This window comes from Scyliorhinus torazame, chromosome 12 (assembly GCF_047496885.1).
Source record: "Scyliorhinus torazame isolate Kashiwa2021f chromosome 12, sScyTor2.1, whole genome shotgun sequence".
Lineage (NCBI taxonomy): Eukaryota > Metazoa > Chordata > Chondrichthyes > Carcharhiniformes > Scyliorhinidae > Scyliorhinus > Scyliorhinus torazame.
The window spans coordinates 96,473,224-96,590,342 of NC_092718.1; the positions used below are offsets into that span (position 1 = coordinate 96,473,224).

The window sequence follows — 117,119 nt, forward strand, 5'->3', positions numbered from 1 at the left end:
GAGTGCCTCAGTACTGACGCTCTGACAGTGCAGCACTCACTCAGTACTGACCCTCTGACAGTGCAGCAGTCCCTCAGTACTGATCCTCTGACAGTGCAGGAGTGCCTCAGTACTGACGCTCTGACAGTGCAGCATTCCCTCAGTACTGACCTCTGACAGTGCAGCACTCCCTCAGTACTGACCTCTGACAGTGCAGCCCTCCTTCAGTACTGACCCTCTGACAGTGCAGCACTCCCTCAATCCTGACCCTCTGACAGTTCTGCGCTCCCTTAGTACTGACCCTCTGACAGTGCAGCACTCCCTCAGTACTGACCTCTGACAGTGCAGCACTCCTTCAGTACTGACCCTCTGACAGTGCAGCATTCCCTCAGTACTGACCTCTGACAGTGCAGCACTCCCTCAGTACTGACCCTCTGATAGTGCAGCACTCCCTCAGTACTGACCCTCTCTTACGTTGGCACACCTGCAGCACAGGTGTTAATGCTTTGCCTGAAGTCTGTCTTTCGAAGAAATACACTAAACTCAGTGTTTGCGGGTAGATATGGTGATTGTTTAATTCTGAGCGATATGTATAATCCTTGCCACCAATTATATCCTGAATAACACTTTCAGGATCAGTGTGAATGATTTTTCTGGTGATGATATTTAATCACCATGCGTAAAGTGACTGTCAACACGAGTTCAAAAGGAGAGTGACTGATGATGGTGACGGCTGGTTCGTAGTAAATCGCGTCGAGCATGATCAGGCCGTTCGATTATTCGTTCTCAATGAGCCGGTAAGTGAATATCGCCAGTATCTTATCCCCGTCGGACGGCACATACTCTTCCAGATCTGTCATCAGATACAGTCATAGTGTCATAGAGTTTCACAGCACTGAAAGTGGCCCTCCGGCCCATTGCATCCGCGCAGGCATCAAACATCTATCTATTCCAATCTCACTTCCAGCACCTGGTCCAAAGCTTTCAAGAGTTCATTTAAATGCTTCTTAAATGTTGTGAGGGTTCCCTCCACCCTTTCAGGCAGTGAATTCCAGATTCCCACCACCCTCCGGGTGAAAGATATTTCTTCAAATCCCCTCGAAATCTCCTACCCCTTACCTTAAATCTACATCCTTGGTTATTAAGCCCACTGCAGAGGGGAAAAGCCCCTTCCAAGGCACCATTTCTATATCCCTCATTATTTTGTACACCTCAGCCAGGTCACCTTTCACTCTGCCTTCTCTGCTCCAAGGAAAACAACCCAGCCTCTTTTCATAACTGAACCGCTCCAGCCCAGGCAACACCCTATTGAATCTCCTCCGCACCTTCTCCAGTGCAATCACTTCCTTCCTGCAGGGTGGTGACCCGAACTGCAGACAGCACTCCAGCTGGGGCCTAACCAGACTTTTATACAGCCCCATCATAAACTCCCTGGGTGGGATTTTGTGATCCTGAGGCTATGTTTCCCAACGGCATCAACATGCCCTCAGGAGCAGAAATTCTGACCCCTGCAGGGGGCCAGCACGGCACTGGAGTGACCCACACCGCTCCAGCTGCCAATCCCCGGCGTCAGATGGGTGCCGCGGGTCAGCGTATGTGCAGTGGGACCGCCACCAATGCACACATGCGCAGTGGCTCCCTTCTTCGCGCCGGCCCCGACGAAACATGGCGTAGGGCTACAGGGGCCGGCGTGGAACAAAAGAGGCCCCCGGCCCGAGAGGCCGGCCTGCCGATTGGTAGGCCCCGATCGCGGGCCAGGCCACAGCAGAGCCCCCCCGGAGTTGGACCCCCCCCCCCCCCCCCCCCCCCCCCACCAAGCCGCCCCCGGATGCATCCACGCCAAGGTCCCGCCGGGTAAGAGCAGGTGTCAACGGCGGTGGTGGGACTCGACTTTTTTGGTGTGGCCACTTGGCCCATCTCGGGCTGAGAATCGCCGGGGGGAGGGGGCCCCCGAGAGCGCGGTCGGCGCGGCGCCGATTCTCCGCTCTCCTGAGAATCGGTGGACCAGCGTCAGGGCGGTGTGGCGCGGTTCGTGCCGGTTCCGGCGATTCTCCAGCCCGGCCCCGGGGTGAGAGAATCCCACCCCCTGTTCTTATATTCTGTGTTGGCACAAACAACATGAGCTCAGTTTCATTCTCTGAATCGGCACTCTGAATTCGCCTGCAGTTTACACAGGATTTGAATAAATTGGCATAATTTAATAGGCCATCCAGCCAGTGGGATTTTACAGTCTCGTGTGTGAGAGACAGTGGGCGGAATTCTTCGTTGGCTGACGCCGAATTCAGGAAACGCGAATGAGTGGAGAATAGGTACAGGGCAGCACGCTGGCGCAGTGGGTTAGCACTGCGGCCTCACGGCGCCGAGGTCCCAGGTTCGATCCTGGCTCTGGATTACTGTCCATGTGGAGTTTGCACATTCTCCCCGTGTTTGCGTGGGTTTCGCCCCACAACCCAAAAATGGGCAAGCTAGGTGGATTGGCCATGCTAAATTGCCCCTTAATTGGAAAAAATGAATTGTGTACTCTAAATTTTTAAAAAAAGAATAGGTATTGACGCCAAAATCATAACACCATAAGACATAGGAGCGGAATTAGGCCACTCGGCCCATCGAATCTGGTGCGCCACTCAATCGTGGCTGATATTTTTCTCATCCCCATTCTCCTGCCTTCTCCCCATAACCCCTGATCCCCTTATTAATCAACAACCTATCTATCTCTGTCTTAAAGACACTCAGTGATTTGGCCTCCACAGAGTTCCACAGATTCACCACCCTCTAGCTGAAGAAATTCCTCCTCATCTCTGTTTTGAAGGATTGTGCCTTTAGTCTGAGGTGGTGCCTTCTGGTTCTAGTTTTTCCTACAAGTGGAAACATCCTCTCCACGTCCACTCTATCCAGGCCTCACAGTATTCTGTAAGTTTCAATAAGATCCCCCTCATCCTTCTAAACTCCAACGAGTACAGACCCAGAGTCCTCAACCATTCCTCATATGACAGCGCAATTCTCCGTCACCTCGACAGCGGCATCAATGTGTTCCCAATCGCCTGTACAGTAAACACCGTTTGCATCTCATTAGCTGGCCTGACCCAGTAATCTCCGGGGCCTCCGTGATGCTCCTCCTCGGCTGGGCCGAGTTCCCGCCAGCGTGGTTCATTTCAGCTTTTAGAAATTGTGAAACCAGTGTCGTGGCTGATGAGGGAGAGAGAGAGGGGGTAGGACTCAGAGAGGAGCGACTGTGGACTGCCAGGTTGGACAGTGGCCGGGCTGGCTGGGGTGGGCAAGGGGGCCAGCTGGGGAGGGGGGTCGACTGGGGAACAGGCCGAGTAGCCAGGTGACCCTCCATGGGACTGAGGCAGTGTCCAGTCCCGGATGGCTATTACCGTGGCCACCTTGCCCCCACCCCTCCGCCACAACCCCTACCTCCCCTGCACTCGGCCGCCACTCGCCGGTGGCTCACCCAGGGCAATGCCCACAGTAGCCCTCTGGAGGCAAGGGGCGGGAGCTGCTGAGCGTACCCCTGGCAAATGCAGTGCCAGTTGATGGTACCCCTGGCAGCAGGGATGGGCACCAAGGCCAGAGGACCTCACAATGCTGAGCATCGATGGGGTCAGGGGTGCCAAGATGGGAAGGGTGGAACATGTGGCGGCAGAGCCCGCAGTGCCAACCGGGGGCACCATGTAGCCTGTTGGAATTTGTTGGGCAGGGGGGTATGCACCATGCTAACATGTCAGCTTTTTCCCCCTGCAGACAATGGATATTGAAATTCAACCAACAATGGTGGCTTTCCTGCTAGTGGCCTCAGCCCTGGGGGATGCCCTGCAGCTGAACGAGCTGCAGCTGCTCGAGGAGGAGGAGGAAGCTGCAGCAGCAGAGCTTGCAGCAGTGGAGCCTACCCTTGAGGAACAGGAGGCAGTCACCCAAGGTGGAGAGCCAGCCACCCAACAGGCTGAGCAGGACGAGGTGCCAAGGAGGCGCCGCATGAGGCCTCATGTGTACTGGCGCCAGTTATCATTCCAAGACCTGCTGGACTGGGGGTGCCATTGAAGACCCTGGCTGAGCAGGGAAACTGTGAGACATATCTTCTAGATGATGGCACCCCTGGCACTGTGTGGGTATGGGGGAGGACATCCGCTCCCGGTGGCCGGCAAGGTGACGGTCGCCCTGAGCAACGGGGTCCTTCCAGGCGCCGAGTGGGACCTGTCCGGGATCTCACAGACCGCGTTGTACAGGCGCATCCGTGCCATCGCGGAGCTCCTATATGCCCAGGCGGCACAACATATCCATTTCAATGTGGACTGAGCCCACCAGGATGCCCGGGCAGTGGGGTTCGCCGCCATAGACGCGATGCCCCGTGTCCAGGGGTTGATCGATGCCCTGATCACCTACAGGTTCACCAACTGGGAGCGGGGGTGGGATTAGCCAGGTACACAGACACTGTATCCCCCCTCCCCCACCGGCTACCCCCCGCCTGCATCCCCCTCCGTGACACATACCTGCCGCACTATGGGGTGCGGGCCTTGGGTTAGCAGCAACACTGGGTCTGGGCCATGGATGATGATGACAACCCGCTCTGCGATGAGCTCTGGTGCTCCACACGGTTTGACAATATCTGCCTCGTTGGGGGATGTCACCGAGTACCAGGCCGACCTTGGTGGGGTTCTGCGGGACATGGCCCGCTCTCAGATGGGAATGGCCGAGGCGGTGCACAGATGTCCCAGTTGCAGGTGGGAATGGCTGAGGCACTGCAGAAAGTGGCCCAGTCACTCAGGAGCATTGCCGAGGGCATTGACACGATGGTGCGGACCACGGGGAACCACCAGGGCTGGCAGAGGATGCAGGGGCAGCCGGGGCCCGAACCAGCTTCCCCTTCATCCCAGGGTGGACCCCAGGGCCCCATCACTGTGACTGGGAGGAGGGGGCACTGAACACCAATCCAGACCCATCCCATGGGGCGGCGACGGCGGGCACCAACATTCCCGTGTTCCACCCCTCCGATAAGACTGTGTCTCGGGGTCAGCACACAGGACTGGGCGGCATGGCTGTGCATGTACTGCCGGCAAGTGAGCCTCACGGGCTTTCCGCCCCGAATGCCGGCTCGCCAGCTGATTCGCCGGGTCCGCGCTCGCCAGCCTCCCGCTAACAAGGTCAAGCAGCACTTGGCTCAGCCAACCCCAGCCAGCTCGCAATAATGGCGCCGAGGAGACCGGCCCCAAGATTGGGGGCTGCTGACCTAGGGAGGCTCCTGCATGCGGTGGAGACCAGTAGGGATGTCCAGTTCTCCTGAGGGTCCAGGAGGGTGAACCACAAGGCAGCCAGTGCAGCCTGGGACGAGGTGGCGGCAGCAGTCAGCTCAGGCAGTCTGACTGTCATGTGAGAGTACCTTTTAAGACATGGATGTTTAAGCAATGTACCTTTAAGAAAACAGTGATGTCAGAGAGTGGGTGGAGCTGAGGTCAGGTCAGCCTTTTTTCAGTTTAGTTTTGCAGTTTGAAAAGAGTTTGGGAGTGTCTGTGTTTGCAGTGAGCTGGATCTCTGCCATGAAAGACTATCTCTGGATCATTAGGGTGATTTAAACTCATAATAGTAAAGCCTTTAACCTGATGTGATTCTTTTTAAAGGTGTTAAGTCTCTTGGAAGTTTGAAGGAACATTTTTGAGGAATTAATTACTGTTGCAATATTTTTGGCGTTATCTTTGAAGTAAGGGGTGTTAAGCGATCAAATGTTTATTTAAGATGTTAAGTTGAGTTCATGGAATAAACATTGTTTTGTGTTTAAAAACCCACATGTCTATAATTGTAATCCCACCCCGAGGGAACAAGCAGTGTGCTAGGAAAAGCAACAAATACATTAACGGGAGAGGTTGGTTGAACTCCATGATACATTTTGGGGTTCTGAAAACGCCTCGCCCATAACACTGACCAAGAGGGCTGGTCAGCAGTGCAGGAAGAAGGTCAACGACCCACACCGGGCAGCATGAGTGCGTCGACACCAACGCCACCCCCAACCCCGCAAACCCCTAAGGGAGCATATCCCCAGGCAGCCCCCAATCCTCCCTCCCTCTCCCCCTTCAGCACTCCCTGCAACCACCACTCCAACCCTCCATCTACCCCAAACCTCCGTTCACAACTGCCCGTCCCACAACTGTGAACCACATGTGGCTAATAATGCTCGCTCTGTGTCCCCCTCAGAAAAAGCTCTCCCATAATCAGCGGGAGAGTGCCCAGACTGGCAGAGGGTTGCCAGACTTGAGAATCCTCACCTCCTTCCAGGAGCGGGCCCTGGAGGTGACCGGTGTGGCCGAGGATAGATCGGTCACCAATGCGGAGGCTGGCGGACGCTGAGGAGGTGAGGAACCATCGGGCTCCACCTGAAGGACCTGTCAAACGTGAGTTGTTATTGCCTTACTGACTGACCCATCCCTCCCACTGTCCACATGTCCATTCTCCCACAGGTCCTTGAGACGAAGGTACCGGCCCATCCCGGGTGGCCCCTTTCCTGACTCCGAGGTGAACACACTGGAGAAGAACTCAGAGGATGCAACCGTTATAATCGCAGCACAGCTGTCATCGCCATCCTCCACCAGCGCAGATACACACATCTCTGTGGGAAATGTTAATGGTCAGACTCCTGGGGACAATCTGGTGAACACCACACTGCTGCTGATGTACATCAGGTAGAGGCAGGAACCCCAGGGGAGACAGCAGTTGGAGGTCTGCTGGATCCCTGGACCCAGCTGGGTGCCATCCTGATGCTGCAACCCTGTCACAGAATTTCCCGGAGCTGATGGGGATGAGAGGGAGCAGCCGGGATGTTCAGAGGGAGATGTCAGCATCACTCCAGCAGATCCATAGCCAATTGGAGGAGTCCCAGAGGATGTGGGCGCAGAGAGGCCGCCGGCAATGAGTGACACCGAGGCCAACACTGCTAGGGTGGCGACCCCAGTGGCGAGCCTGATGCACAACGTCGGCACCATGAGTGGTGTCCAGGGCGTGGCGGAGTCGGTGACGGCCTTGGCCGAGGGTCTCGGCTGAATGTCTGCCTTGCTGGGGGATGTCACCCAGTACCAGGCCGACCTTGATGAGTTTCTGCGGGACATCTCCCGCTCTCAGATGGGAATGGCTGAGGTGGTGCAGAGTTGTCCCAGTCTAAGGTGAGCATGGCTGAGGCACTGCAGAGCTGATCCGGTCACTGGGGGATGTGTCCCAGTCACTAACGAGCATCGCCGACGGCGTCTACATGATGGTGCGGACGATGGGGGACTGCCAGGGCGGGCAGAGCCAGATGATGCAGGGACAGCTGTGGCCCGAACCACCTACCCCTTTGTCCCAGGGGTAACCCCAGGGCCTTATGAGAGTGACTGGGAGAGGGGGGCTCTGAGCGCCAATCTGGACCCGTCCCATGGGGCAGCGACGGTGACCATCAGCACTCCAGAGTTCCACCCCCCTGATAAGACCGTGTCTCGGGGTCAGCACACGGGACAGGGCGGCACGGCTGTGCATGTGTCGCCGGCAAGTGAGCCGGGACCCTCCAGCCCCAGAGGATGCCGGCCAAGGGCATCGAAGGCCATGGGATGAGGTAAGCAGCTGGCTGTCTCCACCTCAGATATGCACCCTGGGGTAACACAAAGATATGCTTGTAGAACCAGGAGGGCCAGGCACGTTGAGCATCACTGAGGGCACCGGGATAGGGGAGGAGATAGGTAGGGAGTGGGGAGGGGGTCAGGTTGGGGGCTGGGAGGGTTGGGGGCAGCATTATTGGGAAAGGGGTATTGTACAGCACTTCAAACAACTCCTTGCACAAACATTATTTTTCCTCTGTCACTTTCTTCTGCAATGCGGTCTGACTCCCAGATCCTTTGCCTGTCTCTCCAGGCAACCCCCTCCCCATGGCAGCAATCCACCCTCCGGCCGTGGTCATGTCCTGGGAGTTGTGTACCATCTCCTGGGTGTTTGGACGTTGGCTGCTGCGTGTGTGACACCCACAAAGTGTCCAGCCATCAGGGTATGATTGGCAAAGACTCCCACACGCTACATGGCCCGCCCACCCATGGGAATCTATTTGCATGTGTTAAGTACTCACAACCACAACTGTCAGTTTCCTATTCGCAATAGCCTTCCGCCGCACAGCCAGAGGTCTCAGAAGTCGGTGTGGGTGATTGGTGGCGCAGACGGGCAGGGACAGGGGTTGCCCCCAGCATGGGGTTGAGATCAAAGCGTTGGCATGGTGGTGCCACGAACGATTGCCCCCCCAGTTGCCCCCCAGTGCCTTCCCACCCCCACCTCCCATGGCGGCCCACCCCTCTGAAGGATCCCCCACACCCAGCCGAGGGTCCCCCAACCCCCAGAGCACTGGGGTGGCAAGACCAGTGTGGTGAATGTATTACTGCTACCATTCACCATTGAATTGCATTACACTGTATTGTATTATGCTGATGCCCTTGTGGGCTCCGCCTGTGGCTCCGCGCCCTCGGGGGATGTATATAGATCTGCAGCCTGTAGGCGGCTCTCAGTACAGAGCCGTCGCAGGCAGGCACAGTTATAGCCATTAAAACCACTGTTCACTTCTACTCATCGTCTCGTGTGGATTGATTGTCGCATCAATTTAATCAGCTAAGATGTCGCTATGGAAGCCGCCCTCAAACCTGATCGACTGGAACTCGACCCACAGGCAGCTGAAGTCAAAGGAATCTTTTCGCACTGGCTCCGCTGCTTTCAGGCCTACCTCGCCGCCTCCTCCTCGCCCGGCATTACCGAGGAACAGAAGCTGAGTGTCCTCCACGCCCGGGTGAGCCACCGAATCTCCATATTAATCGAGGAAGCGACCACGTACGCAAACGCAGTCGCGATCCTGCAAAGACTTTATGTGTGGCCGGTGAACAAAGTGTTCGCGCGGCTTCTCTTCACCACTCGCCGCCAACGCCCTGGGGAATCGCTGGAGGAATATCTACGCGACCTGAGGGTACTTGCTCGAAACTGAATTACAAGGACGCCACGATCTCGCAGCATATGGAACTTGCCATCCTGGACACCTATGTGGCTGGAGTCCGGTCCAACTGTGTCAGACAGCACCTGCTCGAAAAGGGAGCCCTCGACCTAGAAGAGACGGTAAAACTATCCACCTCCTTAGAAGTAGCTTTCCAGAGCTTAAACGCTTTCCCCTCCGACCACACGAGTCCCTCGTGGTCACCCGACTCGAAGGTGTCCCAGGCCTATGCCGCGCGGCTGCCCGCCCAACCGGGGGGGCCGTCTTGCTATTTCTGCGGCCGAAACCAGCACCCTAGGCAGCGTTGTTGGGATATTAGCACTTCATAGACCTACCTGCAAGTGATCTGCCTTCCGCCAGCATTCCGTCATCCTGCAACATGGACAACATCAGCCCGCCGCCGCAGCTCCGCATCGCCGGCAACCTCGGGGCCAACTGGAAGATTTTCAAACAGCGCTTCCAGCTCTTCCTCAAAGCCACAGACAGGGAGGGTGCCTCGGGTGCCAGAAAGATTGCTCTTCTCTCCACGGCCGGGGACCATGCCAGCCACATTTTCAACTCTCTCACCTTTGCGGATGATGAAGATAAAACGAAGTTCAGGCGGTCCTCCTCAAGTTTGACACCCACTGCAGCGTAGAGGTGCATGAAAGTTTTGAACACTACGTGTTCCAGCAGCGTTTGCAGGGTAAGGATGAACCTTTCCAATCCTTTCTCACGCACCTCCGCATCCTTGCGCAATCTTGCAGCTACGGGCCCACCTCCGACTCCATGATACGCGACCAGATCGTTTTCGGTGTTCAGTCGGACCCCCTACATCAGCAGCTCCTCAACGTAAAGCAACTCACCCTAGCGACCTCCATCGAGACCTGTGTCTTACACGAAAATGCCACGATTCGGTATTCCCATATACAAGCGGCTGAAAAGGCGCGGCAAGGTCCCCATGAGATGGAATGGGTCCAAGTGATTAAGCACCTCCAGGGCCTCAGCCTGGATGAGGCTGGCCATTTTGCGCGCTTGTACGCACCAAACGAGGGGATGGCGACGTTGAGGAATGTAATGCGCAGGCGCGCATCACGCACGACCGCACCACGCATGCGCGGTGGCGCAGCGAACGTGCTGACGTCACGACATGCGGCAACTGTGGCTCCGCCCATTTAAAGCAGCAATGCCCCGCAAAATCTCGACAATGCCTGTGATGTGGCAGACTTGGCCACTATGCTGCCTTCTGCCGAGCAGCTCAGCCTGCCAATTCATATAACTTCAGCCAGCCTCGCAGGAATGTTCGGGCAATTCAATCCACGGTCACGGAGTCTGATGCGGACCTCCCACGCAGCAGTGACACCGAGGACCCGAAGGTGCTTTTTCGAGTCGGTGTCGGAACGAAAAACAGGCTGTCCCTGAAGCAAAGATACCAGCCGCTGTCGGTATACAGCATCGATCCAGACGATGAGTGGTGTGCCACCCTGATGGTCAACTGGTCGCAAATACAATTCCGCCTGGACACTGGTGCCTCCGCCAATCTCATTGCGCGGCCTGACTTCCAAAGCCTTCGTGTCAAACCAGCCATCCTTCCATCAGCCTGCCAGCTATTGGATTATAATGGCAATGTCATTCCTGCTAGCGGCTCGTGCCAACTTGAAGTGACGCACAAATCACGAAAAGCTATCCTTCCTTTTGAAATTGTGGGCTCCTCGAAAGCCTCCCTGCTTGGCGCGCAGGCATGCAAGCTGTTGAACCGAGTTCAGAGAGTTCACTCTCTCTCTCCTGATGACACGTCTGCCTTCCAGGACGCTGACTTCAGGGCGCAACTCGACGCTATCATCGACCAGCACCGCGACGTCTTTGAAGGCATGGGCACACTCCCGTATACTTACAAGATCCTACTCAAACAGAATGCCACGCCTGTGGTGCATGCACCTCGCAGAGTCCCAGCACCCCTCAAAGACCGCCTCAAGCAGCAGCTGCAGGACTTCCAGGACCAAGGAGTGATTTCTAGAGTCACGGAACCAACCGACTGGGTCAGTTCCATGGTGTGCGGAAAAAAGCCTTCTGGCAAATTGAGAATTTCATTTGATCCCAAGGATCTAAATTGCAATATCATGAGGGAGCATTATCCAATTCCCAAGCGCGAAGAGATCACATGCGAGATGGCTCGCGCCAAGCTCTTCACCAAACTCGACGCCTCGAAAGGATTCAGGCAAATCCAGCTCGACAAATCCAGCAGGAAACTGTGTACAATCAATACTCCCTTTGGCAGATATTGTCACAACAAGATGCTGTTTGGGATCATTTCGGCTTCAGAAGTGTTCCACAGGATCATGGAACAAATGATGGAAGGCATTGAAGGTGTTCGCGTCTATGTCGACGACATAATCATTTGGTCCACCACCCCTCAGGAGCACGTCAGTCGCCTCCAGTGCGTGTTCAAACGCATACATGAGCAGGGCCTACACCTCAACAGGGTCAAATGCTCTTTTGGTCAGACGGAACTCAAGTTCCTCGGGGACCACATCTCCCAGTTGGGTGTGCGGCCGGATGAGGACAAGGTAGCTGATATCACAGCCATGAAAACGCCAGAGGACAAGAAGGCGGTCCTCCAATTTTTGGGCATGGTCAACTTTTTAGGGAAGGTCATCCCTAACCTCGCCTCTCATACCACGGCTCTCAGGAACCTGGTCAGGAAGACGACAGACTTCCAATGGCTTCCTGCCCACGAGCGCGAATGAAGAGAACTCAAAACTAAACTCACCACGGCCCCGGTCTTAGTTTTCTTTGATCAAGCGAAAGAGACAAAAATTTCGACCGATGCCAGCCAATCCGGCATTGGGGCAGTGCTCCTGCAACGCGATGAGGCCTCATCATGGGCCCCCGTTGCATATGCGTCACACGCCGTGACCCCCAAGGAACAGCGCGACGTGCAGATAGAAAAGGAGTGCCTGGGCCTTTTGACCAGTGTCGTCAAGTTTCACGATTATGTGTACGGCCTTCCTCAATTCACCGTCGAGACCGACCATCGCCCGCTGGTCAATATAATACAGAAGGACTTGAACGACATGACGCCTTGCCCCCAGCGTATTCTTCTCAAGCTCCGGCGATACGACTTCCAGCTGGTATACACCCCAGGCAAAGACCTCATCATTGCTGACGCTCTCTCCAGGGCAGTCAACACCCCGTGTGACCCAGCGGGATTTGTCTGCCAGGTTGACGCCCATGTGGCCTTCGTGGCCTCCAATCTGCCTGCCACGGATGAACGCCTCGTCCAAATTCTCCACGAGACGGCGGCTGACCCTTTGCTACAGCGTCTCATGCGCCACCTAACAGACGGGTGGCTCAAGGGCCAATGCCCACAGTTCTACAACGTCAGAGATGATCTGGCGGTAGTAGATGGTGTTCTCCTGAAACTGGACCGCATTGTCATCCCGCATAGCATGCGCCAGTTCGTCTTGGAACAGGTATGACGAGGGCTATCTTGGCATGGAAAAGTGCCGCCGACGGGCCCGAGAGGCAGTGTACTGGCCCAGCATCAATGACGACATCGCCAACACAGTGCTCAACTGCCCCACCTGTCAGCGGTTCCAGCCGGCCCAACCACGTGAGACCCTACAGCCCCATGAGTTGGTCACGTCCCCTTGGTCCAAGGTGGGCATCGACCTGTTCCACGCGCTGGGCAGGGACTATGTCCTGATTGTTGACTACTTTTCAAACTACCCGGAGGTGGTACATTTACACGACATCACATCGTCTGCAGTCATCCGTGCCTGTAAGGACACCTTTGCTCGACACGGCATCCCACTCACTGTGATATCGGACAATGGCCCCTGCTTTACAAGCCAGGAATGGTCCAACTTTGCCAGGAGGTAAAACTTTGTGCATGTGACATCCAGTCCCCTGTACCCCCAATCCAATGGCAAAGCGGAGAAGGGCGTCCACATAGTCAAACGGCTCCTCTGCAAGGCTGCCGATGCTGGGTCCGATTTCTACCTTGCGTTGCTGGCCTTTCGCTCTGCCCCACTGTCCACTGGCCTGTCGCCAGCCCAGCTGCTCATGGGTCGCACCCTGAGGACGATGGTGCCGTCCATTCATGTCCCGGACCTCGACCACGTTCCGGTCCTTCGACGGATGCAGCTGTCGCGTGCACAGCACAAGGCGGCTCATGACTCCCGTGCAGCTGATCTCCCTGCTCTGGCTCCAGATGACAATGTCCGCATCCATCTTCCGGATGGTGGCTGGTCTGCAACCGCTGTGGTTCTTCGGCAGGTGGCTCCCCGCTCGTTCCTGGTTCATCGACCGGATGGCTCCATTCTGCGCTGCAATCGACGTGCCCTTCGTCTCGTTCCGCGCTCACTACGTGATCCTCCACTGTCGCCTCGCCCTCCTGCTGACCCTGTCATGGACTATGCAGAGATCCCGGTCACTCTGCATCCTCCTCACTCTGACGCAGTCCAGCCCGCTCCTCAGCCGGCGGCTCCCGACCCACCCTTGAGGCGGTCAACCAGAATTCGTCGCCCACCTCAGAGACTTAATTTGTGAACTTTGTGGACATCTGGACTTTCTGACTTCTGTTCTTCCGTTTAATTGTTCAAGTGGTTTGTATATAGTGTTCATCTCGTTATTCTTGTGACACACTGTTTTTCTGCACCAGGCACCTTCTCATGTAAATAGCTTAGTTCTCATGTACATAGTCCTGTAAATATTTCGCACACACGTAGTCAGGAACATTCACCATACACTATTTATTGCCACTCAGGTACATTTTTTATAAAAGGGGGATGTCATAATATACACCATGATGTGGAGATGCCGGCGTTGGACTGGGGTGAGCACAGTACAAAGTCTTACAACACCAGGTTAAAGTCCAATAGGTTTGTTTCGATGTCACTAGTTTTCGGAGCACTGCTCCTTCCTCAGGTGAATGAAGAGGTATGTTCCAGAAACATATATATAGACAAATTCAAAGATGCCAGATAATATACACCAGTATATCATGGTGCAGACACACACTGATGGACACACAGTGGGACCAATCAACACACACAACACCGCAGCCAATCACCAGTGAGAGCACACGCACTATAAAGACAGGGGGCATCAGAGTTCCCGCTCATTCGAGTTGCAGCTAGCTAGGAGGACAGAGCTCACAGCCTGTAACACAGTCACCATGTGCTGAGTTGCATCGACTGGTTAGGGGAAGGCAAAGGTCTTTAGTTAAAGCTAGTATCGTATTAACCCACAGTCTAAGTATGTTTAAACAGTTAATGATTCAATAAAATAGTGTTGCACTATTTCAAGTGTTGGTGACCAGTGTGTGATCCAGAACACCCAACACATCAGGGTTCAGATTTTTAAAAAGGAGTACCAATCGGCGCTAGCGTGAGCACTTGCCGGGGAGGCCGGTGAATGATAAGTGGCTCTCGGTAATTGTATGGAAATGGGTCTTAAGTGGTGATAATTAGTTTCTCGCGACACTACGGCGAGATTTCGAATTTGCCTACATGAGCAGACCGGTTGCATCGCAAACTGTTTGGCGCCTGGCGCGATTCCCGTTTTCAGCCTCCCCCACTATTCACTGGCTGCGTTACACTTGAGCGTGTCCAGAGTATGTGTGTGTGAGAGAGAATGTGTGTGTGAGAGAGAGAGAGTGTGTGTGTGTGTGTGTGTGTGTGTGTGAGAGAGAGTGTGTGTATATGTGTGTGTGTGTGTGTGTGAGACAGAGTGTGTGTGTGTGAGAGAGAGAGTGTGTGTGTGTGTGAGAGAGAGAGTGTGTGTGTGAGAGAGAGAGTGTGTGTGAGAGAGGGGAGAGAGAGAGAATGTGCATGTGAGCAAGGGAGAGAGAGATTGTGCATGTGAGAGAGAGAGTGCACGTGTGAGAGAGAGTGTGTGTGAGAGAGAGTGCATGTGAGAGAGAGTGTGTGTGTGAGAGAGAGAGAGAGAGGGCATGTGAGAGAGAGTGTGTGTGAGAGAGAGAGAGAGAGTGCATGTGAGAGAGAGTGTGCACGTGAGAGTGCACATGTGTGAGAGTGTGCGCATGTGAGAGAGTGTGTACGTGTGAGAGACTGTCTATGTGTGAGAGAGAGTGTGTGTGTGTGATAGAGTGTGTATGTGTGAGAGACTGTGTATGTATGTGTGAGAGATAATATGTACATGTGAGAGTGTGTACGTGTGAGAAACTGCATGTGTGTGTGTGAGTGAGTGAGTGAGAGACAGAGAGTGTGCATGTGAGAGAGAGAGTGTGCGTGTGTGAGAGAGAGCGAGTGTGCCTGTGAGAGAGAGAGAAAGTGTGCGTGTTAGAGAGTGTGTACGTGTGAGAGACAGAGTGTGCGTGAGAGATTGTGTACGTGTGAGAGACAGAGAGTGTGCGTGTGAGTGTGCGTGTGAGTGTGTGCACGTCTGAGAGACTGTGTGTATGTGCGTGAGTGAGTAAGGGAAGAGGGCAGGATTGTCCGTTGGCTGATGCCGAAATTGTGAAACATGATTGGGCGGAGAATAGGTTCCAATGCCAAAATCACAGAGGGCGCCGATTTGATGCCAAATTGCAATTGACCGTCACCTTGTCAGCGGCGTCAATACATTCCGGAACTCCTGTACAGTAAACATCGATTGCATATCATTAGCGGGCCCGACCCGGTATTCTCCGGGGCCTCCGCGATTCACGTCCTCCGATGGGCCAAGTTCCCGATGGCGCAGTTCACTTGTGCTTTTAAAAATCGTGAAACTGGCCTTGTGGCTGATGTGGGAGAGAGAGAGGAGGTAGGACACAGAGAGGAGTGACTGTGGACTGCCGGGCCAGACACTGGCCGGGCTGGCTGAGGTGGGGGGTGACGGGGGAACAGGCTTAGTGGCCGGGTGACCCCCCATAGGAATGGGTCGATGTCCATTCCCGGACCACCATTACCACGGCCTGTGAGGCAACCATCTTTCTGCGCTCCCCACTGACGACCCAACTTGACCCCTGGTTCTGCAGAGTGACATCCATACGGTCGGTGGCACCCCCTCCTCCCCCCCGCCCCCCCTTACACATCCCCGGCCTCCCACTCCAGCCAGCTCGCCCACTATCAGGACCAGCAGCCTACCATTGCACCTCTCCATGTCCAACCTCCTCTCACTCCGCCACAATTTTGGTGTCAAAACCGATTCTCCGCCCAATCGCCTTTCCCGATTTTGGTGTCGGCCGACGGAGAATCCCATCCAGTGTGTATGTGTGAGAGAAAGACAGTGAGCAAACGTGACAGAGTGTGAGAGGGAGTGTGTTTGTGTGTGAGTGAATGTGTGTGTGTTTGAGTAATTGTTACTATGTGAGTGTGTGAGGGAGAGTGGGTATTTAATCTTTATTTCTAATAATCTTTATTATTGTCACAAGTAGGCTTAAATTAACACTGCAATGAAGTTACGGTGAAAATCCCCTTGTCGCCACACTCCAGCACCTGTTTGGGTACACAGAGGGAGAATTCAATGTGTCCAATTCACCTAAAAACACATCTTTCGGGCCTTGTGGGAGGAAACCGGTGCACCCGGAGAAAAACCCACACAGACACGGAGAGAACATGCAGACGCTGCAGACACAAGCCGGAAATCGAACCTGGGACCCTGACAATGTGAAGCAACAGTGCTAACCACAGTGCTACATTGCCGCCTGTTGTGCTACCGTCCGCCCATATGTGAGTAACTGCGTGGGTGTTTGTGAGTGTGTAATTGTGGTAGTCACCACTGTTGTATTATATTGTATATATGGATATTACGGTAAGGCCCCTGTACTACAGGTACGGGGGTAGATCCCTGCCTGCTGGCTCCGCCCAGGAGGTGGAGTATAAATGTGTGTGCTCTCCGAACAGCAGCCATTTTGTAAGCTGCTGTAGGAGGCCACACATCTCTGTGTAATAAAGCCTCAATTACATTCTACTCTCGTCTCGTCGTAATTGATAGTGCATCAGTATGTGAGTGTTTGTGTATGTTAGAGAGCGTGTGGGTGTGTTAGTGTGTGTGTGTGAGAGTCTGTGTGTGTGTGAGAGTCTGTGCGTGTGAGAGAGTGCATGAGTGTGAGATAGAGTGTGGTGTGAGGCTATATGTATGGGTTAGAGTGTGAGTGTGTGTGTGTGAAAGTCTGTGTGTTAAGGTGTGCGACTGTGGGTGAGAGAGTGAGTGTGGGTGAGAGAGTGAGTGTGTGAGAGAGTGTGTGAGAGTCTGTTTGGGATGACGAATGGTTAAACAGGGTTGGTGTAGCTGTGATTTTATTCCTGACGATCGAACCCTTTGTTCAAACTGAATCTACACCAATTCCAAACACATTTACTCACCTTTGATTGGATCATTCTGTCCAGTAATAAAGTGCCACTGAGTCATGAAGAAGTCAGAGGTCAAACCATTAATGCCAGTGATGAGAGGGCCCCAAGGTGTCTGGATATGGTCAAATCTTTAATCAATGAGATAAAAGAACAGAAATTAGTCCCAATCCAAATAAAAGAGCTGGAATGACAACTCAGTTTGGAAACACATTGGAATGGTCAGTAAACTCTCAATACTGAGGGAGTGCTGCTCTGTCAGAGGGTCAATACTGAGGGAGTGTTGACTGTCAGAGGCTCAGTACTGAGGAAGTGCTTCACTGTCAGAGGGTCAGTACTGAGGAAGTACTTCACTGTCAGAGGGTCAGTACTGAGGGAGCGCTGCACTGTCTGAGGGTCAGTACTGAGGGAGCGCTGCACAGTGTCATGGTAATGTCACTTAAAGAAATGTTTGTCTGCTCATGTTACTGCAGTGATGTCAGAGTGTGGGTGGAGCTGAGAAAAGCTGGGTGTGTCTGTTTTTTTGATTTTGTTTCAGTGTTGGAGCTGCAGTCAGCCACAGAAGATGTAATGTTGTTCTCTCTGCAATGTAAAGCCTATCTCTTGATCATTTGGTGAATTCAGAGTGATAACTGTTCTCAGTAGTGCATTTAAATCTGATGCGCTTCTGTTAAAAGGTGTTTTTACAAGTCTTATGGAGGTTAAAATGAAACCTTAAGGATTACATAGTGTTGTATTCTTTGGGGGTTGTATTTGAATTAATGGTTGCTAAGATGCTCACTGTATGTTTTCAAAAAGTTTAACTTAAGTTCATAGAATAAACATTGTTTTCCTTCAAAAATTACTGTTAGATGTCTGCTGTACCACACATGTAGAGTGGGCCATGTGCTCCCCATACGACAATCTCGTAAAAGTTGTGGATCAGGTGAACCCCATGATACACTTTGGGGTTCTCTAAACCCTGGCCCATAACAACTGTCAGACGGTCAGTACTGAGGGAGTGCTGCACTGTCAGAGGGTCAGTACTGAGGGAGTGCTGCACTGTCAGAGGGTCAGTACTGAGGGAGCGCTGCACTGTCAGAGGGTCAGTACTGAGGGAGCGCTGCACTGTCAGAGGATCAGTACTGAGGGAGCACTGCACTGTCAGAGGGTCAGTACTGAGGGAGCACTACACTGTCTGAGGGTCAGTGCAGAGGGAGTGCTGCACTGTCAGAGGGTCAGTACTGAGGGAGCACTGCACTGCTGGAGTGTCAGTACTGAGGGAGCGCCGCACTGTCGGAGGGTCAGTACAGAGGGAGGGCTGCACTATCAGAGGGTCAGTACTGAGGGAGTGCTGCACTGTCGGAGGGTCAGTACTGAGGGAGTGTTGCACTATCAGAGGGTCAGTACTGAGGGAGTGCTCCATGTTCAGTGAGTCAGTACACAGGGTTTGCTGCCTTTTCAGAGGCAGTATTGATGGGGTGCTGCACTGTCAGAGGTCAGTATTGAGGGAGTCGCACTGTGAAATGGTCAGTACTAAGGGAGTGCTGTTCTGTCACAGGGTCAGTACTGAGGGAGTGCTGCACTGTTGGGAGTGGCAGTACTGAGGGAGCACCGCACTTTCGTAGTGTCATAAGGAGTGTGGCCTGCACTGTCAGGGATCAGGACCGAGGGGGTACTGCACTGTCTCAGGGTCAGTACAGAGGGAGTGCTGCAATTTCAGAAGGTCAGTACAGTGAGTGCTACACTGAAGGAGAGTCAGAACGGAATGAGTGCTGCACTGTCAGAGCGCAGTAGAGAGGGGGTCTTGCATTGTCAGAGGGTAAATACTGAGGGTGTGCCGCACTGTCAAAGAGTCTGTACTGATGGAGTGCTGCACCGCCAGAGGGTCAGTACTGAGGGAGTGTTGCACTGTCAGAGGGTCAGTACTGAGGGAGTGCTGCACTGTCACAGGGTCAGTTCTGAGGGAGTGCTGCTCTGCCAGACAGTCAGTACTGAAGCAGAGCTGACTGTCAGAGGCTCAGTACTGAGGGAGCGCCGCATTGCCAGAGAGTCTGTACTGAGGGAGTACTGCACTGTCAGAGGGTCAGTACTGCGGGAATGGGGCACTGTCAGAGGGTCAGTACTGAGGGAGTGCTGCACTGTCAGAGGGTTAGTGCTGAGCGAGTGCTGCACTGTCAGAGAGTCTGTAATGAGGGAGTGCTGCACTGTCAGAGGGTTAGCACGAAGTGAGTGCTGCACTGTCAGAGAGTCACTACTGATGGAGTGCTGTACTGTCAGAGGGCAAGTACTCAGGCAGTGTTGCACTGTCAGGGGATCAGGGCTGAGGAAATGCTGCACTGTCAGCGGGTCAGTACTGAGGAAGTGATGCACTGTCAGAGGGTCAGTACTGAGGGAGTGATGCACTGTCAGAGGGTCAGTACTGAGGGAGTGCTGCACTGTCAGAGGGTCAGTACTGAGGGAATGCTGCACTGTCAGAGGGTCAGTACTGAGGGAGTGCTGCATTGCCAGAGAGTCTGTACTGAGGGAGTACTGCACTGTCAATGGTCAGTATTGAGGGAGTGCGGCACTGTCAGAGAGTCAGTACTGAGGGAGTACTGCACTGTCAGAGGTCAGTATTGAGGGAGCGCGGCACTGTCAGAGGGTCAGTACTGAGGGAGCGCTGCACTGTCAGAGGGTCAGTACTGAGGGACCACCGCACTTTCGTAGTGTCAGAAGGAGTGTGGGCTGCACTGTCAAGGGATCAGGACTGAGGGAGTACTGCACTGTCACAGGGTCAGGACGGAGTGAGCGCTGCACTGTCAGAGCTCTGTAGTGAGGGGGTCTTGCTTTGTCAGATGGTAAATACTGAGGGTATGCCGCAATATCAGAGAGTCTGTACTGATGGAGTGCTGCACCGCCAGAGGGTCAGTACTGAGGGAGTGTTGCACTATCACAGGGTCAGTGCTGAGGGAGTGATGCTCTGTCAGACAGTCAGTACTGAAGCAGAGCTGACTGTCAGAGGCTCAGTACTGAGGGAGCGCCGCATTGCCAGAGAGTCTGTACTGAGGGAGTACTGCACTGTCAGAGGTCAGTACAGAGGGAGGGCTGCACTATCAGAGGGTCAGTACTGAGGGAGCGCTGCACTGTCAGAGGGTCAGTACTGAGGGTGCGCTGCACTGTCAGAGGGTCAGTACTGAGGGAGTGCTGCACTGTCAGAGGGTCAGTACTGAGGGAGCGCTGCACTGTCAGAGGGTCAGTACTGAGGGTGCGCTGCACTGTCAGAGGGTCGGTGCTGAGGGAGTGCTGCACTGTCAGAGGGTCAGTACTGAGGGAGTGCTGCATTGTCAGGGGGTCATTAGTGAGGGAGTGCTGCACTGTCAGAAGGTTAGCACGAAGTGAGTGCTGCACTGTCAGAGAGTCACTACTGATGGAGTGCTGTACTGTCAGAGGGCAAGTACTCAGGCAGTGTTGCACTGTTAGGGGATCAGGGCTGAGGAAACGCAGCACTGTCAGCGGGTCAGTACTGAGGGAGTGCTGCACTGTCAGAGGGTCAGTACTGAGGGAGTGCTGCACTGTCAGATGGTCAGTACTGAGGGAGTACTGCACTGTCAAGGGATCAGTACTGAGGGAGTGCTGCACTGTCAGAGGGTCAGTACTGAGGGAGCGCTGCACTGTCAGAGGGTCAGTACTGAGGGAGTACTGCACTGTCAAGGGATCAGTACTGAGGGAGTGCTGCACTGTCAGAGGGTCATGACTGAGGAAGCGCTGCACTGTCAGAGGGTCAGTACTGAGGGAGTGCTGCACTGTCAGAGGGTCAGTACTGAGGGAGCGCTGCACTGTCAGAGGGTCATTACTGAGGGTGCGCTGCACTGTCAGAGGGTCGGTGCTGAGGGAGTGCTGCACTGTCAGAGGGTCAGTACTGAGGGAGTGCTGCATTGTCAGGGGGTCAGTAGTGAGGGAGTGCTGCACTGTCAGAAGGTTAGCACGAAGTGAGTGCTGCACTGTCAGAGAGTCACTACTGATGGAGTGCTGTACTGTCAGAGGGCAAGTACTCAGGCAGTGTTGCACTGTTAGGGGATCAGGGCTGAGGAAACGCAGCACTGTCAGCGGGTCAGTACTGAGGGAGTGCTGCACTGTCAGAGGGTCAGTACTGAGGGAGTGCTGCACTGTCAGAGGGTCAGTACTGAGGGAGTACTGCACTGTCAAGGGATCAGTACTGAGGGAGTGCTGCACTGTCAGAGGGTCAGTACTGAGGGAGCGCTGCACTGTCAGAGGGTCAGTACTGAGGGAGTACTGCACTGTCAAGGGATCAGTACTGAGGGAGTGCTGCACTGTCAGAGGGTCATGACTGAGGAAGCGCTGTGTCGTACCATCAATATGACGCACGGCAGGTTGAAGTAACGTCATTTAAAGGCTTTATTAAGCAGAGCTTGATCCCCAGCAGCTTGGTTACAGAATGCAGCTGCTGGGGGAAATGCCGGGTTCTTATACCGGCCTTTCTGGGCAGAGCCCAGTAAGCGGCCGATCCTATCAGGACCTGGCATCCCTCCACCAATAGCCTGTTGGCACGTGGTGGACCGTATTACCCCTAATACATACCACCACATTCACCCCTTTTTGAAAAAGAACCCGGCGGGATGGTGGTTCGCATGGTGGTAGGGGTTTACAGGGTCGGTACTGTGCCGTAACTCTGGACAAGAAACAAACTTGTCGCTTTAACTGGGCCAACGGGCCAAACAGGGTCGGCATTGTGCCGTAACGCCAAACTATAAACAAAATCATCGATTTAACCGGGCCAACGGCCAAACAGGGTCGGCATGATGCCATAACTATAAACTATCTACAATAATGCCGCATTTACCGGGTAACACGGGCTAAACAGGGTCGGCATTGTGCCATAACTACAACAATACACAATAACTGAAAACGTTGAGATGAATTAAAGTGATTCGATGAGCCGGATGGGTGCCCTGGTCGTCCTTTTTGATCATCTCGGGCGTGGTGTTGATGGCGCTGGCTCGAGTCCTGTCGTCTCTGGGAGCGTAGCGCTGTCCCCTGTTTCCTTACTCCTGGGCGGGTCTGGGAGGAGAACCGAACCCCCCGGGAAAGGGGTGGCTGCGGGATGAACCGGCGGGAGTGAGGAGGTGGTGATTGGTGTTGGGGGGGTGTGGGTAGCTCTGGCGGGCGCCAGATCTCGCAGGGAGACCGTGTCCTGTCGCCCATCGGGGTACTCCACATAGGCGTATTGCGGGTTCGCGTGAAGGAGATGCACCCTTTCCACCAACGGATCTGACTTGTGCGCCCGCACATGTTTCCGGAGCAGAATGGGTCCCGGAGCTGCCAGCCAGGTCGGAAGTGGCGTTCCAGAGGAGGACTTCCTAGGAAAGAGAAGGAGGCGCTCGTGAGGCGTTTGGTTCATGGTGGTGCACAGCAGGGACTGGATAGAGTGAAGGGCATCCGGGAGGACTTCCTGCCAGCGGGAAATTGGGAGACTCCGAGACCGGAGGGCCAGCAGGACAGCCTTCCAGACCGTTCCATTCTCCTTTTCTACCTGCCCGTTCCCCCGGGGGTTGTAACTGGTCGTCCTGCTCGAGGCTATGCCCTTGCTGAGCAGGAATTTACGCAGTTCGTCACTCATAAAGGAGGACCCCCTGTCGCTATGGATATAGGCGGGGAAACCGAACAGTGTAAAAATGGTACCAAGGGCTTTAATGACCGTGGCCGCTGTCATGTCGGGGCAGGGGATGGCGAAAGGAAAACGGGAGTATTCGTCAACGACGTTCAGAAAGTACGTGTTGCGATCGGTGGAGGTGAGGGGGCCTTTGAAATCCAAACTGAGGCGTTCAAAGGGTCGAGAGGCCTTAATCAGGTGTGCTTTATCTGGCCTGAAAAAGTGCGGTTTGCACTCAGCGCAGATCTGGCAGTTGCTGGTGACTGTTCGGACGTCCTCGACGGAGTAAGGAAGGTTGCGGGCCTTGAGGAAGTGGTAGAAACGAGTGACCCCCGGGGTGGCAGAGGTCCTCGTGGAGGGCTTGTAGACGGTCCACTTGTACGTTGGCACATGTGCCGCGAGATAGGGCATCGGATGGCTCGTTCAGCTTTCCAGGACGGTACAAGATCTCAGAATTGAAGGTGGAGAGTTCGATCCTCCACCGCAAGATCTTGTCGTTCTTGATCTTGCCCCACTGTGCATTATCGAACATGAAGGCAACCGACCGTTGGTCAGTGAGGAGAGTGAATCTCCTACTGGCCAGGTAATGCCTCCAGTGTCGCACAGCTTCCACTATGGCTTGTGCCTCCTTTTCCACTGAAGAGTGGCGAATTTCTGAAGCGTGGAGGGTTCGGGAGAAGAAGGCCACAGGTCTGCCTGCTTGGTTGAGGGCGGCCGCCAGAGCTACATCTGATGCGTCGCTCTCGACCTGAAAGGGGAGGGACTCGTATATGGCGCGCATCGTGGCCTTTGCGATTACCGCTTTGATGCGGCTAAAGGCCTTGCATGCCTCTGTCGACAGGGGAAAAGTATTGGACTGGATTAGTGCACGGGCCTTGTCGGCGTATTGTGGAACCCACTGGGCGTAATAAGAAAAGAAGCCCAGGCAGCGTTTCAGGGCTTTGGCACAGTGGGGGAGAGGGAACTCCATGAGGGGGCGCATGCGTTCAGGGTCGGGACCTATCACTCCATTACGCACTACGTAGCCCAGGATGGCTAGACGGTCGGTGCGGATCACGCATTTTTCTTTGTTGTAAGTGAGGTTCAGGGCGTTCGCGGTCTGGTGGAATTTTTGGAGGTTGGCGTCGTGGTCCTGCTGGTCGTGGCCGCAGATGGTGACGTTGTCGAGATACGGGAAAGTGGCCCGTAAACCGTGCTGGTCAACCATTCGGTCCATCTCTCGTTGGAAGACCGAGACTCCGTTCGTGACGCCGAATGGAATCCTTAAAAAATGGTATAGCCGCCCGTCTGCTTCAAAGGCAGTATCGTTGCGGTCACCGGGGAGGATGGGGAGCTGGTGGTAGGCGGACTTGAGGTCCACGGTGGAAAAGACCTTGTACTGTGCAATCCGATTGACCATGTCGGATATGTGGGGGAGAGGGTACGCATCTAGCTGAGTGTACCTGTTGATGGTCTGACTATAGTCGATGACCATCCTCTGTTTCTCCCCGGTCTTAACGACTACCACCTGGGCTCTCCAGGGACTATTGCTGGCCTGGATTATGCCTTCCTTCAGCAGCCTCTGGACTTCGGACCTGATAAATGCTCGGTCCTGGGCGCTGTACCGTCTGCTCCTGGTGGCGACGGGTTTGCAATCCATGTTAGGTTCGCAAACAAGGAAGGCGGTTCAACCTTGAGGGTCGCGAGGCCGCAGACAGTCAGTGGGGGTATAGGGCCGCCAAATTTAAATGTTAAACTCTGGAGGTTGCATTGGAAGTCCAACCCTAGGAGTGTGGGCGCACAGAGATGGGGGAGGACATACAGCCGGTAATTTCGGAACTCCCTCCCCTGCACCGTTAGGTTAGCGATGCAGAACCCTTTGATCTGAACGGAGTGGGATCCCGCCGGCAGGAACATTTTCTGGGTGCTTGGCCGAATTACGAGGGAACAGCGCCTCACCGTGTCCAGATGAATGAAACTCTCCGTGCTCCCAGAGTCGATAAGACACGGCGTCTCATAGCCATTCACCAGGAATGTAATGGTTGCAGTCTGGAGCGTCCGGGGTCGCGACTGGTCGAGGGTCATCGAAGCCAAACGTGGTTGTTGAAGTTAATCATCATAGTCAGGCAGTATGGGGTCGTCTGTGTCGGGGTCCTTTCCTGACAGCCAAGATGGCGGCGTCCACGGAGCGAACGCGGTTGGGGGTGTACAAAATGGCGGCGCCCAACTCTCCCTCATGGCGTCCGACGTCCAAAATGGCGGCGTCCGTTGGTCGCACGTGGATCGCTCGGGGGGCTGGGTCTGTGGTCCCGTTTCTTCCCCGGACATAGCGGCGACCCCGCGGGACTTGCACACCGTTGCGTAGTGGACCTTCTTTCCGCAGCTTTTGCAGGTAGCCGCGCGGGCCAGGCAGAGCTGCCGAGGGTGTTTCGGCTGGCCACAAAAATAGCAGCGGGGCCTCCCCCGGTTGGTCTGGTGTTTTGGCCGCGCAGGTTTGCGGAGGTGGGGGGGTGCCGGAGAGTCGATCGCAGCGGGGGTCCATGGAGCCCAAGGGGCTGCAGTGCGGTCGGGGGCGTAGGCGCGGGCGTTACGCGAGGCCACATCGAGGGATGCCGCCAGGGCCCGAGTTTCTGAGAGACCCAGAGATTCTTTCTCCAGAAGCCTCTGGCGGATCTGGGAAGAAGCCAAACCTGTCACATACGCATCGCGGACCAGGAGCTCTGTGTGTTCATTCGCTGTTACCGCCGGGCAGTTGCAGTTTCGACCCAGGATCTGCAGGGCGTTATAGAATTCGTCCAGCGATTCCCCTGGAAATTGCCGTCGTGTGGCGAGCTGGTAGCGAGCAAAAACCTGGTTGGCGGGCCGTATGTAGATATCCTTCAGCGCGGCGATGGCATCGGGGAAATCGTCCTCGTCCTCGATAAGAGAGTAGATGTCGGGACTCACCCTGGAATAGAGGACCTGCATTTTTTGTTTGTCTGTTGGTTTGCCAGGGGCCGTCCGGAGGTAGCCCTCAAAGCATGCCAGCCAGTGTTTGAAGATAGAGGTTGAGTTAGCTGCTTGGGGTGCGATGCGCAGGCACTCTGGGGTGATGTGGAGCTCCGTATTCCTACGTCGTTTTTTTTTCTTTTATTTAAGCCTGCTTAATAAATAGTCGTACTGTCAATATGACGCAAGGCAGGTTGAAGTAACGTCAATTAAAGGCTTTATTAAGCAGAACTTGATCCCCAGCAGCGTGGTTACAGAATGCAGCTGCTGGGGGAAATGCCGGGTTCTTATACCGGCATTTCTGTGCGGAGCCCAGTAGGCGGCCGATCCTATCAGGACCCGGCATCCCTCCACCAATAGCCTGTCGGCACGTGGTGTACCGTATTACCCCTAATACATACCACCACACGCTGCATTATCAGAGGGTCAGTACTGAGGGAGTGCTGCACTGTCTTGATGGTCAATATGGAGTGAGTGCTACATCTTCAGTGGGTCAGTACTGAGGGAGTGCTGCACTGTCAGAGGGTCAGTACTGAGGGAGTGCTGCACTGTCAGAGGGTCAGTACTGAGGGAGTGCTGCACTGTCAGAGGGTCAGTACTGAGGGAGAGCTGCACTGTCAGAGGGTCAGTACTGAGGGAATGCTGCACTGTCAGAGGGTCAGTACTGAGGGAGTGCTGCACTGTCAGAGGGTCAGTACTGAGGGAGCGCTGCACTGTCAGAGGGTCAGTAATGAGAGAGTGCTGCACTGTCAGAGGGTCAGTACTGAAGGAGAGCTGCGCAGTCAGAAGATCAGTACTTTGGAAACGCTGCATTGTCAGAGGCTAAGTACTGAGGGAGACTTGCACTATCAGAGAGTCAGTACTGAGGGAGTGCTGCACTGTCAGAGGGTCAGTACTGAGGGAGAGCTGCGCAGTCAGAAGATCAGTACTTTGGAAACGCTGCATTGTCAGAGGAAAAGTACTGAGGGAGACTTGCACTATCAGAGAGTCAGTACTGAGGGAGTGCTGCACTGTCAGAGGGTCAGTACTGAGGGAGAGCTGCGCAGTCAGAGGGTCAGCACTGATGGTTTGCTTCATATCAGAAGGTAAGGACTGATGGTTTGCTGCATTGTCAGAGGTTCAGTACTGAGGGAGTGCTGCCCTATCGGTAGGTCAGTACTGAGGGAGTGCTGCAGTGTCAGAGGGCCAGGACTGAGAGAGCGCTGCACTGTCAGAGGGCCAGGACTGTCGGAATGCTGCACTGTCAGAACGTCAGTACTGAGGGAGTCCTGCACTGTCAGATGGTTGGTACTGAGGGGTGGCTGCACCGTCAGAGGGTCAGTACTGAGGGAGTGCTGCACTGTCAGAGCTTCAGTACTGAGGGAGTGTTGCACTGTCCGAGGGTCAGTGTCATAATATACACCTGTATATCATGGTGCAGACACACACACTGATGGACACACAGTGGAACCAATCAACACACACAACACCGCAGCCAATCACCAGTTAGAGCACACGCACTATAAAGACAGGGGGCATCAGAGTTCCCGCTCATTCGAGCTGCAGCTAGCTAGGAGGACCGAGCTCACAGCCTGCAGCACAGACAGTCACCATGTGCTGAGTGCATCGACTGGTTAGGGCAAGGCAAAGGTCTTTAGTTAAAGCTAATATTGTGTTACCCCCGTGAGAGTACGTTAAACAGTTAATGACTCAATAAAACAGTGTTGCACTATTTCAAGTGTTGTTGACCTGTGTGTGATCCAGAACCCCAACACATCATGATACCAGGAGTTGAGGGATATTAGCACTTCTTAGACCTACCTGCAAGTGATCTGCCTTCCGCCAGCATTTCATCATCCTGCAACATAGAACATAGAACATAGAACATAGAAAATACAGCACAGAACAGGCCCTTCGGCCCACGATGTTGTGCCGAACCTTTGTCCTAGATTAATCATAGATTATCATTGAATTTACAGTGCAGAAGGAGGCCATTCGGCCCTTTGAGTCTGCACCGGCTCTTGGAAAGAGCACCCTACCCAAACTCAACACCTTCACCCAACACCAAGGGCAATTTGGACATTAAGGGCAATTTATCATTGGCCAATTCACCTAACCCGCACATCTTTGGATTGTGGGAGGAAACCGGAGCACCCGGAGGAAACCTACGCAGACACGGGGAGGACGTGTAATAAACATCTGCCTGCCACCGCCGCTCTGCATCGCCGGTAACCTAGGGGCCAACTGGAAGATATTCAAACAGCGCTTCCAGCTCTTCCTTGAGGCCACAGACAGGGAGGATGCCTCGGATACCAGGAAGATTGCTCTCCTCCTATCCACGGCCTGGGACCATGCCATCCACATTTTCAACTCTCTCACCATTGCGGATGATGAAGATAAAACAAAGTTCAAGACGGTCCTCCTCAAGTTTGACAGTCACTGCAGCGTAGAGGTGAATGAAAGTTTTGAGCGCGACGTGTTCCAACAGCGTTTGCAGGGTAAGGGTGAACCTTTCCCATCCTTTCTCACGCACCTCCAGATCCTTGCGCAGTCTTGCAGCTACGGGCTCACCTCCGACTCCGTGATACGGAACCAGATCGTTTTCGGTGTTCAGTCGGACCCCCTACAACAGCAGCTCCTCAAAGTAAAGCAGCTCACCCTAGTGACCGCCACTGAGACCTGTGTCCTACACAAAAACGCCACAAGTCGGTATACCCACATCCAAGCGGCTGAAACGGCGCTGCAAGGTCCCCACGAGGCGGAACGGGTCCGAGCAATTGAGCAACTCCAGGGCCTCAGCCTGGATGAGGGCGGCCATTTTGCGCGCTTTTCGTGGACCCCTGTGCTTGTGCGCACCAAATGAGGGGACGGCGACGTCGAAGAACGTAATGCGCAGGTGGGCACCACGCACGACCGCACCACGCATGCGCGGTGGCACAACGAACGTGCTGACGTCACGACGTGCGGCAACTGTGGCTCCGCCCATTTAAAACGGCAATGCCCTGGCAAATCTCGACAATGTCTAAGAAGTGGCAGACTTGGCCAGCCTCGCAGGAATGTCCGGGCAATTCAACCCACGGTCACCGAGTCCGATGTAAACCTTCCACACATGGGCAGCACGGTAGCATTGTGGATAGCACAATTGCTTCACAGCTCCAGGGTCCCAGGTTCGATTCTGGCTTGGGTCACTGTCTGTGCAGAGTCTGCACATCCTCCCCGTGTGTGCGTGGGTTTCCTCCGGGTGCTCCGGTTTCCTCCCACAGTCCAAAGATGTGCAGGTTAGGTGGATTGGCCATGATAAATTGCCCTTCGTGTCCAAAATTGCCCTTAGGGTTGGGTGGGGTTGCTGGGTTATGGGGATAGGGTGGAGGTGTTGACCTTGGGTGCTCTTTCCAAGAGCCGGTGCAGACTCGATGGGCCGAATGGCCTCCTTCTGCACTGTAAATTCTATGAAATTCTACAACAGTTACACCGAGGACCCGAAGGCGCCTTTTCGAGTCGGCATCGTGACAAGAAACAAGGTGTCCCCGAAGCAAAGACACCAGCCGCTGTCGGTATACAGCATCGATCCAGACGATGAGTGGTGTGCCACCCTGATGGTCAACCGGTCCCAAATACGATTCCGCCTGGACACTGGTGCCTCCGCCAATCTCATTGCGCGGCCTGACTTCCAAAGCCTTCGTGTCAAACCAGCCATCCTTCCATCGGCCTGCCAGCTATTGGATTACAATGGCAAGGCCAGTGATGCCTGCGGCTCGTGCCAACTTGAAGTGACGCACAGGTCACGCAAAGCCATCTTTCCTTTTGAAATCGTGGGCTCCTCGAAAGCCTCCCTGCTTGGCGGGCAGGCATGCAAGCTGCTGAACCTAGTTCAGAGAGTTCACTCTCTCTCTCCTGATGACACATCTGCCTTTCAGGACACCGACTTCAGGGTGCAACTCGACTCCATCATCAATCAGCACCACGACGTCTTCGAAGGCATAGGCACGCTCCCATATACCTAGAAGATCTTATTGAAACAGAATGCCACGCCTGTGGTGCACGCACCTCGCAGGATCCCAGCACCCTTTAAGAACCGCCTCAAGCAGCAACTGCAGGACCTCCAGGACCAAGGAGTGATTTTCAGAGTCACGGAACCAACCGACTGGGTCAGTTCCATGGTATGTGTAAAAAAGCCCTCCGACGAATTGAGAATTTGCATTGATCCCAAGGATCTAAATTGCAATATCATGAGGGAGCATTATCCAATTCCCAAGTGCGAAGAGATCCCATGCGAGATGGCTCGTGCCAAGCTCTTCACCAAACTCGACGCCTCAAAAGGATTCTGGCAAATCCAGCTCGATAAATCCAGCAGGAAACTGTGTACACTTAATACCCCCTTTGGCAGATATTGTTACAACAGGATGCCATTTGGGATCATATCTGCTTCAGAAGTGTTCCATAAGACCATAAGACATAGGAGCGAAAGTAAGGCCATTCGGCCCATCGAGTCCACTCCACCATTCAATCATGGCTGATTTCAACTCCATTTACCCGCTCTCTCTCCATAGCCCTTAATTCCTCGAGAAATCAAGAATTTATCAACTTCTGTCTTAAAGACACTCAACGTCCCGGCCTCCACCGCCCTCTGTGGCAATGAATTCCACAGAACCACCACTCTCTGGCTGAAGAAATTTCTCCTCATCTCTGTTCTAAAGTGACTCCCTTTTATTCTAAGGCTGTGCCCCCGGGTCCTAGTCTCCCCTGTTAATGGAAACAACTTCCCTACATCCACCCTATCTAAGCCATTCATTATCTTGTAAGTTTCTATTAGATCTCCCCTCAACCTCCTAAACTCCAATGAATATAATTCCAGGATCCTCAGACGTTCATCGTATGTTAGGCCTACCATTCCTGGGATCATCCGTGTGAATCTCCGCTGGACCCGCTCCAGTGCCAGTATGTCCTTCCTGAGGTGTGCGGCCCAAAATTGCTCACAGTATTCTAAATGGGGCCTAACTAATGCTTTATAAAGCTTCAGAAGTACATCCCTGCTTTTATATTCCAAGCCTCTTGAGATGAATGACAACATTGCATTTGCTTTCTTAATTACGGACTCAACCTGCAAGTTTACCTTTCGAGAATCCTGGACTAGGACTCCCAAGTCCCTTTGCACTTCAGCATTATGAATTTTGTCACCGTTTAGAAAATAGTCATGCCTCTATTCTTTTTTCCAAAGTGCAAGACCTCGCACTTGCCCACGTTGAATTTCATCAGCCATTTCTTGGACCACTCTCCTAAACTGTCTAAATCTTTCTGCAGCCTCCCCACCTCCTCCATACTACCTGCCCCTCCACCTATCTTTGTATCATCGGCAAACTTAGCCAGAATGCCCCCAGTCCCGTCATCTAGATCGTTAATATATAAAGAGAACAGCTGTGGCCCCAACGCTGAACCCTGCGGGACACCACTCGTCACCGGTTGCCATTCCGAAAAAGAACCTTTTATCCCAACTCTCTGCCTTCTGCCTGACAGCCAATCGTCAATCCATGTTAGTACCTTGCCTCGAATACCATGGGCCCTTATTTTACTCAGCAGTCTCCCGTGAGGCACCTGACCAAAGGCCTTTTGGAAGTCAAGATAGATAACATCCATTGGCTCTCATTGGTCTAACCTATTTGTTATCTCTTCAAAGAACTCTAACAGGTTTGTCAGGCACGACCTCCCCTTACTAAATCCATGCTGACTTGTCCTAATCCGACCCTGCACTTCCAAGAATTTAGAAATCTCATCCTTAACAATGGATTCTAGAATCTTGCCAACAACCGAGGTTAGGCTAATTGGCCTATAATTTTCCATCTTTTTCCTTGTTCCCTTCTTGAACAGTGGGGTTACAACAGTGATTTTCCAATCCTCTGGGACTTTCCCTGACTCCAGTGACTTTTGAAAGATCATAACTAACGCCTCCACTATTTCTTCAGCTATCTCCTTTAGAACTCTAGGATGTAGCCCATGGGATTATGGAACAAATGATGGAATGCATTGAAGGTGTCCGCGTCTATGTCGACGACATAATCATTTGGTCCACCACCCCGCAGGAGCATGTCAGTCGTCTCCAGCGCGTATTCAAACGTGTACGTGAGCAGGGCCTCCGCCTCAACAGGGCCAAATGCTCTTTTGGTCAGACGGAACTCAAGTTCCTCGGGGACCACATCTCCAAGTTGGGTGTGCGGTCGGATGCGGACAAGGTGGCTGCTATCACTGCCATGAATACGCCAGAGGACAAGAAGACGGTCCTCCGATTTCTGGGCATGGTCAACTTTTTAGGGAAGTTCATCCCTAACCTCGCCTCTCATACCACAGCTCTCAGGCACCTGGTCAGGAAGACGACAGACTTCCAATGGCCCCCTGCCCACGAGCACGAATGAAGAGAACTCAAAACCAATCTCACCACGGCCCCGGTCTTAGCTTTCTTTGATCCAGCAAAAGAGACCAAAACTTTGACCGATGCCAGCCAATCCGGCATTGGGACAGTGCTCCTGCAACGTGATGAGGCCTCATCATGGGCCCCCGTTGCATATGCGTCATGCACCATGACCCCCACAGAGCAGCGCTACGTGCAGATAGAAAAGGAGTGCCTGGGCCTTCTGACCGGTGTGGTTAATTTTCACGATTATGTGTACGGACTTCCTCAATTCACCGTCGAGACCGACCATCGCCCGCTGGTCAATATAATACAGAAAGACTTGAACGACATGACAAATTGCCCCCAGCGTATTCTTCTCAAGCTCCGGCGATATGACTTCCAGCTGGTATACACCCCAGGCAAAGACCTCATCATTGCTGACGCTCTCTCCAGGGCAGTCAACACTCCATGTGACCCAGCGGGATTTGTCTGCCAGGTTGACGCCCATGTGGCCTTCGTGGCCTCCAATCTACCTGCCACGGATGAACACCTCATGCAAATTTGCCGCGAGACGGCGGCTGACCCCTTGCTACAGTGCGTCATGCGCCACCTAACAGACGGGTGACTCCCGTGCAGCTATAACGTCAGAGATGATCTGGCGGTAGTAGACGGGGTTCTTCTGAAACTGGACCGCATTGTCATCCTGCATAGCATGCGCCAGCACATCCGGGAACAACTACACGAGGGCCACCTTGGCATGGAAAAGTGCCGCCGACGGGCCCGAGAGGCAGTGTACTGGCCCGGCATTAATGAAGACATAGCCAACACAGTGCTCAACTGCCCCACTTGTCAGCGCTTCCAGCCGGCCCAACCACGTGAGACCCTACAGCCCCATGAGTTAGTCACGTCACCAAGGACCAAGGTGGGCATCGACCTGTTCCACGCACTGGGTAGAGACGATGTCCTGATCGGGACTACTTTTCAAATTACCCGGAGGTGATACGGTTGCACGATGTCACATCGTCTGCAGTCATCCGAGCCTGTAAGGACACCTTTGCTCGACACGGCATCCCACTCACGGTCATGTCGGACAATGGCCCCTGCTTCGCAAGCTAGGAATGGTCCAACTTTGCCAGGCGGTACAATTTTGCCCATGTGACATCCAGTCGCCTGTACCCCCAATCCAACGGCAAAAGCGGAGATGGGAGTACATATAGTCAAACGGCTCCTCTGCAAGGCTGCCGATGCTCGGTCCGATTTCTACCTCGCTTTGCTGGCCTATCACTCCGCCCCACTGTCCACTGGCCTGTCGCCAGCCCAGTTGCTCATGGGTCGTACCCTGAGGACGACGGTGCCGTCCATTCATGTCCCAGACGTCGACCATGTTCCGGTCCTTCAACGAATGCAGCTGTCTCGTGCACAGCACAAGGCGTCTCATGACGACCGTGCGGTTGATCTCCCTGCTCTGGCTCCAGATGACAATGTCCGCGTCCATCTTCCGAATGGTGGCTGGTCTGCAACCGCTGTTGTCCTTCGGCAGGTGACCCCCCGCTCGTTCCTGGTTTGTCTACTGGATGGCTCCATTCAGCGCCTCAATCGACGCACCCTTCCTCTCATTCCACGCTCACTACGTGATCCTCCACTGCTGCCTCGCCCTTCTGCTGACCCTGCCATGGACTATGCAGAGATCCCGGTCACTTCAAACGGGACTATGCAGAGATCCCGGTCACTCTGCATCCTCCTCACTCTGACGCAGTCCAGCCCGCTCCTCAGCCGGCGGCTCCCGAAACACCCTTGAGGTGGTCAACCAGAATTCGTCGCCCACCTCAGAGACTTAATTTGTGAACTTTGTGGACTTATAGACTTTCTGAATTGTTTTGTTCTTACGTTTGATCGTTTCCCTGGTTTGTATATAGTGTTGATCTCGTTATTCTTGTTGCACACTGTTTTTCTGCACCAGGCACCTTCCCATGTAAATAGCTTAGTTCTCATGTACATAGTCCTGTAAATATGTCTTTCACACACGTTCTCACCATACACTATCTATTGCAACACATGTACATTCTTTTATAAAAGGGGGGATGTCATAATATACACCAGTATACACCATGATGCAGTCACACACACTGATGGACACACAGTGGGACCAATCAACACACACAACACCGCAGCCAATCACCAGTTAGAGCACACGCACTATAAAGACAGGGGGCACCAGAGTTCCCGCTCATTTGAGCTGCAGCTTCCTAGTAAGACAGAGCTCACAGCCTGTAACACAGACATTCACCATGTACTGAGTGCATTGACTGTTTAGGACAAAGGTCTTTAGTTAAAGCTAATCTTGTGTTAACCCACAGTGAGAGTATGTTAAACAGTTAATGACTCAATAAAATAGTGTTGCACTATTTGAAATGAAAATGAAATGAAATGAAAATCGCTTATTGTCACAAGTAGGCTTCAAATGAAGTTACTGTGAAAAGCCCCTAGTCGCCACATTCCGGCGCCTGTTCGGGAGCCTAATTTCAAGTCTTGGTGACCTGTATGTGTTCCACGGATCCAGAGTGCCCAACACAACAGCCAGTACTGAGAGAGTGCTGCACTGTCAGAGGGTCAGTGCTGAGCGAGTGCTGCACTGTCAAAGGGTCAGTACTGAGGGATGGCTGCACTGTCAGAGGGTCAGTACTGAGGGAATGCTGCAATGTCAGAGGGTCAGTATTGAGGCAGTGCTGCACTGTCAGAGGGTCAGTACTGAGACAGTGCTGCACTGTCAGAGGGTCAGTACTGAGGGAGTGTTGCACTGTCCGAGGGTCAGTACTGAGGGAGAGCTGCACTGTCAGAGGGTCAGTACTGAGGGAGTGCTGCACTGTCAGAGGGTCAGTACTGAGGGAGTGTTGCACTGTCCGAGGGTCAGTACTGAGGGAGAGCTGCACTGTCAGAGGGTCAGTACTGAGGGAGTGCTGCACTGTCAGAGGGTCAGTACTGAGAGAGTGTTGCACTGTCCGAGGGTCAGTACTGAGGGAGTGCTGCACTGTCAGAGGGTCAGTACTGAGGGAGTGCTGCACTGTCAGAGGGTCAGGACTGAGGGAGAGCTGCACTGTCAGAGGGTCAGTACTGAGGGAGTGTTGCACTATCCGAGGGTCAGTACTGAGGAAGTGCTGCACTGTCAGAGGATCAGTACTGAGGGAGTGCTGCACTGTCAGAGGGTCAGTACTGAGGGAGTGTTGCACTGTCCGAGGGTCAGTACTGAGGGAGTGCTACCGGGGAATGAATCGGGTGACTGGTTAGCTGTTTCGGTAAGTTCGGGTTAGGGGGTCAGGTGAGTTACTGGTTAGGTGTTTGGTCAATTACAATTTAGAGTTTGAGTCATGTACAGGTTAGGGGGTCATGTCCTTAAAGATTGGCTGAGGATTAGGAGGTTGGGTCAGGTACAGGTGAGGGTGTCAGGTCAGGTACAGGTTGGATGAGGGTAGAGAGTTGTGTCTGGTACGGATTGGGGAGAATTAGGGGGTCGGGTACAGGTTAAATGAGGGCTGGGCAGTTGTGTCAGCTACATGTTGCGTGAGGTCTAGGGGGTAGGGTTTGGAACAGGTTAGGGAGTCGGGTCAGGTACATGCAAAAACAAAGAACAAAGAAAAGTACAGCACAGGCACAGGCCCTTCAGCCCTCCAAGCCTGTGCCGACCATGCTGCCCATCTAGCTTAAAACCATTTACACTTTTGGGGCCTGTAATCCTCTATTCCCATGCTATTCATGTATTTATCAAAGTGCCCCTTAAGCATCACTATCGTCTCTGCTTCCACCACCTTCTCCGACAATGAGTTACAGGCACCCAAAACCCTCTGTGTAAAAAACCTACCTCGCACATCTCCTCTAAACTTTGCCCCTCGCACCTTAAACCTATGTCTCCTAGTAATTGACTCTTCCACCCTGGGAAAAAGCTTCTGACTATCCACTCTGTCCATGTCCCTCATAATTTTGTAGTCTTCTATCAGGTCGTCCCTCAAACTCTGTCGTTCCAGTGAGAACAAACCACGTTTCTCCAACCTCTCCTCATAGCTAATGCCCTCCATGCCAGGCAACATCCTGGTAAACATCTTCTGCACCCTCTACAATGCCTCCACATCCTTCTGGTAGTGTGGTGATCAGAATTGAACATTATATTCCAAGTGTGGCCTAACTAAGGTTCTGTACAGCTGCAGCATGACATGCCAATTTTTATACTCAGTGCCCCGTCCGAAGAAGGTGAGCATGCCGTATGACTTCTTGACGATGTTCTCCACCTGCATTGCCATTCCCAGTAACCTGTGGACCTGTATACCCAGATCCCTCTGCCAGTCAATACTCTTAAGGGTTCTGCCATTTACTGTATATTTCCCACCTGTATTAGGCCTTCCAAAATGCATTACCCCACATTACCTCACATTAGCGGTTAGGGGTCAGGTCAGGTACAGGTTAGGGAGCCCAGTCAGGTACAGGTTAAGGGTCGGGTCAGGTACAGGTTAGGGGTTGGGTCAGGTACAGGTTAGGGGTTGGGTCAGGTACAGGTTAGGGGTTGAGTCAGGTACAGGTTAGGTACAGGTTAGGGGTCGGGTCAGGTACAGGTTAGGGGTCGGGTCAGGTACAGGTTAGGGGTTGGATCAGGTACAGGTTAGGAAGCCGAGTCAGGTACAGGTTAGGGGTCGGGTCAGGTACAGGTTAGGGGTTGGATCAGGTACAGGTTAGGAAGCCGAGTCAGGTACAGGTTAGGGGTCGGGTCAGGTACAGGTTAGGTACAGGTTAGGGGTCGGGTCAGGTACAGGTTAGGAAGCCCAGTCAGGTACAGGTTAGGGGTCGGGTCAGGTACAGGTTAGGTACAGGTTAGGGGACCAGGTCAGGTACAGGTTAGGGGGCCCGGTCAGGTACAGGTTAGGAAGCCTGGTCAGGTACAGCTTAGGTACAGGTTAGGGGGCCAGATCAGTTACAGGTTAGGGGGCCCGGTCAGGTACAGGTTAGGGAGCCCGGTCATGTACAGCTTAGGTGCAGGTTAGGGAGCCCGGACAGGTACAGCTTAGGTACAGGTTAGGGGGCCAGGTCTGGTACAGGTTAGGGGGCCAGGTCAGGTAACGGTTAGGAAGCCCGGTTAGGTACAGCATAGGTACAGGTTAGGGTGCCAGGGCAGGTACAGGTTAGGGGGCCAGGTCAGGTACAGGTAAGGGGGCCAGGTCAGGTACAGGTTAGGGAGCCCGGTCAGGTACAGGTTAAGTACAGGTTAGGGGGCCCGGTCAGGTACAGGTTAGGTACAGGTAAGTGGGCCAGGTCAGGTACAGGTTAGGGGGCCCGGTCAGGTACAGGTTAGGGAGCCCGGTCTGGAACAGCATAGGGACCCCGGTCAGGTACAGCTTAGGTACAGGTTAGGGGGCCAGGTCAGGTACAGGTTAGGGGGCCCGGTCAGGTACAGGTTTGGGAGCCCGGTCAGGTACAGCTTAGGTACAGGTTAGGGGGCCAGGTCAGGTACAGGTTAGGGGGCCCAGTCAGGTACAGGCTAGGGAGCCCGGTCTGGTACAGCTTAGGTATAGGTTAGGGGGCCAGGTCAGGTACAGCTTAGGGGGCCAGGTCAGGTACAGGTTTGGGGGCCCGGTCAGGTAAAGGTTAGGGGGCCCGGTCAGGTACAGCTATGGTACAGGTTAGTTGGCCAGGTCAGGTACAGATTAGGGGGCCAGGTCAGGTACAGGTTAGGGGGCCAGTTCAGGTAACGGTTAGGGAGCCCGGCCAGGTACAGTATAGGTACAGGTGAGGGGGCCAGGTCAGGTACAGGTTAGGTGCAGGTTAGTGGGCCAGGTCAGGTACAGGTTAGGGGGCCTGGTCAGGTACAGGTTAGGTACAGGTTAAGGGGACAGGTCAGGTACAGTTTAGGTACAGGTTAGGGGGCCAGGTCAGGTACAGCTTAGGTACAGTTTAGGGGGCCAGGTCAGGTACTGGTTAGGGGGCCAGGTCAGGTACAGGTTAGGGGGCCCGGTCAGGTACAGGTCAGGTACAGGTTAGGGAGCCCGGTCAGGTACAGGTTAAGTACAGGTTAGGGGGCCCGGTCAGGTACAGCTTAGGTACAGGTTAGGGGGCCAGGTCAGGTACAGGTTAGGGGGTCAGGTCAGGTACAGGTTAGAGTAGCGGGTCAGGTACAGGTTAGGGTAGCGGGTCAGGTACAAGTTAGGGGAGAGGGTCAGGTACAGGTTAGGGTGGCAGCTCAGGTACAGGTTGGCTGCAGGTTCGGGAGCCCGGTCAGGTACAGGTTAGGTACAGGTTAGGGGGCCAGGTCAGGTACAGGTTAGGTACAGGTTAGGGGGCCAGGTCAGGTACAGGTTGGGGAGCCCGGTCAGGTACAGCTTAGGTACAGGTTAGGGGGCCAGGTCAGGTACAGGTTATGGGGCCCGGTCAGGTACAGGCTAGGGAGCCCGGTCAGGTACAGGCTAGGCAGCCCGTTCTGGTACAGCTTAGGTACAGGTTCGGTGGCCAGGTCAGGTACAGGTTAGGTACAGGTTAGGGGGCCAGGTCAGGTACAGGTTTGGGAGCCCGGTCAGGTACAGCCTAGGTACAGCTTAGGGGGCCAGGTCAGGTACAGGTTAGGGGGCCCGGTCAGGTAAAGGTTAGGGGGCCCGGTCAGGTACAGTTTTGGTACAGGTTAGGGGGCCAGGTCAAGTACAGATTAGGAGGCCAGGTCAGGTACAGGTTAGGGGGCCAGTTCAGGTAACGGTTAGGGAGCCCGGCCAGGTACAGAATAGGTACAGGTTAGGGGGCCAGGTCAGGTACAGGTTCGGGAGCCCGGTCAGGTACAGCCTAGGTACAGGTTAGGGGGCCAGATCAGGTACAGGTTAGGGGGCCCGGTCAGATACAGGTTAGGGGCCAGGTCAGGTACAGGTTAGGGGGCCAGGTCAGGTACTGGTTAGGTACAGGTTAGTGGGCCAGGTCAGGTACAGGTTAGGGGGCCCGGTCAGGTACAGGTTAGGTACAGGTTAAGGGGACAGGTCAGGTACAGGTTAGGTACAGGTTAGGGGGCCAGGTCAGGTACAGCTTAGGTACAGGTTAGGGGGCCAGGTCAGGTACTGGTTAGGGGGCCAGGTCAGGTACAGGTTAGGGGGCCCGGTCAGGTACAGGTCAGGTACAGGTTAGGGAGCCCGGTCAGGTACAGGTTAAGTACAGGTTAGGGGGCCCGGTCAGGTACAGGTTAAGTACAGGTTAGTGGGCCCGGTCAGGTACAGCTTAGGCACAGGTTAAGGGGCCAGGTCAGCTACAGGTTAGGGGGTCAGGTCAGGTACAGGTTAGAGTAGCGGGTCAGGTACAGGTTAGGGTGGCAGGTCAGGTACAGGTTGGCTGCAGGTTAGGGAGCCCGGTCAGGTACAGGTTAGGTACAGAATAGGGGGCCCTGTCAGGTACAGGTGATGGAGCCCGGTCAGGTACAGCTTAGGTACAGGTTAGGGGGCCAGGTCAGGTACAGGTTAGGGGGCCAGGTCAGATACAGGTTAGGGGGCCCGGTCAGGCTCAGGTTAAGGAGCCCGGTCAGGTACAGCTTAGGTACAGGTTAGTGGGCCAGGTCAGGTACAGGTCAGGTACAGGTTAGGGAGCCCGGTCAGGTACAGGTTAAGTACAGGTTAGGGGGCCCGGTCAGGTACAGCTTAAGTACAGGTTAGGGGGCCAGGTCAGGTACAGGTTAGAGGGCCAGGTCAGCTACAGGTTAGGGGGTCAGGTCAGGTACAGGTTAGAGTAGCGGGTCAGGTACAGGTTAGGGTGGCAGGTCAGGTACAGGTTGGCTGCAGGTTAGGGAGCCCGGTCAGGTACAGGTTAGGTACAGAATAGGGGGCCCTGTCAGGTACAGGTGATGGAGCCCGGTCAGGTACAGCTTAGGTACAGGTTAGGGGGCCAGGTCAGGTACAGGTTAGGGGGCCAGGTCAGATACAGGTTAGGGGGCCCGGTCAGGCTCAGGTTAGGGAGCCCGGTCAGGTACAGCTTAGGTACAGGTTAGTGGGCCAGGTCAGGTACAGGTTAGGGGGCCCGGTCAGGTACAGGTTAGGTACAGGTTAAGGGGACAGGTCAGGTACAGGTTAGGTACAGGTTAGGGGGCCAGGTCAGGTACAGCTTAGGTACAGGTTAGGGGGCCAGGTCAGGTACTGGTTAGGGGGCCAGGTCAGGTACAGGTTAGGGGGCCCGGTCAGGTACAGGTCAGGTACAGGTTAGGGAGCCCGGTCAGGTACAGGTTAAGTACAGGTTAGGGGGCCCGATCAGGTACAGGTTAAGTACAGGTTAGTGGGCCCGGTCAGGTACAGCTTAGGCACAGGTTAAGGGGCCAGGTCAGGTACAGGTTAAGGGGCCAGGTCAGGTACAGGCTAGGGAGCCCGGTCAGGTACAGGTTATGTACAGGTTAGGGGGCCCGGTCAGGTACAGCTTAGGTACAGGTTAGGGGGTCAGGTCAGGTACAGGTTAGGGGGCCAGGTCAGGTACAGGTTAGGGGGTCAGGTCAGATACAGGTTAGAGTAGCAGGTCAGGTACAGGTTAGGGTAGCGGGTCAGGTACAAGTTAGGGTAGCGGGTCAGGTACGGGTTAGGGTGGCAGGTCAGGTACAGGTTGGCTGCAGGTTAGGGAGCCCGGTCAGGTACAGGTTATGTACAGAATAGGGGGCCCTGTCAGGTACAGGTGTTAGAGCCCGGTCAGGTACAGCTTAGGTACAGGTTAGGGTGCCAGGTCAGGTACAGGTTAGGGGGCCCGGTCAGGCACAGGTTAGGGAGCCCGGTCAGGTACAGCTTAGGTACAGGTTTGGGGGCCAGGTCAGGTAACGGTTAGGGAGCCCGGTCAGGTACAGCATAGGTACAGGTTAGGGGGCAAGGTCAGGTACAGGTTAGGGAGCCCGGTCTGGTATAGGTTAGGGAGCCCGGTCTGGTACAGGTTAGGGGGCCCGGTCAGGTAAAGGTTAGGGGGCCCGGTCATAGAACATAGAAAATACAGCACAGAACAGGCCCTTCTGCCCAGATGTTGTGCCGAACCTTTGTCCTAGATTAATCATAGATTATCATTGAATTTACAGTGCAGAATGAGGCCATTCGGCACTTTGAGTCTGCACCGGCTCTTGGAAAGAGCACCCTACCCAAACTCAACACCTCCACCCAACACCAAGGGCAATTTGGACATTAAGGGCAATTTATCATTGGCCAATTCACCTAAGCCACACATCTTTGGACTGTGGGAGGAAACCGGAGCACCCGGAGGAAACCCATGCAGACACGGGGAGGACGTGCAGACTCCGCACAGACAGTGACCCAAGCCGGAATCGAACCTGGGACCATGGAGCTGTGAAGCAATTGTGCTATCCACAATGCTACCGTGCTGCCCTTAAGAACAAATAAATCTACACTATATCATTTTACCGTAATCCATGTACCTATCCAATAGCTGCTTGAAGGTCCCTAATGTTTCCGACTCAACTACTTCCACAGGCAGTGCATTCCATGCCCCCACTACTCTCTGGGTAAAGAACCTACCTCTGATATCCCTCCTATATCTTCCACCTTTCACCTTAAATTTATGTCCCCTTGTAATGGTTTGTTCCACCTGGGGAAAAAGTCTCTGACTGTCTACTCTATCTATTCCCCTGATCATCTTATAAACCTCTATCAAGTCGCCCCTCATCCTTCTCCGTTCTAATGAGAAAAGGCCTAGCATCCTCAACCTTTCCTCGTAAGACCTACTCTCCATTCCAGGCAGCATCCTGGTAAATCTCCTTTGCACCTTTTCCAAAGCTTCCACATCCTTCCTAAAATGAGGCGACCAGAACTGTACACAGTACTCCAAATGTGGCCTTACCAAAGTTTTGTACAGCTGCATCATCACCTCACGGCTCTTAAATTCAATCCCTCTGTTAATGAACGCGAGCACACCATAGGCCTTCTTCACAGCTCTATCCACTTGAGTGGCAACTTTCAAAGATGTATGAACATAGACCCCAAATTCTCTCTGCTCCTCCACATTGCCAAGAACTCTACCATTAACCCTGTATTCCGCATTCATATTTGTCCTTCCAAAATGGACAACCTCACACTTTTCAGTGTTAAACTCCATCTGCCACTTCTCAGCCCAGCTCTGCATCCTATCTATGTCTCTTTGCAGCCGACAACAGCCCTCCTTACTATCCACAACTCCACCAATCTTCGTATCGTCTGCAAATTTACTGACCCACCCTTCAACTCCCTCATCCAAGTCATTAATGAAAATCACAAACAGCAGAGGACCCAGAACTGATCCCTGCGGTACGCCATTGGTAACTGGGATCCAGGCTGAATATTTGCCATCCACCACCACTCTCTGACTTCTATCGGTTAGCCAGTTCGTTATCCAACTGGCCAAATTTCCCACTATCCCATGCCTCCTTACTTTCTGCATAAGCCTACCATGGGGAACTTTATCAAATGCCTTACTAAAATCCATGTACACTACATCCACTGCTTTACCTTCATCCACATGCTTGGTCACCTCCTCAAGGAATTCAATAAGACTTGTAAGGCAAGACCTACCCCTCACAAATCCGTGCTGACTATCCCTAATCAAGCAGTGTCTTTCCAGATTCTCAGAAATCCAATCCTTCAGTACCCTTTCCATTACTTTGCCTACCACCGAAGTAAGACTAACTGGCCTGTAATTCCCAGGGTTATCCCTAGTTCCTTTTTTGAACAGGGGCACGACATTCGCCAGGTCAGGTACAGGTTAGGGGGCCCGGTCAGGTACAGCTTTGGTACAGGTTCGGGGGCCAGGTCAGGTACAGATTAGGGGGCCAGGTCAGGTACAGGTTAGGGGGCCCGGTCAGGTACAGCTTAGGTACAGGTTAGGGGGCCAGGTCAGGTACAGGTTAGGGGGCCAGGTCAGGTACACGTTAGGGGGTCGGGTCAGGTACAGGTTAGGGTAGCGGGTCAGGTACAAGTTAGGGTAGCGGATCAGGTACAGGTTAGGGTGGCAGGTCAGGTACAGGTTGGCTGCAGGTTAGGGAGCCCGGTCAGGTACAGGTTAGGTACAGAATAGGGGGCCCTGTCAGGTACAGGTGATGGAGCCCTGTCAGGTACAGCTTAGGTACAGGTTAGGGGGCCAGGTCAGGTACAGGTTAGGGGGCCCGGTCAGGTAAAGGTTAGGGGGGCCCGGTCAGGTACAGTTTTGGTACAGGTTAGGGGGCCAGGTCAGGTACAGATTAGGGGGCCAGGTCAGGTACAGGTTAGGGGGCCAGTTCAGGTAACGGTTAGGGAGCCCGGCCAGGTACTGTATAGGTACAGGTTAGGGGGCCAGGTCAGGTACAGGTTCGGGAGCCCGGTCAGGTACAGCCTAGGTACAGGTTAGGGGGCCAGATCAGGGACAGGTTAGGGGGCCGGGTCAGGTACAGGTTAGGGGGCCAGGTCAGGTACAGGTAGGGGGCCAGGTCAGGTACAGGTTGGGTACAGGTTAGTGGGCCAGGTCAGGTACAGGTTAGGGGGACCGGTCAGGTACAGGTTAGGTACAGGTTAAGGGGACAGGACAGGTACAGATTAGGGGGACCGGTCAGGTACAGGTTAGGTAAAGGTTAAGGGGACAGGTCAGGTACAGGTTAGGGACAGGTTAGGGGGCCAGGTCAGGTACAGCTTAGGTACAGGTTAGGGGGCCAGGTCAGGTACTGGTTAGGGGGCCAGGTCAGGTAGAGGTTAGCGGGCCCGGTCAGGTACAGGTCAGGTACAGGTTAGGGAGCCCGGTCAGGGTAGCGGGTCAGGTACAAGTTAGGGTAGCGGGTCAGGTACAGGTTAGGGTGGCAGGTCAGGTACAGGTTGGCTGCAGGTTAGGGAGCCCGGTCAGGTACATGTTAGGTACAGAATAGGGGGCCCTGTCAGGTACAGGTGATGGAGCCCTGTCAGGTACAGCTTAGGTACAGGTTAGGGGGCCAGGTCAGGTACAGGTTAGGGGGCCCGGTCAGGTAAAGGTTAGGGGGCCCAGTCAGGTACAGTTTTGGTACAGGTTAGGGGGCCAGGTCAGGTACAGATTAGGGGGCCAGGTCAGGTACAGGTTAGGGGGCCAGTTCAGGTAACGGTTAGGGAGCCCGGCCAGGTACTGTATAGGTACAGGTTAGGGGGCCAGGTCAGGTACAGGTTCGGGAGCCCGGTCAGGTACAGCCTAGGTACAGGTTAGGGGGCCAGATCAGAGCCAGGTTAGGGAGCCGGGTCACGTACAGGTTAGGGGGCCAGGTCAGGTACAGGTTAGGGGGCCAGGTCAGGTACAGGTTAGTGGGCCAGGTCAGGTACAGGTTAGGGGGCCCGGTCAGGTACTGGTTAGGTACAGGTTAAGGGGACAGGTCAGGTACAGGTTAGGTACAGGTTAGGGGGCCAGGTCAGGTACAGCTTAGGTACAGGTTAGGGGGCCATGTCAGGTACTGGTTAGGGGGACCGGTCAGGTACAGGTTAGGTACAGGTTAAGGGGACAGGTCAGGTACAGGTTAGGGGGACCGGTCAGGTACAGGTTAGGTACAGGTTAAGGGGACAGGTCAGGTACAGGTTAGGTACAGGTTAGGGGGCCAGGTCAGGTACAGCTTAGGTACAGGTTAGGGGGCCAGGTCAGGTACTGGTTAGGGGGCCAGGTCAGGTAGAGGTTAGCGGGCCCGGTCAGGTACAGGTCAGGTACAGGTTAGGGAGCCCGGTCAGGGTAGCGGGTCAGGTACATGTTAGGGTAGCGGGTCAGGTACAGGTTAGGGTGGCAGGTCAGGTACAGGTTGGCTGCAGGTTAGGGAGCCCGGTCAGGTACATGTTAGGTACAGAATAGGGGGCCCTGTCAGGTACAGGTGATGGAGCCCTGTCAGGTACAGCTTAGGTACAGGTTAGGGGGCCAGGTCAGGTACAGGTTAGGGGGCCCGGTCAGGTAAAGGTTAGGGGGCCCGGTCAGGTACAGTTTTGGTACAGGTTAGGGGGCCAGGTCAGGTACAGATTAGGGGGCCAGGTCAGGTACAGGTTAGGGGGCCAGTTCAGGTAACGGTTAGGGAGCCCAGCCAGGTACTGTATAGGTACAGGTTAGGGGGCCACGTCAGGTACAGGTTCGGGAGCCCGGTCAGGTACAGCCTAGGTACAGGTTAGGGGGCCAGATCAGAGCCAGGTTAGGGAGCCGGGTCAGGTACAGGTTAGGGGGCCAGGTCAGGTACAGGTTAGGGGGCCAGGTCAGGTACAGGTTAGTGGGACTGGTCAGGTACAGGTTAGGGGGCCCGGTCAGGTACTGGTTAGGTACAGGTTAAGGGGACAGGTCAGGTACAGGTTAGGTACAGGTTAGGGGGCCAGGTCAGGTACAGCTTAGGTACAGTTTAGGGGGCCAGGTCATGTACTGGTTAGGGGGCCAGGTCAGGTACAGGCTAGGGAGCCCGGTCAGGTACAGGTTAAGTACAGGTTAGGGGGCCCGGTCAGGTACAGCTTAGGTACAGGTTAGGGGGCCAGGTCAGGTACAGGTTAGGGGGCCAGGTCAGGTACAGGTTAGGGGGTCGGGTCAGGTACAGGTTAGGGTAGCGGGTCAGGTACAGGTTAAGTACATGTTAGTGGGCCCGGTCAGGTATAGCTTAGCCACAGTTATGGGGGCCTGGTCAGGTACAGGTTAGGGGGCCAGGTCAGGTACAGGCTAGGGAGCCCGGTCAGGTACAGGTTAAGTACAGGTTAGGGGGCCCGGTCAGGTACAGCTTAGGTACAGGTTAGGGGGCCAGGTCAGGTACAGGTTAGGGGGCCAGGTCAGGTACAGGTTAGGTGGTCGGGTCAGGTACAGGTTAGGGTAGCGGGTCAGGTACAGGTTAGGGTAGCGGGTCAGGTACAGGTTAGGGTAGCGGGTCAGATACAGGTTAGGGTAGCGGGTCAGATACAGGTTAGGGTAGCGGGTCAGATACAGGTTAGGGTAGCGGGTCAGGTACAGGTTAGGGGGCCCGGTCAGGTACAGGTTAAGTACAGGTTAGTGGGCCCGGTCAGGTACAGCTTAGGCACAGGTTAAGGGGCCAGGTCAGCTACAGGTTAGGGGGTCAGGTCAGGTACAGGTTAGAGTAGCGGGTCAGGTACAGGTTAGGGTGGCAGGTCAGGTACAGGTTGGCTGCAGGTTAGGGAGCCCGGTCAGGTACAGGTTAGGTACAGAATAGGGGGCCCTGTCAGGTACAGGTGATGGAGCCCGGTCAGGTACAGCTTAGGTACAGGTTAGGGGGCCAGGTCAGGTACAGGTTAGGGGGCCAGGTCAGATACAGGTTAGGGGGCCCGGTCAGGCTCAGGTTAAGGAGCCCGGTCAGGTACAGCTTAGGTACAGGTTAGTGGGCCAGGTCAGGTACAGGTCAGGTACAGGTTAGGGAGCCCGGTCAGGTACAGGTTAAGTACAGGTTAGGGGGCCCGGTCAGGTACAGCTTAAGTACAGGTTAGGGGGCCAGGTCAGGTACAGGTTAGAGGGCCAGGTCAGCTACAGGTTAGGGGGTCAGGTCAGGTACAGGTTAGAGTAGCGGGTCAGGTACAGGTTAGGGTGGCAGGTCAGGTACAGGTTGGCTGCAGGTTAGGGAGCCCGGTCAGGTACAGGTTAGGTACAGAATAGGGGGCCCTGTCAGGTACAGGTGATGGAGCCCGGTCAGGTACAGCTTAGGTACAGGTTAGGGGGCCAGGTCAGGTACAGGTTAGGGGGCCAGGTCAGATACAGGTTAGGGGGCCCGGTCAGGCTCAGGTTAGGGAGCCCGGTCAGGTACAGCTTAGGTACAGGTTAGTGGGCCAGGTCAGGTACAGGTTAGGGGGCCCGGTCAGGTACAGGTTAGGTACAGGTTAAGGGGACAGGTCAGGTACAGGTTAGGTACAGGTTAGGGGGCCAGGTCAGGTACAGCTTAGGTACAGGTTAGGGGGCCAGGTCAGGTACTGGTTAGGGGGCCAGGTCAGGTACAGGTTAGGGGGCCCGGTCAGGTACAGGTCAGGTACAGGTTAGGGAGCCCGGTCAGGTACAGGTTAAGTACAGGTTAGGGGGCCCGATCAGGTACAGGTTAAGTACAGGTTAGTGGGCCCGGTCAGGTACAGCTTAGGCACAGGTTAAGGGGCCAGGTCAGGTACAGGTTAAGGGGCCAGGTCAGGTACAGGCTAGGGAGCCCGGTCAGGTACAGGTTATGTACAGGTTAGGGGGCCCGGTCAGGTACAGCTTAGGTACAGGTTAGGGGGTCAGGTCAGGTACAGGTTAGGGGGCCAGGTCAGGTACAGGTTAGGGGGTCAGGTCAGATACAGGTTAGAGTAGCAGGTCAGGTACAGGTTAGGGTAGCGGGTCAGGTACAAGTTAGGGTAGCGGGTCAGGTACGGGTTAGGGTGGCAGGTCAGGTACAGGTTGGCTGCAGGTTAGGGAGCCCGGTCAGGTACAGGTTATGTACAGAATAGGGGGCCCTGTCAGGTACAGGTGTTAGAGCCCGGTCAGGTACAGCTTAGGTACAGGTTAGGGTGCCAGGTCAGGTACAGGTTAGGGGGCCCGGTCAGGCACAGGTTAGGGAGCCCGGTCAGGTACAGCTTAGGTACAGGTTTGGGGGCCAGGTCAGGTAACGGTTAGGGAGCCCGGTCAGGTACAGCATAGGTACAGGTTAGGGGGCAAGGTCAGGTACAGGTTAGGGAGCCCGGTCTGGTATAGGTTAGGGAGCCCGGTCTGGTACAGGTTAGGGGGCCCGGTCAGGTAAAGGTTAGGGGGCCCGGTCATAGAACATAGAAAATACAGCACAGAACAGGCCCTTCTGCCCAGATGTTGTGCCGAACCTTTGTCCTAGATTAATCATAGATTATCATTGAATTTACAGTGCAGAATGAGGCCATTCGGCACTTTGAGTCTGCACCGGCTCTTGGAAAGAGCACCCTACCCAAACTCAACACCTCCACCCAACACCAAGGGCAATTTGGACATTAAGGGCAATTTATCATTGGCCAATTCACCTAAGCCACACATCTTTGGACTGTGGGAGGAAACCGGAGCACCCGGAGGAAACCCATGCAGACACGGGGAGGACGTGCAGACTCCGCACAGACAGTGACCCAAGCCGGAATCGAACCTGGGACCATGGAGCTGTGAAGCAATTGTGCTATCCACAATGCTACCGTGCTGCCCTTAAGAACAAATAAATCTACACTATATCATTTTACCGTAATCCATGTACCTATCCAATAGCTGCTTGAAGGTCCCTAATGTTTCCGACTCAACTACTTCCACAGGCAGTGCATTCCATGCCCCCACTACTCTCTGGGTAAAGAACCTACCTCTGATATCCCTCCTATATCTTCCACCTTTCACCTTAAATTTATGTCCCCTTGTAATGGTTTGTTCCACCTGGGGAAAAAGTCTCTGACTGTCTACTCTATCTATTCCCCTGATCATCTTATAAACCTCTATCAAGTCGCCCCTCATCCTTCTCCGTTCTAATGAGAAAAGGCCTAGCATCCTCAACCTTTCCTCGTAAGACCTACTCTCCATTCCAGGCAGCATCCTGGTAAATCTCCTTTGCACCTTTTCCAAAGCTTCCACATCCTTCCTAAAATGAGGCGACCAGAACTGTACACAGTACTCCAAATGTGGCCTTACCAAAGTTTTGTACAGCTGCATCATCACCTCACGGCTCTTAAATTCAATCCCTCTGTTAATGAACGCGAGCACACCATAGGCCTTCTTCACAGCTCTATCCACTTGAGTGGCAACTTTCAAAGATGTATGAACATAGACCCCAAATTCTCTCTGCTCCTCCACATTGCCAAGAACTCTACCATTAACCCTGTATTCCGCATTCATATTTGTCCTTCCAAAATGGACAACCTCACACTTTTCAGTGTTAAACTCCATCTGCCACTTCTCAGCCCAGCTCTGCATCCTATCTATGTCTCTTTGCAGCCGACAACAGCCCTCCTTACTATCCACAACTCCACCAATCTTCGTATCGTCTGCAAATTTACTGACCCACCCTTCAACTCCCTCATCCAAGTCATTAATGAAAATCACAAACAGCAGAGGACCCAGAACTGATCCCTGCGGTACGCCATTGGTAACTGGGATCCAGGCTGAATATTTGCCATCCACCACCACTCTCTGACTTCTATCGGTTAGCCAGTTCGTTATCCAACTGGCCAAATTTCCCACTATCCCATGCCTCCTTACTTTCTGCATAAGCCTACCATGGGGAACTTTATCAAATGCCTTACTAAAATCCATGTACACTACATCCACTGCTTTACCTTCATCCACATGCTTGGTCACCTCCTCAAGGAATTCAATAAGACTTGTAAGGCAAGACCTACCCCTCACAAATCCGTGCTGACTATCCCTAATCAAGCAGTGTCTTTCCAGATTCTCAGAAATCCAATCCTTCAGTACCCTTTCCATTACTTTGCCTACCACCGAAGTAAGACTAACTGGCCTGTAATTCCCAGGGTTATCCCTAGTTCCTTTTTTGAACAGGGGCACGACATTCGCCAGGTCAGGTACAGGTTAGGGGGCCCGGTCAGGTACAGCTTTGGTACAGGTTCGGGGGCCAGGTCAGGTACAGATTAGGGGGCCAGGTCAGGTACAGGTTAGGGGGCCCGGTCAGGTACAGCTTAGGTACAGGTTAGGGGGCCAGGTCAGGTACAGGTTAGGGGGCCAGGTCAGGTACACGTTAGGGGGTCGGGTCAGGTACAGGTTAGGGTAGCGGGTCAGGTACAAGTTAGGGTAGCGGATCAGGTACAGGTTAGGGTGGCAGGTCAGGTACAGGTTGGCTGCAGGTTAGGGAGCCCGGTCAGGTACAGGTTAGGTACAGAATAGGGGGCCCTGTCAGGTACAGGTGATGGAGCCCTGTCAGGTACAGCTTAGGTACAGGTTAGGGGGCCAGGTCAGGTACAGGTTAGGGGGCCCGGTCAGGTAAAGGTTAGGGGGGCCCGGTCAGGTACAGTTTTGGTACAGGTTAGGGGGCCAGGTCAGGTACAGATTAGGGGGCCAGGTCAGGTACAGGTTAGGGGGCCAGTTCAGGTAACGGTTAGGGAGCCCGGCCAGGTACTGTATAGGTACAGGTTAGGGGGCCAGGTCAGGTACAGGTTCGGGAGCCCGGTCAGGTACAGCCTAGGTACAGGTTAGGGGGCCAGATCAGGGACAGGTTAGGGGGCCGGGTCAGGTACAGGTTAGGGGGCCAGGTCAGGTACAGGTAGGGGGCCAGGTCAGGTACAGGTTGGGTACAGGTTAGTGGGCCAGGTCAGGTACAGGTTAGGGGGACCGGTCAGGTACAGGTTAGGTACAGGTTAAGGGGACAGGACAGGTACAGATTAGGGGGACCGGTCAGGTACAGGTTAGGTAAAGGTTAAGGGGACAGGTCAGGTACAGGTTAGGGACAGGTTAGGGGGCCAGGTCAGGTACAGCTTAGGTACAGGTTAGGGGGCCAGGTCAGGTACTGGTTAGGGGGCCAGGTCAGGTAGAGGTTAGCGGGCCCGGTCAGGTACAGGTCAGGTACAGGTTAGGGAGCCCGGTCAGGGTAGCGGGTCAGGTACAAGTTAGGGTAGCGGGTCAGGTACAGGTTAGGGTGGCAGGTCAGGTACAGGTTGGCTGCAGGTTAGGGAGCCCGGTCAGGTACATGTTAGGTACAGAATAGGGGGCCCTGTCAGGTACAGGTGATGGAGCCCTGTCAGGTACAGCTTAGGTACAGGTTAGGGGGCCAGGTCAGGTACAGGTTAGGGGGCCCGGTCAGGTAAAGGTTAGGGGGCCCAGTCAGGTACAGTTTTGGTACAGGTTAGGGGGCCAGGTCAGGTACAGATTAGGGGGCCAGGTCAGGTACAGGTTAGGGGGCCAGTTCAGGTAACGGTTAGGGAGCCCGGCCAGGTACTGTATAGGTACAGGTTAGGGGGCCAGGTCAGGTACAGGTTCGGGAGCCCGGTCAGGTACAGCCTAGGTACAGGTTAGGGGGCCAGATCAGAGCCAGGTTAGGGAGCCGGGTCACGTACAGGTTAGGGGGCCAGGTCAGGTACAGGTTAGGGGGCCAGGTCAGGTACAGGTTAGTGGGCCAGGTCAGGTACAGGTTAGGGGGCCCGGTCAGGTACTGGTTAGGTACAGGTTAAGGGGACAGGTCAGGTACAGGTTAGGTACAGGTTAGGGGGCCAGGTCAGGTACAGCTTAGGTACAGGTTAGGGGGCCATGTCAGGTACTGGTTAGGGGGACCGGTCAGGTACAGGTTAGGTACAGGTTAAGGGGACAGGTCAGGTACAGGTTAGGGGGACCGGTCAGGTACAGGTTAGGTACAGGTTAAGGGGACAGGTCAGGTACAGGTTAGGTACAGGTTAGGGGGCCAGGTCAGGTACAGCTTAGGTACAGGTTAGGGGGCCAGGTCAGGTACTGGTTAGGGGGCCAGGTCAGGTAGAGGTTAGCGGGCCCGGTCAGGTACAGGTCAGGTACAGGTTAGGGAGCCCGGTCAGGGTAGCGGGTCAGGTACATGTTAGGGTAGCGGGTCAGGTACAGGTTAGGGTGGCAGGTCAGGTACAGGTTGGCTGCAGGTTAGGGAGCCCGGTCAGGTACATGTTAGGTACAGAATAGGGGGCCCTGTCAGGTACAGGTGATGGAGCCCTGTCAGGTACAGCTTAGGTACAGGTTAGGGGGCCAGGTCAGGTACAGGTTAGGGGGCCCGGTCAGGTAAAGGTTAGGGGGCCCGGTCAGGTACAGTTTTGGTACAGGTTAGGGGGCCAGGTCAGGTACAGATTAGGGGGCCAGGTCAGGTACAGGTTAGGGGGCCAGTTCAGGTAACGGTTAGGGAGCCCAGCCAGGTACTGTATAGGTACAGGTTAGGGGGCCACGTCAGGTACAGGTTCGGGAGCCCGGTCAGGTACAGCCTAGGTACAGGTTAGGGGGCCAGATCAGAGCCAGGTTAGGGAGCCGGGTCAGGTACAGGTTAGGGGGCCAGGTCAGGTACAGGTTAGGGGGCCAGGTCAGGTACAGGTTAGTGGGACTGGTCAGGTACAGGTTAGGGGGCCCGGTCAGGTACTGGTTAGGTACAGGTTAAGGGGACAGGTCAGGTACAGGTTAGGTACAGGTTAGGGGGCCAGGTCAGGTACAGCTTAGGTACAGTTTAGGGGGCCAGGTCATGTACTGGTTAGGGGGCCAGGTCAGGTACAGGCTAGGGAGCCCGGTCAGGTACAGGTTAAGTACAGGTTAGGGGGCCCGGTCAGGTACAGCTTAGGTACAGGTTAGGGGGCCAGGTCAGGTACAGGTTAGGGGGCCAGGTCAGGTACAGGTTAGGGGGTCGGGTCAGGTACAGGTTAGGGTAGCGGGTCAGGTACAGGTTAAGTACATGTTAGTGGGCCCGGTCAGGTATAGCTTAGCCACAGTTATGGGGGCCTGGTCAGGTACAGGTTAGGGGGCCAGGTCAGGTACAGGCTAGGGAGCCCGGTCAGGTACAGGTTAAGTACAGGTTAGGGGGCCCGGTCAGGTACAGCTTAGGTACAGGTTAGGGGGCCAGGTCAGGTACAGGTTAGGGGGCCAGGTCAGGTACAGGTTAGGTGGTCGGGTCAGGTACAGGTTAGGGTAGCGGGTCAGGTACAGGTTAGGGTAGCGGGTCAGGTACAGGTTAGGGTAGCGGGTCAGATACAGGTTAGGGTAGCGGGTCAGATACAGGTTAGGGTAGCGGGTCAGATACAGGTTAGGGTAGCGGGTCAGGTACAGGTTAGGTGGTCGGGTCAGGTACAGGTTAGGGTAGCGGGTCAGGTACAGGTTAGGGTGGCAGGTCAGGAACAGGTTGGCTGCAGGTTAGGGAGCCCGGTCAGGTACAGGTTAGGTACAGGTTAGGGGGCCGGGCCAGGTACAGGTTAGGGTAGCGGGTCAGGTACTGGTTAGGGTAGCGGGTTAGGTACAAGTTAGGGTAGCGGGTCAGGTACAGGTTAGGGTGGCAGGTCAGGTACATGTTGGCTGCAGGTTAGGGAGCCCGGTCAGGTACAGGTTAGGTACAGAATAGGGGGCCCTGTCAGGTACAGGTGATGGAGCCCTGTCAGGTACAGCTTAGGTACAGGTTAGGGGGCCAGGTCAGGTAAAGGTTAGGGGGCCCGGTCAGGTACAGTTTTGGTACAGGTTAGGGGGCCAGGTCAGGTACAGATTAGGGGGCCAGGTCAGGTACAGGTTAGGGGGCCAGTTCAGGTAACGGTTAGGGAGCCCGGCCAGGTACTGTATAGGTACAGGTTAGGGGGCCAGGTCAGGTACAGGTTCGGGAGCCCGGTCAGGTACAGCCTAGGTACAGGTTAGGGGGCCAGATCAGTGACAGGTTAGGGGGCCGGGTCAGGTACAGGTTAGGGGGCCAGGTCAGGTACAGGTTAGGGGGCCAGGTCAGGTACAGGTTAGGTACAGGTTAGTGGGCCAGGTCAGGTACAGGTTAGGGGGCCCGGTCAGGTACAGGTTAGGTACAGGTTAAGGGGACAGGTCATGTACAGGTTAGGTACAGGTTAGGGGGCCAGGTCAGGTACAGCTTAGGTACAGGTTAGGGGGCCAGGTCAGGTACTGGTTAGGGGGCCAGGTCAGGTAGAGTTTAGCGGGCCCGGTCAGGTACAGGTCAGGTACAGGTTAGGGAGCCCGGTCAGGGTAGCGGGTCAGGTACAAGTTAGGGTAGCGGGTCAGGTACAGGTTAGGGTGGCAGGTCAGGTACAGGTTGGCTGCAGGTTAGGGAGCCCGGTCAGGTACATGTTAGGTACAGAATAGGGGGCCCTGTCAGGTACAGGTGATGGAGCCCTGTCAGGTACAGCTTAGGTACAGGTTAGGGGGCCAGGTCAGGTACAGATTAGGGGGCCCGGTCAGGTAAAGGTTAGGGGGCCCGGTCAGGTACAGTTTTGGTACAGGTTAGGGGGCCAGGTCAGGTACAGATTAGGGGGCCAGGTCAGGTAACGGTTAGGGAGCCCGGCCAGGTACTGTATAGGTGCAGGTTAGGGGGCCAGGTCAGGTACAGGTTCGGGAGCCCGGTCAGGTACAGCCTAGGTACAGGTTAGGGGGCCAGATCAGAGACAGGTTAGGGAGCCGGGTCAGGTACAGGTTAGGGGGCCAGGTCAGGGACAGGTTAGGGGGCCACGTCAGGTACAGGTTAGGTACAGGTTAGTGGGCCAGGTCAGGTACAGGTTAGGGGGCCCGGTCAGGTACAGGTTAGGTACAGGTTAAGGGGACAGGTCAGGTACAGGTTAGGTACAGGTTAGGGGGCCAGGTCAGGTACAGCTTAGGTACAGGTTAGGGGGCCAGGTCAGGTACTGGTTAGGGGGCCAGGTCAGGTGCAGGTAAGCGGGCCCGGTCAGGTACAGGTCAGGTACAGGTTAGGGAGCCCGGTCAAGTACAGGTTAAGGACAGGTTAGTGGGCCCGGTCAGGTACAGCTTAGCCACAGGTTAGGGGGCCAGGTCAGGTACAGGTTAGGGGGCCAGGTCAGGTACAGGCTAGGGAGCCCGGTCAGGTACAGGTTAAGTACAGGTTAGGGGGCCCGGTCAGGTACAGCTTAGGTACAGGTTAGGGGGCCAGGTCAGGTACAGGTTAGGGGGCCAGGTCAGGTACAGGTTAGGGGGTCTTGTCAGGTACAGGTTAGGGTAGCGGGTCAGGTACAGGTTAGGGTAGCGGGTCAGGTACAGGTTGGCTGCAGGTTAGGGAGCCCGGTCAGGTACAGGTTAGGTACAGAATAGGGGGCCCTGTCAAGTACAGGTGATGGAGCTCGGTCAGGTACAGCTTAGGTACAGGTTAGGGGGCCAGGTCAGGTACAGGTTAGGGGGCCCGGTCAGGCACAGGTTAGGGAGCCCGGTCATGTACTGCTTCGGTACAGGTTTGGGGGCCAGGTCAGGTACAGGTTAGGGAGCCCGGTCAGGTACAGCTTCGGTGCAGGTTAGGGGGCCAGGTCAGGTGCAGGTTAGCGGCCCGGTCAGGTACAGGTCAGGTACAGGTTAGGGAGCCCGGTCAGGTACACGTTATGTACAGGTTAGGGGGCCCGGTCAGGTACAGGTAAGTGGGCCCGGTCCGGTACAGCTTAGGCACAGGTTAGGGGGCCAGGTCAGGTACAGGTTAGGGGGCCAGGTCAGGTACAGGTTAGGGGGCCAGGTCAGGTACAGGTTATGTACAGGTTAGGGGGCCCGGTCAGGTACAGGTTAGGTACAGGTTAGTGGGCCAGGTAAGGTACAGGTTAGGGGGTCCGGTCAGGTACAGGTTAGGTCCAGGTTAGGGGGCCAGGTCAGGTACAGGTTAGGGGGCCAGGTCAGGTACAGGTTAGGGGGCCAGGTCAGGTACAGGTTAGGGGGCCCGGTCAGGTAATGGTTAGGGGGCCAGGTCAGGTAACGGTTAGTGGGCCAGGTCAGGTACTGTTTAGGGGGCCAGGTCAGGTACAGGTTAGGGGGCTAGGTCAGGTACTGTTTAGGGGCCCGGTCAGGTACAGGTTAGGGAGCCCGGTCAGGTACAGGTTAGGGAGCCCGGTCAGGTACAGGTTATGGGGCCCGGCCAGGTACAGTTTAGGGGGCCCGGTCAGGTACAGAATAGGGAGCCCGGTCAGGTACAGTTTAGGTACAGGTTAGGATGCCAGGTCTGGTAACGGTTTGGGAGCCCGGTCAGGTACAGCTTAGGTATAGGTTAGGGGGCCAGGTCAGGTACAGGTTAGGGGGCAAGGTCAGGTACAGGTTAGGGAGCCCGGTCAGGTACAGGTAGGTACAGGTTAGGGGGCCTGGTCAGGTCCAGGTTAGGGGACAAGGTCAGGTACAACTTAGGTACAGATTAGGGGGCCAAGTCTACTACAGGTTCGGGGGCTCGGTCAGGTACAGGTTAGTGGGCCCGGTCAGGTACAAGTTAGGGAGCCCGGTCAGGTACCGCTTATGTACAGGTTAGGGGGCCAGGTCAGGAACAGGTTAGGGGGCCAGGTCAGGTACAGGTTAGGTGGCCTGGTCAGGTACAGGTTAGGGGGCCACGTCAGGTATCGGTTAGGAAGCCCGGTCAGGTACAGCTTAGGTACAGGTTAGGGGGCCAGGTCAGGTACAGGTTAGGGAGCCCGGTCAGGTACAGCTTAGGTACAGGTTAGAGTGCCAGGTCAGGTACAGGTTAGGGGGCGTGGTCAGGTACAGGTTAGGGAGCCCGGTCAGGTACAGCTTAGGTACAGGTTAGGGGGCCAGGTCAGGTACAGGTTAGGGAGCCCGGTCAGGTACTGTTTCGGGGGCCCGGTCAGGTACAAGTTAGGGAGCCTGGTCAGGTACAGGTTATGGGGCCCGGTCAGGTACAGATTAGGGAGCCCGGCCAGGTACAGTTTAGGGGGCCCGGTCAAGTACAGATTAGGGAGCCCGGTCAGGTACAGCTTAGGTACAGGTTAGGGGGCCAGGTCAGGTACAGATTAGGGGGCAAGGTCAGGTACAGGTTAGGGGGCCAGGTCAGGTACAAGCTGGGAGCCCGGTCAGGTACAGCTTAGGTACAGGTTAGGGGGCCAAGTCTGCTACAGGTTAGGGGGTCCGGTCAGGTAAAGGTTAGGGGGCCAGATTAGAGGGCCCGGTCAGGTACAGGTTAGGGGGCCCATTCAGGTAACGGTTAGGGGGCCAGGTCAGGTACAGGTTAGGTATAGGTTAGGGGGCCCGGTCTGGTACAGGTTATTTACAGGTTAGGGGGCAAGGTCATTTACAGGTTAGGTACAGGTTAGGGGGCCAGGTCAGGTACAGGTTAGGGGGCCTGGTCAGGTACTGGTTAGGGAGCCCGGTCAGGTACAAATGATGTGATCGGGTCAGGTACAGGATAGGTACAGGTTAGGGGGCCCGGTCAGGTACAGATTAGGGAGCCCGGTCAGGTACAGATTAGGGAGCCCGGTCAGGTACAGCTTAGGTACAGGTTAGGGGGCCAGGTCAGGTACAGGTTAGGGGGCCAGGTCAGGTACAGGTTAGGGGGCCAGGTCAGGTAACGGTTTGGGAGCCCGGTCATGCACAGCTTACGAACAGGTTAGGGGGCCAGGTCAGGTACAGGTTAGGGGGCAAGGTCAGGTACAGGTTAGCCAGCCAGGTCAGGTACAAATGATGTGATCGGGTCAGGTACAGGATACGTACATGTTTGGGGGCCCTGTCAGGTACAGGTTAGGGGATCGTATCACGTACAGGTTGGGTAAGGATTGTGTTGCTACCTGAACTGCGTGGGTAAAAGCCTTTCTGCCTCCTCCATGATGTCCAACACGGAGGATCCCAGAGGCACGTTCAACAGCAGCCAATGGTTGAACGTGTTGAAGACGGTGTCCATCACTGTGTAGTTGACTCTGATGAATGTCGTGGGTTTGCTGGTGGAATTGGTGAACAGCTTGGCTGTGGGGAATATGCGAGGTCTTGTATGTGAGGTGTGGGCGGGGGAGGGAAGGGTGGGGGTAGGGGTGGGAGGCGTGCTGTTGTCGACAGTCAGCCCCTTTCGGAAGATAAGGGGAAGGTCATCTGCAGAGAGAAAATGGTCTGATCAGCATTTACTCAATCTACCATTGGGAGGGCGAGAGAGACAGAGGCAGAGATAGAGAGAGAGAGGCAGAGAAGAGACAGGGAGGCAGAGACAGAGAGGCAGAGATAGAGAGAGTGAGGCAGAGAAGCTACAGAGAGGCAGAGACAGAGAGGCAGAGATAGAGAGAGTGAGGCAGAGAAGATACAGAGAGGCAGAGACAGAGAGGGAAACAGAGACCTTGGGTGATAGAGAGAGGAAGACATAAAGAAAGAGAGAGAGAGGCAGAGACATAGAGATAGATGCAGAGAGAGACATTGAGAGAGCCAGAGAGAGGGAAGTAGAGGCAGAGAGAGAGAGATAGAGGGAGACAAAGAGGGAGAGAGAGACATAGTGAGAGGCAGCGACAGAGAGATGTGATACAGTGAGAGGGTGGGAGATAAAATGTGAGCGAAATAGAGAGAGAGATACAGTGAAAGAGAAGAGGACAGGGAGAGGAGAGAGTGAGGGAGAGAGAGAATGACAAAGAGAAAGAGATGGATGATGTGTTGGGTATGCCGGGTCTGCGGGGACTGCGTTTACTGCAGCAGTGAGAGAGACAGGCTTCAAGCACTTGAAGAAATGCAACTCGATTTTATTGAACTCTTAACTATCATACATACTTTAACTATGGGTTGACACTATGCTGACTTGACTGGAGACCTGAGGATAACCTGACCAGACTATCTTACTACCACTTGGTGTATGTTCTAGTTGCTGCTCATGGCTTTGACTGTCTCCGAGGCTGCATCCCAAGAGAGCGGGAAAACTAGTGCCCTCTGGCTTTATAGTGGTTGTGTTCTGTCTGGTGATTGGCTGCATTGTGTTCACTGGTAACCCTGTGTGTCAATCACTGCCTGTCTGTGCACCATCATATACCTGTGTGTATATTATGACATCTCCCCCCCTTTTTTTTTTACTAATTTAAAAAAATGTGTGTAGGTCAATAAATAGTGAGTGTGTGTGTGTACAGGAGCCTGACTATATACAAAGTATGTTAACGTATTTACATGGGAAGGTGTCTAGTGCAGATAGAGGGCAGATAACAAATTAGGAAGAAACAAGATGTACAGATGTGTAAACGGATCACAAGGCAATGCAACATTCAGTCTATAAATTCAGTCTCTGTGGCGGGCGACGAATTCTGGTTGACCGCCTCAAGGGTGGGTCAGGGGCCGTCTGCACTGGAATAGGCGGAACTGCCTCCAATGTAGAGGTCGGTAAAAGAACTGGCAGATCGGTGGCCTTGTGGAAGGGCGCGTCCTGAGGAACCAGCATGCGAGGCGGGACATCACGTTCAGGTGGCGGGCGTGGAAGTAGCCGCAGTGCCCGCCTATTACACCGAAGAAAGGAGAAATCATGCATGCGAACGAGGAACGATCTTGGGGCAACTTACTTAACCACCACTGATGTGGCAGACCAGCCACCGTCAGGTAGCTGAACACAAACTCGGTCAGCAGGAGCCAGAGAGGGAGATCTGTGGCGTGGGCGTCGTACGCCGACTTGCATTGAGCCCGAGACTGTTGCATCCTCTGCAGGAGCGGAAAATTGTCAAGGTCCGGATGTGGATAGCCGGCACCGCCGTCTGTAGTGTGCGGTTCATTAGCAGCTGTGCTGGGGACAGGCCAGCGGACAGAGGAGTCGCCCTGGAGGCTGACAGCGCCAGGTTAAAATCCGAACCCGAGTCAGCAGCTTTGCACAATACCCTTTTAACAATGTAGACCCCCTTTTTCAGCCTTCCCATTCAACTGGGGGTAGTGGGGGCTTGAAGTGACGTGCGTAAAATTGTACAGCCGGGCAAAATCCGTCCACTCTTGGCTGAAGAAACAAGGGCCATTATCAGTCATAACTGTAAGTGGAATGCCATGACGGGCAAAAGTCTCTTTGCATGCCTTGATGACTGTTGCTGATGTGAGGTCAGTCAGTCTGACCACCTCGGGGTAGTTGGAAAAATAGTCCATGAGGAGAACATAGTCTCGGTCCTTTGCATGAAAGGGGTCAATACCAACTTTGGACCATGGGGAGGACACCTGTTCATGCGGCTGTCGAGTCTCTTTGGGCTGAGCTGGCTGGAACCTTTGACACATTGGGCAATTGAGGACCGTGTTGGCGATATCCTCACTGATGCCTGGCCAATATACTGCATCTCAGGCTCGACGGCGACACTTTTCGACCCCCAGGTGACCCTCGTGGATTTGGCCGAGGACCAGCTCTCGCATGCTCTGTGGGATTACTATCCTGTCCAGCTTCATTAATATGCCGTCCACTACTGCTAGATCGTCCTTTATATTATAAAACTAGGGGCACTGCCCCTTTTGCCAACCATCCGTAAGATGTCGCATTACCCGCTGGAGTAAAGGATCCCTGGCCGTCTCCTGACGAATTTGCACGACCCTTTCATCAGTGGCCGGAAAGTTGGATGCACAAAACTTCACCCGAGCGTCTATCTGACAGACAAAGTCCGACTGCTCACACGGCGTGGTGATGGATCGAGAGAGTGCGTCGGCCACAATGAGCTCTTTGCCCGGGGTGCAGACCAGGTCAAAATCGTAGCGGCGGAGTTTGAGAAGGATACGTTGGAGCCGCGGCGTAATATCATTGAGGTCTTTTTGGATGATGTGAACCAATGGCCTGTGGTCTGTCTCGACCGTGAATTTGGGGAGTCCATACACATAATCATGGAATTTGTCAATCCCTGTGAGGAGACCCAGGCATTCTTTTTCAATCTGAGCGTATCGTTGCTCAGTAGGTGTCATGGCTCTAGAGGCATATGGGACTGGGGCCCAGGAGGAGGATTCGTCCCGCTGGAGGAGTACTGCCCCAATGCCAGCCTGGCTCGCGTCGGTGGAGATCTTCGTCTCCTTGGCGGAGTAGAAAAACGCCAGTACCGGGGCCTTGGTGAGTTTCGCCCTGAGCTCACGCCACTCTCGCTCATGAGCGGGGAGCCACTGGAAGTCCGTAATTTTTTTGATAAGATTGCGGAGAGCTGTGCTGTGTGATGCAAGGTTGGGGATAAACTTCCCAAGGAAATTGACCATCCCAAGGAAGCGGAGGACCGCCTTCTTGTCCTCCGGGGTCTTCATGGCGTTAATCGCTGACACCTTGTCTGCATCTGGCTGCACACCGAACTGCGAAATATGGTCGCCAAGGAACTTTATTTCTGCTTGACCGAACGAGCATTTGGCTCTATTGAGTCGGAGGCCATGCTCGTGGATCCTGTGGAACATTCGCTTGAGGCGATCGATGTGCTCCTGAGGAGTTGTGGACCAGATAATAATATCATCGACGTACACTCGCACCCCCTCGATGCCCTCCATCATTTGCTCCATTATACGGTGGAACACGTCTGAGGCGGAGATGATGCCAAAGGGCATCCGGTTGTAACAGTAGCGACCGACCGGGTTGTTAAATGTGCACAACTTTCGACTGGACGCGTCCAGCTATATTTGCCAAAACCCCTTGGAGGCATCCAGCTTCGTGAAAAGCTTGGCGTGAGCCATTTCGCTGGTGAGCTCTTCTCGTTTCGGTATAGGGTAGTGTTCCCTCATGATGTTACGGTTCAAATCTTTGGGGTCGATACAAATGCGAAGTTTCCTGACAGTTTTTTGACACAGACCATGGAGCTAACCCAGTCCGTGGGCTCAGTGACCTTAGAATGGCGCCCTGGTCCTGGAGGTCTTGCAGCTGCTGCTTGAGGCGGTCCTTGAGGCAGTGCCGGCACCCGACGCGGTGCATGAACCACAGGTGTGGCATTCAGCTTCAGCAGTATCTTGTATCCCGGTAAGGTAGTGTACCCATACCTTCGAAGACGCTGTGGTATTGTGCTATGATGTCATCTAATTGGGCTTGGAAGTTGACATCTGGCGAGGCCGCTGCCTCTGTGGACGACATGGTGTGAACCCGCTGCACAAGATTCAGGATTTTGCAGGCAAAATAAAAACCGAGCAAGGAAGCTCTGTTGGTTCCTACAATTTCAAAACGTAGGGTTGCTTTTGAAGAACATGGCATGAGCCAGTGGCAGCAGTGGCATTGCCATTGTAGTCGAGGAGCTGGCAGGCTGGTGGAAGAATGCTTGGCTTGACGCGGATAGTGTCAAGGTCAGACTTTAAAATGAGGTTTGCTGAAGCGCCGGTGTCCAGCCTGAAGCGTATGCGAGCCTTATTGACCGTAAAGGTGGCACACCACTCGTCGTCCGGATCAATGCTCACCACAACTGGGAGTTGTTTCACCTTCTTCGCTGAAAGCATTGTATGCTTGGTGATGATGTCCACCTGGAATGGGGATGTGAGCCCCTCAGTGTCGGAATCTGGAACCATGTCGGAGTCGGAGTCTGCAACGGGTTGCTGTACTGACCGGATGTTCCTGCGCTGCGACTGGGATCGCGGTGCGGTCGAACGATGTTCGGTTGTCGGCCTCGCCGTCCCCTTGGTCGTGATGCGCATGCGCAGGAGCCCGGGAAAAGCGCGCGAAATGGCCACCCTCATCCAGACTCAGGCCCTGGAGCTGATTTACGGCCTGCACCCGCTCCGCATCGTGGGCGCCTTGCCGCGCCATCTCTGCCGCCTTGATATGGGAGTTGTTAGCTCGTGGAGGACGCAGGTTTCGATGGCGATGGTAAGGGTGAGCTGCTTAACTTTAAGGAGCTGCTGGCGAAGGGGTTCGGAGTGGACCCCAAAAACGATCTCATCGCGGATCATGGAGTTGGAAATGGAGCCGTAGTTGCAGGACTGCGCGAGGATACGGAGGTGGGTTAAGAAGGACCGAAAAGGTTCATCCTTACCCTGCAGTGTCTGCTGGAACGCATAGCGTTCAAAGCTCTCGTTGACTTCGATGTCACAGTGGCTATCGAACTCCAGCAGGACTGTTTTAAACTTTGTCTTGTCCTCACCTTCAGCAAAGATGAGGGAGTTGAAGATGTGGATAGCGTGGTCCTCGGCTGTAGAGAGGAAGAGAGCAATCTTCCTGGCACCCGATGCGGTTTTGAGGTCGGTGGTGTCAAGATACAGCTGGAACTTCTGCTTGAAAATCTTCCAGTTAGCACCGAGGTTGCCGGCGATGTGGAGCTGCGGGGGGAGGGCGGACACTGTCCATGTTACCGGATGGCTGATCGCTGGTCAAAGGCAGACTATCTCAAGGTAGGTTAGTCAAACTCGAGCATGACTCACTGGTACCATGATGTGTTGGGTATGCCGGGTCTGCGAGGAGTGAGAGAGACAGGCTTCCAACACTTGAAGAAATGCAACTCGATTTTATTGAACTCTTAACTATCATACATACTTTAACTATGGGTTGACACTATGCTGACTTGACTGGAGACCTGAGGATAACCTGACCAGACTATCTTACTACCACTTGGTGTATGTTCTAGTTGCTGCTCACGGGCTCTGACTGTCTTAGAGGCTGGATCCCAAGAGAGCGAGAAAACTAGTGCCCCCTGGTTTTGTAGTGGTCGTGTCCTGTCTGGTGATTGGCTGCTGTGTTCACTGGTCATCCTGTGTGTCAATCACTGCCAGTCTGTGCACCATCATATACCTGTGTGTATATTATGACAATGGAGGGTGACCGAGAGGCAAGGAGAGGGAAATATGAGACAAGTAAGTCAGAGAGGCAATGGGAGAGGTAGATGGAGAGCAAGAGAGGAGAGAGAGAGAGAGGAGAGTGTAATGATGCACATTCACAGACTTTGTTTGAAACACAAAAGATACTTATTAATAAGAAAAACTCCTGAGACGCAGCCCCACGGCTGTCCCATCCCCGACATGTCTTTTCGACGTATTCTACCAAAGAGAGGACGCCATCCCTGGCCTGATTGCCCACCCCCTCGCCTGATTACCCCCTGGCCTGATTACCCCCTGGCCTGATTACCCATCCCCTGGCCTGATTACCCCCTGGCCTGATTACCCATCCCTGGCCTGATTACCCCCTGGCCTGATTACCCATCCCCTGGCCTGATTACCCCCTGGCCTGATTACCCATCCCCTGGCCTGATTACCCCCTGGCCTGATTACCCCTGGCCTGATTACCCCCTGGCCTGATTACCCATCCCCTGGCCTGATTACCCCCTGGCCTGATTGCCCATCCCCTGGCCTGATTACCCCCTGGCCTGATTACCCCCTGGCCTGATTACCCATCCCCTGGCCTGATTACTCCCTGGCCTGATTACCCCCTGGCCTGATTGCCCATCCCCTGGCCTGATTACCCCCTGGCCTGATTACCCCCTGGCCTGATTACCCATCCCCTGGCCTGATTACCCCCTGGCCTGATTACCCCCTGACCTGATTACCCCCTGACCTGATTACCCCCTGGCCTGATTGCCCATCCGCTGGCCTGATTACCCACCCCCTGGCCTGATTACCCCCTGGCCTGATTGCCCATCCGCTGGCCTGATTACCCACCCCCTGGCCTGATTACCCCCTGGCCTGATTGCCCATCCGCTGGCCTGATTACCCACCCCCTGGCCTGATTACCCCCTGGCCTGATTGCCCATCCGCTGGCCTGATTACCCACCCCCTGGCCTGATTAACCCCTGGCCTGATTGCCCATCCCCTGGCCTGATTACCCCCTGGCCTGATTACCCCCTGGCCTGATTGCCCATCCCCTGGCTTGATTGCCCATCCCCTAGCCTGAGTACCCCCTGGCCTGATTGCCCCCTGGCCAGATTACCAACCCCCCCCCCCCCCCCCCCCCAGCCTGATTGCCCATCCCCTGGCCTGATTTACCCCCCCCCCCCCCCCAACAGCCTGATTGCCCATCCCCTGGGCTGATTACCCCCTGGCCTGATCACCCCCTGGCCTGATTATCCCCTGGCCTGATTACCCCGTCGCCTGATTACCCCCTGGCCTGATTACCCCCTGGGCTGATTATCCCCTGGCCTGATTACCCCCTGGCCTGATTATCCCCTGGGCTGATTACCCCCTGGCCTGATTACCCCCTGGCCTGATTACCCCCTGGCCTGATTATCCCCTGGGCTGATTACCCCCTGGGCTGATTACCCCCTGGGCTGATTACCCCCTGGCCTGATTACCCCCTGGGCTGATTACCCCCTGGGCTGATTACCCCCTGGCCTGATTACCCCCTGGCCTGATTACCTACCCTCGTCCCAGTTGGTCCCTCAAGCCAGGTGACACTCTTCAGCTCTGTTGCCCTTGAGACAATCAAAATTACCAGAGAGAGAGAGTAAGGAGAAGAGAGAGCGAGAGAAGAGAGAGTGAGCGAGTGCGAGACAGAGAGAGGGAGAGGATAGATACAGAGAGGGGGGGGAGGATAGATACAGAGAGGGGGGGGGAGGATAGATACAGAGAGGGGGGGAGGATAGATACAGAGAGGGGGGGAGAGACAGAAAGAGGGAGAGGAGAGAGGGGGGGAAACAGAGATGAGAGAGTCAGAGAGAGTGGGTAGAAAGGAAAATAGAGAGAGAGGAGGAGAGAGAGAAATATAGTGAGGCGAAAGACAAAAAGAGAGACAAGCAGAGAGAGTGAGGACAGAGAGACAGACAGACAGAAGGAGAGATAGATAGAGGCAGAGAGGGAGGGGAGAGAGTGAGTGAGACGGATTGAGACAGAGAGAGTGAGACAAGGGGACAGAGGGGAGAGAGAGTGAGAGAGAGAGTGGACGAGAGAGGCAGGGAGGCAGAAGGGTGAGTGAGAGAGAGAGACGGAGAGAGAGAGAGAGAGAGAGAGAAAGAGAGTGACAAGGAGACAGGGGGAGAGAGAAAGAGAGAGGACAGGGAGAGGAAACCATAGAAATCATAGAATTTACAGTGCAGGAGGCCATTCAGCCCATCGAGTCTGCACCGGCCCTTGGAAAGAGCACCCCACGCCTCCACCCTATCTCTGTAACCCCGTAACCCCACCCAACCATTTTGGACACTAAGGGCAATTTAGTCATGGCCAATCCACCTTACCTGCACATCTTTGGACTGTGGGAGGAAACCGGAGCACCCGGAGGAAACCCACGCACACACAGGGAGGATGTGCAGACTCCGCACAGACAGTGACCCAAGCCGGGAATCGAACCTTGGACCCTGGAGCTGTGAAGCAACTGTGCTAACCACTGTGCTACCGTACTGCCTATGAGAGAGAGAGAGAGAGAGATGTGAAGAGAGTGAGAGAGAGAGATGGAGAGAGTGGGAGATGTTGTTTTAAGTGATATAACCGTTGTACTGATGTACACAGAACATAGTTGTTTGACTAGAGAGATGATTTATTAACAAACACTCTCTCCCTGTCTCTCACTCTGCCTTCTGCTTCCCTGCCTCTCTCGCTCACTCTCTCTCTCTCCCCCGTCTTACTTTCCCTATCTCACTCTCCGTCTCACTCGCGCTCTCCCCTCTCTCTCTGTGTCTCTCTGTCTGTCTCTCTGTCACTCTCTCTCTGTCTCTAGAAAGATAACTAACAAACTAAAATACAGACGATGGCTATTTCATGAATTCAATGAATTCTCCTTGAGCTACTCTACATGTGACTCTCTATATGTACGACTTACTACCAACTGGCTAGTGTGTTGAATCACATGATAGATCTCTATCGCCACCCACTGGTTGGAGGTCGCATTGCTAACTATGTACAGAACTATCACCACAAGAGAGAAAGAGAGAGAGAGAGAGATAGGAAGAGTGGAGAGAGAGGGGAAAGGCAGAGTGAGAGAGACAGACAGGGAGACAGGAAGAGAGAGCGAGACAGAGATAGCGAGTGTGAGAAAGACAAGAGGAGAGAGATAGAATAGGGTAGATTGGGAGTCAGAGAGTGTAGAGCGGAAGGGAAACAGAGATAAGCAACATCGGAGCGAAACACAGCGAGGGAGAAATTAGAGAGGCTGGTGTGTTCCGTGATCTTGTCTTGCAACGGTTCTACAGAACTACTGGTGACTTAACCAGAATGATGATTTATTGATGTACACATGATAAGGTAACAATCAGAATGTTATACGTAGAGTTACATTAGATTCTCCTGAAACTACCCTTATATGCCACTGTTACTCCTGCATGCCTGACAATTTCTGCTGGTAGCCAGATATCACATGACTGATATCTGACACCACCTGCTGGTGGGAGGTCGCACTGCTGAGTATATGAAATATTATCAGGCATATCACCACAGGTGGGTATGATGATTGTCCCTTTCAGGACAACACAGCAGAATAAGGATCGCATGATCTGTGTGACCAATCAGGATTCAGAGTGTGAAGTGACTCCTTGGTGAGAGAGGGTCCCAAGCAAAGAAACATTTTGGGAGCTCGCTACAGCCATGAGGTTGTGAAAGTGCATTTATTAATTTACAGAGAGGAAGAGAGGGGAGAAATGTGGTAGAGTCAGGTGGTTAGGAGGAAAGGGATTGAGGAGAGTAAGTGGCAAATAGAGAGATTGTGGGAAGAAAACCAGGGAGAAAGAGAGAGGATGGGGTGGGAGAGAGTGAGAAAGAGAGGAGGGAGAGAAGATTAAAAGTGGCAGTGAGGGAGAGATAGAGACAGACTGACAGACAGAGAAACCGAGAGAGTTAGAGAGACAGAGAGAGAGAGACAAAGAGAGAGAGAGAGACAAAGAGAAAGGGACAGAGGGGGTGGACAGAGGAGGATGGACTGAGAGGGAGAGAACGAGGGAAAGAGACAGGCAGAGAGGAGCCCGAAAGTCAGACATGAGAGACAGAGAGCATGACAGAGAAAGTCAGACAGAGAGAGAGAAACAGGAAACCTCTCTTTCTCCGGACCCCAGATCCCATTCACTAACCTGTGTCCCTGGAGCAGTTCAACTTGTCGATGTCCAGGAGGGTTCGGTTTTCCAAGGAAGGTATGACGAGTGAGGCTGCCCGGGGATTGTTGAAAGACCCGTTGGAGATTCCCTGGAGGAGATTCCCCACAGACCTCCGACAGTCCCAGGAACCCGGAGGAAGCAAGTCATAATTTGCAGTCAGTGCCTGAGAAACATAGCGCAATATCGGTTAAATCTTTTCAAACACAATGTTAAACAACATAGAATCATTGAATCATAGAACTTACAGTGCAGACGGAGGCCATTTGGCCCATCAAGTCTGCACTGGCCCTTAGAAATAGCACCCTACTTAAGCCCAGAACTCCATGCAATCCCCGTAACCCAGCAACCCCTCCTAACCTTTTTGGGGGGGACACGAAGGGCAATTTAACATGGTCAATCCACTAACCTGCACATCTTTGGACTGTGGGAGGAAACTGGAGGACCCGGAGGAAACCCACACAGACACGGAGAGAACGTGCAGACTCCTCACAGACAATGACCCAAGGCGGGTATCGACCCTGGGACCCTGGAGCTGTGAAACAACTGTGCTAACCACTGTGCTACCGTGCCTACCTTGTATTGTTATAGCACCCTTCACATTGCAACTCATGGCCAGGTGCTTCACAGGCAAGTAAATCAGACAATTCTAAGGTGTATATTTAAAGGAGAGAGAGATGGAGAGGTGGAGAGGTTTAGGGAAGGAATTCCAGAGCTTAGGGTCCTCCAGGCAGATGAAGGTACGGCTGCGAATGGCGGAGTGACGGGAATCGGGGTTAATCAAGAGGCCGTGATTGGAGAGGTTCTAAATATCTGCTCATAGGAACTCCTGACCCTTGTTCAAACATAAGAGGCAGGAGGGGGAGGAGGCCATTCGGGCCATCGATCTTGATCTCCTATTCAACAAGCTGATGGCTGACCTTCTCTCTCAACTCATTCCTGCCCTATTCCTTGATTCCCAAGGTGCCCAACAATCTCTTGATCTCAGTCTTGACTATACTCAGTGATGGAGCACCCACAACCCTCTGGGATAGAGAATTCCAAAGATTAACCACCCTCAGAGTGAAGACTTTCCTTCTCATCTTAGTCCAAAATGGCCACCCCCAAATCCTGAGGCTGTGACGCTGTGGTCTAGACATTTCGGCCAGGGGCAGTTGATGGAGGGTGGGAGAGGAAACAGTTTCTCAGTGTCTGCCCTGACCAACCCTCTGAAAATTCAATACCTTTCAACGAGATCACCAACCATTCTTCTAAACGCCAGAGAACATGCCCCCATTCTGCACCATCTCTCCACGTAGGACAACCCCCTCATCCCAGGAACCAATCTGTTTAACCTTCACTGCAGTGTCTCCAATGCAAGAATATCCTTCCTTTAACATGGAGATCAAAACTGCACACAGTATTCCAAATGTGGCCTCACCAAAGCCCTGTGCAATTGTAGAAAGACTTCTTTACTCCTGCCACCCAATCCCTTTGCAATAAAGGCCAACCTCCTCATACATACATAGAAAATAGAAGCAGGATGAGCCCATTTGGCCCTTCGAGCCTGCTCTGCTATTCATTATAACCATGGTTGATCATCAAATTCAATACCCTGATCCCACCTTTCCCCTATATCCCTTGATTCCTTTAGCCCCAAGAGCTATATCTAATTCCTTCTTGAAATTACACATTTTGGCCTCAACTACTTTCTGTGGTAATGAATTCCACAAATTCACCACTATCTGGGTGAAGAAATTTCTCCTCACCTCAATCCTAAAAGATTTACCTCTTCCCCTCAAACTATGACCGCTAGTTCTGGACTCCCCCACCATCGGGAACATTCTTTTTGAATCTACCCTGTCTAATCCTGTTAGAATGTTATACGTTTCTGTGAGATCCCCTCTCACACTTTGAAACTCCAATGACTAGAATGCTAACCGACTTAATCTCGCCTCATATGAAAGTCCCGCCACCCCAGGAATCAGCCTGGTAAACCTTCGCTGCACGCACTCCATTGCAAGAACATCCTTCCTCAGATAAGGACACCTGAACTGCACAAAATACTCCAGGTATTAATATATATATCATATATAATGCTCATTGCTGGCTCTCTCTGTGCTTGCCTGCTTTCTGTAATTTTAATGTACAAGGATACCCAAATCGTCCAGAGCTCCCAACCCATTTTAGCCTCTCACAGGAGTGAATGACTTCACAGTTCCACTATTACATTCCCCCTGCCATGCCTGCCCCATATGATCAATCTGTTGAGGCTCCTTTGTGTCTCCCACACAGCTTACATTTTCAATTAGTTTTGTACTGTCAGCAAAACAGGATATATTATCCATATCTCCCTCACTGAAGCCATTGATTTAGATTGTAAATAGCCGAGGTCCCTGCATAGATCCACATGGAATCCCCCCTACTACCACCCCCCCCCCCCCCCCCCCCCCACTTCCCAACCTGCACAACTCCTCCCCCAACTAATTAATCCTGCCAACTCAAAATGAGCTCATTTCACCCGAGTCTGTCTTTTGGCTGTTAACCAATTCTGAATTTCTTGATTACGAGTTCAGGGAGACGACCACTGCATTAATGTCTTGTCAATTACTCTCTATGGAGGTTAAGAGAAACTGGTGAATGGTTAGGTGGATTGGCCATGCTGAATTGACCCTTCGTGTCCAAAGATGTATTCATACTACTGCCACCAATAATAATAAGAAGAAGCATCTTTATTGGTGTCACAAGTAGGCTTACATTAACACTGCAATGAATTTCCTGTGAAAATTCCCTAGTCGCCACACTCCAGCACTTGTTCCGGTACATTGAGGGAGAATTCAGAATGTCAAATTCACCTGTCAAGCACGTCTTTTGGGACTTGTGGGAGGAAACCGGAGCACCCGGAGGAAACCCACGCAGACACGGGGAGAACATGCAGACTCCGCACAGATAGTGACCCGAGCCGGGAATCGAACCCAGTTCCCTGGCACTGTGAACATAGAACATACAGTGCAGAAGGAGGCCATTCAACCCATCGAGTCTGCACTGACCCACTTAAGTCCTCTTAAGCCCACTTAAGACTTCCAGCCTATCCCAGTAACCCAATAACCCCATCTAGCCTTTTTTGGTCACTAAGGGCAATTTATCATGGCCAATCCACCTAACCTGCACGTCTTTGGACTGCGGAAGGAAACCAGAGCACCCGGAGGAAACCCACGCACACACGGGGAGAACATGCAGACTCCGCACAGACAGTGACCCAGCGGGGAATCGAACCTGGGACCCTGGCGCTGTGAAGCCACAGTGCTATCCACTTGTGCTACCGTGCTTCCCCAACCACTGTGCTACCGTGCTGCTAGCCACTGTGCTACCATGTAGATTAGGTAGGGTTATGGGGATAGGGTAGGGGTGTGGGCCTAGATAGAATGCTCTTTTAGAGGGTTGGTGCAGACTTGATGAGCCAAATGGCCTCCTTCAGCACTAGGAGTTCTATTAGTTCATATAAATAGGGGATGTCTGGGATACTGGGTGGTGTGGGCGGAGAGCTCAATAACTCTCTCAATAAAGAAAAGCTCTGTGTCATGGTTTGGTTTCACCAGGAGGCTTGGATTATATTAACAGGCTAGACTACATTACAATTCAGAGGTGACGAGGGGGACCGGGAGTTAAATACAAGCTTTGCCAACAACCTATGATTTGATGCATTACTGGAGCAATACCTGGACCGCCAGACCGGTGGTGTTGAGATCTCCAATTGTTCCGTCACAGTGAACATTGGCAAGGATACGGGCGATTACACTCTGCAATGCGGATTCAATCATGGAGGTGCGACAGACACAGTTTTCAAAGCTCATGCACCTCAAGCCCAGGGCAGCAATGGACAGCGTATCTAGGAGATCATCAAATATCAGTTGTAAAAAATAGAGGAGAATGAGGTGCATTGATTTATGTTAAATACATACATGTATCAACCTTACTTGGAGCACTGTGTACAACCCTGGTCTCTATATATTTGGTTAGATCACACATAGAGCACAGTGTACAGTCCTGGTCTCCACTTCCCTTGGATAGTCCATACTTGGAGGGCTGTGCACAGTAATGTTCTCCCTATCCCTTGGCTAGCCCACACTTGGAACACTGTGTGCAGTTCTGGTCTCCATATCTCTTGGTAGACCATACTTGGAGCAATGTGCACAGATCTGGTCTCAATATTCCTTGGTTAGACCACACTTGAAGCACTGTGTGCAGTTATGGTCTCCATGTGCCTTGGTTAGACCAGACTTGGAGCACTGTGCACAGTTCTGGTCTCCAGATCCATTTGTTATACCACACTTGGAGCACTGTGCACAGTTCATAAGCACCCCTGGTGTTCATGGTCCACACAGGCCTCCTCCAATGCCCTCTTCAAAGAACAAAGAACAAAGAACAAAGAAATGTACAGCACAGGAACAGGCCCTTCGGCCCTCCAAGCCCGCGCCGACCATACTGCCCGACTAAACTACAATCTTCTACACTTCCTGGGTCCGTATCCTTCTATTCCCATCCTATTCATATATTTGTCAAGATGCCCCTTAAATGTCCCTATCGTCCCTGCTTCCACTACCTCCTCCGGTAGCGAGTTCCAGGCACCCACTACGCATCTGCATTTGTCTCTAAGAATTATAGTCCAATATTGCCAGATAGAGACCATTGGGCCCAACATGCTTTCTGCTGTGATCACATGAAGCAGCTTAGTTCATTCCAAGGATATTGGAAAAGTACTTTACTTAAATCATTCAGAGGATGTGGGCATCGCTAATTAGAACAGCATTTACTGTCTAGCCTAGCTGCTCTTGAGAAGGGAGAAGGTGGTGGTCAATGATAACCCCCTTCTTGAACTGCTACAGTCCCTGAAGTTTAGGTACACCCACTGTGCTGTTAGGGTGGAATTTCCAGGATTTTGACTCAGTGGCAATGAAGGTACGGCCGAAGTATTTCCAAGTCAGGATGGTGTGTGACTTGGAGAGGAACCTCCAGGTGGTGGGGTTCCCATGTATCTTCTGCCCTTTTCCTTCTAGATGGTAGTGGTCGTGGGTTTGGAATCTTGGTGAGTTCCTGCAGTGCATCTTGTAACAATAATAATCTTTATTAGTGTCACAAGTAGGCTTACATTAACACTGCAATGAAGTCACTGTGGAAATCCCCTAGTTGCCACACTCCGGCGCCTGCTTGGGTACACTGAAGGAGAATTCAGAATGTCCAATTCACCTAACAAGCATGTCTTTCGGGACTTGTGGGAGGAAACCGGAGAAAACCCACGCAGACACGGGGAGAACATGCAGACTCCGCACAGACAGTGACCCAAGCTGGGAATCGAACCTGGGACCCTGGCGCTGTGAAGCGACAGTGCTAACCACTGTATTACCATGCTAGATGTTGCTCCTACTGTGTGTCGGTGGTGGAGGGACTGAATATTTATGGAAGGGTGACAATCAAACTGGAATGCTTTGTCCTGGATGGTATCGAGCTTTTTGTGTGTTGTTAGAGCTGCACCCACAGAATCATAGAATCCCAACAGTGCAGAAGGAGGCCATCTGGCTCACTGAGTCTGCACCGACCCTTCGAAGGAGCACCCCACACAGGCCCAATTCCCCTGCCCTATCCCTGTAACCCCACCTACCCGTTTGGACATGAAGGGCCAATCCACCTCAATTGCACAACTTTGCACTGTGGGAGGATACCGGAGGACCCGGAAAAACCCACGCAGACACGGGGAGAACGTGCAAACTGCACACAGTCACCTGAGGTCGGAATGGAACCTGGGTCCCTGGTGCTGTGAGACATCAGTGCTAATCACCGCGCCACCGTGCCGCCCCATCCAGGCAAGTGGAGAGTATTCCATCACACTCGTGACTTGTGTCTGGTACACGGTGGACAGGCTTTGGGGAGTCTGGAGGTGAGTCACTCACCTCAAGATTCCTCGCCTCTGACCTGCTCTGGTAGCCACAGTATTAATATGGCTCGACCAGTTCAGTTTCTGATCAATGCTAACCCCCCAGGATGTTGATTGTGGGGGATTCAGCGATGGTGATGTCCTTGAATGTCCTGGGCAATAGTTGGATCCTCTCTTGTAGGAGATGGTCATTGCCTGGCACTTCTGTTCCGGGAATAAAACTTGCCACTTGTCAGCCCAAGCCTAGATATTGCCCAGGTCTCGCTGCATTTGGACATGGGCTGCTTCAGTACCTGAGGAGTCACGAATGGTGCTGATCATTGTGTAGTCACCTGCGAACATCCCCACTTCTGACCTTATGATGGAAGGCCATTGATGAAGGAACTGAAGATGGTTTGAGCTAGAAATACCAGTCGCTCCTGAACTCACCGACAGGATAAGCGATTTCTTCCCGAATGGAGAGCTGAACAGCAGAGCTGAAAATCTGCTCGATCGTCTCGCAGGGTAAGCATACGGAAGCCTTACAGAGAGCGAGTATAGCCAGGCTAATCTGATGGAAATCTGTCAGAGGTCTTCCACTGCCTGATGAATAGAAAATATTAGTCGTCATGGTGGAGGATATGACAACGACAACACTTGCTTGTCATTTTGTAGAACCTGTAACAGCGTAAACCATCCCACATTGCTTCACATCAGTAATTGTTCAAAAGAAATTGAGCCACATAGGAGATGTTATGGACAGGTGACCAACATCTGGGTCAAAGAGCTTGGTTTTCAGTCACATCTTAAAGGAGGAGAGAGAGAGGTAGAGAGGTTTAGGGAGGGGATTCCAGATCTCAGGGCCTCCCCCTCCCCAGAAAGCTAAAGGCACGGCCAGTAACGGTGGAGCGATGGGAATCGGGGGATATTCAAGATGCTGGAATTGGAGGAGTGCAGAGATCGCAGAAGATTGTCGGGGCTGAAGGAGGTTACAGAGATAGGTTGGGTTGTAGAGGGATGGAGGAGGTTACAGAGATAGGTCGGGTTTTAGGGGCTGGAGGAGGCTACAGAGATAGGTTGGGTTATAGGGTGATGGAGGAGGTTACAGAGATACATTGGGTTGTAGGGACTGGAGGAGGTTACAGAGATAGATCGGGTTGTAGAGGGATGGAGGAGGTTACAGAGATAGGTCGGGTTTTAGGGGCTGGAGGAGGCTACAGAGATAGGTTGGGTTATAGGGTGATGGAGGAGGTTACAGAGATACATTGGGTTGTAGGGACTGGAGTTGGTTACAGAGATAGATCGGGTTGTAGGGGGATGGAGGAGGCTACAGAGATAGGTCGCGTTATAGGGGGATGGAGGAGGTTACAGAGATACATCAGGTTGTAGGGGCTGGAGGAGGTTACAGAGATAGATCGGGTTGTAGGGTGATGGAGGAGGTTACAGAGATACATCAGGTTGTAGGGGCTGGAGGAGGTTAAAGAGATAGATCGGGTTGTAGGGGGCTGGAGGAGGTTACAGAGATAGATCGGGTTGCAGGGGGATGGAGGAGGCTACAGAGATAGATCGGGTTGTAGGAGGATGGAGGAGGCTACAGAGATAGGTCGGGTTGTAGGGGGATGGAGGAGCTTACAGAGATAGATAAGGTTATAGGGGATGAAGGAGGTTACAGAGAGAGGGAGGGTTTTAGGGGGATGGAGGAGGTTGGAGAGATAGGTTTGCTTGTAGGGGGATGGAGGAGGTTATAGAGATAGGGAGGGATGAAGCAATTGAGGCATTTAAAAATAAGGGTGAGAATTTTCAAGTGAAGTTGTTGTTTGTCTGGGAGCTCGTGTCTATCAGCCAGCACAGGGCCTGATGTGCGAACGGGGCTCATTGTGAGTTAAGACACGTGCAGCAGGCTCTGGATGAACTGAACGTTACAGAAGGGACAATGTGGGAGAGCTTGTTGGAATAGTCGAGTGTGAAGGTGACCAAGAGACAAATAAGGATGGCTGCAGCAGATCACATAATCATAAAATTACAGTGCAAAAGGAGGTCATTTGGCTCATCGAGTCTGCACCAGCCTTTGGAAAGAGCACCCCACTTAAGACCATACCTCTATCCCATCCCAGCAACCCTACCTAACATTTATGGACACTAAGGGTAATTTAGCACGGCCAATCCATCTAACCTGCACATCTTTGAGGAAACCGGAGCACCCGGAGGAAACCTACGTAAACACAGGGAGAACGTGCAGACTGCACACAGACCGTGACCCAAGCCAGGAATCGAACCTGGGACCCTGGAGCTGCGAAGCAACAGTGCGAACTACTGTGCTACCATTCCGCCCATTGACCTGAGACGGGGTGGAAAAGGGAATGGGGAATGTGTTTGAGGTTGTGGCATTAGCTAATCGAGAACAACGATGACCCACTCTCACAAACTTTACCCAATCGGGTGCATTCAATAAATTCCAATCTCAACACCCTTGATAATAACTTTACTAATGCATTCACAGGAGTGAGCTAGAGAGGATTTGACACATTCCTATAGAATCCTAGAATGGCTTGTCAAGAAAAAGGGCATAGGAACAGGAGGAGGCCCTTCAGCCCCTTGAACTTGTTCCCCCATGGAATAAGATGTCTGGTCAACTACCTCAACTTCCTCCTGCCCTCTCCTTCGATTCCCTTGGTGCCCAACAACCTTCTGAACTCAAGCGTGAATATACTCAGAGATTGAGAACCCACAACCCTCTGTGGTAGAGAATTCAAATAATTTACCACCACTTCGAATGAAGAAATTCCTCCTCATCTCCATCCAAAATGGCCACACCCAAATCCTCAGATTGTGACCCCGTGTTTGAGAGACTCTCCAGACAGGAGGGTGGAGTGGGCGAAGGGTTGGGGGTGGGGTAGTGGTTGGAGGGGGGGGGGGGGGCTTAAGGAACCAGCTCCTCAGCATCAACCTTGTGCAATCCCCTGAGAATTTCCTCTTTTTCAATGGGATCAGCTCTCATTCTTCTAAACTGTGGAGAATGTTGGTCCATTCTACAATCACAAAATCAGCTCATCCCCGGAATCTGTCTGGTGAATGTTACAATCCCAGCCGACGTCACTACTGGGCGATCGTTTCCCAGAGCAGAACCCCGACTCAGTGGATCTTAATCTATGTTTATTTTTTGTTTTTCAGAAAAGGGACGGAGTTCTCTTGCCTTCCAGTAGCATGTTTCTCCGTGGCCCGCCATTGGCCAGTGGCAGGGTGTTCTGGTCCCGCTGCTTTCATTGTGATTTCCCATTGATTCCACCCCAAGCTGCCTGGAAACCCATGGCGGGGGTGGGCCGTCGGCGTGACCAGGATATCTCACCGGTGTGAAGAGCCCAAAGATCTCACCCATGGATGAACAGGGTCGCAGGACTACTGATCAACTTTTAACAAAAGGATAAAATCTTTTTTAAACAAAAGAAGATGAACTATGATACACTACACCTTCATCACACCTCTATCTTTAATGATATGTACAGATTAAAAAGGATAACATAAGTTAGAAAATCCATCTTATACTCTTCTACTCAATAACCTGTCCTGCCTCCTACAAACGCTTCTCTATCAACCCAGTTCTCTCCACTCCACCTTTGAAATTGCAGCTCCTGTTGTCTCTTGTCATCCTTCCTGTCAAAATCTATCCGTTCCTGCTTTACTGTTTGAGAATTTCACCTCCTGACTCCCCAAAACCTGTCCACAAGGCACACGTCAGGAGTGTAATGGAATATTCTCCACTTTCCTGGATGAGTGCAGCTCCAACAACACTCAAGAACCCCAACACCATCCAGGACAAAGCAGCCTGCTTGATTGGCATTCCTTCCACAAACATGCACTCGCTCCAGCACTGACGAACAGTAGCAGCCGTGTGCACCATCTACAAGATGCACTGTAGCAATTCACCAAGGCTCCTTAGTCAGCACCTTCCAAACCCACGACGACTACAATCTGGAAGAATAAGGGAAGCAAATACCTGGGAACCCAACTTCCTGGAGGTTCTCTCGAAGTCACTCACCACCCTGACTTGGAAATATATTGGCTATTCCTTCACTGCCATGGGGTCAAAATTCTGGAACTCCCTACCTACACCTCATGAACTGCAGTGGTACAAGATGACAGCTTACCACCACTTCCACAAGGATCAATTAGGGATGGGCAGCAAATGGTCGCCTAGCCACCAAAGCCTAGGTGGCTTTGTGAACAGTGTCCGTCCAGTGAACAAATACATTTTTTAAAACCCACCAGTCGGCACATGTCCTCTTTACATCTGTTGTGGTCTCCATTGTTTCTGTCCTTCCACCTTTGTATGATTGCCTCTAGGTCCCAACTGGGAGCCAAACATTTGCCACTCTCTGACCAGAGGCAGGGTTTGACCTTTTCTGCCCATGTCCCCGATGGTGAAAGGTCACGCTCTGAGCATCCCGGGCACATCTCTGTCCCTCACATCCTCCACCCATCCACCACCCCCCTTCCTCTCCATTTGTCACAAACTCCCCCTCTCCCCCCCCCCCCCACCCCTACCCCAGCCTCTCTTTACTCCATTCCCAGGACATTAATGATGATCTAAATCAGAGTCCAATTACTCACCCATATGAGCGATGTCCATCTCAAGCTTTTCCGTAAGCAACGCCACCAGGTTCACCCGCTGGTCTCCAACCACCAGGTTGAGCGGATCGTTACAGGAGGACAGGAGAGCCATCATGTGCCAAGCAGCAGCCCCAGGAGAGAATTCGGTACCTGTCCCCAAGTGGGAGAGAAGATACGGAAACTTTAACAATCCCGTCAGGAGCACAACTCACTCCGGAAGGTGATGAAACTGAGGAGGCAAGTGCTGAAAGGGTTTTCACAAAGTGAGCAGCGAAGATTGAGAACGCACTCCCTCAGAATGCAGTGGAGGCAGAGTTGATGGCTGCTTCCAAAAGAGAATGGGATCAATATTTCAAATTGTAGAGGCAAAGGGGAAGGAGGTTTGGAAATGGGTAAACTGGACTGTTCCGTGAAAGAGCCAGAATGTAGTGAATGGGCTGAGTGGCCCTCTGTGTGGTACAATCACTAATTGGTGAATGCCATTTGGTAGGGAAAGTATAGGTGCCGCACACTCGTGGGGAAATCAGAAGATTTGGATTTGCTGTTATTGTCACGTGTACCGAGGTGCAATTAAAGGTATTGTTCGATGTACAGTCCAGACAGATCATTCCATGCATGAAAAAGCACATAAATACAGAAACACACAATGTAAACATACACATATACATAAATACACAATGTAAATACATAGACACAGGCATCAGGTGAGCATATGGAGTGGACTACTCAGTAGAGAAGATGTGTGGAGAATTCAGTTCACTCCATAAGAGGGTCATTCAGGAGTCTGGTTACAGTGGGGAAGAAGCTGCTTTTGAATATGTTTGTGCGTGTTCTTAGACTTTTGTATCTCCTGCTTGGTGGAAGAAGTTGGAAGAGTGAATGAGGCAGTTGGGAGGGGTCTTCTATTATGCTGCCCGCTTTCCCCAGGCAGCGGGAGGTGTGGACAGAGTCAATGGATGGGAGTTGGGTTTGCGTGATGGACTGGGCCGTGTTCACGACTCTCTGTAGGTTCTTAAGGTCTTGGGCCGAGCAGTTGCCATACCACACTGCGATACAGTCAGATAGGATGCTTTCTATGTGCATCTGTAAAAATTGGTAAGAATCAATTTGGACATGCCAATTGCCGTAGTTTCTTGAGGAAGTATAGGTGCTGTTGTGCTTTCTTGGTCGCAACATTGGCATGGGTGGACCAGGACAGATTGTTGGTGATGTGCACACCTAGGAATTTGAAGCTGTCAACCATCTCCACCTCGGCACCATTGATGCAGACAGGGGTGTGTACGATACTTTGCTTCCTGAAGTCAATGACAAGTCCTTAGTTTTGCTGACAATGAGGGAGAGATTGTTGTCATTATACCACTCCACTTGGTTCTCTATTTCCCCCCTGTACTCTGACTCATAGTTGTTCAGGATCCGACCCAGTACAATCGTGTCATCAGCAAACTTGTCGATGGAGTTGGAGCTACATTTTGCCATGCAGCCGTGTGTGTATAGGGAGTGTAGTGGAGGGCTAATAATGCAGACTTGCGGGGCCCCAGTATTGAGGACTACTGTGAAGGAGGTGTTGGAAATGGGACAATCCTTACTGATTGTGGTCTATAGATCAGGAAGTCGAGGATCTAGTTGCAGAGGGAGAAGCCAAGTCCTAGGTTTTGGAGCTTTGGATATGAGCTTGGGTGGGATTATGGTGTTGAAGGCGGAGTTGTAGTCAACGAACAGGAGTCTGGTGGAGGAGTCCTTGTTAATGAGATGCTCCAGGGGTGAGTGTAGGGCCAGGGAGATGGCATCTCCTGTTGACAGGTTGCAGCGGTATGCGAATTGCAGTGGATCAAGGCATTATGGGAGGATGGAGTTGATGTGTCTCATGACCAACCTCTTAAAGCACTTCATAACGATAAATGTCAAGGCCACCGGACGGTATCATTGAGACATGTTACCTGGTTCTTCTTTGGCACAGATATGATGGTGGTCTTCTTGAAGCAGGTGGGAACCTCGGAAAAGAGTAAGGAGAGGTTGACGATGTCCGCAAACTCATCTGCCAGTTGGTCCACGCAGGATCTGAGTGCACGACCAGGGACCCTGTCAGGACCCATCGCTTTCCGAGGGTTCACTTTCAAGAAGGCCAATCTGACTTCGGAAGCTGTGATGGTAGGTATGGGTGTGCCCGAGGCTACTGGGGTAATTGACAACGGTTTGAGGGTTTCCTGCTCAAATCAAGCATGGAATGCATTGAGTTAATCGGGGAGGGGTGTGCTGCTGCCAGAGATTCTACTCAGCTACTCAGGACAGAAGTATTGGGGTTACAGATGCAGAAATCATTGAACCTTGTAACAGGGGGTAAGCAGAGCATTTAAAAAAAACTCACTGGGGTTCTTATCCAGAGAAAGAGAGAATTCAAAAGGAGGGAATATTTGTTAAACACACTGACACACACATACTGTGAAGAATGTAGGAATTTCAGATATATATTGTGTTACATGTATCTGGTGCGGTAATGGTTTTAAAAATCCTGGTTTGAAAGACTTAGCGGCTCCAGAGGTGCAATTAAAGCATAAAAAAATGGAAACCATCATTTATTCTAACCATGTATATTGTTTACCTAATGTAGGGCTAACAGAGTTTTATTTCTGTGACAAGGTTCACTGGGAGTAGATAATTTGGCCTTAGTAAGATGATATGCGAGGTCTTGCACTTTGGAAAAAAGAATAGAGGCGTGGACTATTTTCTAAATGGTGACAAAATTCATAATGCTGAAGTGCAAAGGGACTTGGGAGTCCTAGTCCAGGATTCTCTAAAGGTAAACTTGCAGGTTGAGTCCGTAATTAAGAAAGCAAATGCAATGTTGTCATTCATCTCAAGAGGCTTGGAATATAAAAGCAGGGATGTACTTCTGAAGCTTTATAAAGCATTAGTCAGGCCCCATTTAGAATACTGTGAGCAATTTTGGGCCCCACACCTCAGGAAGGACATACTGGCACTGGAGCGGGTCCAGCGGAGATTCACACGGATGATCCCAGGAATGGTAGGCCTAACATACGATGAACGTCTGGGGATCCTGGGATTATATTCATTGCAGTTTAGGAGGTTGAGGGGAGATCTAATAGAAACTTACAAGATAATGAATGGCTTAGATAGGGTGGATGTAGGGAAGTTGTTTCCATTAACAGGGGAGACTAGGACCCGGGGGCACAGCCTTAGAATAAAAGGGAGTCACTTTAGAACAGAGATGAGGAGATATTTCTTCAGCCAGAGAGTGGTGGGTCTGTGGAATTCGTTGCCACAGAGGGCGGTGGAGGCCGGGACGTTGAGTGTCTTTAAGACAGAAGTTGATAAATTCTTGATTTCTCGAGGAATTAAGGGCTATGGAGAGAGAGCGGGTAAATGGAGTTGAAATCAGCCATGATTGATTGGTGGAGTGGACTCGATGGGCCGAATGGCCTTACTTCCACTCCTATGTCTTATGGTCTTATGGTCTTATGGATATAGTTAATGGTAGGAGTCAGGTGTTGAGTTTCAGTTCAGTTTAGATTAGATGTGAATAAACATTTTTTTGCCAAATGCTGGAAAGCTAAATAGTAGCTTGACACAGGCAAGAATCTGCAAGCTAGTTTCTGAAGGATCTCTCTTTCTCAAAACAGTTTATCCAAGACATATCAATAAAGCAAGTACTCCTGGGTCTGCTATCTGGATTTAAAAGTGGATTTTGACCTGAGATGGGTTTTGCCTGAGTGGAGATAAAAGATAGCAATTACGAGTTAGTGTTTCATTGTCATTGTTAAGCATTGTTTGACTGGTAATTGTAAGCTATTTTCTTGTACGATGTTAAAGTTATTTTAATCCTATGTTAGCAATAAAGTTTATTTTAATGTACCATATCCCAATGTGTGCGAGGAGTCACTCTTGGTGTGAAGTATCCTATCCTCACAGTTTTATAAATAAATAAAATATTGAGTTTCTGTCTGATATCCTAGCAACTGTTGGGGTCTGGTCCAGGATCGCAACAACACACACACTCACAAAAACACACTCAGTCACATTCATACTCACACACAAATTGACTCACACTTAAACACACACTATACACACATACACCGACACACACTTTCACACACACTATATACACACACAGACTTACATACAATCACAGACTGGCACACTTCACACACACTTAGACACATACTACTGTTAGGATATTGTCTGTCTGTCCTGCGTTCTCTTTTAATGCCCGCCCTGCTGTCTGTTCTAATTGACCTTCTTCAGGGTAGCTGCTACCAAGTTACTGCACCCATGGAATTTCTGTTTAAATTGTCGTCTTTGGACACTGGGAAAAATCCCTTTGCAGATGGACTGGTCCGAAAACATCCCCTTTAGGTTCTGTGGCAGAATCTGTGATGTCGTTTGATAAACTTGACAAGCAGCCAATCGGTGTAAGTGGAATTTTCAATGTCCTCCTCCTGGGGCCTGTGGTTGGTTGATGCCAGTCAGTCACTTTCAGGGAAGGAAGTGGGTCTTCTGGAGAGTGTTATTTTTAGTTCAGTTCTGTGTGGGTAGCCAGCGAGCAAGCATCCTGAGGACTGCCTCTCTCCTTCTCGCTCTCTCTCTCTGCTGTACGATTTTAAAAAGCACCCTAGCAAAATATGTGAAGACTTTCCTGTTTAAAGGGACACATACCGCCAACAGGACTGGGAAAGAGATCTGGAGTTGAAAATACAAGTTTTCCCAAAGATCAGTAACCTTTAAACTGTGTGTGTCAGGCTCTGGGAAGAGCAAAGGAATTAAGGCTTAAAGTGGGAGCATTTGTGATAAAGCCGCCAGAGTCATATACAGGAATCAGGCCACTAAAGAAAAACTGCGAAACTCCAGGATCAGAGCTGCATTGTTCTCACAGGGAGGTGAAAGCTCCATCTAGTGGTAGAAAGGCAGAAGTACACCAACCTGAGCATCCTGTGTACAACACCATCCGCTGGCCGATGACAGGAACTGCACTGATCTGAACGCCCCAGATTTAGCTAAAGAGAGGAATCGCACCGACCTGGAATTCTTAGGTGAAACATCATCTGATGGACGAAGGAAAGAATTGCACCAACCTGAACCTCTCGAGTAAATCTATTTCCCAGAGACTGCAACCACAGTAGTAAAGACTCATCTCAGACCCACCCCTTTAATTCCTATTTTATTTCATTCCTCGCCAACCCATACCTTGTGTCTTGTGTGTGTCTGGGTAGAGGGTGGCATGAGGTCTTGGGATCGGGTAGTCTGGTAGACGGTTATCCTATTATTTCCTTCTAGGTTCATCTTTTCTCCTTTTTATTGATAATGTTTGTTCATGTTTTACTTATAAATCTGTTGTCTGTAACTGATTGGAGCAGTCAAGGGGTTAATGATCTTCGGAAAATACGAATTATTGGTTAATTTACTTCTGGAGCTCCGGGGTCTCTGGGGATAGATTTGACTGCCCACTTGCCCAGGGTGTCGTAAAACTACACCCACACGAACTACACTCACACACTTGCACTCACACAGGCTACATACACACACACTTACACACTCACACACAAGGGGCTAGTTTAGCACAGGGCTAAATCGCTGGCTTTCAAAGCAGACCAAGGCAGGCCAGCAGCACGGTTCAATTGCCGTACCAGCACCTGAACAGGCGCCGGAATGTGGCTTCTAGGGGCTTTCCTCAGTAACTTCATTTGAAGCCTACTTGTGACAATAAGCGATTTTCATTTCATTTCATACACACTGACACTCGCATGTGCACACTCACACACATACCCATACACACTGACTCACATTTACACACACACACGCATACACCCATGCCCAAATCACAATCACACACATACACTTGTGCACCACATGCATACACACTTACACACTGACACACAGGCTTATGAACTGACACACATACTGCATGCATTCACACTCACAAGCTTACACGCACACTCTTATACGCACATACTGACACACGCACACTTAGACACTGACTCACATGCATTACTTATTCACACATTTACACATTGATATACAAACTTACATACACACAGAAACTCACTCATACACTCAAATACACTCCCACACACTACAAACTAAATCACTTACACACATACACACACATTCACAGATGCACACTCAAACACATGCATACACAAATTCACATTCACACACACTTACTCATGTACTCACACACACTCTCTCACACACACAGTCAAGCAATTACACAGACAGACACTTTTACACATGACACATACTACAAAACACTCTCACACTCACTCGAACTCAACCAATTACATACACAGAAACTCTTACACTGACTCGCACTTTCACAGACAGACACATGCACGTGGTGGCATAATGGTATTGTCACTGGATTAGTATTCCAGAGACGCAGGGTAATGCAGGTTTGAATCCTGCCACGGCAGATGATGAAATTTGAATTCAATAAAAAATTGACGTCCTTGAAACCTGTGTCGGTTGTTGTAAAAACCCATTACCTGCCACGCACTCAGCTCAACAGCAACAGATTCTGGCCTGGCCAGTGAAGCCCACATCCCAGGAAAGATGAAGAAAAAGAAACACTCACGCACACGCCTTCCTACCATTCTTTATTACATTCTCTTTCAGCTGTCCCAGTATCTGCTCCTCTCTGGCCCGGTCGTGCTGACTTGCCAACTGTAGAGCGATGAGTGCACTGGGTTCTGGGAGTGTCTCCTCCATGGACCTCAGCATTGCTCGGAGGAAGGAGGTGATTAGGCTGCGCCCCTGGACTGGAGTTCCTGAAAGAAAGGGAAGCCTGTCATTTCTACAGCATCTTTTGCCATCGCAATGTGCTTAATGGCTAGAAACCATCTTTACTCAGACTGTTCACGGCTGTAACGGAGCCGGGCATGTTCAGACTATCCTGATAACCGATCAGTTCTGACATTGTTCTGGTAACCCCTTCCCGCACAACCTTGCCCACCATCTTTCCCACGATCCCGCAACTTGAACCCCGAGGTCAGGCTCGGAGAAGTGGTCTCTCGTTCCCCAGAGTCCGCCAATGTTTCCTGAGGCTGTCCCGTCTGAGAGTTAGCTAAATCCGCGGAAGCAAGTTAGGTCTGCTGCTTAAGCATATTAGAAATATTGTGAAGACTCGAGCCACCATCTTCAGTTCCTTCCGTGGCCCTCCACCCCCCTGTTGCTAACTACCTGACCAGCTCTCGGGCAATGGTCTGAGATTTAAGTCAGTCCATTCATAGCACAGTCCACCCTCAGATGAGGGTGGGTCTCCAACAAGGCACCCGACAAGCGATGACCACAAAAAAAAGGAGCAGGAGGCGACGGTTCGGTCCCTTCAACCTGCTCCCCCCATTCAATCAAGGTTGACTTTCTACCTCATGTCCACTTTACCCTCAGCACCCAGAGAACGATCAATCTCAGTCCTGAATATATTCATTGACAGAGTCTGCACAACCCTCTGGGGTGGAGAATTCCAAAGATTCAAACCCCACCCCCTACGAGTGAGGAACCGCCTCCTCATCTCAGTCCAAAATGGCCAACCAAATATCCCGAGACTGTGGCCCTACCCCCTCATCACCCCTCCTCCCACTCCGTTCGAGACTCTCCAGCCAGTAAATGGTGGGGGGGCTTGAGATGATGGAATAACCTGTCAGAGGCATCCCTTTCAAAGTCTTCTGAGAACGTGAAAGTTTCAAATGAAATGGCCTCCAATTTTTTGAAATTCCAGTCAGTATAGGCCCAGTGGACACAATCTTCCCCCTCCATAGAAACATCCCCTCAGCCAGGAAGTAGTCTAGTGAGTGTTCATTGACCTCCCAAAACCCCAACCCCCACCCTTCCACATGGACTTTTAAGGTAAGTATATCCTCCTGCGGGTAAGGGGTGGGGGTGGGGGGGTGGGGGGGATCAAAACTGTACACCCTACTCCAGGTCCCTTCTCACCAAAGCCCTGTACAGCTGGAGTGAGACTTCCTGACACCCCTACTCCAATGCCCATGCAATCATTCATCCCCATGGCTGCTCCAGCAAGGTCCAGGACATTGTGTAGGTTCAACACCTCCCTCCCCCATTGTGTGATCTAATGTTCTGCTCCAGCACAATCCAGGAATATCTCTCCCCTGCACTGGGCTGACTGCCAGGGAGGTGGGGGTAGGACTGAGTGATCGACACACTGATGAATGCTGAGCCCACTAGTAAAGGTAAGATGGCCAAATGTTGGAAAATATGAACTAAAAACAAGAAATGTTGGGGAAACCCAGCAGGCCCGGCAGCATCTGTGGCGAGAGAAACAGTTAACGTTTCGAGTCCGGACAACTCTTCCTCAGAGCTGAAGAGAGGGGGGGGGGGGAGGGGGGGAGTTTGGTGGGTGTTCCAAGGGTTAAGAGAGGATGGAGCAGGTAGAGCAAAGTGGAAGATCAGGACTAGGTGGCAGCTCAGGAGAGATTTGACAAAGATGCCATGGGCACACGGTAAAGGAAGTTTTAATGGCAGCATTGAAGACTAAAGTAAGGTGCTGATAGCGACTTAAAGGGTAGACATTAAACAGCCTCCGGACTTAACACTGGGTTTAATAACTTCAGAATATGAACTCTCTCCTCCATCTTGACTCCTCCATTTTTTTAACCCAGTATTTCTGTGCCAACGCACGAGGTGGGGGTGGTATCCCCCCCCCCCCAACACCACCAGGGCCGGTGTTCAATTGTTCCTAAATTTTGCTTTCACACAGCGCGTGAACAGAGGCCTGAACAATCCCTTATCTAATCCAGGGGCTGGTTTAGCACATGGCTAAATCGCTGGCTTTGAAAGCAGACCAAGGCAGGCCAGCAGCACGGTTCAATTCCCGTACCAGCCTCCCTGAACAGGTGCTGGAATATGGTGACTAGGGGCTTTTCACAGTAACTTCATTTGAAGCCTACTTGTGACAATAAGCGATTTTCATTTCATTTTTCCATTTCCATATCACTCCCCTCAGCCTGGCTAAACTTGTTCTGTCACTCAACAAATTCTCCTTGAACTTGTCTCACTTCCTCCAAATAAAATGTATGGCTATGGGTAGCCATGGGCGCCAGTTATCCCTGTCTTTTTGTGGGATATGTGGAACACTTCTCGTCCCGGTCTTACTCTGGCCCCCTCCCACCAAGTCTTTATCCGTTACAATGAAGGCTGTATCGGTGCCACCTCATTCTCTTGCCCGGACCTAGAAAGATTTATTAATCTGGCTTCCAATTTCCACCCCTCTCCCACTTCCACATGGTCCATCTCCAGCACTTCCCTTCCTTCACCTCTTGCCTCAATTTCCACTGATTGACTGACCACCAATATTCATTACAAACCCACAAATTCCCACAGTTACCTGGACTACAGCTCCTCACACCCCACTTCCTTTAAGGACTCCATCCCATTCTCCTGGTTTCTCCATCTCCGTCGCATCTGTACCGATGATGCCTCTTTCCAAGACGGCACTTCTTGCATGTCGGCCTTTTTCTTCAACCGAGATACCACCCCATCACCTCCCCCACCACACACACACACACACACTCTGGTTGCTGAGGGCCAGTTTAGCTCACTTGACTAGACAGCTGGAGCGAAATTCTCCTACCCGCCCGCCACATTTCTGTCCCGACCGGCCGGCGGGAGTCTCCGTAACACCGGCCGGTCAATGGGGTTTCCCATTGTGGGGCAGCCCCACGCCGTCGGGAAACCCCTGGGCGCCGGCAAAACGGAGACTCCCGCCGGCGGAGAATGACGCCCCTGGTTCGTGATGCAGAGCGAGGCCAGCAGCGCGGGTTCAATTTCCGTACCGGCTAAGGTTATTCACGAAAGCCCGGCCTTCTCAACCTTATCCCTCGTCTGAGGTGTGGTGATCCTCAGGTTAAATCACCACCAGTCAGCTCTCCCCCCTCAAAGGGAAAAGCAGAGTATGGTCATCTGGGGCGATGGCAAATTTACATTGATCTTACTCTGGTTGACAGTGTAAGTACACCGAGCCCGACACACCACCTGCACATCAGCCCTCAGCCCCACCCTCCCCTCAGGCATAACCCCCATTAGGACCACGGGAAAACCAATATCGATCTCCCCATGGGACTCATGGAGTATGCATTCCGAGGGAGGGGGTGGAGGCCACCCAGCTGGAGCTGGTTAAAGACCTACACATTAAAACCGGCCCAAGCAGGACTTGGAGTTGTGGAGAGAGTTACTGCCGTGAGCGGAGTATTGTACTTGGTTCAATAAATCCTTGTTCCTCCACCGCTGGCTTCCTCAAGTTAATAACCAACACCCCCAGAATAATTGCATGGACCCCCTTGTCCTCACCTTTCAACCCACCAGACTCCGCAATCAAAGGATCATCCTCCGCCATTCCTGCAAAACATGTCTTTCCCACACCATTCCAATGCCAGAATTCCACAGGGAGTGCATCCACCGAGACACCCTGGTTCACTGCTCTATCACCACACAGCTCTTAACTCCCATCTCAAGGCAACCTTGCTCACAATCGCAGAAGCTGTGAGGAATACTGTGAAAGCCTGGGAAGGAATGGGGAGGAGATTTACTGCAATGATCCCAGGGCTGAGGGAATTCAAATCAGAGTGAGAGACTAGCCAAAAACAGTTGGCATTACTACAACAACATTCCTGACCACCAGATGCCTCAAGGAACTTTGCAGGCAATGAAATACGTTTTCGAGTGAATTCCCTGCTGTTGCATAGAAAACACAACAACCAATTCCCACACACCAAGATCCCCAAAACCCAATATTGACATTCAACAAGAGCAACAGTTTTTGTGACATTTGTTCAGGACACCACGAGGTTTTTTTCAAAACGCTCATTATTGGGTCATCAAATTCCAACTGAGAGGGAAGAGGCGATCTGACAGTGCAGCACTCGCTCAGTACTGACCCTCTGACAGTGCAGCATCCCTCAGTACTGACCCTCTGACAGTGCAGCACTCGCTCAGTACTGACCCTCTGACAGTGCAGCATCCCTCAGTACTGACCCTCTGACAGTGCAGCATCCCTCAGTACTGACCCTCTGACAGTGCAGCACTCGCTCAGTACTGACCCTCTGACAGTGCAGCATCCCTCAGTACTGACCCTCTGACAGTGCAGCACTCCCTCAGTACTGACCCTCTGACAGTGCAGCATCCCTCAGTACTGACCCTCTGACAGTGCAGCACTCGCTCAGTACTGACCCTCTGACAGTGCAGCATCCCTCAGTACTGACCCTCTGACAGTGCAGCATCACTCAGTACTGACCCTCTGACAGTGCAGCATCCCTCCGTACTGACCCTCTGACAGTGCAGCACTCCCTCAGTACTGACCCTCTGACAGTGCAGCATCCCTCAGTACTGACCTCTGACAGTGCAGCACTCCCTCAGTACTGACCCTCTGGCAGTGCAGCATCCCTCAGTACTGACCCTCTGACAGTGCAGCACTCCCTCAGTACTGACCCTCTGACAGTGCAGCACTCCCTCAGAACTGACCCTCTGACAGTGCAGCACTCCCTCAGGACTGACCCTCTGACAGTGCAACACTCCCTCAATACTGACCCTCTGACAGTGCAGCACTCCCTCAGTACTGACACACTGACAGTGCAACACTCCCTCAGTACTGACCCTCTGACAGTGCAGCACTCTCTCAGTACTGACCCTCTGACAGTGCAACGCTCCCTCAGTACTGACCCTCTGACAGTGCAGCATCCCTCAGTACTGACCCTCTGACAGTGCAGCATCCCTCAGTACTGACCCTCTGACAGTGCAGCACTCCCTCAGTACTGACCCTCTGACAGTGCAGCATCCCTCAGTACTGACCCTCTGACAGTGCAGCACTCCCTCAGTACCGACCCTCTGACAGTGCTGCATCCCTCAGTACTGACCCTCTGACAGTGCAGCACTCCCTCAGTACAGACCCTCTGACAGTGCAGCACTCCCTCAGTACTGACCCTCTGACAGTGCAGCACTCCCTCAGCACTGACCCTGTGACAGTGCAGCACTCCCTCAGTACAGACCCTCTGACAGTGCAGCATCCCTCATTACTGACCCTCTGACAGTGTAGCATCCCTCATTACTGACCCTCTGACAGTAGTGCACTCCCTCAGTACAGACCCTCTGACGGTGCAGCGCTCCCTCAGTACTGACCCTCTGACAGTGCAGCACACCCTCAGTACTGACCCTGTGACAGTGCAGCACTCCCTCAGTACAGACCCTCTGACAGTGCAGCATCCCTCATTACTGACCCTCTGACAGTGCAGCATCCCTCATTACTGACCCTCTGACAGTGTAGCATCCCTCATTACTGACCCTCTGACAGTAGTGCACTCCCTCAGTACAGACCCTCTGACAGTGCAGCATCCCTCATTACTGACCCTCTGGCGGTGCTGCACTCCCTCAGTACTGACCCTCTGACAGTGCAGCATCCCTCAGTACAGAACCTCTGACAGTGCAACGCTCCCTCAGTGCTGACCCTCTGACAGTGCAGCATCCCTCAGTACTGACCCTCTGAAGTGCAGCATCCCTCAGTACTGACACTCTGACAGTGCAACGCTCCCTCAGTACTGACCCTCTGACAGTGCAGCATCCCTCAGTGCTGACCCTCTGACAGTGCAGCAGCCCTCAGTACTGACCCTCTGACAGCGCAGCACTCCCTCAGTACTGACCCTCTGACAGTGCAGTGCTCCCGCAGTGCTGACCATCTGACAGTGCAGCATCCCTCAGTACTGACCCTCTGACAGTGCAGCATCCCTCATTACTGACCCTCTGACAGTGTAGCATCCCTCATTACTGACCCTCTGACAGTAGTGCACTCCCTCAGTACAGACCCTCTGACAGTGCAGCATCCCTCATTACTGACCCTCTGGCGGTGCTGCACTCCCTCAGTACTGACCCTCTGACAGTGCAGCATCCCTCAGTACAGACCCTCTGACAGTGCAGCATCCCTCATTACTGACCCTCTGGCGGTGCTGCACTCCCTCAGTGCTGACCCTCTGACAGTGCAGCATCCCTCAGTACTGACCCTCTGGCAGTGCAGCATCCCTCAGTACTGACCCTCCGACAGTGCAGCACTCCCTCAGTACTGACCCTCTGACAGTGCAGCACTCCCTCAGTACTGACCCTCTGACAGTGCAGCACTCTCTCAGTACTGACCCTGTGACAGTGCAGCACTCCCTCAGTACAGTCCCTCTGACAGTGCAGCATCCCTCATTACTGACCCTCTGACAGTGTAGCATCCCTCATTACTGACCCTCTGACAGTAGTGCACTCCCTCAGTACAGACCCTCTGACGGTGCAGCACTCCCTCAGTACTGACCCTCTGACAGTGCAGCACACCCTCAGTACTGACCCTGTGACAGTGCAGCACTCCCTCAGTACAGACCCTCTGACAGTGCAGCATCCCTCATTACTGACCCTCTGACAGTGCAGCATCCCTCATTACTGACCCTCTGACAGTGTAGCATCCCTCATTACTGACCCTCTGAATGTAGTGCACTCCCTCAGTACAGACCCTCTGACAGTGCAGCATCCCTCATTACTGACCCTCTGGCGGTGCTGCACTCCCTCAGTACTGACCCTCTGACAGTGCAGCATCCCTCAGTACAGAACCTCTGACAGTGCAACGCTCCCTCAGTGCTGACCCTCTGACAGTGCAGCATCCCTCAGTACTGACCCTCTGAAGTGCAGCATCCCTCATTACTGACCCTCTGACAGTGCAGCACTCCCAGAGTACTGACCCTCTGACAGTGCAACGCTCCCTCAGTACTGACCCTCTGACAGTGCAGCATCCCTCAGTGCTGACCCTCTGACAGTGCAGCAGCCCTCAGTACTGACCCTCTGACAGCGCAGCACTCCCTCAGTACTGACCCTCTGACAGTGCAGTGCTCCCGCAGTGCTGACCATCTGACAGTGCAGCATCCCTCAGTACTGACCCTCTGACAGTGCAGCATCCCTCATTACTGACCCTTTGACAGTGTAGCATCCCTCATTACTGACCCTCTGACAGTAGTGCACTCCCTCAGTGCAGACCCTCTGACAGTGCAGCATCCCTCATTACTGACCCTCTGGCGGTGCTGCACTCCCTCAGTACTGACCCTCTGACAGTGCAGCATCCCTCAGTACAGAACCTCTGACAGTGCAACGCTCCCTCAGTGCTGACCCTCTGACAGTGCAGCATCCCTCAGTACTGACCCTCTGAAGTGCAGCATCCCTCATTACTGACCCTCTGACAGTGCAGCACTCCCTCAGTACTGACCGTCTGACAGTGCAGCATCCCTCAGTACTGACACTCTGACAGTGCAACGCTCCCTCAGTACTGACCCTCTGACAGTGCAGCATCCCTCAGTGCTGACCCTCTGACAGTGCAGCAGCCCTCAGTACTGACCCTCTGACAGCGCAGCACTCCCTCAGTACTGACCCTCTGACAGTGCAGTGCTCCCGCAGTGCTGACCATCTGACAGTGCAGCATCCCTCAGTACTGACCCTCTGACAGTGCAGCACTTCCTCAGGACTGACCCTCTGACAGTGCAGCACTCCCTCAGTACTGACCCTCTAACAGTGCTGCACTCCCTCAGTACTGACCCTCTAACAGTGCAGCACTCCCTCAGTACTCACCATCTGCCAGTGCAGCTTTCCCTCAGTACTGACCATCTGACAGTGCAGCACTCCCTCAGTACTGACCTCTGACAATGCAGAACTCTCTCAGTATTGGGACTGTGACGGTGCAGCACTCCCTCAGTACTGACCCTCTTGACAATGCAGAACTCTCTCAGTATTGGGCCTGTGATGGTGCAGCACTCCCTCAGTACTGACCCTCTGACAGTGCAGCATTCCCTTAGTACTGACCCTCTAACAGTGCTGCACTCCCTCAGTACTGACCCTCTGACAGTGCAGCACTCCCTCAGTACTGACCCTCTGACAGTGCAGCACTCCCTCAGTACTAACCCTCTGACAGTGCAGCACTCCCTCAGTCCTGACCCTCTGACAATGCAGAACTCTCTCAGTTTTGACCCTGTGACGGTGCAGCACTCCCTCAATCCTGACCCTCTGACAATGCAGAACTCTTTCAGTACTGACCTTCTGACAGTGCAGCACTCCCTCAGTACTGACCCTCTGACAGTGCAGCACTCCCTCAGTACCGACCCTCTGACAGTGCAGCACTCCCTCAGTACTGACCCTCTGACACTGCAGAACTCTCTCAGTCCTGACCCTCTGACAGTGCAGCACTCCCTCAGTACTGACCCTCTGACAGTGCAGTGCTTCCTCAGTACTGTCCCTCTGACAATGCAGAACTCTCTCAGTATTGAACCCGTGACAGTGCAGCACTCCCTCAGACCTGACCCTCTGACACTGCAGAACCCTCTCAGTATTGGGCCTGTGACGGTGCAGCACTCCCTCAGTACTGACCCTCTGACAGTGCAGCACTCCCTTAGTACTGACCCACTAACACTGCTGCACTCCCTCAGTACTGACCCTCAGACAGTGCAGCACTCCCTCAGTACTGACCCTCTGACAGTGCAGTGCTTCCTCAGTACTGACCCTCTGACAATATAGAACTCTCTCAGTATTGACCCTGTGATGGTGCAGCACTCCCTCAACCCTGAACCTCTGACAATGCAGAACACTTTCAGTACTGACCCTCTGACAGTGCAGCACTCCCTCAGTACTGACCCTCTGACAGTGCAGCACTCCCTCAGTACTGACCCTCTGACAGTGCAGTGCTTCCTCAGTACTGTCCCTCTGACAATGCAGAACTCTCTCAGTATTGACCCTGTGATGGTGCAGCACTCCCTCAGTACTGACCCTCTGACAATGCAGAACTCTCCCTGTACTGACCCTCTGACAGTGCAGCACTCCCTCAGTACTGACCCTCTGACAGTGCAGCATTCTCTCAGTGCTGTCCCTCTGACAGTGCAGCATTCCCTCAGCACTGACCCTCTGACAGTGCAGTGCTTCCTCAGTACTGACCCACGGACAGTGCAGCACTCCCTCAGTACTGACCCTCTGACAGTGCTGCACTTCCTCATTACTGACCCTCTGACAGTGCAGCACTCCCTCAGTACTGACCCTCTGACAGTGCAGCACTCCCTCAGTACTGACCCTCTGACAGTGCAGCACTCCCTCAGTACTGACCCTCTGACAGTGCAGCACTCCCTCAGTAGTGACCCTCTGACAATGCAGAATTCTCTCAGTATTGACCCTGTGATAGTGCAGCACTCTCTCAATACTGACTGACAGTGCTCTACTCTCTGAAATCAAATTTTATTGTTGGCCACTATACCCATTACATTCTCAGTCCAAGGCAAAAGTGCCTCTCTTTGAATGATTGCTATGAAGTGTTGATCCTATTCTTCCATCTCGTTGCAATGTGTGACCCTGCATACCTGCCTGAAGTGTCACTCGCCTCCCTCATCCTGTTGGCCACCTTTGTGTCCAGCTGCATCAAGCTGTGCGTGGACCCCCAGTATGCAAACACCAAGTGTCACTACATACTGAGGTTCTACCTGTCCCCGGTGTTACGAAGGATGGGCCTGGCCTCATTGCCGCGGAACGCTCCAAGTAGTTGGACCATACCGTACCTCCTGTCCCTCGTGGAAAAGTTTTTGAAGAAAAACACCTTTGGCCACAAGGCAACGAAGCAGTGGTCAGCACGTAATGTCCTCGAGGCCCTCGGGGAAAAGGAGACCATGAAGGACGTTGGATGGTTCCCTGAGCAGACTGCCAGAGTCATCTGGCAGAACGCCTCAACACCAGAACTTTCAAACAAGCACCAAGACCTAGCTTGGCTGGTGGTGAGAAGGGCCCTCCCTGTCAGATTCTTCATGCACACCCGAAGGCTCTGCGCTAATGCACGCTGCCCTCGGAGTGGCTGTGGGGGAAATGAGACGGTCACACACCTCCTTGTGGAATGTGCCTTTGCAAAGAAGGTCTGGAGAGAGATGCAGTGGTATTTGTCAAGGTTCATCCCGAACAGATCTGTGACACAGGACTCTGTGCTCTACAGACTGTTTCCAGGGACACACACCGAGACAAATATCAACTGCTGCTGGAAGGTCATCAACTCGGTGAAAGACGCTCTTTGGTCTGCCCGAAACTTGCTGATCTTCCAGTGCAAAGAATTGGCCTCGACCGAGTGTTGCAAACTGGCACATTCCAAGGTCCAGGACTACGTGCTGAGGGACGCACTCAAGCTTGGGGCAGCTGCCGCCAAGGCGCAATGGGGAAAGACCACTGTGTAAGGTCTTTCCAGCAAATGTACACCGAGGGGCGGGTAACAGTGTAAACCCCCCTCGGTCTGGGCCACCAACACTCCAATGTATAAAACAAACATGACAATGTAAATATTTAACAAGGAATTGTAATGTAAAGAGTGATATGTGTATAATATCATCAAAATTGAATCGAATGGAAGAAAGTCAAGGCAATGTGTAACTCTAATGGAAATGTACAGTCAAGACAATTTTAAATGTTTCTGTAATGCTTATGATAAATTTTATGAATAAAGTATATTTTTTTGAATAAAAAAAAAGAAAAGTCACTTACCACACTGCTGAGAGAGGTTTGCAGTCAACATGGGCAGTACAAGAATGAGGAGTGTCAGTGTTGACATTGCGTCTCACTGGATCAGGTCATGCTCTGCTCCTCAATATATCCGAGTCGGTTATATATCTAAACCCTGCCCCACCTGACCAAATGCCTGGTGACTCCCATAATGTGGGAGGTCGAAACCAACTTTCACAGGCACTCAAGGTGTCAGGAGACAGTTCCTTTCACTCCTTCTCGCTCTTTTTTAAATTTCTTCTCTCCACCTCCATCTATCTTGTTTACTCTCTCCTGCTTTAATTTCTCTCTCTTTCACTTGTGATGTCCTCGGCTGTCATCCTTTCCTGTCTCACACTCGCTTTCTCCCTGTATCTCTTTTTCCTCCATCTCCCTCACTCTCCCGATCTCCAATTATCTCTCTCACTCTCTCTATCTCCCATTATCTCTCTCTCTCGCTCCCATTATCTCTCATTCTCTATCTCCCATTATTCCTCTCTTTCTCTATCTCTCTCCCGTTATCCCTCCCACTCTCTCTATCTCCCATTATCTCTCTCTCTTTCCCTCGCTCCCATTATCTCTCACTCTTGTTCACCCATTATTCCTCTCATTCTCTCTCTCTCTCCCATCACCCCTCGCACTCACTCTATCTCCCATTACCTCTCTGTCTCTCTCTCTCTTTCTCTGTCTCCCATTGTCTCTCTCTCCCTCCCTTTAACTACCATTATCTCTCACACTCCTTCGATCTCCCATTATCTCTCACGCTCTCTCTCTCTTCCATTACCCCTCTCACTCCATCTCCCATTATCTGTCTGCAACAACGGTGCCGAGGTGGAAGTGGTTGACAGTTTCAATTCCTCATTGTACACATCACCAAATACCTGTCCTGGTCCACCCACGTCGACGCTACCACCAAGAAAGCACAACAGCGCCTATACTTCCTCAAGAAACTAAGGAAATTTACCATGTCCACATTGACTCTTACCAACTTTTACAGATGCATCACAGCCTGGTATGGCAACTTCTCGGCTCAAGACTGCAAGAAACTTCAGAGAGTGGTGAACACCACCCAGTCCATCACACAAACCTGCCTCCCATCCATTGACTCCATCTACACCTCCCACTACCTGGGGAAAGCGGGCAGCATAATCAAAGATCCCTCCCACCCGGCTTACTCACTCTTCCAACTTCTTCCATCGGGCAGGAGACACAGAAGTCTGAGAACACGCACGAACAGACTCAAAAACAGCTTCTTCCCCACTGTCACCAGACTCCTAAACGACCCTCTTATGGACTGACCTGATTAATACTACACTCCTGTATGCCTCACCCGGTGCCAGTGTCTATATTTACATTGTGAACCTTGTGTTGCCCTATCATGTATTTTATTTTAATTTTATTTTCATGTACTAAATGAACTGCTTTTGAGCTGCTTGCGGAAAAATACTTTCACTGTACCTCGGTACTCGTGACAATGAACAAATAAACAAACTGCATTATCTCTCTCTCCCGCTATCTTACATTATCCCTCTCTCACTCTCTCTATCTCCCTTTATCTCTCATTCTCTATCTCCCATTATCCTTCTCACTCCCTCTCTCTCTCTCTCTCTCCCATTATCCCTGTCACTCTATCTCCCATTGCCTCTCTCCCACCCCCTCTGTCTCCCATTATCTCTCTCTCCCCCCTCTGTCATTATTATCTCACTCTCACTCCCTCTGTATCCCATTACCTCTCTCTAACTTTCTCTATCTCCCATTATCTCTCTCTCACTTTCTCTATCTCCCATTATCTCTCTCTCATTATCTCTATTTCCTAAAATCTCTCTCTCCCTCCCTCTAACTCCCATTACCTCTCTCACTCCCTCTATCTCAATTATATGTTCCTCTATCTCTATCTGTCTATCTCGTTCTCTCTCTTGTCTCTCTCTCTCTTTTTCCCATGTCTCTCTTTCTCTCTCTATCACCCATTATTCCTCTCACTCTCTATGTTTCTCTCACTCTCTCTCTTTCCCTTTCTGACCCCCTCTGCCATGAGTCCTGTCTCCCTCTCTCCTTGTATATCCCTATTGCTCTTTCCCATTTCTCTCTCTATCCCTCTATCTGTCCTTTGTTCTCTACCATGTCTCTCTCATTGTTACTGTCACTCAATCTTTCTGCCTTCATGTTTCCAACTCTTGCACTCTCCCAATGTCTCTTTGTCTCTCTGTCTCTCCCTCTCTCATGCTCTTCCATGCATCTCTTTCTCACAATTTCTCTCCCTCTCCCATGTCTCTCTTTCTCGCTCGAGCTCTCTATCACTATCCCTCTTGCTCTCTCCCTCACTGTCCTTTTTATCTCTGTTTCCCTTTCTCCTGCCTCGCTGTTGCCCTGTCCATAAGTTCCTCTCTCTTTCTCTATCTCCAAGGAAAATAACCAATTGGCCTTTTGATTCTTTATCCATCTTCCTGCAACAGTACAGCACCAACAACCACATCACTTGCATCGATTGCCACCTTAAATTGCTTGGCATAATTAGGTGTCACCAATACTAGTGCGCTGGTTAACACAGTTTTCAGATTGTCACATCGTTCCTGACATTCTGATGTACACTGAAATTTCTTGCGCTTGTCAATGGATCAACCACATGTGCGAAAGTTTGGCACAAATTTCCTGTAGAAACCATTAATGCCCAGAGATCTCAGAACTTCTCTCCTCATTGATGGATTTGGAAACTCCCCAACAGCTTCATTTGCACATTCTGCGGAGCCATCTGGCCGTGCCCAATCGTATGGCTTAAGGATGTGATTTGAGATTTTGCAAATTCACTTTGAGCCAAGTTTACCACCAATCCAGCCTCCTTTAGTCAACTGAATAATTCCTTTATATGTTCCAAATGCTCCTTCCACGTGTGACTGAACACCACCAAATCATCAATGTACATTGCACAATTCAGAAATAAAATAGTGGCTTAATCTTTGGAAGGTTGCTGGTGCAGTTTTTGATCCAAACATCAGGTGCTGGATTCTCCAAAAATGGAGCTATGTCCCCACACCGGAGTAAATTCATTTCACTCCAGACTTTCCGAAAAAAATAAAGACCAATTCACTTACCTGCAGGGGGCTGGCAGGAACCTGGGGAGCTTCACGCAGCTTTGGCTGCGGATACGGCCCCCGCACTTCCGATTCCAAATCCGTGTATGCTCACGGCGGCAGCCTCCGGCGGCCGCGCCGAACGTGATTGCGAACTCAGCTGGCGGACCTGAACCAACAAACAAGGTCCCACCGATCTGCCCCGCGCCGGTCCATATGACCCGCCCGATCGCCACCCAGCCGCCTATAAGGCCCCCCTGGTGCTTGATCCGCCGCCCCCCACCAGGGTGGCCGCAGACTGAGTCTGCAGCCACCGCGTGAGAGTGCCGACCGGCCAGACGTGGTTAGAACCACGCCGTCGGGAATTCGGCCCGTCGGGACCGGAGTATTGCTGGGAGGGCCTCTGGCAATGGCTCTCCAGCCTCACCGCGGGGACCAGAGAATCGCAGGAGCGGCGCCAGGCTCAAATCGGGCATAAACATTGATTCTCTGCCCCCCGCGCTAAATGTGATTTCAGCACAGGTCTGCGGAGAATCCAGCCCCATAATGTTAAACTGATACAGACCACCTGGCATCACAAAAGCTGAAACTTCCTTCACCCTGTCTGATAAAGGTACTTGCCAATATCCTTTATACAAGTCACGTTTTTAATAAAATTCACTTGTCCCACCTTTTCAACACAGTCTTCCAAACGAGGAATAGGATACAAATCTGATTGCGTAACTGCTTGACTTTTCTATAGTCCACACAAAACTGTTGTGTACTATCTGGTTTTGGTACCATTACAATAGGTGAGCTCTAAACGCTGCAACTCAATTCAATTATATCATTCTTAAGCATGCTTTCAATCTCCTTTTGTACCTGTGCCAACCTTAGTGGATTGAGCCTATATGGATATTGCTTAATTGGAGTAGCATTTCCTCCACCTACTTCATGTTATCATGTTATCATGTTCACCATGTCATGGGGGATTTTAACCTACATATCGATTGGTTCAACCAGGTCGGTCAAGGCAGCCTTGAGGAGGAGTTTATAGAATGTATCCGCGATAGTTTCCTCAAACAGTATGTAATGGAACGAGGGAACAAGCGGTCCTAGATCTGGTCCTGTGTAATGAGACAGGATTGATTAATGATCTCATAGTTAGGGATCCTCTCGGAAGGAGCGATCACAATATGTTGGAATTTAAAATACAGATGGAGGGTGAGAGGTAAAATCAAACACGAGTGCTTTGTGCTTAAACAAAGGAGATTACAATGGGATGAGAGAAGAGCTAGCTAAGGTAGACTGGGAGCAAAGACTTTATGGTGAAACAGTTGAGGAACAGTGGAGAACATTCCAAGCGATTTTAAACAGTGGTCAGCAAAGGTTTATATCAACAAAAAGGAAGGGCGGTAGAAAGAGGGAAAATCGACCGTGGATATCTAAGGAAATAAGGGAGAGTATCAAATTGAAGGAAAAAGCATACGAAGTGGCAAAGATTAGTGGGAGGCTAGAGCACTGGGAAATCTTTAGGGGCAACAGAAAGCTACTAAAAAAGCTGGAAAGAAGAGTAAGATAGATTATGAGAGTAAACTTGCTCAGAATATAAAAACAGATAGTAAAAGTTTCTACAAATATATAAAACAAAAAAGAGTGGCTAAGGTAAATATTGGTCCTTTAGAGGATGAGAAGGGAGATTTAATAATGGGAGATGAGGAAATGGCTGAGGAACTGAACAGGCTTTTTGGGTCGGTCTTCACAGTGGAAGACACAAATAACATGCGAGTGACTGATAGAAATGAGGCTATGACAGGTGAGGGCCTTGAGATGATTGTTATCACTAAGGAGGTAGTGATGGGAAAGCTAATGGGGCTAAAGGTAGACAAGTCTCCTGGCCCTGATGGAATGAATCCCAGAGTGCTAAAAGAGATGGCTAGGGAAATTGGAAATGCACTAGTGATAATTTACCAAAATTCACTAGACTCTGGGGCAGTCCCGGCGGATTGGAAATTAGCAAATGTGACACCACTGTTTAAAAAAGGAGGTAGGCAGAAAGTGGGTAATTATAGGCCAGTGAGCTTAACTTCGGTAGTTGGGAAGATGCTGGAATCTATCATCAAGGAAGAAATAGTGAGGCATCTGGATGGAAATTGTCCCATTGGGCAGAGGCAGCATGGGTTCATAAAGGGCAGGTCATGCCTAACTAATTTGGTGGAATTTTTTGAGGACATTACCAGTGCGGTAGATAACGGGGAGCCAATGGATGTGGTATATCTGGATTTCCAGAAAGCCTTTGACAAGGTGTCACACAAAAGGTTGCTGCATAAGATAAAAATGCATGGTGTTGCTAACTTTCCGGTTGGTTCAATTGCTCTGTTCTATAACCTTTGCTCTCGAGTCGTTAGGTATCTTTATGATACCGTCACGAGGTTCAAGTCCAAGTAATGATCAATAACTCAATACACCGATTAGTAAGATTCAAATCAAAGCACATTTATTATACACAGTAATCGCTACTCATGCACAAATTATACGTCTAAGCTACTTCTACAACTAACAGGCCTGTACTTAACTTCGGACTGGCTCACCAGGTCAGGGGAACAAATGGCCTTTCGTTCGGGTTCTGAGTCTGCGGGATTCGAAGTTGGTACAGATTGGTAGCTAGGAGCGCCTATCTCGTAGCGAGCATTGAATTAAGACTTACTTCTTTCGGTGGTCACTTCACCGGTCACGTCAAGGTTGGTTGGCGTTGCTGGGTGACCCGGGCAGGATGAAGAGAGCGAGTTGAACTTGGGGGCTTAACTTTATAGTCCCCAGGGGCTTCCCGCCTTTCGGGGCGGACCCTGTACCTAGTTCTAGGTGATTGGAGTTCGTTCCAATTGCTTGGTTCGATTTCTCCAATACTGGAGCGGTTCCCTGATAGATGGGCGGTCTTGAGGTGTTTTTTCACCTCTTTTGTGTTGGCTCCTGCTGGCGCCGGGGAGTCTGGATTAGTTTTGTGTGTCCCAAATGTTGCTATTGGTCCCGGGGATTGCTCATTAGTATGTAGATGGCTGCTACATTATTATGCTGATGGTCGCTGGTATCGATGCTGTCTGGGCTCTGCAGAGTTATATACACAGCAAACCTGCACCTGCTGGTTTCTGTCTGTGTTAGCTGAATTTCCCTTCAGCCTTTGCCGTTCGCCATTTTAAATCGGGAGTTGGCCAATTTAGGTGGCTACAATGGCATTAAGGGTAAAGTGGTAGCATGGATAGAGGATTGGTTAATTAATAGAAAGCAAAGAGTGGGGATTAATGAGTGTTTCTCTGGTTGACAATCAGTAGCTAGTGGTGTCCCTCAGGGATCAGTGTTGGGTCCACAATTATTCACAATTTACATAGATGATTTGGAGTTGGGGACCAAGGGCAATATGTCCAAGTTTGCAGACGACACTAAGATAAGTGGTAAAGCAAAAGGTGCAGAGGATACCGGAAGTCTGCAGAGGGATTTGGATAGGTTAAGTGAATGGGCTAGGGTCTGGCAGATGGAATACAATGTTGACAAATGTGAGGTTATCCATTTTGGTAGGAATAACAGTAAAAGGGATTATTATTTAAATGATAAAATATTAAAACATGCTGCTGTGCAGAGAGACCTGGGTGTGCTAGTACATGAGTCGCAAAAAGTTGGTTTACAGATGCAACAGGTGATTAAGAAGGCAAATGGAATTTTGTCCTTCATTGCTATAGGGATGGAGTTTAAGACTAGGGAGGTTATGCTGCAATTGTATAAGGTGTTAGTGAGGCCACACCTGGAGTATTGTGTTCAGTTTTGGTCTCCTTACCTGAGAAAGGACGTACTGGTGCTGGAGGGTGTGCAGAGGAAATTCACTAGGTTAATCCCAGAGCTGTAGGGGTTGGATTACGAGGAGAGGTTGAGTAGACTGGGACTGTACTCTTTGGAATTTAGAAGGAGAAGGATTTCATAAAATTATGAAGGGAATAGATAGGATAGATGCGGGCAGGTTGTTTCCACTGGCGGGTGAAAGCAGAACTAGGGGGCATAGCCTCAAAATAAGGGGAAGTAGATTTAGGACTGTGTTTAGGAGGAACTTCTTCACCCAAAGGGTTGTGAATCTATGGAATTCCTTGCCCAGTGAAGCAGTAGAGGCTCTTTCATTAAATGTTTTTAATATAGATAGTTTTTTGAAGAATAAAGGGATTAAGGGTTATGTGTTCGGGCCGGAAAGTGGAACTGAGTCCACAAAAGATCAGCCATGATCTCATTGAATGGCGGAGCAGGCTCGATGGGCCAGATGGCCTACTCCTGCTCCTAGTCCTTATGTTCTTTATGTATAATTGCTTTTGTACTAATTTGTTCCCACATATAGCTCTATATGACTGTAATAAATCTTTCAGGTCACTTTGATTTTCCTCTGGAAGTTAACTCAGTAATTTATCCCAATTTTTTATCACTTCCTTATTGTCCAATCTAATTTGAGCAATGTCAAATTCAGAGACAAATTCAGATTTATCTCTTTTCCCTGAGTTACAATGACGAAGACCTCCTCCTTCTTTCGTTCTCTATCAAAATATGTTTTGAGCATGTTTACATGGTACATTCTGTTAATGTTCCTTTTATCTGATATTCTCATCAAATAATTCACTCAATCAGTTTCCTTTAGATTTGATAAGGACCACTAAATCTTGTTTTGATTGGTTCACCTACCATTGGTAATAACACTAATATTTTCTCTCCACTAACAAAACTATGAATGTTTGATTTCTTATCCACCTCTTTTTTTCATCACATTCTCTGACAATTTTAAATGCTTTCTAGCCAACACACCAGCCCTAGTTAATCTCTCCCTAAAGTTTGACACATAGCTCAACAAGGTAATCTCTGCACGCTGACCCACCTATTTTTCCTTGATCAATTTAAGTGGTCCTCTTATTTCATGACAAAAAATCTATTTGAATCGACTAAAGTTTGTTGATTCATGAATGCATCATTAATTGAAAATAGTGCAAATTGAATTTCTTTATCCCAATCCTTTGAATAATCGTCACTATCGGCCTTCAACATGGTCTTTAAAGTTTGATGGCAGCTTTCCAACACTCCCAGTGATTCCGCATGATATGCAGTCAAGTTAAATTGCTTTACTCCTCAGCTATCCATAACTTTCCTGAATAACTTTGACATAAAATTAGATCCCTGATCTGATTGGATTTCTTTTGGTAGTCCATATCTGGTAACTCTTCCACAAACCTGTAATATTTCAAAATGGAACAGCCTCTGGTAATCTAGTAGACACATCCATTATGGTCAACAATTACTGATTCTCATATATAATTTTAGGCAAGGATCCAACGCAATCAATTAGGACCCTAGTAAAAGGTTCCTCAGATGCTGGAATGGGTATTAAGGCTGCTTGTTTGATTACCACTTGAGGTTTTCCTATTACCTGACGTGTGACATGTACGGCAAAATTCAACTATATGCTTATGCAGTCCAGGCCAATAAAAATGTTTTGTATTTTTTCTTGAGGTTTCCTTATTCCTAAAGAACCCCCGACTGGAATCTCATGCACGATCCGCAAAACCTCCTTTCTACAACCCATCGGTAATGCTACTTGATGAAACTTTTGCCCATTTCCCATCTGCCTGAATATGTTAAGGTCTCCATTTCTTCATTAATACATTATTCCTAGTGTAATAACATTCTGGTGCACACTCAGATTCTATTTTTGTATAAGCTTTCTGATACAACTGTTTTATCTCTGAATCTTTTTGCTGTAATTCTACCAACTTTCTTGAACTAAAAATATCTGCTTCATCCACCAGCTGCCATAAGACCATAAGACATAGGAGCGGACGTAAGGCCATTCGGCCCATCGAGTCCACTCCACCATTCAATCATGGCTGATTTCAACTCCATTTACCCTCTCTCTCTCTATAGCCCTTAATTCCTCGAGAAATCAAGAATTTATCAACTTCTGTCTTAAAGACACTCAACGTCCCGGCCTCCACCACCCTCTGTGGCAATGAATTCCACAGACCCACCACTCTCTGGCTGAAGAAATTTCTCCTCATCTCTGTTCTAAAGTGACACCCTTTTATTCTAAGGCTGTGCCCCCGGGTCCTAGTCTCCCCTGCTAATGGAAACAACTTCCCTACATCCACCCTATCTAAGCCATTCATTATCTTGTAAGTTTCTATTAGATCTCCCCTCAACCTCCTAAACTCCAATGAATATAATCCCAGGATCCTCAGACGTTCATCGTATATTAGGCCTACCATTCCTGGGATCATCCGTGTGAATCTCCACTGGACCCGCTCCAGTGCCAGTAAGTCCTTCATGAGGTGTGGGGCCCAAAATTGCTCACAGTATTCTAAATGGGGCCTATCTAATGCTTTATAAAGCTTCAGAAGTACATCCCTGCTTTTATATTCCAAGCCTCTTGAGATGAATGACAACATTGCATTTGCTTTCTTAATTACGGACTCAACCTGCACGTTTACCTTTAGAGAATCCTGGACTAGGACTCCCAAGTCCCTTTGCACTTCAGCATTATGGGGCAAAATTCTCCTACCCGCCCCGCCACATTTCTGCCCGGACCGGCCGGCGAGAGTCTCCGTAACACCGGCCGGTCAATGGGGTTTCCCATTGTGGGGCATCCCCACGCCATCGGGAAACCCTCGGGCGCCGGCAAAACGGAGACTCCTGCCGGCGGAGATTGACGCCCATGAATTTTGCCACTGTTTAGAAAATAGTCCATGCCTCTATTCTTTTTTCCAAAGTGCAAGACCTCGCACTTGCCCATGTTGAATTTCATCAGCCATTTCTTGGACCACTCTCCTAAACTGTCTAAATCTTTCTGCAGCCTCCCCACCTCCTCCATACTACCTGCCCCTCCACCTATCTTTGTATCATCGGCAAACTTAGCCAGAATGCCCCCAGTCCCGTCATCTAGATCGTTAATATATAAAGAGAACAGCTGTGGGCCCAACACTGAACCCCGCGGGACACCACTCGTCACCGGTTGCCATTCCGAAAAAGAACCTTTTATCCCAACTCTCAGCCAATCGTCAATCCATGTTAGTACCTTGCCTCGAGTACCATGGGCCCTTATTTTACTCAGCAGTCTCCCGTGAGGCACCTTATCAAAGGCTTTTTGGAGGTCAAGATAGATAACATCCATTGGCTCTCCTTGGTCTAATCTATTTGTTATCTCTTCAAAGAAGTCGAACAGGTTTGTCAGGCACGACCTCCCCTTCCTAAATCCATGCTGACTTGTCCTAATCTGACCCTGCACTTCCAAGAATTTAGAAATCTCATCCTTAACAATGGATTCTAGAATCTTGCCAACAACCGAGGTTAGGCTAATTGGCCTATAATTTTCCATCTTTTTCCTTGTTCCCTTCTTGAACAGGGGGGTTACAACAGCGATTTTCCAATCCTCTGGGACTTTCCCTGACTCCAGTGACTTTTGAAAGATCATAATTAACGCCTCCACTATTTCTTCAGCTATCTCCTTTAGAACTCTAGGATGTAGTCCATCTGGGCCCGGAGATTTATCAATTTGTAGACCTCTTAGTTTCTCTAGCACTTTCTCCTTCGTGATGGCTACCATATTCAACTCTGCCCTCGGACTCTCCGGAATTGTTGGGATATTACTCATGTCTTCTACTGTGAAGACTGACGCAAAGTACTTATTTAGTTCCTCAGCTATTTCCTTGTCTCCCATCACAAAATTACCAGCGCCCTTGCTCTTTATCAACCATCTTTCTGAAACATTGTTTCTGATAACTGAACTTCAGCCTCCCTATACGTACTCCATGAGTTCTCTTCCTCCTGTCTCAACCTGTGGCTCTGTGATCTTGTCACCACGCAGTCAGGAAACACCCCAGGATATGCTTCTTGAAACACCTGTCTGATTTTCCTTGGCTTTTTAACCGCAGCAGGCATCACTCCCACCTCTGATCCAACTACATCATTACCCAGGATAAACTGTACCCCTGAAAGGGTAATTTCTCTATTACTCCTACCACAACTTTTCATTAGACTGTCAAACCTTACCTGACATAGTGGCATACTACTCCTCTCACCACTCATTCCACATATTAGCACCTTTTTTGGCAGTACTCCTTCCAAACTACATATCACCTTATCTCTCACCATTTAATGATTGACTTGATTGACTTGTATCTGTTTCCCTGAAGACCTAAATCTCCTTTCATACTCCTATCCCTCCCTGTACATACAACAAAACCTTAGCCTCACAAATAAAATCTTTAAAAAGATCTGGCACCTACTTATCCATCAACCTCTGAACCGGCTGTACACTCTTTTGCACCTCTTTAATTTGAACCATGTTTTTTTTCCACTTCAATAATCCTCACAGGTTTATTGTCTTTTAACAAGTTCGTCTTCCCAGTACTTTTCTTTAGCCACCAACACTGCAGCTCTGTGTATCCAACTTTATTACAATTAAAATAGTTACGTTTTCTTATCTCTCTTCCATTATCATAAGTTTCATTTTTAACCTGAAACAAACTCTCCTTAATATCTCCAATTAAACCGCCTTTGGCTTGCCCCCCTGTGGATTTCTCATTTAATCAGTTTCTGTCCTTCACTGATTGAAATTGATGTTGAAAATCAACCTTAATTTGTGAACTAATTCAAAATAATCTGCCATTTCTACTGCCAGTCCAGCAGTTTTAGAACTTTGCTCTTCCACATGAGTTTTCACCATTGCGGGAAGTGAATCTTTGAATTCTTCCAAAATAATCATTTCCCGAAGAGCATCACGATGCTACAGTGGTTAGCACTGCTGCCTCACAGTATCAGGGACCCGGGTTCGAGCACAGCTGCCTCACAGCGGCAGGGTCCCGGGTTCAATTCCAGCCTCAGGTGACTGTCTTTGTGGAGTTTGCACATTAACCCCGTGTCTGAGTGGGTTTCCTCCGGGTGCTCCAGTTTCCTCCCACAGTCCAAAGATGTGCATCTTAGGCAGATTGGACATGCTGAATTGTCCCTTAGCGTCCTGAGATGTGCAGGTTAGATGGGGTTATGGGTTTGCGGGGATAGAGCCAGAGATTGGGCCGAGGTAGAGTGGTCTTTCAGGCGGTCAGTGCAAACTCGATGGGCTGAGATGGCTTCCTTCTGCACTGTAGGTATTCTATGGTCACATGTTTGGTCTATTTTTAGTGCTCTCATCCACTAATCAAAATTATTTTGTTTAATTCTTTGAAATTATAGATATGTCTGATCTGGTTCTTTCTTTAGATTTCTAAACTTCTGTTTGTAGGCTTCTGACACTAGTTCGCAAAGAGGTAGTGGTACAGTGGTATTGTCAGTCGATTAGTAATCCAGAGACCCAGAGTCATGCTCTGGGGACCCAGGTTTGAATCCGACCATGGCAGAAGGTGAAATTTGAATTCAATAAAAGTCTGGAATTAAAAACTCTAATGGTGACCATGAACCCATTGTTGGCTATTGCAAAAAACTCATTTGGTTCATTAATGTAATTTCGGGAAGGCTATTATCCTTACCTGGTCTGGCCTACATGTGACTCCAGATCCACAGCAATGTGGTTGACTCTTAAATGCCCTCAGGGATGGGCAATAAATGCTGGCCCAGCCAGCGACACCCACATCCCATTAACAAATGTTTAAACATTGCACTTAATATGGCTTTTCTCACTCTCATATTCCCTAGATACCTCTTCTGATAATGATGCAAACACTTCGTTAGCTCTACCGACTAACTTTTTTTTTGAACCAACAATACCCACATGGTCTTTGGGCAATTTAATTGCTTAACACTTTCCTGGACGGGTTTCTCCTTTGTCTAGACCTTCCTCAACTACTGCCTTTAACTCCAACAGTTTAATTGATGTTCTCTTTGCAGGTCCAGTTTTCGAAGTTCACATTCTCTCTCTTTTGCCTTTGCTTCTCTCTTTTTTTCCTGATCCTTTCTTCCTTTGCCAATCTTTCCATTTCCACCTCAAGCTTCCTCCTTTCCATTTTCTTTTGAAAAGCCCTCTCTTGTTCCTTTTCTGTCCTCACTCTTTCCTTTCTCTCTGCCATGGCCACTCTCCCCTTCTCTTTCATTTCCAATTGCTCCAGTTCTAATTCTTTATGTTTATCTTTGTCCAGTATTTCCAATTGTTTCATGTGTAACTGAATTCTAGCTCATTCTCATGATTCAGGCTGTGAGCTATTGTTTGCATTATCTCCAGCTTCCTCGCCTTCAGATAAAGTTAATTGCAGCCTTTACATAGATGTAGAGAAGATAGGAACAGGAGGAGGGCTTTTGGCCCTTCGATTTTAAATACAATTAAGCAACCCAGGAATATTTCCTGGGAAGAGATGTCTTGGACAATCCTCGAGGAAACAGCTTACAGAGTCTTGCCTTTTCAAAATGTCTGTTCTGCTCACAGGCAAAAAATCTTTTACATTGAAACTGCTGGTAGAGAAGAAGCTTGTCATATAAGGAGCGGTTGAGGACTCTGGGTCTGTACTCGTTGGAGTTTAGAACGATGAGGGGGGATCTTATTGAAACTTACAGGATGCTGCGAGGCTTGGACAGAGTGGACGTGGAGAAGACGTTTCCACTTATAGGAAAAACTAGAACCAGAGGACACCATCTCAGACTAAAGGGACGATCCTTCAAAACAGAGATGAGGAGGAATTTCTTCAGCCAGAGGGTGGTGAATCTGTGGAACTCTTTACTGCAGAAGGCTGTGGAGGCCAAATCATTGTGTGTCTTTAAGTCAGAGTTAGATAGGTTCTTGATTTATAAGAGGAGCAGCGGTTATGGAGAGAAAGCAGGAGAATGGGGATGAGAAAATATCAGCCATGATTGAATGGCGGAGCAGACTCGATGGGCCAAGTGGCCTATTTCTGGTCCTATGTCTTATGGTCTTATAGTCTGTTCACTGACAGATCCAAAACTGAACTGAACCATTGCTTCTTCATCTATCTCCTCCCATTAACTACATCTTCTTACTGGTCTCTAATTGTCTACTCCCCAGAGAACCCTATTAATATAAACAATGGTCCATGAGCCCAAACTTTTACGATGTGTCAATTGCACCTCTGTTTTCAAAGGATCTAGCTTTCTTAAAAACGAGACTGCGGCAGTCATAAACTAATGTAGGCTTTAAAACATGACTGCACCAAATACATATAAGACAATATATTGGAAATTCTGACATTCATCACACAGCATTCCTCTCGGACAGTGCAGCTCTCCCTCTGTACTGAGCCTCTGTCAGTGCAGCTCTCCCTCAGTACTGACCCTCTGACAGTGCAGCTCTCCCTCAGTACTGACCCTCTGACAGTGCAGCACTCCCTCAGTACTGACCCTCTGACAGTGCAGCACTCCCTCAGTACTGACCCTCTGACAGTGCAGCTCTCCCTCAGTACTGACCCTCTGTCAGTGCAGCACTCCCTCAGTACTGACCCTCTGACAGTGCAGCACTCCCTCAGTACTGACCCTCTGTCAGTGCAGCTCTCCCTCAGTACTGACCCTCTGTCAGTGCAGCTCTTCCTCAGCACTGACCCTCTGACAGTGCAGCTCTCCCTCAGCACTGACCCTCTGACAGTGCAGCTCTCCCTCAGTACTGACCCTCTGTCAGTGCAGCACTCCCTCAGTGTCATAATATACACCAGTATATCATGGTGCAGATACACACACACTGATGGACACACAGCAAGACCAATCAACACACACAACACCGCAACCAATCACCAGTTAGAGCACACTCACTATAAAAACAGGGGGCATCAGAGTTCCCGCTCATTCGGGATGCAGCCTCCTAGAAGGACAGAGCTTACAGCTTACAGCACAGATCTTCACTATGTGCTGAGTGTATTGACTGGTTAGGACAGGCATAGGTCTTTAGTTTAATCTAACATCGTGTTAACCCACAGTGAAAGTCTGTTCAACAGTTTCTAACTTAATAAAATAGTGTTGCACTATTTTAAGTGTTGGTGGCCTGTATGTGTTCCACGGATCCAGAGCACCCAACACATCATGATACCAGGAGTTGAGGGATATTAGAACTTCTTAGACCTATCTGCAAGTGATCTGCCTTCCACCAGCATACAGTCATCCTGCAAAATGGACAGCGTCCGCCCGCCGCCGCCGCTCCGCATCACCGGTAACCTCGGGGCCAACTGGAAGATATTCAAACAACGCTTCCAGCTCTACCTTGAAGCCACAGACTGGGAAGATGCCTCAGACACCAGGAAGATCGCTCTCTTCCTATCCACGGCCGGGGAACATGCCATCCACATTTTCAATTCTCTCACCTTTGCTGATGATGAAGCTAAATCAAAATTCAAGACAGTTCTCCTCAAGTTTGACACTCACTGCAACATCGAGGCGAATGAAAGTTTCGAGCGCTATGTATTCCAACAGCGTTTGCAGGGTAAGGATGAACCTTTCCAGTACTTTCTCACCCACTTCCGCATCCTTGCGCAGTCCTGTAATTACGGGCCCACCTCCGACTCCATGATACGTGACCAGATCGTTTTTGGTGTTCAGTCGGACCCCGTACGCCAGCAGCTCCTCAAGGTAAAGCAGCTCACCCTAGCGACTGCCATCGAGACCTGCGTGCTACACAAACACGCCACTAGTCGGTATTCCAACATCCAAGCGGCTGAATCAGCGTGGCAAGGTCCCCACGAGGCAGAACGGGCCTAAGCAATCGAGCAACTCCAGGGCCTCAGCCTGGACGAGGGCAGCCATTTTGCGCGCTTTTCGCGGACTCCGCGCTTGTGCGCAGCGAACGAGGGACGGCGACGTCGACGAACGTACTGCACAGGCGCGCACCACGTACAAATGCACCACGCATGCGCGGTGGCGCAGCGAACGTACTGACGCTACAACGTGCGGCAACTGTGGCTCCGCCCACTTAAAGCGTCAATGCCGTGCCAAATCCCGACAATGTCTGAGATGTGGCAAACTTGGCCACTATGCTGCTTTATGCAGATCAGCTCAGCCTGCCAACTCTTATCGCTTCAGCCAGCCTCGCAGGAATGTCCGGCCATTCAACCCACGGTCACCGAGTCCAATGCGGACCTACTACCCGTTATTGACACCGAGGACCCGAAGGCGCCTTTTCAAGTCGGTATCGTTACAAAAAACAGGGTGTCCCCGAAGCAAAGAATCCAGCCTCTATCGGTATACAGCATCGATCCAGACGATGAGTGGTGTGCCACCCTGACGGTCAACCGGTCCCAAATACGGTTCCGCCTGGACACTGGTGCATCCGCCAATCTCATTGCGCGGTCTGACTTCCAAAGCCTTTGTGTCAAACCAGCCATCCTTCCATCAGCCTGCCAGCTATTAGATTAGAATGGCAATGCCATTGATGCCAGCGGCTCGTGCCAACTTTAAGTGACACACAGGTCACGCAAAGCCATCCTTTCCTTTGAAATCGTGGGCTCCTCAAAAGCCTCCCTGCTTGGTGCGCAGGCATGCAAGCTCTTAGAATCATAGAAGTTTACAGCATGGAAACAGGCCCTTCGGCCCAACCAGTCCATGCCGCCCAGTTTTTACCATTAAGCTCGTCCCAGTTGCCCGCACTTGGCCCATAACCCTCTATACCCATCTTACCCATGTAACTATCTAAATGCTTTTTGAAAGACACAATTGTACCCGCCTCTACTACTACCTCTGGCAGCCCATTCCAGACACTCACTACCCTCTGAGTGAAGAAATTGCCCCTCTGGGCCCTTCTGAATCTCTCCCCTCTCACCTTAAACCTATGCCCTCTAGTTTTAGACTCCCCTACTTTTGGGAAAAGATGTTGACTATCTACCTTATCTATGCCCCTCATTATTTTATAGACCTCTATAAGATCACCCCTAAGCCTCCTACGCTCCAGGGAAAAAAGTCCCAGTCTATCCAGCCTCTCCTTATAACTCAAACCATCAAGTCCCGGCAACATCCTAGTAAATCTTTTCTGCACTCTTTCTAGTTTAATAATATCCTTTCTATAATAGGGTGACCAGAACTGCACACAGTATTCCAAGTGTGGCCGTACCAATGTCTTGTACAACTTCAACAAGACGTCCCAACTCCTATATTCAATGTTCTGACCAATGAAACCAAGCATGCCGAATGCCTTCTTCACCACCCTGTCCACCTGCGACTCCACCTTCAAGGAGCTATGAACCTGTACTCCTAGATCTCTTTGTTCTATAGCTCTCCCCAACGCCATACCATTAACTGAGTAGGTCCTGGCCTGATTCGCTCTGTCAAAATGCATCACCTCACATTTATCTAAATTAAACTCCATCTGCCATTCGTCGGCCCACTGGCCTAATTGATCAAGATCCCGTTGCAATCCTAGATAACCTTCTTCACTATCCACTGTGCCACCAATCTTGGTGTCATCTGCAAACTTACTAACCATGCCTCCTAAATTCTCATCCAAATCATTAATATAAATCACAAATAACAGTGGACCCAGCACCGATCCCTGAGGCACACCACTGGTCACAGGCCTCCAGTTTGAAAAACAACCCTCTACAACCACCCTCTGCCTTCTGTCGTCCAGCCAATTTTGAATCCAATTGGCAACCTCACCCTGGATCCCGTGAGCTTTAACCTTCTGCAACAACCTACCATGCGGTACCTTGTCAAAGGCTTTGCTAAAGTCCATGTAGACAACGTCTACTGCACTGCCCTCATCTACCTTCTTGGTCACTCCCTCAAAAAACTCAATCAAATTTGTGAGACATGATTTTCCACGCACAAAGCCATGCTGACTGCCCCGAATCAGTCCTTGCCTCTCTAAATGCTTGTAGATCCTGTCTCTCAGAATACCTTCTAGCAACTTACCTACTACAGACGTTAGGCTCACCGGTCTGTAGTTCCCAGGCTTTTCCCTGCTGCCCTTCTTAAACAAGGGCACAACATTTGCCACTCTCCAATCTTCAGGCACCTTACCTGTGGCTGCCGATGATTTAAATATCTCGGTTAGGGGACCTGCAATTTCCTCCCTAGCCTCCCACAACATCCTGGGATACATTTCATCAGGTCCCGGGGATTTATCTACCTTGATGCGCTTTAAGACTTCCAGCACCTCCTCCTCTGTAATATGCACACTTCTCAAGACATCACTATTTATTTCCCTTAGTTTCCTAACATCCATGCCTTTCTCCACCGTGAATACCGATGAGAAATATTCATTCAGGATCTCACCCAACTCTTGTGGCTCTGCACATAGATGTCCTTGTTGATCCTTAAGAGGCCCGACTCTGTCCCGAGTTACTCTTTTCCCCTTTATGTATCTGTAGAATCTCTTTGGATTCTCCCTTGCATTATTTGCCAAAGCAATTTCATGTCCTCTTTTTGCCCTCCTGATTTCCCTCTTAACTCTATTTCGACAATCTCTATACTCTTCAAGGGATCTACTTGATCCCAGTTGCTTATGTACGTCATATGCCTCCTTCTTCTTTTTGACCAGAGTCTCAATATCTCGAGTCATCCAGGGTTCCCTACTTCTACCAGCCTTGCCCTTCACTCTAAAGGGAATGTGCTTACCCTGCACCCTGGTTAACACATTTTTAAAAGCCTCCCATTTACCAGCCGTCCCTTTGTCTGCCAATAGTCTCCCCCAATCTACCTCTGCAAGTTCCTGTCTGATACCATCAAAATTGGCCTTGCCCCAATTAAGAATTTTAACTCTTGGGCCAGACCTATCATTCTCCATAGCTATCTTAAAACTAATGGAATTATGGTCACTTGTCCCAAAGTGATCCCTCACTAGCACTTCTGTCACTTGCCCTTCCTTATTTCCCAAGACGAGGTCAAGTTTTGCCCCCTCTCTAGTCGGTCCATCCACATACTGAATGAGAAATTCCTCCTGAATACACTCAACAAATTTCCCTCCATCAAAGCCCCTAATGCTATGGCTGTCCCAGTCAATGTTGGGAAAGTTAAAGTCCCCGACTACTACCACCCTATTATTCTTGCAGCTATCTGTAATCTCCTTACATATTTGCTCCTCAATTTCCCGCTGACTATTTGGGGGCCTGTAGTACAGTCCTACCAAGGTGATCTCTCCCTTCTTATTTTTCAGTTCCACCCATATAGACTCAGTGGGCGAACCCTCGGATATATCCCCTCTAAGTACTGCCGTGATGTTCTCCCTAATCAAAAACGCCACTCCCCCTCCTCTCTTACCTACTGTTCTATCCTTTCTATAGCATCTGTACCCCGGAACATTGAGCTGCCAGTCCTGCCCCTCCCTTAGCCATGTTTCAGTCATAACTATAATCCCAGTCCCATGTGCCCGTCCATGCCCTGAGTTCATCCGCTTTGCCCGTCAGGCCCCTTGCATTGAAATAAATGCAGTTTAATGTAGACCTTCCTTGCTCTCTGCCCTGCTTTCTCTGGTCATGCTTTACACACTCTCCCTTCCTGCCTTTTGTTTCTGTCCCCACTGACTTCCTACATCGGTTCCCATCCCCCTGGCACATTAGTTTAAACCCTCCCCAACTGCACTAGCAAACACCCCCCCGAGAACATTGGTTCCGGTCCCACCCAGATGCAGACCGTCCGATTTGTACAGGTCCCACCTCCCCCAGAATCGGTCCCAATGTCCCAGGAATTTGAAACCCTCCCTCTTGCACCATCTCTCAAGCCACGTATTCATCCTAGCTATCCTGTTATTCCTACTCTGACTATCACGTGGCACTGGTAGCAATCCTGAGATTACTACCTTTGAGGTCCTACTTTTTAGTTTAACTCCTAAGTCCCTAAATTCAGCTTGTAGGACCTCATCCCGTTTTTTACCTATATCGTTGGTGCCTATATGCACCACGACAGCTGGCTGTTCACCCTCCCCCTCCAGAATGCCCTGCAGCCGCTCCGAGACATCCTTGACCCTTGCACCAGGGAGGCAACATACCAACCTGGATTCTCGTTTGCGTCCGCAGAAACGCCTGTCTATTCCCCTTACAATTGAATTCCCTATCACTATAGCTCTGCCACTCTTTTTCCCGCCCTTCTGTGCAGCAGAGCCAGCCACGGTGCCATGAACCTGGCTGCTGCCACCTTCCCCTGGTGAGCCATCTCCCCCAACAGTTTCCAAAACGGTAAATCTGTTTTGGAGGGAGATGACCGCAGGGGATCCCTGCACTGCCTTCCTACTCTTCCTCTGTCTGTTGGTCACCCTTTCCCTATCTGCCTCAGTAATTTTAATCTGCGGTGTGACCAACTCACTGAATGTGCTATCCACAACTTCCTCAGCATCGCGGATGCTCCAAAGTGAGTCCATCCGCAGCTCCAGAGCCGTCAAGCAGTCTAACAGGAGCTGCAGTTGGACACACTTCTTGCAGATGAAGGAGTCAGGGACACCAGAAGGGTCCCTGACTTGCCACATCTCACAAGAGGAGCATGACACGGGTCTGAGCTCTCCTGCCATGACTTAAACCTGAAGTTAAATTTGAACTACACTACACAGCTAAGAGAAAGTCAAAGAGAGAGAAATCACTTACCAGTTACAAGCCAATCACTTACCTGCTGGCTGTGATGTAATTGCTCCAGAGACTCCCTCACAGCTCTGCTTCTCTGCACCTCCTTCAGGTGAGCACCAAATTCCCTTAACTAGTTAATTAATTTACTTAATTAATTTGATTTTTTTTTTTTTTGTCACTCCCCTCTTACCCGAACTCAGCCTTACCCAAACTCAGATACACTCTGTTTGCCTTCAGCACTCTGTTTCTATAGGCACTTCAGCCACACCCTTTGTATCCTTCCTGATTTACAGTCAGCCAATAGGCCTGCTCCCAAAACTGATCTCCCGAAACTAACAGCTGACCTGCAAGGTAAGGAAGTGGTTAAGCAGTACTTACCTCACCCACGGCGCGCCCTTTTAAACTGTCCCCTCTGCCTCGCAGCTCCCGCGCTTTTTGAAACTCCCGCGCTGTTTCCAAGGTCCTGGCTCCCTCTCTCTCCTGAACAGCTGACCTGCAAGGTAAGGAAGTGGTTATGCAGTACTTACCTCACCCACGGCGCGCCCTTTTAAACTGTCCCCTCTGCCTCGCAGCTCCCGCGCTTTTTGAAACTCCCGCGCTGTTTCCAAGGTCCCGGCTCCCTCTCTCTCCCGAACAGCTGACCTGCAAGGTAAGGAAGTGGTTAAGCAGTACTTACCTCACCCACGGCGCGCCCTTTTAAACTGTCCCCTCTGCCTCGCAGCTCCCGCGCTTTTTGAAACTCCCGCGCTGTTTCCAAGGTCCCGGCTCCCTCTCTCTCCCGAACAGCTGACCTGCAAGGTAAGGAAGTGGTTAAGCAGTACTTACCTCACCCACGGCGCGCCCTTTTAAACTGTCCCCTCTGCCTCGCAGCTCCCGCGCTTTTTGAAACTCCCGCGCTGTTTCCAAGGTCCCGGCTCCCTCTCTCTCCCGAACAGCTGACCTCACCCACGGCGCGCCCTTTTAAACTGTCCTCTCTGCCTCGCAGCTCCCACGCTTTTTGAAACTCCCGCGCTGTTTCCAAGGTCCCGGCTCCCTCTCTCTCCCGAACAGCTGACCTGCAAGGTAAGGAAGTGGTTAAGCAGTCGTTAACCTAGTTCAGAGAGTTCACTCTCTCTCTCCTGCTGACGCGAACCTAGTTCAGAGAGTTCACTCTCTCTCTCCTGCTGACGAGTCTGTCTTTCAGGACACCGACTTCAGGGCGCAGC

The 117,119-nt window shown here is 51.6% G+C and overlaps 1 protein-coding gene across 1 annotated transcript; it reads right to left on the minus strand.

Annotated features, from left to right (window-relative positions):
• Positions 1 to 539: 539 nt before the first annotated feature.
• On the minus strand, positions 540 to 95,477 carry LOC140386581 (cobalamin binding intrinsic factor-like). The gene is made up of 9 exons (XM_072469026.1): positions 95,385 to 95,477; positions 84,452 to 84,628; positions 77,850 to 77,999; positions 73,692 to 73,844; positions 71,050 to 71,219; positions 67,331 to 67,517; positions 57,272 to 57,569; positions 17,251 to 17,366; positions 540 to 832 (listed from the first exon to the last, which is right to left on the minus strand). The coding sequence occupies exons 1-9, from the start codon at positions 95,449 to 95,451 to the stop codon at positions 756 to 758; spliced, it is 1,395 nt and encodes a 464-aa protein (XP_072325127.1). The 5' UTR covers positions 95,452 to 95,477; the 3' UTR covers positions 540 to 755.
• Between the last annotated feature and the right edge of the window lie 21,642 nt (positions 95,478 to 117,119).

What these genes read in the sequence shown, in the direction of transcription:
- LOC140386581 (XM_072469026.1), bottom strand. Translation starts at nt 95,451, where the DNA reads ATGTCAACACTGACACTCCTCATTCTTGTACTGCCCATGTTGACTGCA. An exon ending in AGAAATCGCTTATCCTGTCG is followed by an intron (nt 71,220 to 73,691) that starts GTGAGTTCAGGA and finishes ATGATCTCCTAG; the next exon opens with ATACGCTGTCCATTGCTGCC. An exon ending in CCACCGGTCTGGCGGTCCAG is followed by an intron (nt 67,518 to 71,049) that starts GTATTGCTCCAG and finishes TATGTTTCTCAG; the next exon opens with GCACTGACTGCAAATTATGA.